General features: G+C 54.8%; 5 protein-coding genes across 13 annotated transcripts; 1 reads left to right on the forward strand and 4 right to left on the reverse strand.

The window, feature by feature from the left end:
- Positions 1-6027: 6027 nt before the first annotated feature.
- Positions 6028-27260, reverse strand: LOC132243207 (disintegrin and metalloproteinase domain-containing protein 2-like). Its single transcript, XM_059731810.1, has 19 exons — positions 27123-27260; positions 24631-24689; positions 23947-24025; positions 22847-22923; positions 22563-22746; positions 21601-21666; positions 21212-21283; positions 20519-20685; positions 20337-20418; positions 19767-19903; positions 19036-19216; positions 17409-17498; positions 16698-16896; positions 15798-15903; positions 14229-14412; positions 13913-13993; positions 13199-13310; positions 12304-12460; positions 6028-6398 (listed from the first exon to the last, which is right to left on the reverse strand). The coding sequence occupies exons 1-19, from the start codon at positions 27258-27260 to the stop codon at positions 6254-6256; spliced, it is 2316 nt and encodes a 771-aa protein (XP_059587793.1). The 3' UTR covers positions 6028-6253.
- A 110-nt stretch (positions 27261-27370) lies between these two features.
- Positions 27371-52199, reverse strand: LOC102560196 (disintegrin and metalloproteinase domain-containing protein 32). 4 transcript variants are annotated; one of them, XM_059730643.1, is made up of 20 exons: positions 52130-52199; positions 51961-52022; positions 51660-51738; positions 44572-44648; positions 42969-43152; positions 42146-42208; positions 41765-41836; positions 40124-40290; positions 39753-39834; positions 38905-39041; positions 36915-37095; positions 36546-36635; positions 35558-35756; positions 35228-35336; positions 34036-34219; positions 30879-30959; positions 29418-29535; positions 28071-28230; positions 27515-27547; positions 27371-27435 (listed from the first exon to the last, which is right to left on the reverse strand). In XM_059730643.1, exons 1-20 carry the CDS (start codon positions 52169-52171, stop codon positions 27429-27431), a joined length of 2127 nt encoding a protein of 708 aa, XP_059586626.1. In that variant the 5' UTR covers positions 52172-52199; the 3' UTR covers positions 27371-27428. The 4 variants fall into 4 exon arrangements, 3 of the variants coding, with proteins under 3 accessions (XP_059586626.1, XP_059586627.1, XP_059586628.1); XM_059730644.1 differs by lacking the exon at positions 36546-36635; XM_059730645.1 differs by lacking the exons at positions 41765-41836; positions 42146-42208.
- Positions 52200-52423: 224 nt separating this feature from the next.
- Positions 52424-86973, reverse strand: LOC106736970 (disintegrin and metalloproteinase domain-containing protein 9). 4 transcript variants are annotated; one of them, XM_019496221.2, is made up of 22 exons: positions 86829-86973; positions 72582-72633; positions 71295-71365; positions 70182-70260; positions 67561-67637; positions 66526-66715; positions 65024-65089; positions 64405-64476; positions 63501-63670; positions 62324-62405; positions 61911-62044; positions 61006-61177; positions 60796-60888; positions 60334-60529; positions 59638-59743; positions 58648-58831; positions 57918-57998; positions 57154-57259; positions 56734-56872; positions 55863-55974; positions 54445-54581; positions 52424-53932 (listed from the first exon to the last, which is right to left on the reverse strand). In XM_019496221.2, the coding sequence occupies exons 1-22, from the start codon at positions 86894-86896 to the stop codon at positions 53869-53871; spliced, it is 2451 nt and encodes an 816-aa protein (XP_019351766.1). In that variant the 5' UTR covers positions 86897-86973; the 3' UTR covers positions 52424-53868. The 4 variants fall into 4 exon arrangements, with proteins under 4 accessions (XP_019351766.1, XP_059586631.1, XP_019351764.1 ...); XM_059730648.1 differs by lacking the exon at positions 86829-86973 and adding an exon at positions 84828-85837 and having other exon boundaries at positions 55863-55962; XM_019496219.2 differs by lacking the exon at positions 86829-86973 and adding an exon at positions 84828-85833.
- A 789-nt stretch (positions 86974-87762) lies between these two features.
- On the forward strand, positions 87763-91315 carry TM2D2 (TM2 domain containing 2). The gene is made up of 4 exons (XM_006275756.3): positions 87763-88027; positions 88690-88777; positions 90038-90153; positions 90468-91315. The coding sequence occupies exons 1-4, from the start codon at positions 87813-87815 to the stop codon at positions 90679-90681; spliced, it is 633 nt and encodes a 210-aa protein (XP_006275818.1). The 5' UTR covers positions 87763-87812; the 3' UTR covers positions 90682-91315.
- A 12205-nt stretch (positions 91316-103520) lies between these two features.
- Positions 103521-137319, reverse strand: PLEKHA2 (pleckstrin homology domain containing A2). 3 transcript variants are annotated; one of them, XM_059730650.1, is made up of 15 exons: positions 137246-137319; positions 136854-136983; positions 136049-136239; positions 135638-135783; positions 130320-130483; positions 127827-127883; positions 125856-125904; positions 124773-124870; positions 119485-119631; positions 115303-115449; positions 114889-114957; positions 114446-114516; positions 111188-111314; positions 108316-108393; positions 103521-107920 (listed from the first exon to the last, which is right to left on the reverse strand). In XM_059730650.1, exons 5-15 carry the CDS (start codon positions 130458-130460, stop codon positions 107555-107557), a joined length of 1350 nt encoding a protein of 449 aa, XP_059586633.1. In that variant the 5' UTR covers positions 130461-130483; positions 135638-135783; positions 136049-136239; positions 136854-136983; positions 137246-137319; the 3' UTR covers positions 103521-107554. The 3 variants fall into 3 exon arrangements, with proteins under 3 accessions (XP_059586633.1, XP_059586634.1, XP_059586632.1); XM_059730651.1 differs by lacking the exons at positions 135638-135783; positions 136049-136239; positions 136854-136983; positions 137246-137319 and adding an exon at positions 135380-135481 and having other exon boundaries at positions 111188-111251; XM_059730649.1 differs by lacking the exons at positions 135638-135783; positions 136049-136239; positions 136854-136983; positions 137246-137319 and adding an exon at positions 135380-135481.
- Positions 137320-139493: the final 2174 nt, after the last annotated feature.

Consider the following 139493-nt stretch of genomic DNA (forward strand, 5'->3'; position numbering starts at 1 on the left):
TTATCAGGTTGAAATCCTGAATGGAAAAGGTAGAAAACCTTGGAAAAATGGTTTCATTCTTCACAGCTCAAAGAATGGAAGGGTAAACCACCTGACCGTCTAGGAATAGGGTAAACAGCCTTCTCTATCCTGCCGGCCACCCTTCTTGGCTAGCAGGAAAGAATGGCTTCGAGCCGTTGGAAAATACACGTCATAGATTCATAGATGTTGGGGTCGGAAGGGACCGCAACAGATCATCTAGTCCGGCCCCCTGCATAGGAAGGAAAGAGTGCTGGGTTTAGATGACCCCAGCCAGATGCCTATCTAACCTCCTCTTAAAGACCCCCAGGGTAGGGCAGAGCACCCCTTCCCTTGGGAGCCCATTCCAGATGTTGGTCACTCTAACGGTGACGAAGTTCTTCCTAATGTCCGGTCTAAATCTGCTCTCTACTAGCTTATGGCCATTGTTTCTTGTGACCCCCGTGGCATCAGATAGGCTTGTCAGTGCCTACCCAGATGTTGAGGTAGGAAAAGGCCAGAGAAGTGCTCAACTTGTTATGGCCACCCTCTCGTAGATCAATGGTCCACTTTTACCCTGCAATGTTGATCCCAGCTTCACCCACTATATATGGGGGGAGCGTGGGAGTTTGTTTTTATCTTCTCTGTCCCCTCGCAGGTCTCCAAACATGAACCATGACATCCCATAGCTGCACCAAAGCATTGTTGTGCATAGGTATCTGGGGTCTGATGTCCAGACTCTATGCTGAACCTACAATGTCTCTGCAACTCTGGAAGTGTTTGCCAGTTGGAGCCCGGGAAATAAAATGTCTGTGCCACATGCATGGATTCAATGAAAACGGAAGCAACCCCCCTGGCCCTGCAGCGTCGCTACCAGTTCTACACTGCTAACCTCGCCCCAGGCTGCCCCTGGCAAAGCTTTGCCAGTTGCATGCAGAGTGCCACTGGGAAGCCACTCCAGTTTTGTATGGAACTAAGGCTATCCCCAGCTCCAGTCCATGCTTCTGTAAGCCATCGTGGACTCAAGAGGAACCTGTACCACCATTGCACCAGTAAGAGCAGGAGTCTCTTTAATTGATGCTGCAAATATAGAAGTTCTTGCTAATAAACTATCATATGCCACTGAAAATATGGGGAAAATGGAACTCCATTAACAGCATCTTTAAAAATGTTAAGTGAGGAACAGCAGCTAATAAGTCAGGTATTTCCTGGATGGGAAGGACTCATAGAAAGGGCTGAAAAGTTAATGATGTCTGGTGTACAGTCCCTCCAAAATAATGCATCGTTGGCTTTAGCGTGTGAGCAAGCTCAGGCTTTCACCCAAAATGTCATAACGGGAATGATTCGGCAAGCCACAATGGGACTAAGGCCTACAGGAGCAATCAACCTGATTTGGCCCCATGGAATGGAGGAAGAATTAGCCCTCCAGCCCTGGTGGAGATTAGTTAACGCTTCGTACAATCACCACCGGCAAAGCTTTCAGTTATTCCTTATAGCTGTGGCAGGAAATTGTAGAGGCAGCAGGGATTGTAGAGAGGCAGCAGCAGGACACCAGACTACCAAGCGTAGACCCTGAGATGGTGCAGAGGCACTTGGAGGAACTGGACGCGTTTAAGTCGGCAGGCCCGGATGAGCTCCGTCCGAGGGTACTGAAGGCACTGGCTGACGTCATTGCACAGCCACTGGCGGGAATACTTGAGCACTTGTGGCGCATGGGCCAGGTCCCGGAGGACTGGAAAAGGGCCAATGTGGTCCCCATTTTCAAGAAGGGGAGGAAGGAGGATCCAGGCAACTATAGGCCAGTCAGTCTCACCTCCATCCTAGGCAAAGTCTTTGAAAAAATTATCAAGGCTCACATTTGCGAGAGCCCGGCAGGAAAATGAGGGGAAACCAGCACGGGTTCGTAGCAGGTAGATCGTGCCTGACTAATCTAGTCTCTTTTTATGACCAGGTTACAAAACACCTGGACGCAGGAGTAGGGGTTGACGTCATTTACTTAGACTTCAGGAAGGCCTTTGATATGGTATCCCACCTCATACTGGTGAACAAGTTAAGAGGCTGTGACTTGGATGACTACAAGGTCCGGTGGGTGGCGAATTGGCTAGAGGGTCGTACCCAGAGAGTCACAGTGGATGGGTTGGTATCAACCTGGAAGAGTGTGGGCAGTGGGGTCCCGGAGGGGTCGGTCCTTGGACCGATACTCTTCAATGTCTTCATCAGCGACTTGGATGAGGGAGTGAAGTGCACTCTGTCCAAGTGTGTGGATGACACAAAACTGTGGGGAGAAGTGGACACACCAGAGGGCAGGGAACAACTACAAGCAGACCTGGACAGGTTGGACATATGGGCAGAAAATAACAGAATGCAATTCAATAAGGAGAAATGCAAAGTGTTGCACCTAGGGAGGAAAAATGTCCAGCACACCTACTGCCTAGGGAATGACCTGCTTGGTGGAACAGAAGCGGAAAGGGATCTTGGAGTCCTAGTGGACTCCAAGATGAACACGAGTCATCAGTGTGACGAAGTCATCAGGAAAGCTAATGGCATTTTATCGTGCATCAGCAGATGCATGACCAACAGAACCAAGGAGGTGATACTTCCCCTCTATTGGGCGCTGGTCAGACCGCAGTTGGAGTACTGCGTGCAATTTTGGGCGCTGCACTTCAAGAGGGATATGGAGAACCTGGAGAGGGTCCAGAGAAGGGCCACTCGTATGGTTAAGGGCTTGCAGGCCAAGCCCTATGAGGAGAGACTGGGGCACCTGGACCTCTTCAGCCTCCGCAAGAGAAGGTTGAGAGGCCACCTTGTGGCTGCCTATAAGTTCATCACGGGGGCACAGAAGGGAATTGGTGAGGCTTTACTCACCAAGGCGCCCCTGGGGGTTACAAGAAATAATGGCCACAAGCTAGCAGAGAGCAGATTTAGACTGGACATTAGGAAGAACTTCTTCACAGTTCAAGTGGCCAAGGTCTGGAACGGGCTCCCAAGGGAGGTGGTGCTCTCCCCTACCCTGGGGGTCTTCAAGAGGAGGTTAGTTAGGCATCTAGCTGGGGTCATCTAAACCCAGCACTCTTTCCTGCCTATGCAGGGGGTCGGACTCGATGATCTGTTGAGGTCCCTTCCGACCCTAGCATCTATGAATCTATGAAAGGAAATTAAAACAATCCACTCAGTAGTCCCATTAGGATTACAAATTGATGATAGCTCAGTGATGTACTCCAGGGATCATAACTCTTGGGCTTGGCAGACAGATAACGCGTGGAAAACAGTAAATGTAAAAGGGTGTAGGAGGAAAGAAGATTTGCGTTACGTCTGTGAAGACCAGGCATTGGAGGAGCACGATGAATGTTTTTTCCCACAACCTGGGAACAAGTCTCACTGTTCCTTCGATGTTATCCAAGAAAGGGAACCTGCTATTGTATTAATTAATGGACATTGGATTTAACCTACAGTGCCTTATATGAATCGCTGCTTCTATAATGTAACCACCATTGTTACTTGTGATCTTAAGTTTACTGTACCTATGTGGACCACACGACATTTGAATGCCTACTCTGAGCTCTACAAAGAGGTGTCCCCCATTTTTCTAGGGATGGGTCTCATCGCCATTAAGAAACTATTAATTCATCCCTCTTTGCAAGCTGAACTGCAAAGACTCAAAACTTTGGGAGAGAATGGCAAACTCGAGATTCAACACCACAACCAGGAGATCTCTAAGCTAGCAGCTACAGTTAAAAATGCAGGCCAGCACTCCTGGTGGGAGGTGTTGTTCGGGTGGAGCCCCAATGCACCGGGTCTTTTAAATGTCACGCTTCACCCCATTGTAGTAATCATTAGTTTTCAAATCATACTAGTAATTGGTCTGATGCTGCTAGTTTGCTGGATCCAGAGACTGATGCAATGATTGTAATGGATAGAAGATCAGCACCAGTACCATGGACCAAAGATGTGATGGGGATACTCGCTCAACGCAAGCACCCTATCAACGGGGGGAATTGTTACCTCTCAGCTCCGTGTTCTTGGGAACCCTGGCACAGGACGCAGCCTGTCTGACTCACAAAGAATTCCTTCCCCCCCCCCTTTTACCTGAACAAGAACTGTTTATGAAAGACAATGAAGATGCAGTGGGAGATGCACCTAAAACCCTCTAGATAAGGGTGACAAGAGTGAAACAACTGCCCTAGGTCTCATTTGCATCCAAGATGGAACCAGATGACAACTCATTTACATAGGAGATGGAGAACAGAAAGCCTGAAGCAAAGACCTCAGTGAAGAGACCGAGTCCGAGGGGGTATGGGTGACATTTGAACAATGGTAAAGGGGTTCATCACAGCGTCCAGCCCATTGGAGCCCTGACCACAAATGTTGTCATACTTTTCCCAGGACGACTGGTGGAAGTCCTCCCCACAGAAGGTTATAAACACTCCAATGATTGCCTTAAGTCTGTTAAAAGACTATAGTAAGATCTGGAAAAATCATGCTAAGCTGAGGCCTGTTCACAACAAGTAAAAATCCAAAACCCTGATGCTGCAAGCTATCTATTGTTTCTGAAGAAACCATGAGACATCCCATCAGTATATCTGCTATCCACAGGAATTTCAAGCTGGCTCCCAAGTGTCTGGTTACTCCCTAGCCTTATGTTTCCCTGACTATCAAGCAGTTTTTTTGAGAGGTTCCAAACCAGATAACCCCTTGTCAAGAGAAAAGACAATGATTGACACTATTGACAATGCTTTAAAGAAGCTGAACTGACGGTATAAAAATCTGTAAAAAAGCAGCAGTGTGTGTGCTGACACCATCGGCTGTTGTTCTTGAAGAAGCTGGAAGAAACAGATCGTGTCCCTTCAAGGATCGTGCTACAAACTTTACCTGTCAGCAAACAACCCGAGTGCCTGGGACTGATGAGATCCCACCGCTCTCTCTCTCTCTCTTTAGGCATACATTTCTGAACCTGAACTGTATTAGTTAAGCTTGAGCTAAGATTCCCTAAGTACTTAGTGAAAACAGGGTAGTATTGTAATTGTTTGTGTTTGTTTTCCTTTGCATGGCTATTACTACTGGTACCATTATATATATTTCATATACTTAGCAATAAATAACTTTTATAGTCAAACTGGTAGTAACTGGGTATATTTTTTCTTCTCTACTTCTCCTTCCCCACTTGCTCTGCAGCAATGCTTCTTTTACCTAAGCTAAAGATACCTGTGAAGCCCAGAAATCATGTAGGGTCTGCTCATCAAGAGGCTAAAGATTGGGACGTGCTGAGTTTGAAATACATAAGGGGATCACCTTGTACAGGCTGATTGACCCAGTTTGGCTCAGACGGGCCCTAATGAACTGAATGCTGGACACCCAGCCGGATGCAGAGGTAGTCTGTTCGCCTGTGTGCTTGTGTCTGACTGCAGTTTATTCTTGCTCTAATGAACTGATTCTTGGCATAGGAGGGTGTCAGCCTGTCTGTGCTGATCAACCCGGCCAGGTCAGGCGTGTCACGTTAACCTGTGTTTGTATGTGTATGACTGATTTGGTGACTGGAGGAACCCAGCCCCGTTGACACTGAGTCCTGCAAGATAGCGCCGCTGGGGGTGAGGACTGGCAAAAGTGAGAGATACAGCTCCATATAGAAACACAAGTAACACAAACAGCACATTGATAGAATTACCAAGACCCTAGAAACACATCCCTAATAAATGAGCACATCCCAAAGTGATGGGCAAATCTGGTAACAAGAGCGACGGGCAACTAAGGACAAGCTCTATTTGCATGTGCCATATACCGCAAGGGCCCCGCACGCTCCTTGTCTTTCCCCATCCCAGGACAAGAGGCACCTACCTCAGTCCGGTGCAGGTGCCAAGCGTCACCATCGACTTGGGGAAACCAGCATCCTCGGTATCCTTGGTAGAAGCAGTCGTGCTGGCGGGAGGAACCGCGGACACAACCAGCGCGGGTTCACAGCAGGCAGATCCTGCCCGACTAGTCCGCTTTCTTTTTACCAGCGGGTCACAAAATGCTTGGACGAAGGAACAGAGGTAGATGTTATGTCCTTAGACTTTAAAAAGGCCTTTGACACAGCGTGGCACCCAACTCTGATAAACAAACGACACAGTGGTCACGTAGATTATCACGCAGTCTGGAAAATTGGCTTGTGGGACACACCCAGAGAGCGGCGGTGGACGGGTCAGTTTCTACTTGGAGACGTGTGGGCAGCTGAGTCCCGCAAAAGGCTCTGTCCCAGGACCGGTACTGTTCAATATCTTCACGGGTGACTTGGACGAGGGAGTAGAAAGCACCTGGTCCAAGTTGGCAGATGACACCAAACCAAGGCGAGGAGGGAGACACACTCGAGGGCAGGGAGCGCCTCCAGGAGGATTCGGACGGGCTGGGGAGGTGGGCGGAACAGACTAGGAGGCAGGTGAACAAAGCTAAGTGTCACGTGCTGCACCTGGGAAGGGAGAATCAGCCACACGCCGACAGCCCGGCAGGCACCCTTCTACGTCGCGCAACTGCGGACAGGGATCTTGGAGTCGGAGTCGACTCCAAAATGAACACAAGCCGCCGATGTGATGAAGTCAGAAGTCAAGCTAACCGTGCTCTTCCTTGCATAAGCAGGTGCATCACAAACAGGGCCGGGGAGGCGATACTTTCCCTCTAGGTGGCATGGGTCAGGCCACAGCTGGAGAGCTGCGTCCCGTTTGGAGGGATGTAGATCACCAGGAGAGGGCTCAGAGGAGGGCCACCCATCTGGTAAAGGCCTCCAGAAAAGACCCTACGAGGACCGATTGAGGGACCTGGATCTCTTCAGCCTCCGCAAGACAAGGCCGAGAGGTGAGCTTCCGGCCGTCTACAAACTCATCGGGGGGTGGGGGCAGCAGGAAATAGGGGATACGAGGTTTACCAGGGCATCCCTCGGGGTAACTAGAACCAAAGGGCCGCAAAGCGAGGGCGAGCAAACTTATACTGGACGGCAGGAAAAAACTTTACGGTGTGGGTTGCCAAAATACGGACTACGCTTCCAAGGGCGGTGTTGCTGCCCCCTTCCTTGGAGGTATTTCAGAGGAGATTGGACAAACACCTGGCTGGGGGTGTCTGACCCCAGTGCTCTTTCCTGCCCAGGGCAGGGGATGGACTCGATGATCTGATAGGTCCCGTCCGACCCTAAAAGCCAGGAAATGGATTACACCGGGAAACACAAACAACCTCGACAGATGAACGGACCCCCCGTCGGGAGCTGATCCACCCCACGCCTGTGGCTGGGACCGGCTTCTCCTTCTCAGCTGTCTGAAACCATTTCTCCTTGCTAGGTCACATTCCCAGAGGCCCAGCCGGGCTGTACCCCAGCACCCTCAGCCTGTGGGCGGCAGCTTGTGCAGGAGCCCGCTCTGGCAGCAGACAGGCTGCCACACGTTCTACACAGGAGGGCCCACCTGGAGGTCCAGGGGCCATCACGAGGCCACAGTCACTTTGTCCCCACTTCCCCGGGAGCACAAACATCCATCACAAGGCACCAGAGTCACGGGGGAGGTTCCCACACTGAGCTGTTTCGCTGCACGTAGGGGCAGTGCCTGTCCTGACCTTCATTGCACCCATGGCCCTGGTTGCAGTGAAGCCAGCCTGAGAAGCTGGTGACAGAGCGCATTTTGGACCATGACGGACCCAAGGGCACTGGGCGAGCTACAACCCAACCAGGGCAGCATCGCTAGGCACCACGTCCTTCCTGCGACGGGCTTGCAGGGACCACCAAGGGACCAGACGGGGGCAAGAGACCGCGCCGCTTACTGCTTCTGCAGGTGAACGGCGGAGGGCACCCGTTCTACAACGATGCTGAAGGAGACCTTTGACAGCAGCCAGCCGCCAGAAAAAAGACAGATTAGGCCCAAGCGTTTCCCCAAGTGCCACAGGTCTGACCACCAGCCACACTGAGGCCAAGGCCCGGTGCCCCTGCCCCGACAGCTGGACAAGCTGGGCTACCAAGAGCTTTTCCCATAGCACCCTAGCGGGCACTGGGAACACTTGGGTGCGGGCGACGCCTGTGGCTCCTGCTTGGCAGGACCAGAATGTGCCCGCTGGGTGGTCAGGCTGCACCCCCCAGCACACAGCACAGCCGCACACCCCTAGCCAGCACAGGCCCCACGCACCAGTGCACACCGCTTGACCCCGCGCTCAAGGTGGCTGCTTGGCACTGCCCCTGCCTTCTCCAGGACTACGGCCCCCCCGTTGATCTGAGTCCCTTTGCCTGCACGTCGCTGACATGCGTGCACAGACAGCAACCGTGCACGCGAGGACTGCCGAAGCCTCTTGCCTGCCCGTGACGCGGCCTCTGCCCTGGCCAGGTCCTGCCTTGCTCCTGCACGGCTCTGACACACGCTGCCTTCCACAGTGCACAGGGCAGGCTCCGCCGTGCCTATGTGTGCCGTGGCCCTCGAGAAGCACCTGCAGTGTCCCGCTCTGGGCAGCCAGGCCTTGCGGTCGCAGCTCCCGCTGCTCCAGCCATCTGTCTCTGGCGTTGCCCAGGCTTCCCTCCCATTCTGCCACGCAGAGCACTGCCTTCCAGCTGCGTATCACTAGGCGAAGGCGGAAAGACAGTGCCACCCCAATGACCCTGGGCAGGCATTTGCCAAAAATCCTTGGCAAAGCACGGCTGAGACGGAGCTCAACACCTTGCTAGACCTAGCAGGCATCGGGAGCCAGCCCCCACCCTGAGCTAACGACAGCCATGGTCTCTAAGCCCTGGCTTGTGTTGTGGGACCTGCAGGGAACATCCCACACCTGGGGGTCTTTGTGGGAGGAAGCAGCGTGTTCCCCCGCCCTGGGGCCCGGCTCAGTTAGCTCTGCCAGCCAGTGCACAAAGCGCCGAGTTCAGGAGGTTGCCTTCTCAGCAGCTTTGGTCGCTTCCGTGGGACCACTGCTTCGATTCCCGCTTCAAGAAGCGCATGCCTGGGCACCCGCGGCTTGGTCGGCACTACTTGGCCTCCGGCTCGGCAGGCTCTGGGGGCCCCCTCAGGGCAGGAGCCCTTGCGAGGCGTGTGGGGGGCAAAGAGCCAGGTTGCTAGTCACTCTCAGAAAGCTTTTTATTCCACATGGGCACTCACTGGGCAGGGAAGAGGGCTATCAGACACCACCGCTGACTCCCAGTGGGACTCGCAGCAAAACACACACCCCGCTCAAAGCTGCGGCACCCACTCAGGAGAAAATACACCATGCTCACTCATTACAACAGGCACCCGCTTCTGCAGGAAGCCCTGCGGGGCTGCTCCATCCTTCTCGCGGCCCGTCTTCCAAACATGTCTTGGGTTGTCTGCCAGCTCGTACTGTCTGCCTCTAGAAATTCCCAAAACGGGCCCTCAGCTCCTCCGGGCTATGCCCTGCAGCAAACAGACCAAGGACTTAAATGCCCTGCTGTCACCAGCCTCCAGAGCGCAGCGCTAAGGCAGCAGGTTGGCAATGGCAAACTACCGCGCACGCAAGAAGCTAGCTCTAGGCACTCCCGACGTTTCTACGCCACGTTGAGGATGCACCTTGCTTTCTACTGCGTGTGGCAGGCATCACGTCGGCCAAACTGGGCACCAGAGCGGGCCAAAGGCTGCGCGCTTGCTGTCCCTTTCACCCTCACCTTCTGGATCAAAGTAGCGCCTTTCGGATCGAGGGGGCAACTGCCTAGCCCCCGAGCAAAGCTGTCGACACATCCATCTGACACATACTAACAGCAAAGCAACCGGCGCTCCGGGCCTACGGCACCGTTAGACAGCTGACATTTACCTGGGATCTCCCGGCTTGCCCACGTCTTCTAGGCTGCATTGAGAAATAACAACGCAAAGGCTGTAAATCGGGCACCAGACGTGTATCCGACGCCATCTCAAAGTTACAGAGAGACAACTCACTATCGGACCCGTTACATTTAGTCACAGGCACTCTCCCATCCCTTCACTCCCGCGCCACAGCATTACATATCCACCCGCCATTCCCCATGCATCTCACGATCCTCTCCCTCGGCCTCCCGAGGTATGGGCACCCTCCGGGCTCGTTACCTCGCTACTGGAAGGCGTAGGGGGGATTGTGGGCAGCTTTCTTGCTTTCCAAACAGACTTTTCCCCAGAGAGGGTGGAATTCATGCTGTTCCCCAGGGCCGAGGGCCTGGTTGGGAGATTTCCTGCAGGTGTCTAGCCCTCCTTCCCATTTCCACAGAGCTGTACTCGCGTGCCGCAGGGAGCCAATGAGGACCGGGGGCGTCTGAGCGGTTCCACCCCACGCTGGGGCACGGTGGTACCCTCCGTGCTGCCATTGGCAGCGCGGGCAAAAATCCACGAGAGCCTCTGGCCCTGTCTGCTAGTCACCCTCAGCTGGCTAATCGCCCTTGGCGAACCTGCACGCACGGACATATCTTCCCCTACTCTAGCGGCTCTTCAGACCATGCCGGGATAGCCGATGGCTATTTGGGAACATGCCCACATATGCCTTGCAGCTTGCGGGCCCGTACGGGGGAGCAGTCTTCCTCCGCTCCCAGGTTGCTGCATCCTTCCTGAGTTCCCACATGGGAAAGGAGAGGGTTCTCTGGGAAGCGGCAGTTCCAGCTACAGGCCCTGGTCCTCTGGGACTACCCTCAGTGTCCTTCAAGAACCTGTAAGGTGCCTAATCATTATCACCTGTCCTTTGCTTGTTGACGGTGAGAACAGCAACAGCTCGGCCAGGCCTACACGTCAAATCTTGGCCACCACATGAAAATCACAGCACCTCTTGCACAAAAACGCCAAGGGCCAGCTGGGACCATACCAAATAGAGCAACCCCACTCGGTCTCATGCACTGTGCGAGATTAGGTCACGCCAAGGAGATGGTTCACAGAGAACTGACCCACTCATCACACGTATGTGTGTGTCTCAGAAGCCAAGAAAAGGCAGGAAAGTGAGAGATGCATTTCAATGGCCCTAGCAGCTAGAGGAAACAAAAGGCTCAAGAGGCATCTGAAGAGAAACTTGTAAAAGAGACAGGAAAGATGTCCTGTACGTGACAAACGCTTCTGCCAACAAACCTCCTAAGGTACAGGGTGCTAAAAAAGTCTGACCCGTTCCGTGGGGGGCGTTGAAACACAAACCGCCGCCTGTACGAGCTCCTGCAAACGTGCCCGACTGACACCTCTAAGCATCCTGTCTGACTGCTCAGGCCCATCGCCTGTAAACCGACCTACAAGGACAGGGTCTGCAGAGATGCACACCTTTTACCCCTAAGCAATGCAAGAACAGGAGCCTGGCAACTCACAGTTATGAGATGGTGAGCAACACCTTTTCCTCCCCTTGTTTGGACTCTAATCGGCCAACTATCAAGGAAAAAGGCTTCCAAGTGATACAGTTAAACAGGCTAAGACCTCACAGAATTTGCCAGCGAGGCACGCGCTCCCAGAGAAACAGAGAGAGATCGCTGCTGCATCGCACCCGGCTTAACCAGCAACGGGTCCTGCGTGGTGCAGGCTGCAAGACTGGACCGGCTTCCTTCGCCGGCCTCGGGGAGAGAACGCTACTGCTGCTAAACATGCACTAAGACTCTGTGAAGCAGCGCATTTTAGTTTGGGAAGGAGTCTTTTTCTGCCGTTTGGTTTTATAAGCTTGCTTGCAGTATTGTTATTAAAGCCTTTCTGCTACGACTCAGCCAGGTGTTGTGTCAATTTGTGGGGCACGAGGTTGAATAACCCGCCCTCTCAACGCAACAGGCTCACACCCACCACAGCCTCGCAAGGCCTGGCATATCCACTGCGACACTTGCAGGTCTCCCTTCTCAGCTGTCCAGGGACACCAGGGAATCCTACACCAGCAGCCACCCCGCCAACCCTACGAGAGGCAGGGCAAGCTACCTTTCGCTGCTCTGACAGTTTCTGCTCAGCCCACTGTTTTGCAGCCCTCCACCACTGCCGGGCCTGCGTGGGGCAGCCCAGTTGGAGACAGCAGCCCCGCTGGGCGCACCTCCTGCCCTAATGCGCTCCTCTTAGGCTGAGCTGCCGGCCCCTCTTCTGCCGTTCTGATCCATCTCACCCACGGGCTCCTACCACTCGGCTACAGCTCGTCCCACCTTTACAGTCCCGTCGCGTCCAGACACCTCCTCCCATCCCTCTACCAAGCCCCCGGGGCAAAACATGGTGGGAGCACTCCAGACGCTGTCTGAGGCTCCCAGCCCCTGCCCGGGGCCCTGCGGTCTCGCCCCGACTTCTGCCCAGCGGGGGATTTCCTGCAGCATGCCACCCAGCTACGGGTGCTGGCCCCAGACCCAGGCAGATCCCTGAGCCGAATGCCAACCATTCCCTTACAAACAGACCCATTTACTTGTCAGCCTGCAGCTCCTCCTTGTCACAGCACTGTGCCAGCTTCTTGCGCTTCATCACCAGGATGACAGAACCAACCAAGACCGGCAGAAAGAGAAAGCAGCTCAGCAGCAGCCAGTTTCTCACAGTGGTCATGTGGACTCCGTCGGTGATCGGACCTGCAAAGGAAAAGGTTGTTACCGACAGCGTGGGTCCTGAACGCGCGGTCTCCCGGCTCCCGCAGCCCCGCCTGGGCAGGGCGTGGGGCTCTGAGGCCAGAGAAGCGCGGCTCTGGGGTGGGCCATCCGTGAAGGACGGAACGCCCGTCGGCAAGTTCCAAGGCCGGTTCGCCTCTCGCCCAGCTGTCAGCTGAGAGCAGCCCTGGAGCTGGGCTCCTCCGGGTCAACCACCTACACAGCCGGACCAGTTCTACTCAGGGTGGGCACCGTAACCTCGACGCCACCCACTGCAAGCAGGGGCTGGGACTTTACAGCAAGCTCTGCACACCTCACATTTCTTGTGTGCTCGACCTGGTTCAGGTACCCCTGCCAGCCTGCCTGCAAAAGCCCCAATGCACCCTGGCACGCTCTAGCAACTCACACTGGCAATGGCGCACCAGGACCATCGTCACTGGCCGGGGGAGAGAGGCTACGTTTTGGCCGCACGCCGAGAGAGCGCACCAGTAATTCCCAAGTTTTTGTCACCGGGCATGACTGTGACAGACTCTGGCGGGCAAAAGAAAGGTGGGGGCTGCCATCCTCTATCCCCTGCCACAGTTCAACAAGAGGCTCTCTTGCCGCACTTTGTCCCCTAACTGGGCGTCTCAGCTGCCCCGTGGGACCCGTGTCAGGGAATTTCCCTGGGAAGCGATTCAGATGTCAGTCTGGGAGGAAAAGGACCATTTCCGGGCTACTGACTGCTTCTGAAGTTGCTGTCGATGCTTCCCCCAAAGCCAGCTTTCGTCTTAACGGTGCAGTCGGGCGGCATCCAGCCAGATTCGCAGTGACAGTTTCCTCTGTTGTTGCAGACCTGCGAGACGAGCGTGACAGAAGGGGGAACGAGGCAGCGTGTCACAGGCTGCCCCCGTGCTCCCCCAGCTCCGGGGCACTCCCACTGCCCATGCTCGCGGGCAAGCCTTTCGCCATCCCTCGTCATCCACATCTCAGGTCTGCTAGCTGTGCACGAGCCCATCCCCGCATTCGTGTCACATCTCAGGCCTCAAGGTCTCCCCAAGCCCACGTTTCCCGAGGCACCGTGAAGAAGGAGGCGCGGATATGGAGCTGGAAGCAATTCCGGGTGGCACACAGCTGCGCCAGCTGCGCTCCTGGCCTTGCAGTCTCGGGTCACCGCCCACCCAAGCAACTCAACACCAACCCAAAGGGCACAGGTCCGTATCAACACAGTGCCGTGCTTCACAGCCCAGGGGTGCCAGCAGTTCCTCCCACCTTGGCTAGGGAACCCGTGAAGCACCCGAGCTGCTCGGGGGACGGACGGTGGCTTTCGCCACCTTCCACTGACGCCCGCCATGTGCCAGCCGCGTCGCCAGACTGCACGGGCCAGGTGTCGGCCCATGCTTGCAACTTCCCTATGGGGTCACTCCCCGTGGCAAGACACATGCTGCTTGCACTCACCCCGCGATTGTTGCATTTGGCCGCCACGTCACAGTTGTAGCCCAGGACAGAAACGTCCACGCACTTCCGGTTTATGCAGATCTAGAAGCCAGACAGACCCACGATTCCCCGTTGCTAGGAATCCCAGCCCGCACTATGCCCGCCCCTTTGAGGGCTGCACCAAGACTCAGGGCCCTCTGCCCAGAGCCAACGTCACCCCAACACCGCCAGCCTGGGGCGCGGGTCTGAGAGTGACAGGGCACTGCCTATGCTGTCAAAAGCGCGCCCTTTCCTGGCGCACACAGCCACCGCTACACCTCAGCGGGCCTTTGCTTACCTTCTTGTCCCCGCAGACGGTGCCATCGCTCACCGCCATGGGGTCTGTCTTGCCCAGTTCCTGCATGTAATCCAGGGTGACGCACAGGTGACTCTTGGCCCTGGCATAGATGACGGCTGCTGTCGTCTTCACAAAGGGCTTTTTTAGCGGCAGCTCACACACCAGCTTCCCGCAGAGGAAGTCGCTGCCAAGGCATCAGAGGACGGTAACCGTGAGGCTTTCCGCACCCCGCCACCCCCCGGTCATTGTCCTTGCGGTCCAAGCACACCGCCTTTTCCGGTCGCCAACCCCTGCATGGGGAGCCCCACCTGCCGTATCTTCCCTGCCCTCCACTGCACCCCTGGTGCCATGCAGGTGCATCCCCAGGCCTGGCACACCCCAACTTCCTAAGGAAACGCAGCTGTAGGAAGCCGTCCGGTCCGGCGAGGCTCCGAGCAGCCCATGCCCCGAGGTGGGGGGCGACGGGATCGGGGAAGGATAGCAGTGTTCCCTTCCAGACCCTCCTAGAGGGCAGCTGCTGCAGGCCAGAGGATTCCAGCCAGAAACGCAGGATGGCCCTAGCACTTTCCCTCAGCTCCCTGCTGCTGCAGAAGACCCCGAGGGAGACCTGTGCTTCTCAAAGTGCTGCAAAGCATGTTCGGAAGCCTAAGGAGAGCTTCGCGGCATTTCTTGCCAGCGGAGCATCGCCGACAAAATAACCCGCAAAACGAAAGCCGCGCTCACTCCGGTTTACGTGGCCGCGGAAGAGGGGATTAACCATACGAAGGCTGTGCGCATGTCGCCTCCTAATCACCTTCCCCGGCAGAACGCCAGGAAGGCAGGGAGCACTGAGACCACCCAGGGATTTCCACAGCACACGGACGTAGCAACCCTGCTGTCAGAGCACAGCCCCCACCGGGGCTGCAAACCTCACGGTGCCTGGCACAAGCAAATCCCAAAGGGCTCCGTGGGCCTGGGCAGGGGGAGCAACTGGGGCGGAGGTGGCAGCAAGGGGGACTGTAGGGTGTTCGGCCCGCCGCGCTTCGTGGTTGCACCCTGTGGCAGGCTCCCCAGCACCGCGGGCACCTTGCCGAGATGGTTTGCTGCTCCTCGTTTGGTGCGGGAAGACCCTACGGACCCTCGGTCTCTCTCAAGAGCCCATGCCCGCAGCCCAGCGCTCTGCCAGCGGGCAGCAAGCTGTGTGCGAGGGGCCCTCCGCCGGCTGGCTGTGCTGACCCAGGGAGGCAGGCTGCTGCCCGCACCTGGCACCCTTCAGCTGCTTCTCTTGCCCCTTCCCGGGGCGAGCAGACGGTGGCAGAGCTGGAGCAGGAGGCCCCTAGGAGGCGGCCCGGGATGCCATTCCTGGCAGCGCCACGCTGGTATCAACAGGCCGACGGCCATCGGGCAGCGGGAGATGCCCCACCCCGGCCCTTTGCCACTGCACTGCAACAGGCAGCTTCTCGCCAGCCTGCTCCTGAAGCCATGTGGGGGCCAACACCCAGGTAAATAGCCTGAGCCACCACTTTTCTGTCTGGCACACAGCCCCGCTCCCACTTGCCAGGAGGCCATTCCCAGTTCAGCCACTCATACCTCGCCGGGCAGCTCAGGTACCCCCTCGGCTGGGAGCCACAGTTCCCCATGCGGTCGTTTTTGCTATTGACTTCTTCGTAGCAAGCCAAAGGTGCGCTTTTTGCCCCTGCAAACACAGAGACAGGAGCGCCACTTGCCAGAGACACACGGAGATTGGACGCGGCAACTGCTTACGGGCACACGTCACTTGTCCCAACCCAGCGGCCTTAGCCAACCCTTCCTGTCAATGCTCGAGCCAGCTCTCTTCGAGGCCCTTTGGTTGCGGCAGATTCGGCATGCAACCTTCTCCCTGCCCTGGCCCCAGATGCTGTGAGGGACCCGCCCCAGCCTAGGCCCTCTCCCACTTGGACACCTTCACAAACGGGCTGTGAAAGCCAACAATGCAGTACCAGGCTGCCTCCTGTCGCCAAAATACCACCACTACCACCGCCTGCCCAGCTCCCCAGGCTCCGGCGCCTGCAGCACCCAGGGCCTGTGCAGACTGCAGGGAGCTGGCAAGCCCCATGTTGCAGTTCCACCTTTTCCGCTGACCTAGTCTCTGCACCACATCCAGGCCACTGGCAGCAGCGACGCGGCTCGTGCGATTCAGCACCAGCACGTGAGAAACAGCAGCCGGCTGCCAATGCAAGATGCTGCTGCCAGTGGCGCTCTACAAAGAGGCGTCACTTGACCGGTCCCTTGCCAGGGGACCACGCTGGCAAGCGCCAAGGCGGGCGAGCATGGCTGGCCTGCACGTGTAATTTGTCAAACTCTAGGAAGCCCAGCCCGGTGTGTGGAGGCCCCCGTGCCCTGGGACTCGTACGCACTTGGGCCGTCATGCCGCAGGGACCTGACCGGATTTGAGGCGTCCCACTAAAAAGCCATCAGAGCCCAGTCCCATCGCACGTTGGTCTCTCTTACCTCTCCCAAACACTTGGGTGCACTGCTTGTCGGCCAGCTGGCACCTGCTTTTGTAACAGTAGCCAGACTGCCGCTTGCATGGGTGCCCATCCATGACCCAGAAGTCAGGCGGGCAGGCCCCAGAGGATCCGTTGCAGTACTCCTGGAGATCGCACTCACCGTCCACAGTGCTTCGACATAATGTACCGTTGCGCAGGAACTGGCAGAGAGAAGCCACGGCACAGGGTCGGGACCCAGTTGGAGGGACTTCAGGCACGCAAGTGCCCAAGGGCTGGAGATCTGGCAGTGGTTTTGCTGGCAGGAAGCAAGGACGCTGGAAAACCACCCGGCTCCCCGTAAAACTGCACCACGGTTAGGATGGCTCCCGCTGGTTAGCATACGAAACTCTAGGTCCCTGGGCCTGTTTAAACCCCTGCAATGCACCTTCCCTCTGCACCACCCCAAGGCAACGAAAACTCCCTGCAACCTGGCCGCATTCTCATCGTGTCGACAACAAGGCTTTGCACAGCTTGCAGGTGTACACGCGCACATGCCGTGGGCTCTGCTTTCCGCCACGTGGCAGCAGAGCAGGCAAAATCGACAGCGTGAACGCGTGGCCCCACTCCCATACGCCATGACAGACCGTGCGCGTCTGAACCGCAAAGCGCGCGCGGCACAGACATTCCAGTCGAGACAGCCATGGGCCGCGACCGTTCAGAGTGCCCCGCTTACCTGGCACTCCCAGCAGCAGAGCCCAGTGGAACATTTGATGTTGCTTCTGAATCTGCAGGTGGGCTGGCAGCACCGGCTCCTCTGGCACTCCTGAAAGCCAATGGCAGAGGCCCAACTGCGTTTCCAATGCTAGAAAGAACAGTTGCGGGCGGCCACGAGAACCGCGCTGGCCGTCACAGAAAGGAAAGCACCGCATCGCACGGGTGCAGGCTCGGCCACTTGGAGCCTCTGGCAGGATAGCAGGGACGCCAGCCATTCATACCCCTGCCTCCCCCTGCCTGACACCCTCACGCCTTTCACCTAGCTGCAGGGAGCACGTTTTATCCACGATGCCTCCTACACCAGGGTCAAATCCCACCCCTGTTGGCACAGTCATAGACCGGCGTGGCTGAAAGGGACCTGAGGACAGCAGGACACATCCCCCGGGGCTGCCTGGGGAGAGGGCTGCCTGAAGGTCAGCCGGCAGGCAGGGCTGCGGGATGCGGCTGGCACAGGCGACGCAGCATGGAATAGAGCCCAGGCATTCTGGGACGCATCGTCCCCTGGCGCGGCAGCAGAGTCCGCTGCTGCCGAGGAGAGCCCCACTTGCTCGTCCCCACTGTTAACACTTTGTCTGGCTTCTCCCCATGGGCATCAGCAGGCAAGCATGGGGCAACGCCGCCTCCCCCGCCGCTTCCCAAAATGCCCGGTGCCCTACGGTGCTGCATCCGGCTGGGCCAAGTCCAGAGGGAGGGTGAGAGAGCACTGCCCTGGGGACTTCCTTCAGACCTTCGGCCTCAGGACGGCTCTAGTCCCTCTGCCCGCTACGGGCAGCGGCATCCTGGCCAAACTGTCCATGTGCCGTTCTGACCCACTGCACAAACCCTCGTCAAATCACGGCACGCAGCTCTGGGCTTCCCTATCTGCCTCAGGGCAGGGACATGTGGGCAGACCTCTCACTGTCCCGCCGCTACGAGGTTGCCGCAGACCCTGGCTTCAAGCCAGAGGACACTGCCTCTTGCTACAGAGGAAGGCAGCAAGGCCGTGCCAGGCTGACTGTGGCGTACGATTCGTTCCAGACCCCAACTGTGGTGCTCGGTTGGACCCTGAGCTCTGGCTTAGCCCTCTCCATGCTCCCTCCAGTCCTAGGCTTCTACGTTACGGGACTCCCTGGAGTCCCGGGAGGCGCAGCTACCGAGGGACAAGATTTCACCTGGGGCAGGAGGGCGGTGACAGAACCAGGGGATCTCCTTGGCCTGCAGACATGCTCCAGCCCTTCTCCCTCAGCTGATGCTCTCGGGCAGCACTGCGCACAGAGCTTTTCTCCCTGGCAGCTGCCCGTCAGCAACTACACAGGTTGGTACGACAACCATGACCCACTGTATCCCAAACCCACTGTACCAGGGCGCTCTCTTGTTGGCTCGTCCCCCCGACCCCTGCTGTGAGGACAGGGGATGTCTTACGGAGATCGGCACCCACAACCTCAGACACGCTTCTGATTGCAAAGGTGGGAGAAACATCCAAGCGACGCCAACAAAGCGATCCAAGCCAGAGTTAACGAGCGAGACCTATGATGACCTCCCGAGGTCCCTTTGCAACCCTTTTCTCCAATTTTATCTCCGTTCTGTGCCTGGGGCTGCCTGCTCACCCATGACGAGCCGCAGTCGCACTCCTCCCCGGGTTCCACGATATTGTTGCCGCAGACAGGCGCCCGGTACGACACGTTCATGTGCGGCCTGTTCAGGAGGCAGCGTCCATCCTCGCTCGCCAGGAACCTCACCAAGTCTCGGATGCTGCAGGCGCTGAAGGCCCTGGGGCCGCTGGCACCTCTGACAGACAGAGCAGACAGCTGGCATTAGACCCCCAAAATGCTCACAGGTGCATTTTGGGGGTCTAACAACTACGCTGTCCTGATCCCACGGCTTTCACATGAACCGTCTGCCTGCCACACGGGGCCACAGCCTGACTGATGGGTACCCCAGGCGGAGCGCATTCCACCTGTACGGGACACGGCAGTAGGGCCATCTTTTCTGTGTCATGCTCCCGTGCAGCCCTGGGCCTCAGGAGAGCACCTCTGGGGCGAGAGAGCAGGGCCGCTCCCTCAGGCAAGCAATCCTCCGCTCTGGTGTGGAGACCCCTCGTGCTGATGCTGGAGCTCGGTCAGCGGGGCTGTCGCCGACGACACCAGCACCGTGCTCTGACCCAGCAGCGGCCAGGTGCCAGGGCAGCACACGTTTTGGGTCAGGAACAAACAGGGCCGGAGTCCGACCCAGGACAAGGGGGCGCAAGACTGCACCTACAGGGATGCTCACGCCTACGTGGGTTACATACAGGCCCACCCACAGGAGCCCGGCCTGGCCCGGCGAGGCGCATCCTTACACTGCGCCGGGGTGCATGACGCAGGTGGCTCCCGCGCAGCGACAGGTCCTGGGGTCCTCGAGGGTCATCCCCAGGCTCAGCCCCAGCAGCTGAGCCACGACGACTGAAAAGGTCTCCAGGGTCACCGCTCTCTGGTACTGTGGCAAGGGGACATGGCAGGCGCATTGCAGAGGCAGGAAGGCAGGCTCCCGCGCTCACCAGGGCTGCTCTGCTCCACACTATGGCCAACAGTCACCGACAACACAGCTACCCCGAGCCCACCCCTGCAGCACGAGGGCCCGGTGGCAGGCTGAACTCCGTCCAGAGGCAGAGATTGCTCTGCGCCAGCTGCAGGGCGGCAACGCCGCCCAAAGGCCAGAGCAGCCCGCGTGTACCCGTGTCCTGAGCAGGGGTCCCGAGGTGCTGCAGTGCTGTCCCCACCTCACTGCCCCCCGCTGCTCTGCAGACACTTTGCCCCTGCCGTGGCTGGATGCAGCCTCCCCTCCCCCGTGCAGCAGCCGGGGCTCGTGCTGAGGCACTGCAGGGCTGGGGGCACCCATCGCCCTCCCGCAGGCTGCTCTGGGCACCTACCAGGGCCACCCCTCCCGAATAGTTGCGCAGACACAGCTGCCCTGCAAAGGAGGCCCCCACGTGCTCTGGCCGCTCCCGGGACCTGCAACACACAGAGAGGCCCCGGGTCCCACCGTGCTCTCGCCGGCCGCGGGCAGGCTGCCGGGATCCGGGGTGCATGGCCCCCCGCCCCCTCGTCTTACACCAACAGGTAGCTGAGGTCGTGCGGCCGCAGCGGGCGGTGCAGGCTCTTCCACCGCAGAAACCTCCACAGCAACTCGGGGGCTTCCCCTGCCGTCGCCATCTGGTCCTCGTCCACCCACAGCTCCAGGGACGACAGGATGATGGTCACATTGAGAGGGGCAAACACCTGCCGGGGCAGCACAAGACAGGCCAGGTCACCCAGCGCTGGGGCTGGGCGACCTCTGGGAGGAGCGAGGCACCGACACGCAGAAAAACCATGCACAGCAAGAGAGAACACCCCACGGAAGGGCTCCTTGGGGGCCCCACAACTACACCTCATCCGTCCAACACCCATTCAGTCCCAGAGGGAGTCAGGCGGTTCAAAGTGGCTCCTCCCTGTCTGTGGTAACAAGCCCTGCCAACTTTCAAAAGAGCCTGGCCAACGCTCAGCCCTAGAAATCAGGAGCAGGCCAGCTCCATTAGCTGTGCGACACCTGCAGGAGGCGCAGCTGCCCCGCTGGCCCGGTGCAGACCCCTTCCCTCTGAGCTGCTCCAGCTCTGGGCTCAGCAGCAGGTCCGCAGCAGACCCAGGACCAGAGCCCCATAGGCCTGGTGCTCGGCCCCTGCTCCCAGGGCCGTGCTACCACACAGCAATCCCCGCAGAGAGTCTCGTTTCCCCCGGGAACAGGCAAGGCCGAGGGGCAGCAACTCACACTGTTGACAAAGCTGAGGAGCTGCACGACCTTCTCTGTCACCACCTCCTTGTCAGAGCCCATGTAGTCGTACTGCAACACAGAACGCGGCGCGTCACAGCAGCACCCGCGGCAAGGGGAGCGCTCGGCTTTTACGCACGCCCAGGGGTTGCCCTTGCCATACTACGCCTTCCCCCAGGCCTCCCCCCCATCTCTGCACCAGATCCTCCCTCGTCCTCCGCAAAAAGGACAGGGCAGGCACTGAATCAGGACGTTTCCAAACCGGCCACGGGCTCCAGGGCCAGAAAGCTGGGCATCCCCTGTGACCATGCCCCCAGGCGGCTAGCTCTCCAACACGAGCAGCTACGCTTTTGCACCGAGGACAATCCCGTCAAAGCTTCAGTACTCACTAGAGCCTTAGCCACAACCACGTGCATTTCCACGTATCTGGGGGATTTGCTGAGGCCTTGTATTGGCTGGAAAGGAGAAAGGAAAACAAAAGATCTTCTCTACTGCACACCCTGTGCTCACTCCTGACTGTGCTCCTCGGACGGGCTTGCCCCTGCTCGCCTCCCATGCTACTTGGTGATGGCAGGACTTGTGAGAGGCCACAGCGTCACAAACCTGCCAGCGACCCCAAGGGCTGGACTGCACTTGGCCCCACGGACACTTAGGACAGGATTTCATGATGGGCAACACGGAGAGGACCAATGCCTCCACAGCTGAGGCTTCTTGAATAGCAACCCCACCCCGAAGCCAGAAAGCCCTGGAAGGGACAAGCCCTTCTCCATCTCTCCTAGTGCAGGGAGGGTCCAGGTCTGATGCTCTCGTGCCACATTTCTGTGCAGTCACAGCCTGCTTTGCCTGCCTCTGGGCTCCTGTCACAGGCAGAAGGCCTCAAACACCTCACCCACTTGCACTGGATTTCCTCCCTGCCCCGAGGCTGCCCTGGCCTTGCCCTGCCGTGGCTCCTCGTCGGTGTGGCTCGGTGCCCCGCCAGGCACACCGCGCTTCTCACAGCGCTGCTCCCCGATCCCTGCTTTACTGCGACGGACAGGTTCTGCGCAGGCAGCCAGCCACCCAGAGCTGCCCTCTTCCACGCATGAGCTTGTCCCACCCTGGCTGCCAGAGGGGGGCACCGGCACCCAGCTGCTGCAGGACATCCCACACCGCGGAGCGGGGCAGGCGACACAGGCCAAGGGACTGGGCTACAGCCTCGGGTACGGGGACTGCCATCGCAGCGGGGGCTGTTCCCTGACACCTGCGCCGTTCCTACAGACTGTGGCGGCCCAGTCTCCCCCCGAATGCTTCACGTGGGCATTCACAGAGCCGATCGGCTATGACACCCGCCCTTGCTGAGTACATCACTTACTATAGCATCTCTTCCTGCATCTGGCTGAAGTATGACTCCTCCGTCCCCTGAAAGAGTGTCGTTCTCCACAAAGAGCCGACTCTCAACGTCCTCGTTCCAGACCCGATACATCAAGTGCTGGAACCCAGGCGCCGAGTCCAAGGGCTCGATGCCGTAGGTGACATTCTCCACCTGCAGAACCCCCCTGAGAGGGGAGAGATGACCACAAGTGAGCAGCGAGAAACGGTAGCCAATTGCGTGTGAACCACGCAACGAGGGCGCTCAGGTAGAAGACAGGCACCTACCTCAGTCCAGTGCAGGTGCTGAGAGTCACAACCGAACTGGGGAAACCAACAACGTATCCTCTGTAGAAGCAGTCGCGCTGGAGGGAAGAACCAGAAAAACACCGGGGGCTTCTGCATCGTGCAGGAGAGATCCCCGATGGAGAGCCCCAAGCAGGACGCAAAGATGAGGACTCTCGTTGCTGAGGCCGTGCCGTCGCTGCCATTCCAAGGGAGGGTTCAACCCCTGGGACCACAGGAGCACAGTTTGCACATGAAACCTTCACGTGCTCTGCTTTTCTCTGCCTTGCGCCGCTCCGCTGACCCACGCCCTTAGACACCTGCTGCTTCTCAACCTGTGGCACCCATCTCCCAGTCTGAGCACCTCCGAATGTTTTGTGGGCCAGTGGTCTCGGCCCCCTGCCAAAAACCGTGACTTCCCCTTGGCCACCAGGGAATCTTTGTCCACAGATTCCAGGAGAAATAGACTTGCGGGGGGAAGCCAGGGAGCTCCACAGCCTCAGCAAGGCTGGCTGCCCGTATCCTCGAGCCTTGGACGTGGCTACCCTTTTCTCTTTAAGGGTGCTTAGCCGTGGCCACGGACATTGTCCTGTGTATTACCAAGCCACCCACTTCAGGGCTGGGAAAGCAGGGCCTGCCGGCAGCCAGATGCTCCCGACTTGCCGAGAAGTTCGAGGCAGGAAGGGCTCCAGAAACACCGATCACCCTTCCCTTCCAGCCAGTCGCTGTGGACTCTGCCCCCGAGGACTGTGATGAGAGGTTGGCAGTTGTGCCGGGTCGGATCTGTCCACCCAGTGAGCACGGGACTCCCCGGGGACCACAACCCCCTGCTCCACGGAGCCCCGTGGTGGCAGAAAGGGCAAAATCGCGCCGCTCCATGTTCCCCAGTGCCTCATCTGACCGGTGCCAACTCCTGCAGCACATTCCCGCGCGTCCCTGAGGAAGCGCTCGGCACGGTCAGTCAAGTATCAGCAGCGCACGGAAAAGTGCTAGGTGCTTTCCAGGAGAAGAGAGTCCCGCGCTGTTTATCGAGAGAAGGAAAGACCCCAGGGACCCCTTCTGACAAACCCGAGTTGCTGCTGGGTGTAGTAACCACCTCTTACCTTAATAGTTGGGATTTCAGCATGCACGGCACCTTGTCTGCTGTAAGTATACACCCTGAAATCACTGGGTAAAAACACTCTACAAAGGGGAAGGGGGAGAAAATGAGGAAAATGGAAGAAAAACCCCTTGACCTTCCAAAGCAACTATTCCTGAAATCGTTATTCCTACCCATTCCTGACATTTGAGCTAGCTGGGAGGCAGCCACAAACCCTTCAGAGGTTTGAAAACCCTTCAGGGTTTTGACCCCCTGTGTCTGCGGGGCAGTTTCTGTAGCCTCTGACCCCCAGGACGCACTCAGCCTCCACGCTATAGCGCGTTCAGGAGCCGGCCGGGCCGAGATGTGTCCTACAGAAGAGGGGGCCCACCTGGAGTGTGGCCACATTCACTTGAGTGGCTTTGGTCCCCACTACCCTGACAGCACAAACCTCTGACTCGAAGCCCCAGATTCACAGGCCTGGCAGGCAGGTTCCCACACTGAGCTGTTTCGCTGCCCTTACGGCACCCAGGGCCTTGTCAGCCTGGGCGGCTGGTGACAGAGTGCGTTTCAGACCACAACAGACCCAAGGGCACCAGGAGACCTATGACCCAACTGGCGTGGCATCGCTAGGCAGGACCTCCTCCCTGTGACGGGCTTGCGGGAACCACCGAGGGACCGGCCGGGGGTGGGAGACCACGCCACTTACTGCTGCTGCAGGTGAACGGTGTAGGGCTTCCCTTCTATTGTAAGCACATAGGAGATCTTCTACAGCAGCCCGGAGGTCAGAAAAAAGGCAGATTACTACCCGAGTGTTTTTCACCGCACAATACATCTGCAACTCACACTTGCAACCTTCATTCAAAAGTATGCGGTAACCACATACACCCCCAGTGGTGCTGGGAAGCAAAGGGCCAACATGGGTGGGAGGTGCCAGCTCAGCTACCAAAGGGCTTGCTCCCGGGGGTCTTCCACAGCTGTACTCTGTGCGGCATGGGTCAGTCGTGAACTGCATCCCTTGACATGCAGTTCTGCCATTCTTTCGCGCTAGTGGAGCCAGCAAAGAAGGGCAGAAAGCCCCAAGAATAAAAATGCCCTTATAGTTTCACAGTTTCATAGTAGTTAGGGGTCAGAAGGGACCTAAATAGATCATCTAGTCTGACCCCCAGCCACTGGCCCCAGACAGGTGTTCATCCAACCTCTTTCTGAATTTAACCAAAGTAGGAGCGAGGATCCCTTCTCTAGGAAGTTGGTTCCAGAACCTAGCCACCCTGACAGTGAAACAGTGCCTCCTAATCTCTAATCTGAACCTATTCTCCAGCAGCTTCGGGCCATTGTTCCTCGTCACCCCAGGTGCTGCTGGGGGGAATAGGGCCCTTCCTATTTGCTGCTGATCTCCCCTAACGAGTTTGTAGGCAGCCACCAAATCTCCCCTCAGCCTCCGCTTGCTGGGGCTGAACAGGTTCAGGTCCCTCAGCCTCTCCTCATAGGGCCTGCCCTGTTGCCCTCCAACCAAGCGGGTGGCCCTCCTCTGAACCCTCTCAAGGCAGGCCACGTCCTTCTTAAAGTGCGGTGCCCAGAACTGGACGTAGTACTCCAGTTGAGGCCGGACCAATGTCGTGTAGAGGGGGAGTATCACCGCTCTGGACTGGCTTGAGATGCGTCTTTGGATGCACAATAAGGTGCAGTTGGCTTTGCTGGCTGCGGTCTGGCATTGGCAGATCACGTTCATCTTGGAGTCAATAATGACTCCAAGATCCCATTCTGCCTCTGCTCTCAAGGGGGAGCTCCCCAGGTTGTATGTATGCTGTGGATTCCTTCTCCCCAGGTGCAGCACCCTGCATTTATCCACATTGAAGCCCATCCTATTCCCATCCGCCCACTTCTGTAGTCTGTCTGAGTCTAGTTGCAGCCTCTCTCTCCTTTTGAGCGTGCCTACCTCTCCCCACATCTTGGTGTCATTAGCAAACTTGGACAATGTGTTTTCCACCCCCTCGTTCAAGTCGCTGATGAAGATGTTGATCAGTGTAGGGCCCAGGACCGAGCCCTGGGAGACCCTACTGTTCACATCCCACCAGGATGAGTATGACCCGTCCACCACTACTCTCTGGGTGCGCCCCATCAGCCACGTTTTTACCCATCCGACTGTGTAGGCATCAATGCCACAGTCACTCAGTTTATTAATGAGAATGGGGTGAGAGACAGTGTCAAAGTCCAGAAAGACTATGTCCACAGCAATACCATCGTCCAGGGATTGTTACCTGGCCATAAAAGGCCATCAGGTTGGTCTGGAAGGACCTGCCTTTGATGAACCCATGCTGATTTCCCCATGGCATGATCTCCCCTGCTGGCCCTCACAGATGTGATCCGTGACAAGGATTTTCCCCAAGACCAATGTGAGGCTTATGGGCCTATAGTTTCCTGGGTCCTCCTTTCTCCCTTTCTTGTAAATGGGGACCACATTAGCTAGTTTCCAATCTCCGGGCACCTGGCCTGTGGACCACGATTGCTTGTACAGCCGGGCCAAGGGCACAGCAATGACCCCCACCAGCTCTCTCAACACCCGTGGGTGGAGGGCATCAGGGCCCGCAGATTTAAAAACATCCAGCCCTTCCAGAAGATCCCTAACTACTTCTGCGCAGACGAGGAGCCCTAGAGGAGCGCAGATGCTGCCACAACCACTCAGTCCAACGAGCAGCGGTCTGAAAGTCACACGCACATGGTACACGCGTGCCAACACACAGCCCTGCATGCCAAGGGGCACGCTCCGCCCCGTCTCCCATCTGGGACCCGAGCCACCCCACCAGAGCTCATGCTCTTGTTGTCCCAGACAGGGCGGGCAGATGCACTGGACAGCTAAGGGCACGGCCACTTCCAGGCGGCCCAGAGGCAAATCTCCCCGTGACGCGCGGGAATGCCCACAACAGCACCAGACCGACAGGCCCCCTCAGCCCCCAGCACAGCCTGTCCCAGGGGGTGCAAAGAAAGGCGCATCCCCAGCCTGGCACCTCCTTCCTCTCTCCCATTTCCAGAGTTGCAGAAGACAAGGGCAGCCAGGGACCCTGGCGGGCATCTGCCCCCCGCCTGCTCGGAGCAGGGCCACCCCAAGGGCCCATCCCTTTGTGCTGTCAGCCCGGGACCACGGGGCATCGCCGCGCTGCTCTGGGTGCACCTCTCCCCGCCCGCCCGGCCACGCGGTACCGGGGCTCCGGGGGGCGCCGAGGAGAGCAGCCAGGGCACCAGGATGTGCAGGGCGGTCCGCTGCGCGGCGGAGGCCGGGGCCCCGGGCAGGGTGGCGCCGAGGCGGGCGGCCAGGAGCAGCGGCAGCAGGGCCCGCATCGTGCGGCCGCCCCAACCGTCTGCGGGGCGCGCGGCGGGCACGCGGGGCGGGGCGGGGCGGGGCAGGGCTCGCGGGCGAGGGCGGCGCGCGGACACACGACGCGGTGCGGTGCGGGCCTCGCACGCTTTATTGCTCCGCTCCGCTCCGCTCCGGCGCTGCGGGTCCGGCTAGGCGCTGCGGGAGGGGACACGGAGTCACGCACCGCCGCCGGGCGCGCCGGGACCCGCCTCCCCCGCCCCGCCCTTCCCCTTACCTGGGCTCCTCCGGCAGGCTCGGGGCCGGGGACCTGCGGGGGAAGGCAGGGGTCAGCATCCCCCCCGTCACCGGCTCCCGCCTGGGGGCCTCAACCCCCTTCCCGGGCAGCGCGGGCTCTGCGGTACGTCCGTGGGGTCAGTCTCCCCTGGGTGCCCCACGCCACCATGCTGGGTGCTCGCCGAGCCCCTCCGGCAAAGCCTGCACCCAGGCTGCGTCTTAGGCAACGCCAGCTGGGGCTTGGGGACAGAAGCACTCCCCCCCCCTCCCCCCCCAACGCTCTGGCAGGGCTCCAGGGCTTGGCAAGCCCGCACTGTTCATCCTCTGAGCGGGTCTGCTTACGGGGTGCTTAGCCCTCTGCCCCGCTAGTCCAGGAGGCTGCCTTGGCCCACGTGGGAGGCTGCTGTTGGCCTTACACCACAGGCGTGGGCAGAGAAGGGGGGTGGGGGGGTGCAGAGAGCCGAGGCAGGAACGTGGAGAGAGCCCACAGTTGGTTGCAAACAGCCTCCCTGCAAACAGCAGGGTGGGGATCTACAAGGTCACCAAAATGCATTTACTCCTCATCGCCTTGGGACTCCTCCTCGGAGCACAGCTGGCTGAGCTCCTTCCGCTTGGCAACCATGAGGGCAGCGCCGACAAGGACGGGCAGAAAGAGGCAGAAGCCCAGCACCAGCCAATTCTTCATCGTCCTCTGGGCAGCTCGCTCCAGGGCATCATCTAGAGAGAGCACACGGACACCGGGTCTCACGCAGCTGCCACCCCCCGATCCTCTACGCTGCCTCTTTTCCCAGGACAGCAACGGTCATCTCTTACAAAAAGTTATCCAGGCATTCGATTCCTTTAAGACCATGTCATTTTTTTCTCCCTGACAGCAGTCCCAGGCAATCAACGCGTCCAGGCAAATGGCACGAAACAACTTTCAGCCTGGTGACCGTCGCGGGACAATCCGAGCACGATGGTTGGACAGACGGCTGCGATTGGGCCTACTCTGCTGCACTACCAGCCAGGGGGAGCAGCCTGGGCCACGTCTGGAGAGTGCCAGACCCCAAAGGCACAACAGGGAGAGGGGGACCCCTTCCAGACTGATAGATCCTCACCCGGTTGCTTTCCCCACCAATACCCTGAAAACATGAAAGGACCTGGCCCAAGGTTGGGTTGGGGGGCAGGGATCAAGTGCCTCATGCACCCGACGGCATGAGACGTGGACGGCGTGAGACGTGGAAGGCCTGAGCCTGGCGTCATCAAGTCTGAGGCAGCTACCCAGGGCCGGTGGGTTACCCAGCTCCGGATGTGTGCCCCATTACGGCTCAGCTGCAGGGTTTTCCCCCACGTGCATCTCTTCTGACTGGTGTGTTATTTCCCCTAGTCTTAACAGGTCAGACAACCAAGCCGTGGCTTACGTTTCACGACTACTTTTGCACGCTACAGAATGCCCACCTACACCACCTCTGCTTCTTAGGTATTTTAACAGTCGCGGCAGTGATCCTGCCAGGCTAGCAGCGCCCATTCAAGCGGACCAGGTGCCGGGATCACGGGCGCATCTTCACGAGACACAGGTCTGCCCAGACCTCAAAAGGGCTGCAGCTTTGCCCTCAAAGTCTGACATCGTAGCGGGAGGCTGAGCAAGGGCTCAGTACCCGGCTACCTGAACGACCATGGTAGCTCCTTCTACTCACTAACTAGCAACCAGCCAGGCTCGGTTCTCAACAGCCGCAGAGTCTCTCAGGAATCACAGAGAGCAGAATTAGGCCCCACGTTACTAATCGCCGAGGTTTCGTAGGCTCCTCGAAGGTGCCCATGGCAGATCTGTTGCTCCCCTTCCTCCTCCCCTTAGAGGACAGCACCAAATCCAGGCTGCTAGGGCCCAGGGCACTGGCTTTGCCAAATCAGGTCAGAGCACTCACCAGAGCCCAAAAAGCGAAGTCCGCTGTCGATGCTTCCGCCTAGCACGGATCCTCTGGTTTGGCAATTTGGAGGCTGCCAGCCAGGATCGCAGTGGCAATTTTTCTTGTTATTGCACACCTTAACACAGAGGGGAGAGAGCAATGTTATTACCCCATGACAACAGTTCTCCTCCGAGGTGAACATGGCCAGTCACTCCAGGGTAAGCTCCCCAGTGCCCCTGTCACCCTCCCGTTCCTACCCAGGCACAGGACCATCCCTGCCCCTGCAGATGACCACCTGGGCCATCAGTGCGAGAGGACCTGCCCCCTACACACTCTCCTGGATGCTTGAAACCACGTGCTCAGTAGTCAGACATTCATGCCCACACGGAAAGCAGGTGAGCAGCCCCGCTCCTACTGACGTGACGCACGCACGGGACGGGTGGCCTGGCTTGGCCGGGACCCCAGCAGCCCACTGGCATGGCCGAAACTAGATTCTGGGGACTCCCTCCATGTCCACCGTGCCCTGTCCCCTCCCTCAGTCAGCCCCCTCCCACCTCTGTTACCTCTGACGGGCTGGGTCTAAACAGTTCCCTGCTGCTTGGCCATTCACCATTTGGCCGCCTTTCCCCTTTTTTCCCCTAGTCTGGAGCCATCCGATTTTCTCTGGGTCATGCGGAACAGCCCTGCCTATCATTCTACTTTCGGCAGGCATCCCAGGCCAAACTGGTCCCGCTCCCTTTCTGCGCACGCCTCGCAGGGGCACACCAAGGCCCAGGTGGCCCAGGTCTTACTTCGCCTATGAGGCGCCAAATGGAAATGACGCAAATAACACAAGTGAGATCCTGGCCCACCCGGTCAGGCCATTCCTTTTGGACCAGGGGTTCAACGAAGGCAGGAAACACAGCCGGCAGGAGGGGACTCAGCCACCCTAGGACACACCAGTTAGCTCTTTAGGCCCGCAACAGTGGGGACCCCGACTCCACTTACACACCTAAATCCCCTTCGGCTAGGAACAGGCATTGCATTTGTCCCTCGATAAGTCACGCGGGGGAGTATCCCAAGACAAAAGGATCCCAGGACCAGCGTGTATATGCATCGCCCGACGAATCTGGGTTCACCGAGGGGCTGAATGCAGTGCAGCCTTTCTGCCACCGTGCTGGGGCTGCAGGCACCCTTTGCCGTGTCCTAGGAAAACCTGTGACTGCTTTTTCAGCCAGGAACCTTTTGTAGGATTTCTCCCGGGACAAAGGACACGGGCATCTGTCCGCCTGCGCTTTGTCTCAGGAGAACTGGACGTTCACCTGCAGCCTAGGGAATCTAATAGGTCGCAGGAGAGGCTCTGGCCATACCTGCCAGGCCAAACTGCTGCCGTAGCCTGTTACCAGGCATCGCAGCGTGGGGTCGTATCCCGAAACCACCTGCCGCTTTACCTGCCGAGACTAGGCACCATCACATGGGAATAACATTACTCAAACTTACCCCGTGTCCATTGCACTTTGTTGCTGGATTGCAATCGTAGCCCAGAACGCCTTCTACTTGGCACTTTCCATTCATGCAAACCTAAAACAACAACAGAGTAGGAAAAGCCAGGGCAGGCGCATCTGCCTACCTGCGTGCTCGGAGCGCAGCCCATGCTTCCCGAAAAGAAGCTTCACAGCGAAGAACCAGAAAGACCGTATTTTTGGGACACGCCACGGATGCCTGTCCAAAGGCCACAGGCAAGACAACCCGAAGACCCACTAATGGCATCTGCCCCATTACCACGAAGATGGCCGACAAAGAAGGGATCTTCATGAAAAGGCATGCAGCAAGAAACGATTCTACAAAGAGCAGGAGCACTTGTACTTCACAAAGGGAGCCAGGCCCATCTGATGTGCTAGTCCACATTCCCCTCAGCAGAGCACTGGGGCTCTTCCCTGCCCACCCCCCCCCGGGGTATGAAAGAGGCCTTGGAAATCAGGAATGGCAGGGAGAAAGTCACCAGGGACCTCCTCTTACAGTACTAGCTCTAGGGAATGTAGCGGGCAATTATTAGGAAGCCTGTTTAAAACAAACCAAAGGCAGCTTTTTTCTTCCACGCAGCATCTAATTACCTGGCGGGACCCAGCGGCTCCATCTCCTGTAGAGGTCGCCAATTTAACACGGGCCAAGAGAGGCCTGGCCTGGTTCACATAGGACAAGTCTATCCATGGGTATTAGACCGGGCAGGAGGGGCGCCACCTACCCATTAGGCTTCTGACTGCCAGAGGCCATCAGGGAGGATGGCATCCCAAGTTAAGGATAACAAAAAATTGTTTTTTTAGATATATAGGGAGTAGAAGGAAGGCACAGGGTGGAATAGGACCCCTACAAGATGGGCATAAGCAATTGGTGACGGACAAGGGGGACAAGGCTGAACTCCTCAACGAGTTCTTTGCCTCAGCGTTCCTAAGCGAGGGGCAAGACAAGGCTCTCACTGGGATTGTAGAGAGGCAGCAGCAGGAAACCAGACTACCAAGCGTAGACCCTGAGATGGTGCAGAGGCACTTGGAGGAACTGGATGCGTTTAAGTCAGCAGGCCCGGATGAGCTCCATCCGAGGGTACTGAAGGCACTGGCTGACGTCATTGCACAGCCACTGGCGGGAATATTTGAACACTCGTGGCGCACAGGCCAGGTCCCGGAGGACTGGAAAAGGGCCATTGTGGTCCCTATTTTCAAGAAGGGGAGGAAGGAGGATCCAGGCAATTACAGGCCAGTAAGTCTCACCTCCAATCTTGGCAAAGTCTTTGAAAAGATTATTAAGGCTCATATATGTGAGAGCCTGGCAGGAAAAATTATGCTGAGGGGAAACCAGCACGGGTTTGTAGCAGGTAGATCATGCCCGACTAATCTAGTCTCTTTTTATGACCAGATTACAAAACACCTGGACGCAGGAGTAGGGGTGGACACTGTTTACTTAGACTTCAGGAAGGCCTTCGATATGGTATCCCACCCCATACTGGTGAACAAGTTAAGAGGCTGTGACTTGGATGATTACCGGCAGGTGGCAAAATGGCTAGAGGGTCGTACCCAGAGAGTGGTGGTGGACGGGTTGGTATTGACCTGGAAGGATGTGGGCAGTGGGGTCCTGCAGGGCTCGGTCCTTGGACCGATACTCTTCAATGTCTTCATCAGCAACTTGGATGAGGGAGTGAAATGTAGTCTGTCCAAGTTTGCGGATGACACAAAACTGTGGGGAGAAGCGGGCGCACTGGAGGGCAGGGAACAACTACAAGCAGACCTGGACAGGTTGGAGAAATGGGTGGAAAACAACAGAATGCAATTCAACAAGGAGAAATGCAAAGTGCTGCACCTAGGGAGGAAAAATGTCCAGCATACCTACAGCCTAGGAAATGACCTGCTGGGTGTCACGGAAGCGGAAAGGGATCTTGGAGTCCTAGTGGACTCCAAGATGAACATGAGTCGGCAGTGTGACGAAGTCATCAGGAAAGCTAATGGCACTTTATCGTGCATCAGCATATGCATGACGAACAGAACCAAGGAGGTGATAATTCCCCTCTATCGGGCGCTGGTCAGACCGCAGTTGGAGTACTGCGTGCAATTTTGGGCGCCGCACTTCAAGAGGGATGTGGATAACCTGGAGAGGGTCCAGAGAAGGGCCACACGTATGGTTAAGGGCTTGCAGGCCAAGCCCTATGAGGAGAGACTGGGGCACCTGGACCTCTTCAGCCTCCACAAGAGAAGGTTGAGAGGCGACCTTGTGGCTGCCTATAAGTTCATCACGGGGGCACAGAAGGGAATTGGTGAGGCTTTACTCACCAAGGCGCCCCTGGGGGTTACAAGAAATAATGGCCATAAACTAGCAGAGAGCAGATTTAGACTAGACATTAGGAAGAACTTCTTCATAGTTAGAGTGGCCAAAGTCTGGAACGGGCTCCCAAGGGAGGTGGTGCTCTCCCCTACCCTGGGGGTCTTCAGGAGAAAGTTAGATAGGCATCTAGCTGCGGTCATCTAAACCCAGCAGCACTCTTTCCTGCCTATGCAGGGTGTCGGACTCGATGATCTATTGAGGTCCCTTCCGACCCTAACATCTATGAACCTATGGAGGAAGGGCAGGGACAGGTCCGTCTGGATAAGCCCTGCACACCCCTTCCTCCTCTTTGCAGCCACTCTCTGCCACGGTGGCTAGACAGGCTTGCAGACTCATACCCTGGCTAGGCTCACGCTACAACCCTGGCGACGGCAAACAAGCAGCGGGGCTCCCATCAAAGACGTTTCCGCAGACTATTAGCATTTCAGCACGTGACCCATCTTTAGGGGACATTGGACCCTCGATGCTGCTACAGTACAAGTCATATCGAGGATTACAAAGCAGCAGAACGATTCAAGCACAGAGGCACAAAGATGTTAGCAAAGCAGAGCAAAGCAGTGGCTGGAGACACCACTACGCAGTCACCTATCTCGGGCTAAGTTACCACTTTGGCCTACGCCGTATGGAAAAAACGACCCTGGCTGTTGAGGGAGCGAGTGACAAACGCAACAGCATGGATACAGTCACTGGAAGAGCTTACGCTGCAGTGTCAAAGCTCTAAAAATCCATCCAATTCTGCAGTCCATAGGCTGACTTTTTACCCCTTTATGATACATTTCTCTACCTTGCCGGTAGCACACATTGTGCCGTCTTTCACCATCATGGGGTCTTTCGCTGTCGCTGGCTGCATGTAATCTAAAGACACGCACAGATCCTCACGCACTTGAGCATAAATCACAGCCGTGTTTTCTTGAATAAATGGAACACGAATTGGATAGGTACAAATTAACTTCCCGCACTTGAGATTCCTATAAAAGTCATCAGGAGAGGGACATACAGTTACACGGAATACCAGATCGCTTCAACCAACAAAGAAGATAAAGCCTGCCTGATAAGGAGGGAGAGTGCGGCTAGTATGGGACCCCCCAAAAAACCCAGCAACCAAACAAAAACCAGCACACAGGGAAGGGAAGTAAGAAGATTGCTCCGTCAAGAGAGGAGAGCACTTCTGCACACTCCGCTGGTCCCCCTTGACTACAAACTAGTCAAGGGGAACCAGCAGGCATTGGGAGAGTCCCTGTTCCCCGAGCACTCCCGGGAGTCACAAAAAACAACAGACACAAGCTAGCAGAGGGTAGTTTCAGGCTAGATATTAGGAAGCGCTATTTCACTATCAGGGCGGCTAGGACCTGGAATCAACTTCCAAAAGAAGTGGTGCTGGCTTCTACCCTGTAGGTCTTTAAAAAAAGGCTGGATGAACATCTGGCCGGGGTCGTTTGACCCCAGTACTCTTTCCTACCACGGCAGGGGATCGGACTAGATGATCTGCTCAGGTCCCTTCCAACCCTACCAACTATGAAACTATGTCAGGGTCCTCCTGCCAGGCATGAAGCTGCGTAGATCTGGGCAGGGCGTGCAGGCTATGGGTGACGCTCAGGGTCCTGTCTTCCCAGGCATGTCCAGCCACTGCCCACGCCACCTGCTCTTATTTATCGCATACCCTTGGAGCAGAGAAGGAGCCAGGCGTGTCAGATGCTTGCGACTCGGTCTGTCCACAGCCGAGGGCTATGCCTACTCCTCCTTACCTGGGAGACACTCCTCCTTATATTGGCTGTTTCTGCCCCAGGAGCCAGGGCTACGTAGGCAAGGCAAGGTCCTTGGAAAACGCTAGGGCTATGGACTAGGAATAGCCAGCTCCCCGCAAAGGGAACTTGAGGAAGCCGTGAAAGCAAAGCTTTGGAGGAACAGATGACGAACATCCGTCTACATCAGAGTCGCACTGAAATGAATAGCGACATCGGTTTCCTCAGACCTACGTCCAGCTGCAGCTCTTGTATCCCATGTTTGGATCATTTCCGCAGTGGCCAAACCTATCTGTTTGACTATTGACTTCTTCGTAACAGGCATCAGGGCCATTTTTGGAACCTGCAAGTTGAGACGTAACATGGGTTACAATCAGAGAGGAACGTGGACATCGTCCGTCAGCCCTTCTCAAATGCCGCCGCTGGTAGCGCGAGGCTTAATGAGGACAAAGACAGCTGTTCAAGTACGACGTTCAGTACCATTACCGTGTTTGCTACTACTGCTTCTACAACAGGTTTCTGGCACTGGACGTGGGAAAACATTGGAACAGTTGCCCGCATTACCTCTCCCGTAGATTCTCTGGCACTGGAGGTCAGCAGCCTGGCAATACCCGTTGTAACAGTAGCCAGCGTTGTGCTCGCATTTGTGCCCATTTTGGACAAAGACGTCCCGTGGACAGAATGCTGAGGTCCCGTTGCAGAACTCGGGGAGATCGCATTGATTATCCACCCTCTCTCTGCATTTCCTGTTCCTTGCTTTTATCTAGTGGACAGAGGTAGGAATAATCATCGCCCGTAAACATCCTACCCGGTGATGTTCAAGTCCAGCACGCGCGGCCCGTGGGATTATGCGATGATAACGCGCCACCACCGAGCTGCTGCTGCGTGTCACTGCCACTAGCACTTCCCCTAATTCACCTATCCTTGGCCTTCTCTCTTTGAGCACAGCTACTGTCGCTCTCGCTGCCAGAGGAGCCCTCCCTCTGCCTGTAGCCTTTGCAAAGCTGGGCAGGGCAGGGCAGGCTTGCCTGAACTCAGAGCAAGAGAGGATAAATATCTAGAGTCCTTTCTTTGACATACTCTGCTACCAGTCCCCTAAGGCAGTGCCCAGAGCAGTGCTTCTCAACCCTTCTTAGGCTAGGGTGGTAGCCTCTGCTGAGAACATGAAGCCTGCCAAGTTTCAAGAAGGTCGGTGCAGGGGTTCGGGGGGAACTGCACCCCAAATTCTTGAAAGCAAAACTCATGTCACGTGTATGTGTTATGCCACAGGGGGGTGAAAACTGCAGGGGTGGTGGCCCCAGCGAGACCACGAAGCCTGCCAAGTTTCAAGAAGATCGGTGCAGGGGTTGGGGGGGGAAGTGCACCTCAAGCTGCTGACAGGCAAAACTCGCGACATAGATGACCCTGCATGTGTTAAGGCACAGCGGGCTGAAAACTGCAGGGGTGATAGCCCCTGCTGCAGCCACGAAGCCTGCCAGCTGTCAAGGAGATTGGTGCAGGGCTTCTGGGGCCCTGCACTTCTAGCTGTTGACAGGCAAAACTCGTGCCTTACCTGACAGCTATAGCAGCATAACCCAGTAGCACACCGCGCGCCTCTTGCTAATCTACACCCCGTAGTACAGCATCTATTCTGTGTGCATTCCTGGAAAAAAGGCAAAGGCGATTAGCCTACATGGTCTAACTGTCCTCTTCTCTAAATGTTCAGTCTGCCCAGAATCGTCACCCTGAAGAACCTCCAAGAGCCATGCGAGTCTGAGGTTGCAACAACGAGACGCGTGCCAACATGCATTTTTTCCATACGTACAGACGAGGCTCTTTGGGACTTCCTCCTGCTTCCGCCACACGCTGGCTGTCAGTGCACGGTTACGCTGCACCAAAAACACTACCCTGTTACGTTACCCTGGCAAAGCTTCGTACTGACCTGTGCGGAGCCACAGTCACATTGCTCTCCATCTTCTATAATACCATTGCCACAGCTTGGACTCTTGTAGGATGGATTCAAATGCGGCCTATTGGAAAGGCAGTGTCCTCCGCTATGTTTAATAAAGGTTTCAAAGTCTCCAATGCTGCAGCTACTGAAGCTTTTTACACCACTGAACAGTCTACAATACAACAAAGAGCAATCAAAAAAATCCAGAGCCTAAAAACGGTTACGGATCTTGCTGGAGGATTAGCAGCAGGCACGCTAACTTCCAAAAGCCAGCTGAACATATTTCCATTCTTTGGTTAAAACAGACCTCAAAGGTCTGAACAACCAAAAAGGACAGTAATTGGTAGCTGACGTGACATAGCCTACTTTTGTTTCCTTCTTAAAAGAAGACATGCATGTTAAGTGATCAGATACCCGCTCACTCGCTTCTGCCTTTTTCTTCCTATGGTTCCGACACGGAATACCCGAGGATGAGGATGATCACCAAAGGGTCAGAAATCAGGCTCGATTTCTGCTTATGTTCTAATAAACCCACCACGCACGCGCAGTTGCACCTGAGGTATCTGGATTCAACAGAACAGGCTTTGTTTGGTGTAAACGCTCGGGAGAGACAACATTGCATCATTTACAGCGTCACACTAGCCCAAACCAGGGCATCCAATGCAAAATTCACATCTCTCTACCCAAAAAGAAAAAAACTGCAGGTAAGCGGCTCTCTTTTAGATCTGTAGCCCAGCAACACCCAGCAGATCATGGATGCCTGCCCACTGGACGCAGAACTTGATGCCCGTGACCTTTGAATAGATGCTTTCTTGCTCAGCGACAGATGAGATGTTTGCTGCCAAAATCATCAGGTAAGGTGCTTTGGTCTGTATAACGCAGAAGGGCAGACCAGTTGACCAGAAGAGCCCCTTTGGGGCCCCGCGTTTCTGGGCCCATAAACTCATATTATGCCTGTTAATTAATTACCACCAGCTAATTAAGGGTTTTGGCAAAAATGGATGCAAGTCTAGATCCTAGAGGCATTTGGGTGCGCGAGCACTGCAGTACTCACATCCACAGACATCTACCAGACTGGGGCTCTCACCTGGATTGACTACACCAGATTAAACGCACCCATTTGCAGTCCCCGGAGCTTAATGATCGAGGCCACTGTCAGAAGGGCTGTAGAACTCTAGGACTCAGCACTACTTTGTGTTGCCTTGCATTTGCCAGAAACGACAGCAGGCAAGTGGCTTTGTTGGCAAAACCATATCACTGAAAGAATATTTTGAGGTTCGGCCATTTAGCGCTACACGTTTTATTTCAAAATACCCACAAGCCGCATCCTGGGGAAAAAGTCAAGGCATGGCCAGCACGTGCCATGGGCTACGTGAGTTCTGCTATGTGCACGCAACCCCACCAATTTCAACGAGATCGCTCCCTGCCAGCAAAGAGCAGTGGCGATGGTCTTTGAGCTCTCTGCTCTGCGAGGCCCACAGAGGTCACGCACGTTATTGCCTGCTGTGGAAATGGCCAGGCCAGGCTTCGACAGGTAGCCTTTTGTATATACCCCCGTGCCAACAGAAAAGTAACTTCCAAAAATTACCCCTGAGGAGAATGCATAAGCCAACCGTGAATTCTGTACCTAGCTAGATGCACCCGCCAAAGGCAAACGTAGCAAAAAACTCTATACCCGACGTGTCAGAGGACCCTCGCGCTATAACCACGTGCCGTGTACGCAGGCATAGCCACGGGTGAGATTCGTTTTCAAACATGGCCTGCAGAAACAAGTCACCCTGTGCTGTACAGAGGTAGCAGCACGGACGCTAGGGGAGGCTGAAGATACTCCTGCTTTGCTGGACATATGCTGAGCCTCCAGCACAACCCTTTGCCTCCTAAAATCATGTCCTTTCTGATGATAAAGCTTACAGACATCTGAGCGGTAGCTCTAGATTCAAGTAAAGCGACGGGAGAGAAGGGATGCCATACAGCTCCTTACATGGCATTCCTGTGCATGATGCAGGTGGGTCCAGAACACTGACAGGTCCTCGCATCGTCGTAGGTCATGCCCAGACTCAGCCCCAGCAGCTGGGCAACAATGATGGAAAAGCTTTCCAGGGTCACCGCGTCTTGGTACTGGACAAAGGAGAAAGAGCTGGGAATTAATAGCGAGCAATTCCCCAGAGTTTAGGAAACGAGCCATGATTTTACCAAACCCTTTCTTCTCCTGCCCGCTCTCTCCGAGTGGTCCTCGAGGCAATTCCCCGTACTGTAACGGAGAGGACCACACAAGACTTGCCTCCAATTTCCTGCTGCCATTTACCGTGCTAAATCCCAGCACAAGCAGCGCAGATGCTGCAGGTGTGAAACAACTTGCCAGGGCATGGGTAACACAAATGATGTGACCCGAGGTGCCCGCTCTTGGGAATTCAGCCCTGAACGGAGCTAGCATCTGGCCCACGGGCCGCAAGACACTTACAAGCAGGCATGCGCGTCACCTTGGGAGCGGTATTGCCAAAGGCAGGTGGGACCGCTCGCTTGCTTAAAAGAAGCACATACTTACGGGCTCAGATGATGCCAACATATTCAGACCGGTACCTACGTCTTTGTGGAATTAGCGGGCTCAATAATTTTGGAAGCCAGGAGGAAAAGATTAAGGAAATGCCACCCTAACGTTAACATTTGTACTTTAGGGTGCGCGTCTGCCCTTGGGCAGAGCCACGAGTCAAAACGTGTGCCTACAGGCAAGCATCTCAATCCACCACGCCCAAAGGCCAAGCATCTTCTGACTTGCCCGCAGCCGATCTTACAGCAATCGCTACCGATGGACATCCAACAATACTGTACCAGCGCAACGGCTCCAGAATAGTTGCTGACACACATCTTCCCGGCAAACGTCGTCCCTGCATAACGAGGGTGATCCCTGTACCTAAAACATAACGACAGTCCCTTCAGCAGCAACATGCACTTGGCAACCGGGTGACAAGGACACGGTAGATTATTGCCTTTTCATAAACCTAAGCTTTCTGTCTCGCTCAGAGAAACAGCCGAGAGGCTTGAAAATACGTTTGGAAATGGAGTCAGTCAAGAATGATGTTTGCACCTCTCTCGTTTTCTAACAGAAGTTTTTGGGCCGCGGTCATCCACGTTTCCCAAAGCCGCGCGGGTTAAAAAAACCCAAACAATATCTTACTTAATACTAAAAAAGCTCCTCTTACACAAGTAAATATGCCATGTCGTGGGGCCGCAGGACAAGATGGGAGTTTTTCCACTTTACAAATCGATGTAGTAATTCGTTAGCTTCCCCTGTTGTAATGATTTTGTTATAATCTGTCCAGAACTCCAGGGAAGACAGAACGATTGTCACATTAAGGCGGCTGAACATCTGCAAATACAAGATCAGACACATGCGTTCTCTACTGTTTCTGCAGACCCGTGCTTTATTTTTGCGGGCAGCAACCCAACCCCCCCCCGGCTTTCGGAGACGGACGTGATGCGCCAGCACTGCTCTTCATGACCGAGTCTCTGCCACCACTGCGGGGAAAAAAAGAGGGCAGGGAAGAGAAAAGTGCAGGAGAACAAGATGATACCATCTGGCTCTGAAAAGCAAACCCCAGCACTTTGGACCAGCTTGGGTCACAGAAATCAATGGACAGCTCACGAATACAGGGTTACAAACTTAAACGTCTGCAGGATCACAACTCCCGTGGCAAACGCAAGGGGTTTGGGTCTGAAGCAGATGGCGTCCAATGTAGCCTGTTCTTACAGCAGAGGAGCATGCCAGGAAATGTGGCACATGTGGGGTAGCGAGACGACACGCAGCAGAGCTAGTTGGTATAAACAAGGAAAGGAAAGCTGGAGACACTAGCAAGCAGCCGCCACGGGGACACCACAGCTCATAGCTTGAACACGTGGGGGAAGGACTGTGAGGGAAGCCAGGGTGTGCATTTCTCTCCCCTGTGGACACTCATGGCAGACAGTAAGGTAGCTACGGCAGCTTAGCACACTCTGCTTGAAGGCACAGACAGGCAGCCAAAAGGCTGATTTGCCCGACAGAAACAACCAGACGAAAGCAGAGAGTGGCATGGCACCTACTGCACTGACAGACCAACGGCTGCTTTGCAGCCAGCAGGCGGACCTTGGATTGACTATGAGCAGCTACGTCTATGTACAGGCATTAACAACCTGCCTGCGCTAGGCAGGGTTGAACTGCTGAGGCCGGCGATTCTCAGCCAGGGTGCCGCAGCCCGTTTCGACAGGCAGGCACCTACGCACAGTTCACACGATACACTTAGAGGTCTCCCAGAGGAATCCATGGCGTGAAAAAACATTCTGCCCCGGGACAGTCTTCCCAAGCCCTTGACCACCAAAGAATTGGTCCATTGTTTTCCCCTCAGTTCAAAAATGCAGGGTGGCAAGAGCTAGCATTTTCTAAAGGGTGCCCAGAGTCTAGCAATGGGGGGCTTGCATTTCAAAAGGTGAACGACCACTGACATGGGCCAGGTGTTTAAAAACTAGAGCATTTTAAATCAGCCCTAATTTAAAAGTGGCAAGCAACACAGTTGTGCTAAGCAACAAGGCTGTCTTTCAGAAACGGCTTTCCGTTTTCCTCAGAAGTCAGGCTACATGAGGCCATCAAGCGACTGGGGGTAAAACAGTATCACGTGGGGTTGTTTCCTCCTTTCTGCCTCCAACAGCTCATGGCTGCTACAACCCAAAGCTTTACAAGAGCGAGGAGGGGAAAGCAACGTAAATAATCCTCTATGGAAAGTCAGCAGAAGACACAGCCCTTGAAAACGGTGCAGTAAAACAATTCAACTTGCCGTTTTGGTATGAAACAAGGAAGACAGCGGACTTACGCTATTGACAAAGCCAATGAGCTGAACTATTTTCTGCGTTACAACGTTCTTGTCTGGCCCCATGTAGTTGTACTGAAAAATAACACAGCGGTTTAGGTGACCTTTACAGCACAACATTTCCTTGGGCATGTCATTCCCCTTGTGAGGCGCTGCGGTGTTCACGTACGCCCCAAATTCTGGACATTTAAAATATCTAGTGACTTCTTTGGTTTCCTTCCTAGGCAGAGGATGGACTTATTATACTTTACACAAGGGCTGTGTTTCAGCCCACTCTGGATTGCGCTGTGCCTCTAGAGGGACAGGACAAACGGGACCATTTCTATGTGGTGTACAAGAGTAAAGGGAGGGTATGACACGAAGAAGAGAAGGACTGAGACTTACCAAACCCTTGTCCAAAACTATCGCCAGTTCCAGATATCTGGCCGATTTAATGGCAGCTGCTAACTGAAACAAAGACTTCACACTTATTAATTATTTCTACACTTCAACTGTTGTGTCCCTTATTAACACTGCAAGCCTGGGGTATTCAACTTCAGCTGTGGTGCTTAAAAACACGGTCACCAGGCTATCCATCTAGCAGGGTGGATGAACCGACGATAACTTATTCATTCCACTTTAGGGGGGGAACAAGCAAACCCTGCACAGCTGCGAACTCCTCTCGTGATTGACGATGCTCCCTTGGCACTATTACCAAGGGTCTACAAAGCTCTGCGCAAGCCAGCACGCCACCATTGCTCTCCTGACTCTCGGAAAGGGAGACATGACAGACTAGCGCACCAAACTTTAGGCTCAGAGAAAGCCGCTCCCCACATACATAGAAGGGACGTGAGATCCACACCTTCCTTAGGGCACAAACAACTCCAAGGAACTTAATGCCCTCAAACCCGCCAGGTTCTTACACTGTCGGCGGTTACTAGGCATGGACCATGACACGAGGCAGGGCTTCTCAAGACCATTCTTCCCGACACAGTAATAGCTAAGAGTTGCCCCTAGGAGCCCCCCATCTGTGGCATACATTCCTTAGTAATACGATGCGGCTGCACAGCGTGGGCATATCACAGGCCTAATTTAAATCTAGGTTCAAAGCCGTCTTGCCGAATTTGCCATGCCCGAGAATTCAGGTTCCACAAAACGACGTAACAAAATCTTTTGGCCTGCTGGCAATCACGTAGCGCCTGCTACTGCCATTAGAAAGTATACTCACTTCAACGTGCAGGGTACGGGACACCTCTCCGGTCACCTGCTCTCCATCTCTAAACATGTCATCGTTCTCAAAGAGCGGCCTTTCAGTGGATCCGTTTTTTATTTGATAAACAAGGTGCTCAAATCCAGATGAGGAATCCAGCGGCTCAATCCCATAGCTGACATTCTCAAATTGCAACAGCCCTCTGAAAAAACAAACTACATGCCAGACTCATACGGCAATCAAAGCGTTCTGCTTTACATTACACTCGGCTTGCGCTCCTGGACTGAGAATGGCACAAGCCAGCATTGTCCAGCACTTATTCAAGCCAGCGTTGTCCAGCAGGTACAACACAAGGGTATCTGTGGCTGGTTTTCCTGAAGGTGACTTAGTACCAGGAACTTCAGGCTGTCCTAAAATACAAGTAGGTTGCCCCACCCAGAATAACTCTGCTGTGCCTCCGGGTAAAGGTTGAGTTTCATAGTAGTTAGGGGTGAGAAGGGACCTGAATAGATCATCTAGTCTGACTCCCTGCCACTGGTTGGAGCACATGCTGGGATCACATGACCCCAGACAGGTGCTCATCCAACCTCTTTTTGAATTTACCCAAGGTAGGAGCGAGGACCACTTCCCTAGGAAGTTGGTTCCAGATCCTAGCCACCCTGACAGTGAAACAGTGCCTCCTAATCTCCAACCTGAACCTGTTCTCCAGCAGCTTCTGGGCTTTGTTCCTCATCATCCCAGGTGCTGCTGGGGAGAATAGGGCTCTTCCTATTTGCTGCTGATCTCCCCTAATGAGTTTGTAGGCAGCCACCAAATCTCCCCTCAGCCTCCGCTTGCTGAGGCTGAACAGGTTCAGGTCCCTCAGCCTCTCCTCATAGGGCCTGCCCTGTTGCCCTCCAACCAAGCGGATGGCCCTCCTCTGAACCCTCTCAAGGTAGCCCACATCCTTCTTAAAGTGCAGTGTCCAGAACTGGACGCAGTACTCCAGTTGAGGCCGGACCAATGTCGCGTAGAGGGGGAGTATCACCTCTCTGGACCGGCTTGAGATGCATCTTTCGATGCACGACAAGGTGCGGTTGGCTTTGCTGGCTGCAGTCTGGCATTGGTGGCTCACGTTCATCTTGAAGTCAATAATGACTCCGAGATCCCTTTCCACCTCTGTGCTCACAAGGGGGGAGCTCCCCAGGTTGTATGTATGCTGTGGATTCCTTCTACCCAGGTGCAGCACCCTGCATTTATCCACATTGAAGCCCATCCTATTCCCATCCGCCCACTTCTGTAGTCTGTCTGAGTCTGTCTGAGTCTCTCCCTTCGAGCGTGCCTACCTCTCCCCACATCTTGGTGCCATCGGCAAACTTGAACATGTTTTCCACCCCCTCGTCCAAGTCGCTGATGAAGATGTTGAACAGTGTAGGCCCCAGGACCGAGCCCTGGGGGACCCCACTATTCACATCCCGCCAGGTCAAGTACAACCCGTCCACCCCTACTCTCTGGATGTGCCCCATCAGCCAATTTTTGACCCATCCAACTGTGTAGGCATCAGTGCCACAGTCTGGATGGCAACCACAGCAATGCCAAATAAGGCAGGTACTGGAATTCATAAACTCTATACTTTCCTTACCTGAGCCCGGAGCAGGTGCTAAGCGTCACAGCTGAGTTCGGGACACCTTCAATGTATCCTTGGTAGTAGCAGTCAGCCTACATAATAGCAACAGAGAAGCCACCATAAAGAAGGAATGCCTTACAAGCAGGTGTAGGTCTCCAGAGGTTGCTCCCACTTAGCCAAGTGTTTCGGAGCCTCCCTGGACACTTCCCAAGACCTTGGCACCATCTGAGAATACCAAAGCGTTTCAGCATACAACAGGTGAAGCACCGCACAATTCAGCTCGGGACTATGGTTCAACTCCTGAGCTGCATACCTGCCAGAGTAACCAGCTGAGCACTGAAGAGCTGTGTGAGGGTCTCCTAAGGGCTAAGTCTGCCTCTAAGGGCTAAGTCTGCCTCTACGGAGGCAAACGCAAGGCTTTTCCATTCTGCCCTGCAGAGGAAGGAGACGAGCCTTGGAAGGTCCCCCCCCACCTGCCAACCCATTCCCTAGTGGGTCCCCGCACAGGTGCACAGCAGTCCTCGCCTCTAGGGCCCCTATGACACGATCCAGCACTCTCTGGCACCCCAATACTTTGTACACCAGCCCGATGGCATCAAGACCGCTTCATCCATAGTGGGAGAGGCAGGATTTGTCCCAAAGATTGGATCTCCACCTGTCTCATCTTCTCCTGCATTGTTCCAGTTTGAGCAGAAATATGAAATAGGGGAGAAAAGGAAGACGGCACTGACAGCCGAATGAGCCTTCCTTGGAGACTCTGATCTCCTTGCCCCTGAGAGCTCTCCACATTCGGGTTCTACATACCTTCCCGGTCATGAAGGCTGGTTGCTAGGCCCCCTCAATACCCCCTCTTCCTTCCTGCTGGACAACTCAACCAGAGCAGGAGGCAAGTGGCACTTGTAATAAAAGCCCAACTTCCTCCTACATCTCACTCCATGGTGCACAAGTGGCTGATGAGCATCATGCCCAGCCTTCATGCACTCAGCAGGTGAGTGCACACACCTGGGACAATGCCACTCTTGCCGGCAGCAAGGGCAAGGAAACCAGACTGTGCATGTACAGAGTGATTACAGGAGAAACTGGAGGAGCGAGGCTGGAAACTTTCAAGGACAAAAAGACGGCAGGGAATGAGCAGGGATGAAAGGCTAGGGAAGGAGGTGGGAGGGGACTAGCCCAGCTCAGCTGTGGGAGGCAGCTGAGCAGGAGCATAGATTCATAGATGTTAGGGTTGGAAGGGACCTCAATAGATCATCGAGTACGACCCCCTGCATAGGCAGGAAAGAGTGCTGCTGGGTTTAGATGACCCCAGCTAGATGCCTATCTAACCGCCTCTTGAAGACCCCCAGGGTAGGGGAGAGCACCACCTCCCTTGGGAGCCCGTTCCAGACCTTGGCCACTCGAACTGTGAAGAAGTTCTTCCTAATGTCCAATCTAAATCTGCTCTCTGCTAACTTGTGGCCATTATTTCTTGTAACCCCCGGTGGCGCCTTGGTGAATAAAACCTCACCAATTCCCTTCTGTGCCCCCATGATGAACTTATAGGCAGCCACAAGGTTGCCTCTCAACCTTCTCTTGCGGAGGCTGAAAAGGTCCAGGTTCTCTAGTCTCTCCTCGTAAGGCTTGGTCTGCAAGCCCTTAACCATGCAAGTAGCCCTTCTCTGGACTCTCTCCAGGTTATCCACATCCCTCTTGAAGTGCGGTGCCCAGAATTGCACGCAGTACTCCAACTGCGGTCTGACCAGCGCCCGATAGAGGGGAAGTATCACCTCCTTGGATCTATTCGTCATGCATCGGCTGATGCATGATAAAGTGCCATTGGCTTTTCTGATGGCTTCGTCACACGGCTGACTCATGTTCATCTTGGAGTCCACTAGGACTCCAAGATCCCTTTCCACTTCCATGCCACCCAGCAGGTCATTCCCTAGGCTGTAGGTATGCTGGACATTTTTCCTCCCTAGGTGCAGCACTTTGCATTTCTCCTTGTTGAACTTCATTCTGTTGTTTTCTGCCCACTTGTCCAACCTGTCCAGGTCTGCTTGCAGCTGTTCCCTGCCCTCCGGTGTGTCCACTTCTCTCCATAGCTTTGTGTCATCCGCAAACTTGGACAGAGTACATTTCACTCCCTCGTCCAAGTCCCTGATGAAGACATTGAAGAGTATCGGTCCAAGGATCGAGCCCTGCGGGACCCCACTGCCCACACCCTTCCAGGTCGAAACCGACCTGTCCACCACGACTCTCTGGGTGCAACCCTCTAGCCAATTCGCCACCAACCGGACTGTGTAGTCATCCAAGTCACAGCCTCTTAACTTGTTCACCAGTATGGGGTGGGATACCGTATCGAAGGCCTTCCAGGGGAAGCACTGCCCTGGCCCCTACTTTGCTCAGCTCCTCAGGGAGCCACGCGTCCGGAGCCACACAAACGGGCTGCGCAAACAGGTGCACTTGTCTGCCAGCACATGAGTTAGCGCAGAGTTTGTGCAGGAGGGTCCACGGGAGGGCCCGAGGCCCTGCCTATGAGCCGCCTTAGGGAAGCCAGTCCCAGTCGTAGCCAGCCCACCAGTGGCATGACACGGATGGGCACACACCGCACCCCGAGGATCCCCTTGGGGTCTGCAGCCCCCCCCCCCGGGCACCTCAGAGGCCTCCACCCAGATGGAGCCCCTGGCTCTTGGCTGCAGGGGCTGCCTGTCGCTTTTTCAGGCTCTGGGGCCCAGGAGCATGGCCACCTCCCCTTGCAAGGTCTGCTCCCTACTGGGGTCTCTGGAGCGCTAGGTGGCGGAGCTCCAGGCCACAGTCCAGAAACTGTGTGCCATCAGGAACTGCAAGCAGGAGATAGACTCCTACTGCCAGGCCTTTCTCCCCTGGGAGATGGAGGGTAGACCACAGTCTCCCTCCAGGACAAGGGAGGACCTCCCACTCTGTCCAGCCACGGGGATGGATCAAGGTGGTCAAGGGCCCCAAGGCCCGCTGCACCAAGGCCCCTGCCCTGCTGGAGCTTTGCAACAGGTACGAACCTCTTGCAGCCCCAGCAGAGCCTGCTGAGTTGCCAGCTCCTGCAGGCAATACAGGCTGTACTGTAGCTACCGCCCCCGCTCTCCCCAAGACAAAACATAAAGTGTTTGTCATGGGAGACTTCATCCTGAGGGGGGACGGAGGGGGCAATCTGCCACCCCGACCCCTCAGCCCGGGAAGTTTGCTGCTTCCTGGGAGCCCATATTCAAGGCATTGCAGAGAAGATCCCTAAACTCCTCCAGCCCACTGACCACTACCTGTGCTCCTCATCCATGTGGACACCAATGACACGGCGTAGAGTGCTCCCAGCCAGGGCATGAGGCGCTACAGGGATTTGGGAGCGGGGCTTAAGGGGTTGGGGGCGCAGGTGGTGTTTTCCTTGATCCTTCCAGTTTCAGGCTATGGAGGGAGAGAAGGATCCAGGTAGTGAACCAAAGGTTGCGGCGCTGGTGTCATTGGGAAGGCTTCGGCTTCCATGACCACAGTCTGCTCTTTGGTGAGAGAGGCAGTGAGCTGCTGGGAAGGGATGGCCTCCACCTCTCTCCGCTGCGGAGGAGGCTCTTCTCAGCCAGACTGGCTGACCTGCTCCAGCGGGCTTTAAACTAAGCCCGTTGGGGGATGGGAGGACTACCGCCACTGCTGGCCTGCTGAGCAACCCTTGCAAAGCCAGCAAGCCAAGGCAATTAAGGGAGCCCACCCCTGCCCCAGCCCTAGAGCAGTTGCGGGCAACGCAAGGGCCCCCAAGGGGACACTTGCATGCCTGTACACCAATGCCAGGAGCTTGGGGAATAAACAGGAGGAACTTGTCTTCCTGCTCAACACAAACAATTACGATGTCATAGGGATAACGGAGACCTGGTGAGACTCCACCCACGACTGGACCACAGGTATAAATGGCTATACCCTGTACAGGAGGGATCGAGTGGGCAAAAGGGGCGGAGGTGTAGCTGTCTCTGTCAAGGAGAACTACACGTCCCTACAAGCTGACATCGGCACCCTGGGTGGACGACTAGAGACCCTCTGGGTTAAAATCCATGGGGAACATGGCACAGGAGATACAATGGTGGTGTCTATTACAGACCTCCCTCCCAGAATGAAGAGATTGACCAGGAGTTCGCCAGGGAATTGGCTGAGGCTGCACACTCCTGGTCCATGGTTGTCACTACCTGGACATCTCGTGGGAAGAGCACTCGGCCAAATCCGAACGGTCGCAAAGCTTCCTCACGTGCGTGGATGACCTCTATCTGACTCAAAAAGTCTATGGGCGCTGCTTGTTCTGGTGCTGGCAAGCGGCGACGACCTAATCAGCGACCTAACGATCGAAGGGAAGCTGGGTGACAGCGACCACAAACTGATCACCTTCACCATCCACCGAAAAGCTGTCAAGCCAGTCAGCAGTACAAAGGTCTTTGACTTCAGGAGGGCTGACTTTGACAAGTTCAGGAGACTTGTCGGTGAGGCCCTAAGGGACCACGACCCCAAGGGGAGGGGAGTCCAGGAAGAGTGGTCGCTCCTCAAGGGAGCAATCCTAGATGCACAAGCTAAGGCTATTCCGTCTCGAAGGAAAGGCAGCAAGAGGGCACAGCAGCCCCCTTGGCTCTCCAGGGAACCGGCGGTCCTCCTGCGTCTAAAAAGACAGACCTACAAAGGATGGAGGATGGGATTCACCTCCAAGGAGGAATACTCTGCTCTGGTCTGGACCTGCAGGGAGCGAACCAGGAGAGCCAAGGCTGCAATGGAACTCCAACTGGCCACAAGTATCAAGGACAATAAAAAGTCCCTTTTTTAGTTATGTGGGGAGCCAGAGGAAAAGCAGGGGCAACATTGGACCCCTGCTAAACCAAAAGGGAGAACTGATGACCGACGCCCAGGAAAAAGCCAACTTGCTAAATGGGTATTTTGCATCAGACTTTCACAAGTCCCATGGGACACTGGTGCCCATTACGGGACAAGGACATCTCAGCAAGGGTGGTTCTTTGCCCTCCATCAATGCTGACCATGTCAAGGAACAGCTTGAGAGGCTAGATACCTTCAAGTCAGCCAGCCCTGACAGTCTACACCCCAGAGGGACAGCCAGCATGGGTTCGTTGTGGGTAGGTTGTGCTTGACCAATCTTATTTCCTTGTACGACCAGGTGACCTATCACCTGGACAAGGGGGAAGAGATTGATGTCATATATCGCGACTTTAAAAAAGCCTTTGATCTGGTATCCCATAATCACCTTTTGGCAAAACGGGCCAACTACGGCCTCAGGTCCACCACGATCCGCTGGCTAGGAAATTGGCTCTGGGGTTGGACCCAGAGGGTGATGGTTGACGGAAGTCAATTATCGTGGTGCCCTGTGACCAGTGGGGTCCCCCAAGGCTCTGTCCCTGGATCTATTTTGTTCAACTTCTTCATTAATGATGTGGACACTGGAGTCAGAAATGGACTGGCCAAGGTCACTGATCATACCAAACTTTGGGGTAAAGCATCCACACCTGAGGACGGGAGAGCAATCCAGGCTGACCTGGACAGGCTCAGGAAATGGACGGATGAGAACCCGATGGTGTTTGACACCAAATAATGCAAGGTTCTCCACCTTGGGAGGAAAAACCTGCAGCATCCTTATAGGCTCGGCAGTGCCACGCTGGCTAGCACTACGGACGAGAGCGACTTGGGGGTCAGGATTGACCACAAGATGAACATGAGCCTTCAGTGTGATGTTGCAGCCAGTAAAGCAAGCAAAACGCTGGCTTGCATCCAAAGATGCTTCTCAAGCAAATCCCGGGACGTCATTCTCCCCTTGTACTCGGCCTCGGTGAAGCTGCACCTGGAGTACTGCGTCCAGTTTTGGGCTCCACAATTCAAAAAGGATGTGAAGCTTGAGAGAGTGCAGAGAAGAGCCACACACATGATCAGAGGGCAGGAAAACAGACTTTATGATGACAGGCTGAGAGCCATGGGACTCTTCAGCCTAGAAAAGCACAGGCTCAGGGGTGATCTGGTGGCCACCTATAAGTTTATCAGGGGTGACCACCAGTATCTGGGAGAATGTTTATTCACCAGAGAGCCCTGAGAGATGACAAGGTCGAACAGTTATAAACTACTGCAAGACTGTTTCAGGCTGGACATAAGGAAGAACTTCTTTACTGTCCGAGCCCCCAAGGTCTGGAACAGACTGCCACCGGAGGTGGTTCAAACACCTACATTGAACACCTTCAAGAGAAACCTGGATGTTTTTCTTGCTGGGATCCTATGACCCCAGCTGACTTCCTGCCCCTGGGGCGGGGGGCTGGACTTGATGATCTCCCGAGGTCCCTTCCAGCCCCAATGCCTATGAAATCTATGAACAAAGCCTCCAGAGAGGGTTAGAGTGTAGAGAGGCAAGAAATGCAAACACAACCCTTAAAAAAAGGTCTATCTGTATGAGGGCTAGGTGAGGTGGAGGTGACCAAAGACAGGGCTCTTCCTAATGTCCCTTTCCTGTCGAGCCAAGCCTCCTCACGTACCCACAGAGAGCAAAAGGAAGAACGAGAAGCAATTTGGCCCCAGTCCCACCAAATGCTCTCTCCTTCAATGCCAGCAGATGCCAGAAAATTGCCCAGCAACTGCGCACAATGACATCCCAATAGAGAGTATTAGCTAGGCAGTGGATCCCGTTACAGCTCAGGGACCATTTGCCCTGAACAGCCTTGCTGGGCTGAATCCCAGAGGAGCACTCTGTTTGGAGACAGTCCGCAATCGAGAAGCACTTCTAGCCTCTACACTTCTCCCACCCTGGCCTTTCCCTTTGACGCCAGTGAAAAAGAGAGGACTGTCCTGTATTCACCGTTGTGGAGGTTAGCACAGCCAAGTGGCTTTTCTGAAAGGGTCACCAATCAGTGAACAAATGCCACTTCCAAGTAATTCGTCCCACCCACTAATTTCCAGGAGAGAGCAGCGCGCTTCCTCGCAGAATGTAATTCCAAGATCAGTAAAAAAAGCAAACATGGAAAAATAAAAGCTGGGGGAGAGACTCCGCGCCTCTGCGCGCAGCAAAACCCCCACCTAGCAGCAACTTCCTTCCGAAACAGCGAAGCGGCTGCAAGCCAGCGCTCCTTCAGTCTTACCTTAACCGCTGCGAAGTTGGACAGCAGCGACCCCCGTCCGTTGTAGGTGTAGACCCTGAACTCGCTGGGTATGAAGAGCCTAGAAGCAGAAAACCAGCCACCCAAACCGTACAGCGCTACTTGCGCTCATTTCAACCGCGTGCCGCAGCAACCAGCTCTGCTTCTCCACTCAAACTGGACAGCTGCTGTGCTGCCCGCAGACAAGTCACCCGGGATGGAGAGGCTTTATGAAACCCAGGCGGGGCCGTTTCTCCCAAAGAGCGGCCCGTCTCGGGCGAAGGGTGGGGACACAGCGACTCACTGCTGCTGCAGGTGCACGGTGTACGGCTTCCCGTCCATCGTCAGGGCGTAGGACACCCGGCCCTGCGCGTCCGCAGCAACGAAACGGGGACGATTAGCAACCGACAGCCGTCGCGGGAGACGGGGAGGGCCTGCACACCCACGAGACCCCCCGGCGCGCAGGCACCTACCGGGCCGGCGAGGACCCTGCGCGGCTCCGTGAGGTGCAGCATCCCGTGCGCGCCTGCGGGGGGAGCACAGCCGGCTCAGCACCGCCCGCGCCCCGCCCCCGCCCCCGGCCGCGGCCCCGCCCCGCACTCACACAGCGCCGCCAACAGCGCCCCCAGCGCCGCCAGCCGCACCGCCGGCCCCATCGCGCCTCCCGCCGCGCCCCGCCCCCCCGCCAACGGCCGCGCGCGACGCCCCGCCCCCCGCCAACGGCCGCGCGCGACGCCCCGCCCCCCGCCAACGGCCCCGACACCACAGGAGTTCAAGTATTTTATTACTGCAAATGTGACCGTTATATAGATTTGTATTTGCATATACACAACGGTGTTAAAGGGTGGGTGGGTTTTTTTGGCAAAGATTAGGGGGGCGTTTACAAAAACACGTGTTTTAGTGGCCAAAGTGAAAAAGCTTCAGCATTGCTTTTGTCCAGGTTTCACTGCTGCCCGGCACTGTTCGCTGCATCCCCCCGCACCAGACCGAGTCAGCGACTCCCACGAGGCTGTGCTTCACCGCCGCTCGCACGTCGCACGCTGACACACTTCGACTGACGCCTGAACGGGTCTTTTTTTTTTTCCTTCCAGATACAGCTTTAAAACCCAATTTTAAAAAATGAAAATACAAAAACGAACGATGTGCAGGTGGGTGGCTGTCCGATCGACCGTGACTGACACTAACATCCCCGTGGGAAAGGTGGTGCAAAATGGTGTTCTCCGGGTGCCAGGCTTGGAAGCGCTTGAGACATCTCAAGCGGTCTCATACCCAACGCAACACAGCGGTCAGCCCACGTTGTAGTCTTCATCACGGCTCCCGCATACGCCTGAATAACAAAATAAAAAGCACGCCCTCTCCCGAGCCAAGAAATACTGCATTTTTCGTACCTGTTCTTTTACAACCCATCTAAAAATATTAGTGGGGAATTAGTAGAGGTTGCTGCTCTAGCTACTTACATGATTTTTATTTTTATTTTTTTACCTAAAAACACTTTGAGTTTGGCTCTTCTACTGTCTGTAATTCCCTACAACTTAGTGTCAGTCAGTCCAAAGTATCCATTTTTTGCTGCTTAAAAAGTGAAGCGTTAGACGCCGCTAACAGTCATACACACACGCACGCGCACACACACGTTTACAGTATAAATTATCTTCCTCTGAAAGTATACCAACACCTTATTTCACTTGTGCTCTAAGTCGCGTACAACTGGATACCATGCAGTCCACGCAAAACCAAGGTGGTTTCCCTCAACTGGCCTGATTTTCTCCGTTCCGTTTTTGACAGCTGTATCCTGCACGGCTAATCGTTCCTCCTCCATTTGACACACAAAAATGAAAACACATAAGAAAACCCACATTAAAACTCCATGATTACGTCTCTTCAAGCAACGGGGAAAGCAAAGACATCCCAAGTGCTGCACGTCAAGGATTGTTTGATGCAGACCGAACAGCTTCCGACAGGCTCGTCCAACGTCAGTTTGCAAAGCCACGACGCACACACAGGGCTAAAAGCAGGCTTCACGTATTCAGTCCCTGTAGCTTTGGTAGAGGTATTTTAAAGTTTTGCAGTCCTTGGTATTATTCAGTCTTGTTTTCCTTATCCAATGGTGCAGATGGAAGACTTTCTGGGAAATCACAGGTTGCTCGGCACAAGGATAACATACAATTTCAGCTGAGAACTCAGTGCTCGGGGTGAGAGGCAGAGGACTCGAAGGCTACTTGGGAGGTAAAGGTGCCGGCCGAGAAGGAATGCATTGTCCCTGCTGCGGTGGAGGTGGCCTGTAAAGGAGGGGGACGCGAGGAACCGTTAGTGTGCATCTCTCCGTCCTTCTATGTACATCAAGACACCTCCCTCTTCCGCCTCTTATTTCCCCACCACATCCAAGGCCCTGTGCTCAGTATTTCCTCCCTCCCCACGCCGTATGCTCAACCCCACTCCCACACTGGAGCCTTGCATCAAATTTGGAGGCTGCCCTAGTTCCCTGGCGTCTCCAACCTTTCCAGGGAGGTCTGCGTCTTTCCCAAATCAGCTTTGTCGGGGCAAACTCTCCTGCCTGCACAATACCAGCTTACTCCAAAGGACTGACAGCAATACCCACAGACCAGGAACAAGCGCTTCTCCAAGACACACGAGCACTAACACACTACTGTTTGCATTTTTAAAACATAGGCTTGGAACCAAAAGTAAGGTTGTATACAAACAGGAAGAAGGCTGGATGTGCTACCCTAAATCAACAGCGCACCCACCTGCTTTGTATTCAGAAATGACAAACAGAAAAATCACTACAGACCTGGTAGGTAACTTCTGCTGCAGCTGCTCCTGATACTGCAGAGGATGGTAGTAAGGCTGGTGATAGGCTGGCTGGTAATGCTGATGATACTGATTGACTGAATAAGCTGGCACGGGGCGCTGGTTGGCCTGCACATCCTAGAAATAAAGGATAAGCCACACATCAGATAGTCTGCTGGAGAAAGGCAGGCACTACAAGAAGGCCCCGTCACTTCACTGCTGGGATCGACCTTTCTTTGCAACGGCGACAGCTCACAAATGCACGGAAACCCGAGGCACGGGAGGACCAAGTGCCCTGGCCAGAATGACTCTGGCATGCCTCTGCCTGGGAGAGCCCCAGCACTGTTCCCCTGTGACTGCCTGCAGCGTGGTTTCAGACCACCTCACTCAATAGTTACCCAAGACAACTGTGCGGGTCCCGCTCCCTACTGCACTATTACAAGATGAATTAATAACACTTCAATCCGTTTCTTTCCTGGCAAGTCCCTTTTGCTAATGCCACAGATGCTGACACTATAAAATGGCACAACAATGTACCTTCCAGGTCTGCAGTTTGTGACAACAAACTCTGTCTGGGCCAAAGCTACTAAGCGTCTCCACCCTATCCCACAACACTTGGCTTTGTTTAGTTTAAGAAGGCTTCCTGATTAAGACAAAGCCCAAGAGCTGCTAGGAAACAAGGTTATCTGCACCAGAAAGGAAAGAGAGAAGTCCCTATTGTACAGTAATGTACGACTCGACCATCTCACGTTAGCAGCCCAGATAGATTAGGAGTCTACGCACATTGGCAGAACAATCTAAACCAGATATTAGTACGTCCCAACTCTTCTTACAGCTGAACATTTAATGTGAGCACATTTTTCGTTCATGCATCCCAGCTGACATTTTTACTACAGGCTTGTTTCTCACGCTGCAAGATCAATACTGCCCTATATTCAGACGCACCGGTAGATTTTCTTCCCCTCAAACATTTTCGCATCAGGAGACTATCTTTGTCATTTAAGAGCACTGGCTGTTTACACAGCACTGCCAGGCTGGGTGGCATTTTACAGAGGCTTGAAAAGTCAAAGCCTAGATATCACGGCTCTTATAGAACATGTTATACAGGCTACGGCTTATGAGACCTCTTTGTAAATACTAGGAGACAATTCTAAGACTCTGGCAACGCTCCGTGCCACATACAGAGTGCAATCACTAGTATTTCTTACCCCTGCATAGCTCACGCAGGGGAGGCAGCGTTTTCGCTTTAAGAGCCACAAAAACCCCCATGTGCTCTCCCCCAACCAAGAACAAGTAGAAGTATTTTTGTACAAAGTCCTCCCTTGCTCAGTGTCCAATACAACAGGGCTTCCCACATTCATTACTTAAAGCAGGACCAGTCTATCGGTGTCCGAGCGCTGAGAAGCAGGTCACTCCTACCGTGGGTACGCCTCTCGAATTGTATGGCGTGCTCTGCTGGAAGTGCCTGCGGTCTGTCTCTACAGGAGGCCGAGGGAGAGGAGGAGGAGTTCGATGTGATCTGGAATTGGAACTGTACATTGAGCAGGCATGTTACCATCAGTGCCGAGGAAAACAACTTTGAGACCCTGACGTTACAGCATTTTGTAAGCATTGGTTGCCTGGGTATTTTACCATTCGACAGCCAGGAAAACATGCTTTTGTTTTCACAGAATCACCGGAAATGAGGGTTGGAAGGGACCTCACGAGGTGACATCTAGTCCAACCCCCTGCTCAAAGCAGGACCAGCCCCACCCAGATCATCCCAGACAGGGCTTTGTCAAGGCAGGCCTTAAAAAACTGCCAAGGGTGAAGATTCCACCTACTCCCTGGGTAAGCCGTGCCGCTGCTTCACCACCTTTCTAGTGAAAACATTTTTCCTGATATCCAACCTGAACTTCTCTCACTGCAACTTGAGACCACTGCTCCTTGTTCTGTCACCCGCCACCACTCAGAACAGGTGCCCTAGGTCCAGACCTAGCTGCAGTCCCCCTCTGCTCAGAACTATCATTTCTAAGGTCCCCATGAGCCAAAGACTGGACCCAGAAAACCAGGAAAGATGGAAGTCTCCAACTGTGAAATGACTCCGCATGGATGGAGCACTTGGGTGCACAGCTACCATCTTGTCTGCTCGCAGTCCTGCAACTGTACCCCTTAAAGACTTCATGATCCGGGGGGGGATAAACTTGGCACCTCAGGCCAGCTCTCTGGAATCCTCCTGTGCAAAGAAACATCTATGGCCTGTCCAAGAAGTGACCGCCAAAAAAGCTGCCTGGGGTGGGAATTCACTTACGAGCGACAGCGTGATATCAGTCTCCCGCAGCTTTGCTTCAGCTGGTTTCTCCGTGCAAATGCCAGCACAGCAAGTAGAAGAAGCGGGAGGACCAGGAAGAAGAACACCAGAAGCCCGTCTCTCAGCGAGGTGTCTTTGTCTGGGGAAATGGAAGGAGAGAAGGAAAAGTAGACAGTGTCACAGGTGCAGATGGCTACAATTTTACAACTTCCGGCACGCTGCCGGTTATCATCACGGGACCCAACCCAAACCCTTCCTCAGTTGGCAAAACGGAGCCCGCCACAGTTCCAGTTTCCCAGCACTTCAGCTGGCCAGCATGCAACTGCTTGGAGGCCACCAGGCACTTGCTTTGCCCTCTTCCCAAACAGCAATCAGCAGCAGCTGAGACCACTGTCCTGGAGCTGCCTTGTCACTACTTGCCATTATAGGAAGGCCCACTGTCTATGCTTCCCCCGTATCCTGTCGAGTCACAATACGGAGGGGCCCAGCCTGCATCACAGTGACAGTTCCTGTTGTTATTGCACACCTTCAAAAATAAAAATAAACAAATAAGTGTATAATCACACACACACGCAATTACTACGATCGGTGCCACACACACGCAATTACTATGATCGGTGCCATCAAGGGCTCACCTACCCACCCTACCTCACTCAAACTAGAGAGCTCTACCCCGCAATTCCTGTAGCAGGCCTACTCATTATAACCGTCCTGCCCGAGTCATGCTAGCCGGGCAAAGCACAGTCACGCTAACAGGTTTTAAAACCTGTCTGGCCAACGATTAAATCACCCAGCGCACATCTGACCTAAACACGCCTTTCAGGTTAACTAAACCAAACAGCTTCTTTTCACGCTCAGACTCACTCTTGGGGCTTCCAGGCCAAACGCCTCACAATGCTGCCATGCTCACTGGCACAGCTACAATCCAGCAACTTTCTGCAAGTTACTCTTTACCTAGAGAGTAGCACAAGGCTAACAGCCAGCTCACTGTTAAAATATCACTGTGTGACCTAAGGACAAAAGTAACCGGGTACACCTCTATGGCCTGTGATTTGCGAGAGGTTGTTCTAGTTGCTCCAAAGGCCTTTAACTCTAGGACTCTGACCCTTCTTACAGAGGAGCGAGGAGGGAGCACTGAGCCCAGGCTGGACCTCAGCATAAAAGGAAGTCCCTGCCTTACTTACCCCATGTCCATGGCATTTGCTGTCTACGTCACAGTCGTAATTCAGAACAGAGACGCTTACACACTGGTAGTGTCTGCAGATCTGGAGAGGCAAGACAAGAGCATGCAAATGAAACCAAGGTGGCTTTGGACTGCTTATGGTCTTCCTCCCTCCCTTCCCCTGTGGTCCAGTACACGCCTGGTTTACCTTGCTCAGCATGTACGTTTACTGCCACGCTACCTTCAAAAATGACGCACACAACTTCTGACCCTAAGCGCTTTCATTTGAATAGCAAACTAGTTTGCTGCAATAACAGCCTCCAGCCGCTGCTCGCAACGGAGGCGATTTTTTAGCCACCAGCTGACCAGAGGGTAACAGCTATCAATTGTCCTGAGCCGTGTCTGGCTAGCAGGATCCCAGGGGAGAGGTAAGTGCAGCACTTCGCTGAGCTGTGGCAGAATGTAACAGGACGGGATGCGGCAGGGCTCTACGCAAGCTCTCCCCTTCTGAAGAGAAGCGGGGGGGGGGGGGAGGAGAAGATGAGACAGGACGGGACACTTAAGGAATAAATTCACGTTGTTCATTTCCAGGAACGGCACCGGTCATTTCGGTGAGGGGAAATCGACATGTTTCTGCCTTTTGCATTAAACGATCGTGCACAGCTTTATACCACGTGCGGTGTCCGTGCACGTGTGCCGAGATTCCAGTCTAACGTCAAAAACGCCACTTTGCAAAAACGTCTCCCGATTACCTTTCCGGCGTCACATTTGGTCCCTTCGTTCACCATTCCGGGATCGGGAACATCGGATCCGAGCTGGAAGTCCACGCCCCAACACGTGGTGCGTCCAATGGGGGTCTGAATAGTGGCGGGTTTTATCCCAAACACAGGCAGGGCTCCCACGTTTTCGCACTGTAGCTTCCCACACATGGCATTCCTAGGAGGCAGCCATTGAATGGATGGTTACGGCTCTATTACTCTGAGAGGGCAAGCAATTAGCATGCGCTGGGCATTTTGCCCAAGCTTGCTAGCAGGAATTACAGAGGAGAAGATACATTCACCAGCAGTATCACCACTTAAGGGAAATGCAGAACAAGACGGAGCTGACTATTAGCAAGCTGTTCCAATCCTCAGGCAACAGCAAACATGCCCCTTTACTATTCCTGTCTCTGTGAAGGCATGGGTGCACTTGCTCTGTAGGGTAAAAGCAACCACTGACAAAGCTACAGAGCAACATCCTCTCCTCATAACCCAACAGAGGCTACAGGCAGTTACCAGATAAACTGGTGCGCTGAAAAGCTACAGCAGCTCAAGGGCAGCGGAAGGAAGATTCCTTCTTTTTTGAAGCGCCTCTTTTTTGCACTTGGCAACAACCGATCCATTCCATTTTACAGGCCCAATTGCTTGGACCCTGACGCTTAGTGAAAGACCAATATTTGTAACGCTAGAAGGAAGCAAAAGGGACGTCTCCCTACAAACATATGAACGCGCGCCCTCTGCCTCCAATGCCGCTGCCTCAGAGGGTACAGCAAGAAGACAACTATTTGCCAGCTAATTTGCTTCCGCTCCACAACGACACTTCCAGTACAAAGGTAGACTGTGGGGCAGGACGCATCTGACGCGCTGATTACAAAGCCCTGTTACACAGATAGGTCTGAAGAGCCGGCTAATTGCACGGTACCTGACTGCAGGGCTTTAGACTGTTGCTGCAGAGCAGCCCCTGCCGCGTTAAACCCAACTCACCAGGTGGAACACTTTCTGTAGTCATTGCCGTGGTAGCCGCAGTTGCCAAACCTGTCACCTTTGGAGTTTACTTCAGCAAAACAAATGTCAGGGGCAGCCTTTGCTCCTGGAAAACCAGACCACCAGCACACAGGCATTAGGGGAGTGAGGTCCAGTAAGAGAGAGAGAAAGAAAAAAAAAAAAAAAAAAGAGAGAGAGATCTCACTCTCCCCACCCTTCTTGCCAGCCCCTGGATCACGTTGAGTCACACCACCATTTTCCTGCCATGCGAATGCTTCGAGGGATCAAGAGAGATAAAGACCTGGTCATGAAAAAATCTCTCATCCCAGACACATTTCAGGCCAATAGAGGACATGGAGAACCGAGTTACTTGGCAGCAGTTAATTATACCGCTAAGTAAATCTTCACAACTACCTACATAGCCCTGAAAAGGCACATTTATCATGGCAAGGAAATTATTAGTACTCGAGACATTAATGTGTCCATAAACGTAATGAAAATTTATATAGGCAAAGAAAACTCTCATAAATACCACAGACAGTTTCCAATCCGTGGCCAATTTTCAGGCGTGTCTTTTTTCTTTTTTTTTTCATTTCCCTATTAAAAACACACCTAAAACCTGTAACCATTGAATAAACTTGCTCACTCCCCTCTATTCGTTTGCCTTGGAAGGGTTACTCTCATCACCATCCTTACTTGGGCCAAAGATAGCCTGGCACTGGGCGTTGTAGTACTGACACACCCCGTTGTAACAATAGGCTTCCTCGTTGTGACACGGGTATCCATTCTGCACCGTAAAGTCCTGCTGGCAGAACTGGGAGGTCCCATTGCAGTACTCAGGGAGGTCACATTCATTGTTACTTGCCCGGCACACGGTGCCTCCTGGAAGGAACTACAAAGGAGCATGTAGGAGAAGGGGAAGGGAACGGCAAGTCAGTCATGAGATGCACGCTGTATAGCACCATGCCCTCTATGCACCGAGCCCCACCGACTGACTTCACACCCCGCTACAGTCGCCGACTGGTGCCAAACATGCACCTGCCCAGCACGTGGCAGCTCCCTCCTGGAAACCCTGGCCAGGGCCAGCACTTCCCTCGTCACGGACTCACCCAAGGGTATTTCAAGTGAAAGCTGCAACCGCCTCCTCCCGCCTCTTACCCGACAGTTTTTACAGCAGTCGCCGTAGGCACATTCCGCGCCCGCTCGGAGTCTACAAGTCCCTGCTTCGCAGCAAGGGTCCTTCTCACATTCCTGCAAAGACAAGAGTAATCCACCGAATCGTATGGACTTACCCTGCCTTGTGGGCCCGTTCCCCCTCCAAGGCAGAGAGGCACCCAGGAGCCGTCATGCAGTACAGAGATGACCAACCTTTGGGGAACCGCAGTCGCACTCCTCCCCAGTGTCCACCAGCTTGTTGCCACAAAACGGGACGCTGTAGGTTTCATCCGGCCTGGGAACGTTGAGCAGGCAGCTGCCACCTTTGTTGAGAGTTAGCTTCTCAAAGTCTTCAGCGCTGCAGCTGCTGAAGTTTCTGGATCCTCTGCAACAGAAAGTATTTGGCAGTCCATTCGCCGTGCCTGCCACGAGTTCTTCACAGCCCACACTCTCGCTTAAGGCAGCGTTTGTATAGCAAGAGCGAGAGCCAAGTGCCAGAGAAAGACAAGCATTAAGCTTCTAAAAGGGACCCAGGTTCCGTCTGAAAGGCAAAGGCCCTTCCTCTTATTAAACTGGGCCAACACGCTGACGAGGTATTGTTGTAGCACCGTTACTGCGACTGTCTAAAATGCTGCAAGCTGCCCCAGTCCAGAAATCCAGGCACCAGCGAACAGATGTTACCTACATCAGTGGTTTTCAACCTGTTTTCATTTGCAGACCCCTAAACATTTGTGAACGGAGAGGCAGAGCCCGGCAGACATTTCAAACAGAAGTGAATTGCAAGTGTGGGTATTCTCCTACTTTTGACTGACCACAGTCATCTTTCACAGGCCCCTTAAGCATAGCGCGCAGACCCCCTGGGCTCCGCAGACCACAGGTCAAAAAGCAATGATTGACAAACGACCGCGTGCCCAGCTCCTCCAAACTACGTTTAATGTTCAGTTCCCCAAACTGTAAGACACGGGGGACATTTGCTTTCCTCACTGACTGCTATCTACAGTTACAATATGGTTAGAAGATGTCACGATGAACAGCACCATATAGATGCCGAGGACAAAGACGGAAGCTGGACCCTTACGAAAGTCTTCTCCACCTCGGCATCAAGGAAAGTCACTTACGATGCTCCAGAATTCATAATACAGCTGTCAGCGCCGCAGTAACACTCTCTTTCATCATCGTGGTTCATTCCCAGGTTATGGCCAAGCTCGTGTGCCACAATGGATGCAAACATCTGTACGCTCATTTGTCCAAACTGCACATAACCACAACAGAGGAAGAATTAGCAGAAGGTCTGTCCAGGACATCAACAGCATTCACACGCACAGAGGAACTGTATAACCTTAAGCACCGCATTAATGTGAGCTTCCTAGCAAAGGGGCCACAACGCTTTCTGCTTGCCAGCTGATGAAGGGTACTTTGCTTAACTTCCAGGGGCATCCATCGGCTCCTCCGTATGGCCTCGCTTCTGGATGGAGGCCTACAAAGGGCACATTAGGCTTTAAAACCGAGAGTGATATCAACAAGCCCCTACCACATTAATCCCTCCTGCGTGGTTCTTGGAGCACACTGTTCCCACGTAGGCCATTCCCGCTGTTCCGCCAAACCCCTTCTTCCTGGTGTACATTGAAAAGAAAAAAATCAGCTTAGCTGGGCAGAGGCAACACAAACAAAATGAGCAGCTCTGCAACCCACACCGCTTCGGGGTTCCCAGGCTTAGCACAGAAGAAATGCAACGTTAGGCACCTGCGGGTAATGCTACGCATCCGTTTATAGAGTGTTTTTCCCTTCGGGTTTGTACCGTGGCTCATTGAGCAATCCCTTCCCCTCGAGCCTTTCTTCCCTCTTCCCCTCCACGTCTCTTACTTTGCCTTCTCCAATGTTCCCTGGCTAAGCTCAGGAGCAACAGGACAATACATTAGGGTTCCTTGCCTTGCACAAACAGCTAGCAGTACCATGACGATTCACCATCAATGATTTCTTAAGCTTGGGTGTCGACTGGAGGGAGACAAGGATTGTGCACCTTTCTGGGGCAGAGCATTTACACAAGGAGCTGCTTGTCAAGATGCAGAGACCTGTAGCACCGTCTGTTCACAAATAGCCACAGAGGACTTTAGCTGTCAGACAGCGCTCCCCACACAGCTTCACAAATATTGACTCCTATTTAATAATGCACACTGCTGGAGATAGGGACAGGCCAACTCCCTCCACAAGCGGAGGCTCATGTAAACAGCATCACCACAGTGGGCCTACAACAGCGAGTTTTCAAGGGAAAAAACACCTGGATGTTTGAGTCTCTCCAACAAGCTACATGGCAAAGGAACACCTGTGAAATCACTCACAGCTGCTGGCTTTCTAGAAGCAAAATATTCAGTGGCATAACACACCAGACAAGACAGAAATGGTTCCAAGTAGGTAACATCTCCATCTGCCAGGAGCTCCATGTTTGCCTTCTGGTGGGCAGCAGACCACGGTTCTTAGGATGCAGCTTCAACTCTGGCACTGCCACAATGGGCAGAATGCCCTACAGGCTGCTTCGGGGCACTCACAGCAGACCCGCGCCCAGGCCCCCCCACCAGAATTGAGCCTGCGTGTTTACAAGGTTCCTGCTGGTTACTGACACTGCACTGACTGGCAGCTTCTCTTCCCAAAATGACTGCTGATGGAGGGAAAAGAACAACCACCACCAAAACGGGAATCCCGGCTCTTACAGAACAAACTGCGCACTGTCGTGCCTCCGGCGAGTCACAAGATTCTTCTCTCGCCACTGCACAAAGTTGGCCAGCACATCGCCAGCACTTCCATCGGTGCTTATCAGGTTTTGGTACTTCCAGATCTCCAAGCCGACCAGCACGACACGGATATTCAGCATGATGTACATCTGGAAAGGCAAGAGAAGGACAAGGCAGGGTAAAGCAGGGGTGAGATGCTATGAGCAAGCCAGCAGAAAGAATCTAAAAAACTTGCTGCCTTTCCTCTGTGGTTCCAAAGTAAAGCATTACCAAAACTTGTATTCTCCCTGTGGGAGGTGTTACTGGGCTCAAAGGACCGGTGCCTAACTGCACCGAGATAGCTACAGAAACAGGTATATACCCGTACAGAAAACACCAGGAGAAAGGACCCAGACCACTACCCAGTTGCGTCTTTGGTGCCCAGAGCCAACGTCAGAGCAAAACAAAACTGATTCACAGGCTTAAATGCCCGTGCAGACTACTGCAGTCCTGCAGTCAGACTCCTCACGTCAGAAAGGCCACTGGGGCTTCATATTTGCTTCCGGATCGTTGTGGCTGCACTCGAGCACATTTTGAAGCAGAAAAAAAAAAGGGGGGGGGGGGGGGGGGGGGAGGGTTTGGCAACGGCAAACTCCACCACAGTCTTTGGTACATAAAATACCATCCTCTCCAACCCTCATTTTCTAGGCTTTACAATTCACATCCCACCTGCCAAGACACAGGATTTCCACTCTTCATGCTAATGCTGCCTGGGTCCTGACAGAATAACAGGCGTTCCCACATTCTGACCAAGGTGGCACATTTCTGAAACTCGGCACAGAGGCTGCAGGTCTAGAGCACCCAGCGGTCTTTGCTGCTTACCCAACCCACAGCTTCAACTTACACTATCCAGGCAGTTGGCCAGATGTACCATCTCCTCTCTCACAGCAGCTTCGCTCCTACCCTGGACCTCATACTGAAAAAGAAGAGATTCCACCACAGGGGTGAGATGCAAGCAACATCAGACCAAATTCAGACAGGGGGGACCAGTCTTGTAAGAGTCCCATCATCACGGGCAGTTTCCCAAGCCACAAGCCTCAGGTTTGGAAGATGCAACTTGGGAGCGGAGGCCACCGGGGAATGCAGGTGCGGCCCAAATCTCCAGACATTCAGGAGAGATGGAACAGGAAGGGGAGCACTCTTCGCACTTTCCAAGACCCCTTAGAATCCTTGCATGACAAATCCTGACCCCCACGGCGTTTTACTTGAGGTCCGTTTTTCTCACACTCGTAACATGGACTGCGTGTTTTCAGTTCTTCCACTTAGGTAGCTGAGGTTAAATAGACAGCCTATGGTCTTTCCTGTGGCCCTAGTGATCACAAGTGGATTGCTGACTGCTTTAACAAGGAAAGGTACACATTCTCCTGCCTTACGATTTTGTATTTACAGCTCTGAGCGCATTTTCTCAGAGCTACATTTTAGTCCACCATCAGCAAGGGTATGAAAGTAAATGTATACCTTACCCTTTCTTTGTCCACAACGATGAACAGCTCCACGTATCTTGTCTGGTGAAGAACAGCTCTTTTACTCTGTTAAAAAAGCCCATGCCAACCATCAAACAAAAACTTCATTTTGATCAACTGAAACTGGATGAAGTGTAGTTTTAGCCAAGTTAGGTCATCGTAATCCATTCTCATATTTCATACTCAGTGATACATTAGCGAAGCGGTCATTTGAAGAGATATACCCACAACGCATGCAGCCAAACATAACCCCAAAACACACCACACCTGCATACAACAAAGAACTGGGGGTCCCCCTCAAAGTGCTTTAGACTGAAAGAACTGGCCAGATAAGGGCACCTTGCTTCTGAAGGGAAGTAAGGGATCTTTATGCTTCCCATTCACCATACACAGAAGTAGTTAGGAGTGCTGGTCTGAAGCCAGAGAGGAGGTATGGCAGGGTGGCACCTGAGAAGCTAGCCAGGTCAAAAAGGCACAAGCTGTTGCAGGCGACAACCTCATCTGTCAGTCAGCAATGATCTTAGCACGGACAAAGTCCGCTACCGTGCAACTCTGAATCCAGGTGAGCTGCACTAACCTACCCTTGTGGCCTCTTGAAAGCTCAGCTCCAGCATAGTCTATGCTCACCTGGTAAGGGAAACACTGTGACCACAGAGGCGGTCTTCTAGCTGCACCGGGGAAGACCACTCTCCCAGCACGGGGACAGTACCTGCCAAGGTCACGTATAGTAAACCTCCCACTTAGCTGCTGGAGCGGGAAGGCCTTGCCTTTAAGCTCACTTTATGGAAATGGGAGACTCCTCCCTGGCTTGCCCCTGGGGCCTTACAGCTGAGGGCAAGCAAAACTTGAGGGCATCCGAACCCCAAGATTGCCCGCCAAAGGTTTTGGAAACAGCTGAAGCCCCAGATGGGGGTGGAGGATGTTTGCCAGTAGTAGGGCCACTTATGGTTCTGGACTCGCAGATTTGGAATTAGTTTTGGCTAATTTCACTTGGAATACGGAAAACTAAAAATCTCTGACCTAGGTAGTCTCTGAGGTGCCACCCTGCCCTGCCTTCTGCCATCTACCTCTGGAAATTCCCGTTACCCGAAAGAAACGCTCTCCAAATCGCCTGTGGTACTCTGACGCTATGAGATGGGAGTATCGGCACAGGCATCAGCAAGGTGTAGGCGAGCTGCCTTCTGGCAGGAACACACCTACAACACACCTACATATCGAGTTTAAAGCAGGAAGGACAGTACCCCAGTGCGAAGCCTGGAGCAGTGGTGTTATGCCCCAAGTGATCGGAGCCAACCTTTTTGGCAGGCGTGCCACAAGCAAAGCCCTGCACCTTCCCTGAATGCCACTCTGAAGCCCTTCCTCTGCTTGACCGGCTGCTCCGCTTTCTGCTCCCTCCCTGATCTGCCACATGCCACCCACGACATGCATGCCACCCTAAGCAACCTAACAGAGCGCTTCCACATGGTTAGCTGCCGTGCGCGGGAGGGACGCTGAGTACGCACTCGCAGCAGCTGAGTCATGCCGGGAGGCTGCTCATACTCTGTGGGCTCTCTTCCCGGATCGGTGCTGCTCACTCCGCACACCATGGGCTCTTTCTGCACATTCTCCAAGCGGTACACTATGTGTTTGAGGTCCGAGTCGTCGTCCATGGGCTCAATTCCATAGGTGACATTTCCCACATGCAGCAGTCCCCTAACAACAGAAAGAACACGTCACCCACACCACCACCCAAAGCACAGCTGCAAATGACCCGCCCGGACTTCTGGAGAGCAAGGGGAGGCAATAGGAAACCACCGATAGCCACAGGATGCAAAGAAACAATTCTTCCAACAAGCACACGCTCTGCTTAGCTTATATGTGCAAGTATCCCCACGACTTCAATGGGACTTTCAGGAGGCACACCGATAGCGTCTGCGCTACCTGGGGTCCTCATGTCAGACTTCCAAAAACAGCAGCCTTTCAGCTCAGGTATTACTGCCACTTACCACTGGGCCATGACAAAGCAATAAAGAACAACAAAGGTCAAGAGCAAAACTGTTCCAAAAGGCAGCGAAACCACGCAAGGCCAAAGAGCTTTCCAATCAGTGCTGAAGCTTAGGGGGCTTTTACGAGCCACTATTGGTGAAGTGGTTGTTCATGCTTTCACTCCAAATGGTAACTTTTTCTTTCTTTAAAGCAGACTATTACATTCAATCCAAAACAGTTCATTAAAGTGAACATCCACCTTGGACTGTAGAAACATTAGGAGTGGATTCAATGATTTCTAGTGGGTTCGCTGGAGGTGTAACAATAGAGCAGATTGTTGCAAGGGCTAAGGGAAAAAAGGAGGAATGTTGAACTGCACCTTGAGAATGAATGCAAGTGAGACTGACCAGGGACTAGTGCCAAAGACACCATGCCAAATGGACACTCTCCTGCAGGTTGGCACCAAACAGCCTGGGTTGACAGCTCAGGAAAGTTCAGGGGCAGGACTGGGTTTCAGCTATTTTAACTCTGACCAGGCACAACTGCCACACAGGAAAAAAAACTTCTGTTACCTGAGTCCAGTGCAAGTGCTGACAGCAATCGCAGAATCTGGTATCCCCTCCACGTATCCCTGATAGTGACAGTGATCCTGAGGAATGCAAGACCAAATTATTCCTGCGGTCTCACAAATACACACAGTCCTCTGCTTCAGTGCAGTGCCTCAGGTCTGAAGATGGCTCGTGCATTTACCCGGAGCGCGTGCTTCTCGGCACAACTCGTTCAGCAAGCGGCACCATGGCATTAGCAGCCTTCACCCTCACAGCTCCCTTCAGTTTCACAGCTTCCCAGAGCCTTTTGACAGCTGCTCCCCCTTCACTGTCCCAGCCTGCTACACATAACTTACAAAACGGGCAGGCATAGCCCATGTTACCTGGAGTGCCGTTAAGTCATGGGGCAGACAGTGAGGCTGAAAGATCCTACGCGCTAATGCAGCATATGCATTTAAATGCTAGGCAGAGACCTGCTCTTTATTGCAGCAGAAGCAGTAGGCAACAACCTGGGACTGGTATTGTAGCATGGCTCAGCAAATTGTGCGCTTGCCCACCACGCACTCAAGCGGAGCACACTAGAACACATACAGATCCAGCACAATCGGTGTACACGGTTGCCACTAGCGCCACATTCATCTCGCCGTACTTATGGCGTCCCCCTCCCGCGCCCGAGGCAGCACATATATTAAAGTGCCAGATACATGCCCACTACCCCCCCAGTCAACATGTGAAGTTCTCAGTTCAGCTACCAGTTGCTCCAGGACTCGCCCTTCCGGCGACGGGCCCTCACCTCCCAGCACTGACTGCAGGTCCCCTTTGCGGCCCAACAAGGCCGGCCATTCCGCAATACAGAGGGTAACTGCAATCCCACCCGCCCAGTCCTGGCTATGGCTGTCCTGTAGAGCAATAATAAACCCCAGCTTTAGAGCAGAAGGCAGCTGTACTAACATCTGCTAGGCTATGAAGCCAGCAGGGCTCAGAAACACCATCTGCAAACATTGTCTTGCCTTGCAGCAGAGCTGGCCAACTCCCGAGTCATTTGTCTCCCACCCCACCCAGTAAAATTTTGTTCGCTTGGCCCTTTGCTGCTGCTGCGTGCCAACATATCGCTCAGCCTGTCAGGAATGAGCACTGGATCCCACACTGCTTGGCTTGCATGTCACCTCTCTCCAGCCAGTGTTATTATTGCCAGCAGACGCTCGGCGCTGCCTAAGCTCTTCAGTCCCGCAGCCCATCCCCAATCAGCCCTGACAACACGTTTCCCTCCCCAGGCAATCGCACACACCCACAGCACAATAATACCAAATCGCAACCATTATCTGCTTCAGCCGAGCTGTCCCCGAGAGCCCAGAAAGGCCAGAGCTGTTGTAGTGCAGCAGCTGGCCGCGCGGCTAAACAGTCCAGCCCTGCGCCGCTAAACACGCAGCTTGGTGGCGTCCTGTGTACACGCCGTATTTACCTCCCTAAAGTAGCGACAGGAAGATGCACAACCAATTATGTGCTCTGCCTGTTCCCCCTTCTAGTCACTCGCCCAGGATGGAGCAATCCAAACAAAGGCTTGTTGTCCACGGCCCACAGGCTTTTCCCGGCACTGCAGCTGTTACGACTCAGTTCCCTGAAAAGGGTGCGTCTGGAGAGCACTGTGGTGGTCAGGTGGGTGAAGTAATTTGCTCTTTTGGCCCTATACCTTGCCAAGCACTTGAGGCATGCAGTAATCCCTCTGAGCCGCTGTACTTACCACGGTCTCCTGCTGAGCTGAAACCCTGATCTGCAGATAGCTTTCTCCCTTATTCAGCCACTGGCTGAGTCACAAAAAGTTAATTAAAATGAGCAAAGACTCAGGTACCTGCGCTGCTCCAGTAAAAAACCCACGTGCACACAAGCTGACTTCTGGGAAAAGACAAAGCTGGTGTGCACGCAGGGAGCATAGGGGGTGGGAGACAAAGAAATGCTCTTCTACTTCTTGTGACGTGAATCACCGTTTGCTCTTGCTCCGTGACACCTGCCCCATCTCCAGAAGCTAAGTCCGTGTCCACCAGGGGACAGAGGAGGGTGGGAGCAGCAGCTTGCCCAGACGAGAGAGGGGAGGGGTGTGCTGGTCTCCAGTTACCAGCTCTGACTGGGGTCTGTGGGGCACTACTGCTACAGGGGGCACAGGCATCAGAGGAAGGACATTACTTACAAGGGGACCAACCCGCGAAAGAGGGGTCTCTCACTCTCTCTTTTTTAATCTGTGCTCCTACCGGGAAACACTTCCTCTCTATTCCACATCTATTCTGATACTCCTTCACGAGTCACCTTAGGTTGTCGTATTTAAAAGTCCATGTCAAGAAGGAGACTGTCTAACAGACTGTTCCCCAGGAGTGCTCTGGTCCCCAGCAGACATGAGCCAGTGCCCTTTAAGAAGCCTGTGTTCACTGAACAGCACAACTGTTACGGTCACGCACAGTCCAACAACAGACACATCACTACCCTGTGAGCCTTTCCTGAGGAGTAGCACAGAGGAGGGAGCACTGGGGATTAGTACCTGGCCTTATGAAAGATACACCAGTGGATGTCTTTATACGTGACTCTTTAGCAATGCAAGTGTAAAAGGGCACTAGCCACCTGCTGCAGGCACAGGACAAAAGGAAGACACTTACCCGGACGTCTGGGTTTTCCGAGTACAACTTCCCCTCCTCATTGTAGCTGTAAACTGTGAAGTCTTTGGGTAATAATAGTCTGAAAGAGGAGGGGAAGAAAATAAAGAGCCACGAAACATGTTATGCTGCTGCAGGGCAATAACAAAATTAATCTCGCACATAAGCTGCAATTATATAAGCAATCCAGAAACGCCCACCATCAAGGAATTTACTGTTTCTAAGGATAACTGCTCAGTCTGACTGTGCTCTGAAACAGCCCCCAGTCCTAGGACACGAGTGCAATTAAACTGCCTCCACGGGGGGGGGGAGAAGTGTCAGGTGAGATGAGGACAGGAGAACGCAACACATGCAAAATGGAGCTCAGACCTCACAGGCTGGAAGGCAAGGAGCCGGGAACTGTAGCAGCCAGGCTGTCTGACTGCAGCTGCTTCTCCCCTTCCCCCCTCCTCCATTTGGGAGGAAAGGAAAGCATGTTGGAAATGGTTCCCAAGTAAAAATGCTGACCTAATACTGGCCAGCTCAGTGCTGGTCCCGAGAAACACAATTCCCACATTTGAGAGGTGAAGAGGAGCCGGAGAGCCCTCCAGCCACCCTTTCATTTCTTTGTTTGTTATGAGCAGTCTTTTAAGAAGAACTTCAGCTTAAGATGGGAACTGCAGCCCACGCATGTGGGCTGCTCGCAACCGGCAGCGGTCATGCGGAACCCCTAAAAACACAGCAACAAAACTTCTTAAAGAAGGAGGGTTTCTTTTTTCTAAGCATATTATAAACTCCGTAGCCCTGCGTTCCACCCACTTTTCTCGCTCCAGCAGTAACACGGGAGGGCGGTTACAACTGGAGTAATGCCACAGGGGACAAAATTAAGGAAGGACGTCACAGGGACGACAGAGTCACACCCAAGCGTTTGCGCTGTGTAACGTAGGCTCCACGGACCGGACGTGAGAGCTGGGCCATCTTCCACCGGTACCCTTCGTGGTCTCCGAGTGCAGCTGTACTTCTGACAAGTCACTTCCAGGACTGGACACGGCTTGTTACGGGCCTGTCTTTTAGTCCAGCGTGACCGATCGGTGGATAATCCGAGCAGACAGGTATTGGACAACACGAGTCACTTACGTGTTCTTTTCTAAGTGAATCGTGTGCTCTTTCCCCTCGATCTCAATGACATATGACACTTTGTCCTGAGCCTACGAAAAAGAGATCAGTAACCAAATGCTCTCCCAGTCATCACCCAAACCCCTGGAGCAAGCAGCAGCGACATGCCCAGCAACCGTAGGTGCGGTGGCAACACCTTGGATCTCGCCCTCCCTGCAAGTTTGGCAGGCCTAGCCGCAGCAGCAGCAATCCCTGGGGCTCGCGCAGCTTATCCCAGCCAGCAGCACAAAAACTCAGCAGGTTACGAGGCAATTCCCCTGGGGCGGGAGGGGATTGCTAACCAACACCGCTCAGCCAGCAAAACCGAGTGGTGTAGCTCTGGCCTCGGCCAGGGGAACTCATTTACAGGCAGCGCTGCTCATCTTCCTTTCCAGTTCCCCAATGTCTGGTAGGCAAGTTACTGCCCAGCTGGGCCACTCCTGTCCTCACACAAGGCTAGGAGAGGGGTTAATAGCACGTCAGCTCCCATTCTTTGCCACTCAGCCGTTTCCTAACATGGGGATGCCCGACAGGTGGCTGATGATCCTAGTCCCCTACTACAAGGCACTCCAGAGCCAAGCCACCAGCAGCCTCTTCCCTCTGCCTTGCAATTTCACCCCCTCCATTATCTCAACTTGAGCTGGGCGACATTCAAGCGAGTCAATGCGCAGCTCCTTTCCAAGTCTCCTGGAAGGAAGCTGAGTGCTTTTCATACAACTTCCTCCAGCTGGGAAAGGACAATGCAGTTTGCATTATTGCCTCCTCCAGCATTTATGTACTGGACCTGCCTGTCCTAATCTCTCCCCTGCTGTACCTCAGCCCAGTAGCACGTGCAGGAGGTTGGGACTATTTATTCAAGAGGACCGTTCAAACTGACTAGGGACTACGTTAAGATCACGACAGGAGCCTTAGCCTCCTAGTACAAAGCATCTTTGCCATCATCCTCTTGCCTGGGGTATAGAAATCCTATTAATCCTTCTGCCAAGCTGACACTGCGCAGTCCTGTGCGGGCGCCTTCAAGCTCGCGCAGGCTGTCTTACAGGAGGCAGGTACGTGGCCAGTTAGGTCTGGTGCACTACAATGTCTGGCATGCCTTAGGCATGGGGAAGGGGGCACTTCCACTCTTCTGCTGGCCCTAAATTCTTCTAGCCCCTCACCTAAGCAGCATCAGACGGGCCAGGCAGCAGACAGAGAACTTAAACATTTCTAAAAATACCGGGTACCTGGGCTACGGAGGAACCGGGGGCAGCGCGCCGCTCTCGTGCTAACCTCTGCGGGACGATGATTTCGTAGGACGACAGAAGAGACCGATCCTGGAAACCTAGGAACACAAAGGAGAAAAGCTGCCCGATGAGTGGCACGAGGGACACAAGGCACTCCGAGGAACCAGGCCCACCCACTCCCTTGGGGACCTCATGCGTCTCTACGCAGCGTGATGCAGCTCTCCCCAAGACGGCTCGGACACCAGCAGTGGCACAGCTCTATTGGCCCGGCGTTCGCCACGCTGCTGCCTGGCGCTGTGCTCTCCGTGCCTCGGCTCTCCACCTGAGATGACGCAGCACTACGAATCCCATCTCACAGGGGCGCTGCAAGCGCTCTCATACCACCAAGCCTGGGCCTCTCTTAGCATCTATGACTCCAAAAGGCACCTTTTAACACCACCACACATGCAGGTCTCAACAACCCAGAGCATGTTTCAGCACCGGGAGCGACAGGGGACGCTGTACCAGGGCCAATATGAAGAAGGAGCCAGAGCAAGGAGCTTAAAGCCTTTACGTAAAGAAAATGCACGTGATCCCCAAAGGAACCGCTAGCAGGAAAGGTTATAGCACACAGCCCTCTCGCGATGCTTAGGGTTTGTAGAGGCAGCTCAGTGCCATCATCTGGGTGCTACCCAACTCAAAAAACAGTCTCGGCAGCCCGCTCGTTTGCAGCGAAACTCCAGTACACCCATTATGAAAGCAGACCGTTTAGGTTATTCATTCAATGAGCCAAGTAGCAGATAAGGAGAGGTTTTATTACGAGCCAACACCCTCCACGCCCGAGTTCAGGCAGCATTCACGCCCCTTGGAAAGCAGGAGACGGGTCACCCTGGGACTGCGCAAAGAAGTGCAACAGATTTCGCTGGCGCGCAGCAGTGGAATCAGTGAGCTCACCAGGGGAGAACTGGCTAGACGCTTGGAGGGGAAGGGGGAAGTTCTAGTTCCCCATGTAGCGTACGGTCCCCGTGAACCACCGCACTGCCACCAGGCCAGCCCATCTGCCACGTGCTCGCTCCGGCCACCTGCACAAAGGGAAGTGACCGAGCAAACACACAACATTTACTGCAAAGCAAAGAGCTCGAGCTTCTGGTGAGAACACATTCACCTGCTCGCTAAGCCGTTTGCTGGGACATCACCAGGGACTCCTGCACTTTCCACCAATGGTTGGAATTTAAAGCAGGGGCTAAAGGGAGCCCGAGATGAAAGGGGATTTTGAGTTCCCAACTCCTTAGACTCTGTTGGAAAAAAAAAAATTCTCACTCCAGCCATCAATGCTTGTAAAACACACGGGTGTTTAAAGGGCACTAAGCACTCTCTGCTTGGCCAGATCCCAGTCTGACGATGCTCAGGAAGCTGGCCAACAAGGGCCCTCCAAAAGCCATTTGTTTAAAAAAAAAAACCAACCCAGAGGAAGTTACTTTTGCAGCATTGGAGTGTTTTCAGCCTGGGGCTGGTTTAACAGTGCACCGCTGCAATTGCCTTCAGGTTACTGCTGAATGGAAGGCATCCCAGGGAGCGACTCCTGCTCCGAGGGCTGCTCTCCTGTTGAAAAAGCCCAGCAGCTCTGTGGCATTACAGCAGCTTATTCTAAGTCCAACACAGCCCTCCTGCTAAAGCAACGAGATCCCTGATTGGGGCCCAGTCAGTCTTTGGGCTGGGGTTTCTACATGCCCCGGGGACACACATTTCCCCAAGGACAACGTTCACTTGTGGCACCACCAACATTCCCTTGCCAGGCAGGCCCCGCCACAAAATATTTTCTCCCGACGTGGCTCTAAATGGATCCCAGGGCTCCCCGTACAGCCACCCACGTCCCCAAACGCAGCGTGCAGGCTGCCGAAAGCTCTCGGCACCGCAAAGACTGAAGGTGCTGGTCTCTGCCTCTAAGGGCTTGCTCTCAGGTACGCCTCTGCAGAGATCGGGGACCTGCGACAAGGCAGAGCGCTCCAGCCAGCTGTGGGGCAGGCCAGCGCATCCCTCTAGCCACTCGCAGCCGGAAGGGCCAAGCAGACAAACCAATGTGCTATTCATTACTTGGCTCTGGCTTGTGCAATTGGAAGGAAATGCACGTGCAGCTATCTGTTCTTTAGCAGAGGCCCACCCAAAGCAGCACCAGGCTTTGCTCAGCGCGCTTACCCACACCTGCTCCGGTCACGGAGCACCCCTGTGCGCGCGCCTGCTCTCTGAGAGCCCTCTCAGACAGGAAGGCTCTTGCTTTCCCTCACCCAGCTAATCCCCAGATTACCTAGAGAGGCTTGTGGAAAGCAAGGCTATAACCCTCCCGACTAGTCCCCCCCAGCGCCTGTGGGCAAGAATGAGCTGGCAAGAGCCAGTGCAGCTCCCTTGGTCCCTCACAAAAGAAAATCAGGTTGGAACCGGGCTCCCAGTTCCTTGCGAGGCCCATCCCAAGGTAGCCCATGGTCGTGCAGGAGGCTCTGAGCACATCACCACATTCATGCTTTCTTCAATGAGTTATCTCCTGCCGGAGAAGGACTGTGACGGTAACTACATGCAACAAGTGGCAAATCCAGCTTTCAAAAGCATCGCCAATCGGGCACAGGTCGGACCTGCTCTTTCCGAGATGACACCCCTGACACCCCAATCTCTAGCACAAAGGGGGGGGGGCAGGGGCTATCTGTGCTTTGCCACAATTAATTAGCTATTTTGGGTATCTCTGAAGACAGAACATCATGACCCATTTGTAAGCCCTGTCAGTGAGCAAGCTGCAAATGGACGTGGTTTCACAACTCAAAACTTTGACAGATGTTAAAGGAAACGGTCTGAGGCAGCATGGTACAGGTGGCAGACAAACAAGTGAAAGGACTGCATGCCGGTATGGGACAATGAGTGACTGCTAAGGTTGACAGGAAACCATACATAAATTCATAGGGCTTAGCTTGAATGGTGAAATGTGACTGGCCCGTTCAAAGGCAATTCTTGCACTCTCAAAACCACAGCAGCCCACCCATAACAGAATATAAAAAGCCGGAGCTGCTGAAGCAAGCTGGAATCACTGGAAACAGGCTTCACAGCATTCACTTAACACCTTCCTGAAGTATTCCCCAGGATATCCTAAACGCCTGGCCAGCAGACCCTGGGAATCCAAGCACCAAAGTCCACCATCCACTTCCCCTTCCCTCAATCACTTCTAGGCATTCTTCACACCTCAAGGGACACCAGGCCACTATCCTCGCATCTCTCCAAGCTACAGGGCTGTTACCTTTTCCTCTCCCCATTCTATCCCCTGCCAGCTACCTTTAGGTGCCTGTTCGCATCGAGACCACAAAGAGCCCAGGGCACTGAAAGCAGCCTGTGTGCATATTATAACGACTACTATTTTGTTTCTTCCCTGCCCGTTGCACACCTCCTTGCACCGTTAGAGCAAAACCTGGTCATCGGCATAGAAAACAACTGCAGAAAGGGAGACCTCCTTTGTCTACCTGAGGCAACAGGTTGTTGTCCCTGCAGGCGGCTCTGCCACAGGTGAGAACTACACAGCTGTTTCTGTGCTCTGTTTAACAAAGCATAACCTAAGCCTGGAAGCAAAAGCAATTAAGATGGTTTTCAATTCCAGCCTGCCCCACAATTGCAAATATACACCCACTGCAAGAGCAGAGCAAGAGAGGAAGCTCTGAATCACCCTGGCAAAAGGCAGCCACTCAGGGTTATGGCATTTCTTGGGAAAAATAAAAGGAAGCCTTACTAAGTGCATGATTCAGCAAGTCCCACATTAGTGACTTTGAATTCTTGGCTGGGCCTGTGCCAGGAGAGGGCAATAACTGGAGTTCACAATGGCCCTTGTTCTTGATCCTCTCCAGCCTTTGTGATCATCAGACACATCCTCAGCCATTTGATAGCAGGGGAAGGGCTACTTCCTGTCCTGGGATAAACTGCCATAAATCCACACTCTCGCAAGTACCCCCTCTCCATCTGTCACTGCCACCGCGCGCACGGGATCTGTCAATCATTTCAGGCACTTTGTCACCCCCCGCCCCAAAATTCAGGACCTCTTCCCTGTTCCCTGCTGCAGAGCTACCACATCCCATCCCAGAAGGGGCTGCACGCCGGCCGGGGCCAAACTAATTCTCATCTCCTCCGACGTTCCAGGGATCCTGCAGGATGGAAAATGCGACAGAAACACGGAGACAGCATTAAACCGGGGCAGAATCAGAAAACTGCCTGCTTTGCTAAGGACTTGAACTGACCACACGGAAGTGGCACAGCACGTGCAAAGACAGGACATTCAGGGGACGTGTGACCTGGCTGTGGAGCCCTACCCTCAGATGATCTGCTGGGGGTGCGGGGGCGCATGGGGAGGAAGAAGAAGAAGATTGCACAATAAGCACTTCCCTCCCCCACCACAGCACTGGCTTGGAAGTGTAGATTCAGCACTGCTGTGCTAGCTTTGCCTCCATGCTCACCTTGGAGAGGCGAGTAAAATTTCTGTTCAAGCCCTGGGGAACGAGACAGCTAAGAGAGGCCTTGCTAAGAGAGGCCACTCGAAAGAAAACAAAGGGTCTTTTTCAAGCAGCGCTAGAGAGAGAAAACAACGGAGTGTTGTATTTTAAGTAAAATCCGAGGCTCTATTTTTGGGGGATGCCAACCTGGTTTTGCAAGGACTTTACATTTACATGGGATAGATTCCCCTTCGGTTTACACATCTCCCCTCCTCTCCACCGTGCTCCCAGTTTGATTTGACAAAGTTCATGCCAGTAAACCTTGGGAGTCAGGCAGCGCGCCATCTAATCGCACAATGCCAACGTTGACCTTGCAGGAATTTTTAGAAAACAAACCACTCTGATTTCCCACGCCCCAGAACAAGAGTTGATCCCAAAACACGCATCCGTTGCATTTATATCCACTTTTAGAAAGACTCCGATCTGACCTCTCCACGCAGAATGCCACGTTTTCAATCGCTCGACTCTACGCTGAGAAGGAAAACAGATATGGGAGCAACGTAAAATGGAAGTGGAGGGGGAAAATATTCAGAAAGTGCCCCTCTTCCCAGTCCCCAACAACACACGTACTTCAGGTATTAATGCATGCTTCTTTATCCTGGGCAGACTAACAGATCTGAGCACTTAAGGACCTAATCTTACAATGTGCTGACAATCTTCATCCCCACCAGCAAGCTCCCCACAAGATGAGAGGAAGCTCAGTGAAACTCAAACCCTGCCTTCCCTAGAGAAGAGACAGAGGCATTCTTAACCCAGGGAAACTCAGAAGACAAAACCTTACGAAAGACAGCAGCATTTTCTATCGTCACACTATTCAGCTGATCAAGAGAGAACCACAGGTTCACACAGTCCAACGCCACTTGCTAACATGTACAAAGGGCACTGAGCACTTGTACTCCTAGCTTGACTCATACCATGAGAGATAATGTCCAGGGACAGGCCTCTGTCCCCCTGCTTCTCTCCTTGCCCCTGGGTAAGAAGGCTGCCCAGTGCTTTGCACTCCACTCACGGCCACAGTACCCGAGCAGCTCTCGCATGCCCTTCTTTCCCACGTGCAACTTCAGTCACACATGTCCCACAGCAGAACCACCCCCTCTGCATGCATCTCACCCGTGCCTGCACAGCACCCATGGCAGTCAGGCAGGTGCAGTCCCCTTCCTTCCCGCTCCCGCATCAGAGGGGGGCATTTGCAGGCAACTCACAGTGTACAGACTTCTGTTCCTTAGCGCAAAGAAGATCCACTGAAATGCAAAGCCTTGCACAGAAACACCACCAAACCCAGCTCCCCTTCTCAGCACGCACCGTGCCAGCCGTGCCATGCCAGCAGTCGTTCAGGCCGCAGAGAGCCAAGCCAACTGCTCCAGTTACAAGGAGGACAGGGATCTCTTGGGGGCAGAATCTCACACGCCTGGCAGCGTCACCGGAATCAGTGCGGCATTACAAAGACCAGCGACGCCAACCATACTTGCCTCGAGCACGAGACTCCCGTTCTCCAAAACCTTTGGGATCTGGCTGTCTGCTCTTATTGGCTCCATTCTGGAGACGTACGGATCAGTGCTTTACTAGGGAGGGAAAAAAACTACCGGCCATCTTTGTTAGCACCTTCTCAGCCATGCCACATGTCACCACACAGAAGCGTCCGTTAGTACTAATCAGCTGGACTAGCTTACCTCAAGTTATTCTACTGCTGTCCCAATCAGGCTTGGAGAGTTCATAGATTTCTAGGGCCGGAAGGGACCTATCCGATCATCGAATCCGACCCCCTGCTCTGGCCAGGAAAGAGCTCTGGGGTTAAGTAACTCCAGCCAGGTGCTTGTCTCTTCTCCTTTTGAACACCTCCAAGGTAAGGGAGAGCACCACCTCCCTTGGAAGCCCACTCCATATTTTGGCAACCCTCGCCGTAAAGAATTTTTTCCGGATGTCCGATCTAAATCTGCTCTCCTTCAGTTTATGACCGCTGTTTCTAGTAGCCCCCCTTGGCCGGGATACAGTTACAGCATCAAACAGAAGCAAGCTAGGGGTGGGTTCATGTGCTCTGAACTGACTGCCAGAGACCTCCAGCCTGAACACGACAGACTACCGGACCCTCAGACACAAATGAGTTTCCAGGCCTGAACCCAAAGAACCCAAGAAACATCACGATTAGCAACTAAGAAGTTCCTCTCTTCCCATAATCAGAAGCATGTTCTAATAAAAAAGGTACCCAATCACTGTGGCAGCTAGATGCATTAAGTACACAGATGCCGGGTTCATTAAATTTAACGAATACTTCCTTACAAATAATAGCAAGATGAGCGAGTGGCACAAGTTGCTTGCCATTCTGCTTCTTCCATATCATTCAAGCAGTCAGGAGTAGCAGAGAGCTTCACAGCAAAGGACCCCTTCTCCAGGAGGGCTACAACCAAGGAACCGTACACGGCTGCGGAGGCAAGTTCCCAGCTCTTGCGGCTGCGGAGGCACTGAAAAGAGGCATTTTCATTTGGCTGGGCAGACATCCCGCAAGCCTATTTGCACATGTTATTTACCAACCCACACCAGTCACCATGGCCTCTCCCCACGTCTAAGGCCGGTGCCAAGCTGCACGGCTGGAAGGGTGGGACAGGTGCAGTGCCCAAGCGCATGCACGCCTTTCTTTTGACGTTGCCAGCTTCCTCCGGCCTCTTGGAGCCCTCCAGGACCTGTCCTGCTGCTTCCAAGGCACCCCTCCATCCTCGGAGCTCTTCATAAACATCAACCAGGCACAGCGCTCCCTGCGCCGAGAGACTCCTCCCTGTCCCCCAACCCTTGCTTTCCGATCCAAAGGAATCCGGGAGTCTCTGAACAACGCCCCTGCAGGATCTGTCTTTGGGCCAGGGCGCTCTGCTAGGTGGTGCAGCCTGGGCCTTTCCTCCGAGGTCATGGACCATGCTGTAACCGCTTCCTGTCTAGACCGACCATCCCTGCTCCTTTCCCCACTCTCCACGGATGCTGGAACACGCCACAGCTACAGCCACGCTCCAGGAAGCGGGACTGTCGCTTTCATTCCCTGCCACATTCCCTGGCTTTCTGTCCAGCTCCGATTCAGATCCCAACACACATCCCCCAACTTCACACGTGCTCCTCTACCTTGGACTGCCCAACCGGCTACACTTCAAGGACCTGCAAATCGGTGACTCGTGCCTCCCACTCCCCGGCGGTAACTGTCCTTTCCCCTTTACGCAGCCCCCTTCTGTCTCCCAGAGCCACCACGCGCCCCCTTGCCCTACAACCCCGCTCCTGCCATTTCATCTCCATTGCGCTCGCAACCCCATTGCTCATGGGCTGTCACTCGAGACCGCCTGCTGCAGAGCGGGTACCAGGGCTTCCCCACACTCATTCATAGATGGAGCGCAGGGCAGCGTGGCACCATACAGACTAACTGGGTCAGAGGAGCTCATGGTTAGCCCTTTTCTTTGTGCCACGTTACACCCAATTCAGCATGGCGACCAATTTTTGCGACCAAAAGAAACTAGGCAATACCAAGCGACCAAAGGAACCAGGACATACATAGAGACAGGTGACACGAATTACTAAGATCAAGGTCTCACCGCCTGCAGGGAAAGCTAGGAAATAGCACGGCCATCCATTTCTAGGTCGAAGCGCATCAAGCCTGCACACGCACGCAGCGCTGTTTTACCGATTCAGGATTCTTTTGCGAAACACAGCCCCGAAAGAAGCTAGTTTAGCTGTTTAAAATCCCTCCTTCCTCTCTGTGCTTCGTTACAAGGAAAACGGAGTCAACGCACTCCTCTTTTCTGCTGAACTGCGCGTCTCTGCCTGATGCTGAGGGGGAGGAAACCGCTTCTGAGTTTTCCCACGCGTTTCAAGGGAGAATTCCCAGAACCAAGCACAGAAACGCTCCGAGCATCGCTTTAAAAACCATGGATGAGATGTGTTCAGTCTGGGTGGCGGGGCACCGGAAAGACAAACAACATGCTGGAAGCCAAAAGCCCTGGTCCCGCTCAACGTGGTGTTTAGTGCTGCCTGTAAGTCACATCAGAAACCACGACGGACCTTCTCACGTGTCGTTACGAAACCACTAGTGCCGAACGCACGCAAGTCTCTCTTTGAGGAGCTTTTCTCACTCAACTTCTTTCTTCTCAGCTCCGCAGACACGCTGCGGGCGCTTAGACAGGGCAGCATCCGTGGTGCTCTTACCCCAGGACAAACACAGGTGCCTGCCGACATGGGGCCTGGCCGCGCGTTTGAAAAGCCCGATGCGCGTTCGTGGCTCTTAGAGAGGCAATGCTTCACGTGGGGCACTGCTCTCCTCAGCCGGGGGCCGAGCAGTTCAAGCTGGCAAGAGGAAGCAGCGACCCTACCGCCGAAGCCCGAGCATGCATCGTTCGAGACTTGGGCGTCAATAACCCTCCTGGCCCGTCCTGCCCCGGCCATCCAGGACCACCCTGGCCACTACCTCTGCGCCTCTCCCTCTTCGTTTCTGCCCACCACCGACTGCGCGGCCCCCGGGCCCCCTTGGCAGACCCCTGGGACGGGGGCTGCACCCTGCCTGCCCCATCCGTCACTCACCCGCGCCCCAAGGCTGACTCAGCCTCCTGCCACAGAGAGCAGGGCTGAGCTGGGAAGGGCAGAGACGCCAGCTGGGCTATCCCATCCGGGCTTCCCAGCCAAGGGCATCGGTGGGTGCTGCCTCCCCCTCGGGCCCGGGCACACGTGCCCCCCCGCGGGGCCGGGCACGGCGCTGCACTCACCGGGCCGGAGCTGCAGGCCGGGCCCCGCCGCCAGCAGCAGCAGCAGCAGGAGCAGGGGCAGGAGCCGGGCCCAGGCCATCCCGGCTCCGCTCGGCTCGGCTCGGCTCGGCCCGGCCCGCGGCCGCCGCGATATGGAGCCTGCGCCGCGCCGCCCCGGGGCGGGCGGGCACCGAGCGGGAACGCCCGGGGGCGGGGCGGACAGATGTGGGGGCGGGGCTTCCGACAGATGTTGGGGCGGGGTGGCAGAACCGCTGGAGCCCTCTCGGGGTCACCCCAGCCGGCTAGATGATATATAAAAAGTATATATGAATAAATAATAACAATTATATATATATATATAAATAAAACGAATAATAGAATATATAATATATATAAATAAAACGAATAATAGAATATATATATATATATAAAAATTATATATATACATAAAAAGAATCATTATAAGACTATATAAAAGAATATATATAAAACGAATAATAGAATATATCAATGAATATATATAAATAAAAAGAATCATATAAGACTATATCAAAGAATATATATAAATAAATAATAATACTATATTGTATGAATATATATAAGTATATATACATAAGAATTATATAAAAGTATATATACATACGTACATACATGAAAGAGCTAAGGTTTTTCACATTCCCAAAGCGCCGACTTTAAGAACAACGCCAATAATCATGAGAGCTGGCAATGCTGGATCTCTGGGATGGGGGGGGGGGGGGGGGGGTTGCGGGAAGCCCCCCACACAGAGATGCTGCGTACAGAAATCTCTTCCTTTGGTTGTCCGAACACATTTCAACATTTCCTGCTGGGGTTTTTTTGTTTCCACTGACTGTCAGCATAAAACACGGGGCCTAGGGGAAGCCGCGGATCAGATCTGCTGGTTTGTGTGGCGGACTCGCCTTTCCCACATACCAGGAAGAAACTCTGAAGCCACTTCTGCAGTCCATCAAGGCTGCTGTGTCTGCTGCATGCATAAATGGAGTTTAGAGAATGCAGAGAACCAAGCCCTGGGTTATCTACCCAGGGATCTCATGAACATTACCGCAGCCTCTGAGTGCCTTGAAACACACGTAGGCAGACAAAGTTCCTTGGGTGAATCTGATATCTTTTATTAGACCAACAAAAAAGATATCAGATTCACCCAAGGAACCTTGTCTGCCTATTAGACCAACATGGCTACAACCAACACCCTTGAAACACACGTAGCGTTTGGCAGCAACTCTCAAGGGCAGAGCTGGGATCCGAAACTTCTTCCAGCTCAGACTGACACCACCGGGGCTGACAGGGCCCCTCAGATGCTTGCAGCCTGATGGATGCGTGGCTTGGTGAGGATGTGCCAAGCGTGCTGCGCAAGATACTCCATTACCCTGAGCCTGAAAAATTTATGCTGCACCCATCTGATTTCATCTCTGCAAGGCTACTTAGCGCTGCCAACCCCAAAGGTCCTCAATCATTACTTGGGGCCTAAAAATCACGAGACTCAATGGCAAACCCTAGGTTTAAACAATACTCTTGGGGTTCTTCTTCTTTGCCCCTGGCTTTTGACCATTCGGATTATATGGTCCAATTTGATTCTGCAGCCAGCCGGGCAAAACGCTTACTTTTTTGGTATTAAATGCTGACCTAGTCATTTGCCTCCAAGAGCTGACGCTTTAGGGAATACGTATGTTATTGCAAGACTTGCCATAAAATTGCAGGCATTAACAACATGAGGTGGTATTTTATTTTACTTCATCTGGCTCTTGTCTGCCTGCCTCCCTTTGTGTACCTCACCCATCCTAGCAATAGCTGACCGTGTGTGTGTGCATATATACACACCCAAAGCATTAAAGGCTGAAACCTGCTCTTGCACCAGTACGCATGAATTGTACGATGGCAGTGCCCAAAGTTGAGTGATCGCAGCTCCACTCGGCTAGATGTTGCCCAAAACACACAAGCACACAATTCACCAGCCCTACCCCAGCATGATATAATATAATCCAAAGGTTTGATCCTAACCGAGCAAGGTGATACTGATTCCCAGAGGGCTCTGCTTGGGTATAAAGGCCTTTAGACCAGCGCACAAGATCAGCACCTAAAATGTAAGGAAACGAAGAAGAAACGACAGACTCTGCCCATTAAAAGCAATGCACGTGACTAGAAATGAAAGTCATGGTCTGGGGCCTGTTCAGCTCAATACAAAACCATCAAAAGGCTTCACAGTTGTTCTTACGTCCTGCCCCTCCCCTCAAAAAGCTGCATTCCTATTTTTAGGACTTGGAGCACGGGGAGATATACTTTTGGATGAATGTGGTCCACACATCTGTATCTGTATGGGGATACAGATGAGTAACATAAGATGAGCTCTCCAGGATCTGTGCGTCTGCATATACCTCACTGCCTTCCGCTGCAAGTGTCCGGCATGCTTCCCTGCCCTGCCTTCCTCACCAGAATCATATAGCAACACATGTATTCAAAACCGCCTCGCCAAAACAAAATAGCCTGTTGCACACGCCAGAGCACAGAGGATGAGAACAAACAACACGTGACAGACGTTAGTCATGTCACTGAACAGACTCCTGCAGCGCAGTGTGGGACAGAAAATAATATGGACCTACTGACAGGATTTGTCTCCTCTGGTTATTTTGCTTATTTATTGGACACGGAAATTTTCTCTGGGTGGTTTTGGCACCTCCTGTGCTTTTTTCTTTATTTTTATTACTCCATCTAGATGCGCCTAGGAACTGCACAAGAGTAACTCGACATACAAAAAGGCTGCTACTCAAACAGCTCTGTCCCGGCCCACACATCTGGCAAAAGGATGATTTCCACCCCCCCGGCAGTCATTTTTCTTCTGTCCTAGTTTAGTTTGCTGGATTTGTAATACAAGAATATACATCTGGAAGGGACACCCCCCCCCCCCCCAAGCCAGGCTGACTCATCCTGCAACCGTGGGCACTGCATAATACTGGCAGTCCAAAAAACCTCCAGTGCAACCCCTCTGGCATGCCTTAATGCACAATGCCAAGCTTACGTATGTTCCCAAACCAAACAAGAGCCCTTACTCACCTGCCACCAGCAGAAAGTAGAAGAAATGGCACAGAATTGGTTGAGTAAACTATGCCAACTTTACTGTAGGGAGTGGGGCACAGGCCAGGGTGCAGTGAAAGGCCAAACTGAAACAGTGCTCCTTGCCACTGTGACCTGGGAGGAAATTCCTTCCTGATCCCAAATCTGGACATCCATTTAAGTCTCTGTGCATGAGCAAGACCCGCCAGCCAGGCACGGGAGAAATTCCTCAGCACACCTAGGAACAGCTGTGCAGCCAAACTCCGACGTGGAAAATGGTATCCTGTTTTACTTAAAGACCAAACAAAGAAAACTGGTTTCCTTCATCACAGTGAATAAAGTCCAGGGACTCAGCAACTTGGAAACCCTTCTCCCCAAAGCTGTGGGAGGAAGACCTGCCCCTCATGTTTCTGGTCACATTCCTCCAGCAACAAGCGACCATTTCCAAATTCAAATGAACAAACAGGAAAACAACAAAAAACACCAAGCTGCGTACAGCCAGTGAAAAATATTCTGAGCAATGAAGAAGACACAGGCAGTCAATCATTCTCTCGCCTGTTTTCCAGATGTGCTCATATCCAATTGTATGCTGTACCTGGCTTCCTACAGATGCTCAGACCGATAATTAGCATCACATCACAGCCTCATAAACGACAAGAGAAATGCTTGGCACTTCAGCAGCGCGTGGAGTCTGGGAATGTTGGCACGCCGCTGCTATGTTGTATTGTCGCCCTAACATTACAAATAGGGGAACTGAGAGAGAAACAGGCAGGGACGGGTGCAATTTCAGGGGCTGAGTCAGCAGCAGAGCAAGAAGCACACCTAAGGGTCCTCGAGCAAGGCTAACTAATGTCCAAAGCCTTGGTCACCAAAGCCTTTGGCCTCCTCCCAGGAAGTTGCTTGGGGTTTGGCCTCTTCCAGTTTCAGTGAACACATCGGAGATGAAGCACAGGGCAGTCAACATTCGGGGCACTAGGAAGTCATCAGGGATATGAAACTGCGGTCAGAAAAAGAGGGAACATTACATGAATACCAAGCATATCTCAGGATAGCGAGAGGATCCAGTAAACATTTACCCCAGATGTTTCTCAGGCACATGCAGCTGGCACAACATCTCCCCATCCGCATTAATAGGCATCCTATCTTTCCTCTGCCTCCAGGGCCCTGGGCAGGTATCAGCCACTTGGACATGGGTGATGCGTCATCCCACCGGGGTGATTCTCTTACAAGATCAGAAGCACCTGGTGCCCGTTTGTTAGGGACAGTGGAGCTTTGACCAGGAACAAGCTTCTTCACTTAGCTAAAGTCCTGTCGCCCTTCCTGGCTCAGTACAAAACAGAACAAAACAGAACCAAATCTAATGACATCAAGCAGTGCTCACTGGCTGACATCCCATGCGGGACTCCTCTTAGTCTGAGCAGGCAGCCACGAACAGCCGGACAGGCTGTTTCCACTAAAAAGAGAAACCGAGGAAGTTGGTATCTTTGACACCATCAGATTAGTTTACAAAGAAAATACAACATCCTTTTTCCTCAAACACAGGAGGAATCAACCAGCACGACACGGTTTCCTCTGCTCACACCTCCTTCCACCAGCACAACACCAAATATTCTCCACGCTACCTGTGCTGCCGCGTTGAGGCATCCTCTCTGCTGTGGTCGTTCTGCCTCTGTCACAGACAACCAAGCTATCACCGAAGAAGAGCCAGCAAAGCCAACCCCGGGCACCCTGCACATGCCTTTGTTTTGGGTAGCGATTTGTGGAGGCTGCTGCTGCTCCAGTCCTCGGGTTCCCTCAAAGGAGCTTGCCTGCTCCTTACTTACAAGAGAAGGGCAGTTACGAGATCCCTCAGTTACAAAGATGCTTTCAAAACAGCTGCTCTGGCCCAGTGCCTGTTCGTACAGAACAGACACGGGCTTTTTCTCTGCAGAGAGCGGGCATCGCAGACTCCCCGGACGGTCTTGCTATCAAATCCTGCCAACCGCACCGGAGCTGACTCACGTGAACACCAAGGCACTCCCCGGGCACGTTGGTAGCGCACGTGGACGTCGAGTAACCGTAAGCTTCATTTACATCCATTGGCTGAACAAGGTGCAACGGTCTCCAGTTGCAGTGAGAGGTTTGGGTTGCATATTAGGAAGAAGTCTCTCACAAGGAGGCTAGTGAAGCACTGGTACGGGTTACCTAGTGAGGTGGTAGAATCCCCATCCTTGGAGGTTTTGAAGACCCGGCTAAACAAAGCCCTGGCTGGGATGATTTAGTTAGGGCTGGTCCTGCTTGGAGCAGCGGGCTGGACTAGAGGTGACCTGCTAAGGTCCCGTCTGGCCCTCATTGTCCGCGAGTCTAAGCTTTGGGTATGGCTTTAGCGGAGGCGAGAGGCGCGTAGCAAGGCAAGCAGACTGGCAGGGCCGTGGCGTCAGTGCTCTGCTGTGGCTGTGGGACACCTACGGCCTGGCCACCCCGCAGCACCGGAGGGGACCTTGCTGCAGGCGCCCTGCCTGCACGTGTTCACTCTTGCCCTGCGACGACGCCTCCGCCTGGCCTGGGGCACCAGCCCCTCCGGGCCCCAAGGGACTGCCAGCCCTCTGCATTGCGCAAGGGGCTGAGTGCACAAGGCCCTGTACTGCAACCAGGACCCTGGCGCACGAGGCTGCCCACTCCAGGGGCACCAGCACCCCCACCCAATGCCGCCCCTGTCTCTTTAACGCCAGGGCGGGGCTCCAGCTTTGTCCCGGCCCCCTCTCGCTCCTGATTGGGCATCTCCTGAACCATACCGCCTGACGTTGTTATGAGCCATAGCCCCACCCCTTCCCAACCGGCCACCCAGGCATGCCTGTTGGGAATTGGTCGGAGCCGCGCGGCTCTTATTGGCCCTGAGGCTGTTTGGTCCCGCCTCCTCGCTTCGCTCTGCGCTGCTATTGGCTGCGCATGTTTAGTGGCGCTGCTTCCGCAGCGGCCTAGCTCGCTGTGCTGGGCTGCGCCGCCATGGGGCCGCTGAGCTACGTGCTGCTGTGCGGGCAGGCGGCGCTGCTGCTCGGCAACCTGCTGCTGCTGCACGGCGTGTCGCGGGGCCACCAGCACAACGTCACCACCCCCGGGCCCGGGCTCGGCCCCGGCCCCGGCCCCGCTGAGGGGGAGCCCGCGGCGTCCGCGTGGACCTACGGAGACCCGCGAGGGCCAGTTGTCCTCTGCTCGCACCTGTGAGCGCTGGGGCCTTGGGGAGGCGGGGCGGCAGCGCCCTTAGAATCTATCCTGGGAGGCTCCCCATGTGACGTCATGACATTAACGCGTCATTACGTCAGCAAGGCAAATGCACGTCACTTGCGTTTTAAAAACTCACTGGAATACTGTATTATTTTATATAATGAGGTTATTTTGTGGTTAGATCATATTTATATTATAGCGTATTTTTATATCAATTTTACATTTACAGCATTACACTTGTATTATATCAATAGATTTGTATTAGCCTAATACTACATTTATATTTTATTATATCATATTCTTATAATACATAGTGTAATGGTAAATTACATTTATATCAATATGACATTTATATCCTGTTCATATTGTATTAATACTATATTTGTATTGTACTAATATTACATTTACATTTTATTAGATCATATATTTATATTACATACAAATATAATGTAACATCATAGCATTATACGATAGAATATTATACTTCATATTTATTTTAATGACTGCCCTTTCAGTGATCTCGCCAGGTGCCTCTGGGCCGTCTCCTGGAGACTTCTCTCACATTCCTAGAGACTCTGGGCCAATCCCGGAGGCTTGGCAACCCTACCAGGGGGGTGTGCATGACCCTGACCGTGACCCTGACTGGCTCTCGTTGCAGGCCCGAGGAGTTCATGGTGTGCGACGAGCCTGTGGACCACCTGGGCAACGCCACAGCGCAGCAGGAGCTGACCTACGGCTGCGTCAAGGTGGGTGATGTGCAGAATGCAAACAGATGCGTACAGCCTAGACCCCCGAGGGCCCCAGAGCAGCAGCCGAGTTCAAGGTCAGGGAGCAGCCTGGTGCTGCCAGTGGTGAAGCAGCTGGCTGCTCCCGGGGTGCTGCTCAAAGCCATTGAAACAGAGAGGAGGGGGGCAGTGTTGGTGGCATGAAGCCAAGCACTAAACCCCCAGCAACGGGTTATTCTGCTGCACCCTCTTGGCACAAGGGCACTGTTTTTGGTGGTGGCAGATGACAGAACCAGGAGCAGTGGGCTCAAAAGTTGGATATTAGGAAAAATGAGGTGAAGCACTAGAACACGTTACCTAGAGAGGTCGTGGACTCTCCATCCTTGGGGGTTCTCAAGACCTGGCTCAACAAAGCCTCAGCTGGGATGATCTAGTTGGGGCTGGTCCTGCTTTGAGCAGGGGGTTGGACTAGATGTGACTGCCTGAGGTCCCTTCAACCCTCATTGTCTGTGATTCTGTGAAGGGTATGGCCTGGTGTGCAACCCCCGGGGTATGTAAACTGCACGGTCGCCAGAGTGGCAGTGACTCTCTGCTCTCTTCTCCTTCCCTTCCATCTGCTCTGCCCCTTGGGGAGGAAAACACCAGGCTGAAACACTCGATATTTCCTAGCTCGCTGCTGTCCCACATGGTGTGCTGTCCACTAGGTCACATTTTGTCCCTGTTGGGCACTTCTACACTTGCTCTCGGGGTAGGGGAGGGCGCTTTACTTAGAGCGGCCCCCAGAGCTGCTCTAAAGTGCTGCAGCATCTTGTGTGTTAGCAGCCCCTGGTGCATGAGGCTGCAGCCTCATTCAGTGAGGTTTAGTTCTGGTGCCCTCGCCACCATTTTGAAGCATGGGGACGCTGATATATGAGACACAGAGTCTGCTGGAGTGCAGTAATTACCATGTTCCAGCATACTCGATTAGTCAAGTCTGCTCGGACGCACTGTAATTACAGCGTGTCAGAGCAGCCCTGCAGTGTTTCCTTGGGCACCCATTGACATTAAAAAGATGGGGAGGAGGGAAAAAGGACAAAACGCAGATTGATGAAATCTGTAGCTTACCTGATGAAGCATCTGTGTGCCTGAGGGCCAGAAGCGCTGTGACGAATGAATGAGTCCCCGGGTGCTCGCTGAACCGGCCAGGAATCTGAAGATGCCTCTTGCTGGAGGGCCATCGCCTCTTTGTCCTTGGAAGCGGCTGCCAGGACACTCAGTTGTGCGTAACATTTCCCCCCACAGTTTGGCGGCCAAGCCTATAGCGACGTAGACCATACTCAGGTGCAGTGCCGAGCGCTGGAAGGCATCGAGTGTGCAGGGCTCCGGACTTTTCTGCGAGGGAATAAGCCATGCATCAAGTAAGATTGTGTTTGGGCAGGATACGTGCAGTGTGGAAGACTCCGCTCTGTTTTGCTACTTGGGGTACTTTAGTAGCTGCACGGATCCAACCTTCCTTTGCCAAAGTATTTTGGGAAGCGGCTCGTATGGTTGGATTTTAGTCTTGCTATGCCCACAGTTGCATCGCAGTTTGTGCAGTTTTTCCCCACTGTCAGTTGGACAGGGCCACAAAGCAGAAGTTAGGAGGAGGCTGGTAAAGGATCAGGTTTGCCAGGCAGTATTTCTCTTGGGCCAAACTGCACTTGACAGAGCTTTCTGATCTTCTTGTTTGCAGATACACTGGACACTACTTCATAACCACTTTACTCTACTCCTTCTTCCTGGGTTGCTTTGGAGTGGATCGGTTCTGCTTGGGTCATACTGGGACAGCAGTAGGAAAGCTGTTGACTCTTGGAGGACTGGGCATCTGGTGGTTTGTTGACCTTATTCTTCTCATCACGGGTGGGCTGATGCCCAGTGATGGCAGCAACTGGTGCACCATTTACTGAGAAGAAATGACGTCTGCCTGAAAGCTGAACCCAAGAGAAGCTGATGCAGCATTTGTTGTCTCTGCGGGACTGGAGACGAACTTCTGCCTTTGTTGCAGAAAACGCTTTGCATTTGCTTTGTTTTTACCGTGTGTAAATACGTTCTGGACTTGTGCATTATAAGCTGCAGAAGAATGCTGTGGCTAACACCTGTGCATATACCTCAGACTTCACCTTCAAAGACAAATCCTTGTTAAAATGATTTGGAAGCTTCTTCCCTGCAGAATAACAGTTGACAGGGTTAAATACTTGGCCCCTCTTGCATTCCACTGTCAGGGTAATGTATCCAAAATGTGCTAATTTTGGCCTGTCCACAAAGCTCTAAGATTGGTTTTTTGAAATGTTCAGTTTCACACGAAAAATACTTTTTTACTGAGAGGCCGCAATAGCTGAGCTCATAGCCCCTTACCTCACTGGTGGCTTGTAGAAAAGGGAGAAGACATGCAGCTCAAAGCTTAAGTATTCAGTAATCCTCAGCATGACTTGTACAAAAATCTGTTGGAGAGCCGACCTTTCTTTTTGTATAAAGGAGAGCCTGCAACCACAGACAGGTAAACAGAGGTCTTAGAATAAAAAAAGTGCGTGGAAAGACCAAGCGCTGAGTTATCTGTACGACTTCCACCTCGTCATACACTTCCATTATCTGTAGGTAAAAGCAGCCAGGAAGTGTACGGCGTAGTAGGGGCACATCTACATCTTAGCGAGATCTGACAGTCAGTGGGATTAGAGGAGAGAGGGCACGAGACCTGTGTTCACAATATATGCTCTGAATCGGTGGCAGGTGAAATGGAAGCACCGATTCAAGTTAAATAAGCAAAGAATGCAGTGAGAAGCAGTGACTAACAAGTTAGTCCTTGTTAGGTTGGTTGGACCAACCTTGAAGGTTAGTCCACCTTCACCACTTGCAATGCAAGCAGAAACTTTTGCCTTTGCTTGCTGTCAGGATACACACTTAAGCCCGTTTCTCAGGACAGTATCAGACTTCCCCTTTTCCATTACGGGAAAGCTCTGGAAAGTAGAGCACATGGGGTCCAGATGTTCTATTTCAGGTCACTTTCAAAAAAGGGCAGCAAATACAAATGGAAAAGAACTTGTCCATAGCTGAGCTCTAAAAGCACAGTCACCAAAAACCTGCACACTGTCTTTGACCAGCTTGGATGTAGCAAGTTAAATGCCCTAGCCACGTATCATGGGGGCATTAGCAGTACACAACAGCTGCAAGCGGAGTTGGAGAGGAAGAGGAAGGAGGACAGGAAGCAATGAGGAGTGGGGAGAGGGAGGGACAGCTGCATAAGTTAAGGTCATGCTAAAAAAAGACTAGGAGACACTGCAAGTTACTTTTGCAATGATGCATAAAATCAAAGGATGTCTGCTTGCTAGGAGAGGAGAAGATGCTGTAGTCTCCACACAGCCTTCCCCCAGCCATAATTTCATGAGCACCCCACGGTTATTCCAATGCATCGATATATACAGCAGCTTGTTTTGCAAGCATCTTTCCTGTCCACCCACCCCTTTGAAGTCTCAACAGTTGTCTTGTTAGAAATTTTCCAAGCAACCCTGACCCTGACTTCTATGTTTGGGCTGCTCATTTCCGTATCATCATGTGAGGAACCTGACCTTGAGGAGATTATACTTGCCACTTTGGGAAGTCAGCCTGTCTCCTTCAAAGCAGTCAACGACAACATAGCAGGGCTCCGAAAAAATAAGTCGCCCATCATGACAATGGGAACAACCAATCAAACAAAATAGTCCTTAAATAAGGTCTCGTTAGAAACACCTATAAAAGACTGTATAAAAGCTAATAGAAAAAACTGACAAAAATGCAATAAAGGTACCAAAAAAAAAAAAGCCAGAAGTTAAATGCAAGCAAGTCCCCTTGATTTCAGTGGCAATTTAGCCAAGCCTCAAGTGGAGACCAACATCTGATCCGTACCTGACCTCGCCAGCATTTCAAAACTAGTAAAAGGAGTTTTGTGCTTATGTTAGAATGGATTTATAAATGTGAATTTCTGGCTCATTTTATACTCTTTATAGAAAGGGCAAAAATCAGTTGTGTAGAGCAGCTTGCTTGAGAGACTTCACCGCAGTTGATCTCATCTTGGTTTGCATCTCAAGCATGTGAGCGAGTAGGCAACGTCTAGCCATGGCCCTCCGTACCGTACAGTTGTTCCCCCAACCAGGTTTCTCTGAAGTTCAGCTACAGGTTTTGGGTCAGGTTCTTGACTGATAAAAGATGATTTGCCTCTGAGGAAGCCGATAGGATTGTGCCCACGTCCAGCACTGGTAAGACTTGCCTTTCTCAGTTTTTCACCACTGCCTTGTCCAGACTTTAGGGGAACCTCCCTGCTTTTTGAATTAACTCCCAAATGCTCATGGCTGCCCAGGTGTTCCTTAGGATCACAGTTTCTCCCTACTGGATCTTGTCTCTACTGACTTCTTTAAAACATAGCAGTGATAGAGTCAGTGCAGTCATTGGGAAAACCAGGATTTGGCCACAGCAGACCCGGAAACTCTGATTCTGGAGCACCTCTGTGCCCACCCGATGCACCCTGGGGGGAGAATTCATGGGATCGCAGAGACAGAGCTGACCCACAGATGCTGGCTACAGGAGAGAGCGAGGCATTGGCCCTGCCAGCTACAATGCCTACACAGCAGTGCCCTACCCTGTAGAACTGCACAGCATCAGGTTATTGTTCAGCTGCTGTAAACATGCTTGGTGCCTCTCCATAGATATCACTTCCCTCCACTCCTCTGCTGTGAAGTTTGCTAAAAATTGCCGTGCCAACACTGGGCCCTTGTTCACCGTCGTTGGGTAGGGTTCCCCGAGTGCTGGGGGGGGGACGTTAACCAACAGAGAGCTCTCAGTGCAAGGACAGTCAGCTTTGTGTTCTTTCCTGCTGCTGGAGCGTGTCTAAACTTATCTCGAGGCCTCCTGCCCTTGTCTAATCTGGATGGCATTCAGCATTCACAGGCTCACCTAAGGCACAGCCCAACTACCAAGCTACTGTCATCAGAGTTACTGACTCAAGAACAGGATTTCTGTGGCTGAGTGTCACCTATCTTTTTAGCATTCCTGTTGGGGAAGGAATTATAGGCATCACTGCACTGGCCTCAGCCTACCGCTTGGGCCAAATCTATGCAAACAACAGTGGTGGCCCTGGGCATCCGAGTGGACGGGAGCCGAGAGACAGGAATACGTTGCATACGTTATCAGTCAGGGATTGAGAACACCCTTCCTTTGGCTGAATGGACTTCTAATAGGGGTGGTTAGCTTTGTTCCCCTTTGTTCTAGCATGGGAGGAGTCTTGCGTCCAATATCCCAGCACTAAAATCCACCTTCTGCACTCAGCCTGGTCCCAGAGAGGAGGCGAACACTTTAAAACAATGAACTCCACACAAAGAGGCAGGGAAACCTTGCCAGACGCTCTCCAGGTCAAGTCAATGGGAAAGCTAGCTGCAAGTCCCAAACTCAGAGCCAGGCACAATGCGAGTGCATCAGGAAGCCAGTCATTCTTCATGCAAAATAAAGAATGAAGCTCATACTGTCAACCCTCAAGTTCTCCAACTGCAGCTGTGCCTCTAGTTCAGTCGGCCAAATTCAGCCTCTATCACTAACACCGCCTTCAGCTGGACTGCCTGACGTTTGAGTCCCCAGAAATCACATTGTGCTAACATCTCATCTCTGGGGCGCAGGGGTCCCATCACAAGGCACCTGAGCTGTACAGTCTTAAGCTAGTCTCTTGAGGGAGGGAGGCTGGGGAGATGTCCACATAGTACATCCAGCACACACTTCAGCCCAGGGGAACAGCTGTTTATATGCACATGCTGAGTTCAGTCACACCAGGTCAAGGGGGACGAAACATGCGTGCACAAGTCTGTGTGCATTGAGCACCATCCCATGCTTTAGCTCTCCCTGCTGCTGTCAAAGCTCCACCTTGTAAGCCTTTCGTAGCCAGGACTCGGGGACCTCAGACAGTGGATTCCCAGGTTTGGGCCCACTCTTCTCTTGCCCATGCCTCAAAAAACTTTAACAAAGTCTTCACCTGTGGTCACCTCCCCAAACCATGACTGCACCAGCCTGTGTGCTCTGGGGTCAGAGCTCTCCTGCCAAATTCTGCCTTTGCACTCAGTGCAGAAGAAAGCACAGGGCTGATATTTTGGGGGACACTCTGTTCCAATTTAAAATCAGACCCAGGCCAGCTTACCATTCAGACGCTTACAATCGTTCTGCTATCCCCTCTCAGCAGTGCTCTTAGTCTGGGAGCGTACAGCCCTAAGCTGTGACAGACGCCCTACATTTGCTATGCGTCTCTGGTCTGGCAAGGACCACATGCAGTTGGCACAAGGTGGTCAGGATTAAAAGGCATGAAGAGTGGAAGTGGATAAAGCTGGTGCTGCATCCCAAGAAAGCCTGCTGTGGAAGCACAGGCGATAGTCTTCCCAGCACACTGGGCCAGTTGTACATTCTTGGTAAAATACGCTAGAAGAATCCTGCCCCGATTTAAAGCACAATCTGCTCCGCGAGCACGATTCACAGCGACGGCAGTGGGCATTTTACCCACGGGCAGGAAGCAGGGGAAATGTGGCTTCCAGCTTCCCCTGATGTTATGCTCGCTCCCCTGACTACCGCAGAAAGCCAGCCAGGTGCAGGCTTAGCAAGGTGTCAGCCTACCTTCCGGGGAAGTCCTGAGGTCATGTCACTGGTCCACAGCTCCTGCACAAACACTGCAAATCAAGCATTTGAGCGGCCTCTGCAAAGTGCAGGAAGAGGCAGGAGCAGCCTTCCCTGTGAGGGTCTTACCTTGAGGCAGCAGCTCCTTGAAGGACTTTGAAAATGTAAACCCCAGAGCTTGGGACAGGGATGGATTTCCAGGGCTCGGACCTCCATTCTGCTTCTTCAGAACTCGCTCTTGAAGAGCTGACTTTGTTTCCTACGAATGAAGCCTGACGTGGCACACATCCCCCATGAGACACGTTTCTGCACTGAATCCCACGTTCTTTCCTGCCTACAAGTCTGAGGTCTCCCCATCCTTTGCTTCACCCGTGGCTTCCCCAGTCTCCCACCTAACCCGCTTCATTATTACTACATAGGCTGACGGAGCACTAGAAGGCTTCAGCATGGATCAGGTGCTCATCCTTACCACGGCACAGAGACATGTGAGCATGGCTCCTGCCCCAAGGTGCTCACATGATAAGGGTGCCGAGAGGGACACAGTCCAGTGCATCCATATTTGTCCATTATGTCTCCATTATAAATACATGACAAGGGCTCACTCCTTCCCACTACCCCCTCAGCCTACCTCTGCAGGCCTGGCTGCATTCCCAGTACCACATCAGGCCTCATTTCCCTAAGTCTTTGGGACACCTGCCCTACAGAAGGCACCGCCAACCTGCAAGGTGCAGATACGAGTGGCGCCCAGCCTGCTCGTGGACTGCCTGCAGCTTAACGCCTGTTCTGCTGTTGACTGACAACAAGCATATCAGACACGCGATGCAGGCAGCGGAGCTTGCTTAGAAGTCAGGAGAAGATGCTTCTCAGATATGTCTCCTTGGGTCGAGTCTTCCTCTGGAGGAGACTTAGGATGTGCTCGTGAGCCCTAGAGAGAGACGCAGCAAAACCAGATCTCCTGTAACACCACAAGTGGGCTGGGACTGTCAAGAGGAAAAAGCTTTCCTAGGACCTGGCAAACCTGCTCAGATTTCTGCTCGTGAGTCATTTAGAGATTAGATACCAGAACAGCGACAACTGAGAAATTGCCGCATTTCTGGTATGGATCGAATTAACTAAATCTGAACAGGGGACTCTGTGGGTCCAGGGAGGTCCGCAAAGGCAGAAAAATTGGTTTTCCTCTGGGATTTGGATGGGATGGCAAAAGGGGCTGTTGGAACGGGACAGAGATTGGGCCCGAGTGCGAGGGAGCGTCACTAGAGAGGCGTTGCAGTGGGCCTGTTTGCAGGATCAAGAGCAGGGAAGCGTGACTCTGAAGCAGCTTTACAAGCATTTTAAGCAAAGCCTGTCACTGCCCACCCCCAGGCACGGTCATGGAAGGTGGTGCCTGGCAGTTCCTCATGGCACCACGCATGGCATGCTTCACATCCCACGCATCTGCCTTTACACAGGTCTGCGTCTGCCCCCGAGAACATGGCAGGTAAGTTTCACAGCTGTCTAATACAGCCACCTTCTGGTAACATTCACCCATAGGCAACTCCGTCTCAATGATCAGGATGCCTGCAGGGAGGGACGTGCGGCCTCTTGGCAGTGTGCAGTAAGCATTACGAGATGTCTCCAGTGATATCTGATCCTGCGCCCATGTGGGAGACAGCTTTCCACCTGGGACTGCCAGTTCAGGCTCGTCATCTCACCTTCAATGCATTTAGTCCACAGATTGTTTAACAAGGGGGGATTAAAAAGTGTCAGGCCTCCCTGTGCCCTAAGTCCAGACCCTGGACATGCAACCTTATACACAGGTGCTGTGTACATCGGCTTTGGATGCTGGCAGTTACACTGGTATCCAGAGGTGAGTTTATTGCAGCTTATTACAGGGTGGTGCCTGTAGGCCGCTATGACCATGCCTCGCCATCAGATGGCAGGCAAATAGCTGTCCACCGGGCGCAGGCTGAGCCCAGGGGGATGCACACAGGATGCTTACACCAAGCTCTTTCTACTGCTGTGCATCTATGGGATCTCTTTGCCCCAGAGCTGGGTGGGCAGGGATGTCTGTCCTGTGCCCGCTCCACTTTCACCAGTGCATCTAGGGCCTGGTACAACCAACACCTCTGCCTCAAACACTTTTGGTGCAAAGTTTGCCAAGGCAGCCAACAACGTGGTTATGTTCTTTTGTTCCCACTCCTGGCCAGACCAGGTTGGGGAAAGGAGAGGGGTGGACGGGCACAGGGCCATGCTCAGCTGGGAGCTCAGCAGTTTGCCAGGCCTGGCCTTTCCTGCGCTGTCACAGTCGATCATAAACAGCTGCCTGCAAACCCAGTACAGTCCCCTGGAGAACTCATGCAGACAGAGAGGGAATCAGCGAGCACAGCAGTAGGTCCTGCTCCGACACCCCTCAGCCCATGAGAGTGCATGGCTGCCCAGAGCTCGAATAGACTGCCTGTCCAAAATGCAGCAAGAGCAGGTGATTCGTAGATTCATAGATGTTAGGGTCGGAAGGGACCTCAATAGATCATCGAGTCCGACCCTCTGCATAGGCAGGAAAGAGTGCTGGGTCTAGATGACCCCAGCTAGATGCCTATCCAACCTCCTCTTGAAGACCCCCAGGGTAGGGGAGAGCACCACCTCCCTTGGGAGCCCGTTCCAGACCTTGGCCACTCTGATTGTGAAGAAGTTCTTCCTAATGTCCAATCTAAATCTCCTCTCTGCTAGCTTGTGGCCATTATTTCTTGTAACCCCTGGGGACGCCTTGTGATGTATCAGGAGACATGTTCAATGCCATTCCCACACTAAGACAGGAGCTTCCCGGCGTCAGGAACAGCACTGGCTCTCTACCGTGACTCTGCACTGAGCTCCCAGACACAACCTCCACTGTACGTGCAGCTAGACTGGGAAACAAAAGTATTCCTGAACAGGCAAGGACGGTAGCAACCAAGGACATTTACCAAATTCACCAAGGGCCCACCCGAATTTGCAAGAGGAGACCAGTGGAGAGGCTGTTACAGTGGAGTTCATCACAGGGGGAAGAGCCTGTTTTCCTGTGACTACGTGGGGTACCTCCTACGCTAAAGTCAAGGGCACTTATTCTGAAGGAGCAGGGCTCACCTCCGTGCAGAGGGACCATGCTTACACCTTGGATGTTTCCCCAGGCCACCTCGGCCTGCCTGGTCCACTAAGTCCCATGGCAGAAAAACCACCAGCTCCCTAATATACTGTACGCATGCATTGGCTTTGTATTAAAATCACATCAGTTTATTTTCTGCTTCCCTGTCCCACTGCCCTCCACAGCAAAATCAGCCACGCTCACAGCAGGATCTATGTTGATCCAAGCTATATCCAATTTGTGGACACTGTCTCCGATATTGTCTTCATGCTGCTTCAGTTTAACGGTACTTGTGGTATGGCAACTGTGCTGCACCCTTGGGACTTCCCAGCTGAGAACCACATTCTGCTTTTCACACCTTGCATTGTCTCTTTACTCAGCAGCACTTTTTAGTGATCTGGCTCACCTTTCTGTTCTCATGCACCAGCCTGGCCCTGTGATATCTGGACAGGAAAGAACAGGCGGTTGCTCAGAATTCAAGGAAACATTTCGATTGCTCTTAGGTTTGCTAAAGCGTCTTCGTATCAAGCCTGCATTTGGGTCTTGAAGAGGGTCCCTTTTCACCAGTCTTCAGCACCATTTAGAGAAGCTGTTGCTTAGAAGTGCCAGGCTTGCTTAGTTCACGCTTTAGGATTTTCTGACACCACCTAAGTGTCTCAAGGGCTGTGAAACACTCACAGAGACAAGCCAAGAGCCAAGGCCTGTCTCATTTTAAATGGTGCTTGCATAGCCAGGTGCAATCCGCCCCAATAAAAGCCTCCTGTGCCAATCTCAGCAACCATTAGAGGAAGGCTTTCTCCCTCCATGTAATGGTGCATTTATTCAAGCGTTCCTTCCTAGCAGACACACACACATCTTACAGCAGGATTTCCCAACCCAGTGCAGTTCACAGGTGTGAATGCTTACCTGAAGTGTATTCATCCAACTCTCCTGGCCAATGCATTTTAAACTGGTTTAAAGCCATCAGCCTCAGGGAGGTATCCTTACCTGTGAAAGAGATCAAGATAGACAACAGCTAGAGCAACCTTCTTGACATCAGCAATAAAACTGTCCTGCAGAGCAAGCTAGCAGGCAGTGGGCAGCTGGGGGACAAAGCATTGCCCTGCCTGTTTCTTATTTCCCTTGCAAACCTCAGTCCTCTGCAGTCAGAAGCAGTCACCAAAGGGCTTAGCCAGCTGTCACCACAGCCATCTCCTTCCACGCACTCTGCAGCACAACTACAGAATAAACGCACTGTTCACAATACAGATTATGGGCATTGCAGAAAGACAACTATTACCTAAGCCTGCTGTGTCTCTAAGGCACAGGTAGACAGGATGGGAACCATCTCTCTCATCACCGAAGCCACCAGTTCTTCCCCTGCCTCTCAGCATTACTCTGCAAAGCTTACACCCGTTAGCCCTTTGCTCCTGTTCCACAGATGGGCATCCATCTCATTGCCCCTCCTGGAGTTTCTGGTGTACCTTGAATTGGCAGCTGAGCTGCTCCCATCTGTTTTCTCCCTACTTAGTCTATGCCCAACTCTGATCCATAGTTTCATAGTTGGTAGATCGTCAAGCCATGGCAGGAAAGAGCACTGGGGTCAAACGACCCCAGCAAGGTGTTCATCTAGCCTCCTCTTAAAGACCCCCAGGCTAGGAGCCAGCACCACTCGCTTGGAAGTTGGTTCCAGGTCCTAGCTGCCCTGACCGTGAAGTAGCGCCTCCTGATGTCTAGCCTGAATCTATCCTCTGCCAGCTTGTAACTGTTATTCCTTGTCACTCCTGGTAGCGCTTGAGGGAACAGGGACTCCCCCAATACCTGCTGCTCCCCCCGACCAGTTTGTAAATGGCGACTAGATCCCCCCTCAGCCTTCTCTTGTGGAGGCTGAACAGGATCAGGCCCCGTAGCCTCTCCTTGTAGGGCCTGCCCTGCTGCCCCCTGACCATGCGAGTGGCCCTCCTATGGACCCTCTCCATGTTGTCTACATCCCTTCTGAAGTGCGATGCCGAGACCTGGATGCAGTACTCCAACTGCGGCCTGACCAGTGCCGCGTAGAGGGGGAGGATCACCTCCTTGGACCTGCTTGAGATGCATCTGTGGATGCACGACAAGGTGCGGTTGGCCTTCCCGACCGTGTCCCCACACCATCGGCCCATGTTCATTTTGGCCTCAATAATGACTCCAAGATCCTTTTCTGCCTCCGTACTGACGAGAAGGGAGTTCCCCAGCCTGTAGGTCTGCTGCTGGTTCTTCCTCCCCAGATGCAGCACCTTGCACTTGTCAGTGTTGAAACCCATCCTGTTCTCATCCACCCACCCCTGCAACCTGTCTAGGTCCAATTGCAGCCTATTCCTCCCTTCTAGTGTGCTCACTTCCCCCCACATGTTAGTGTCATCTGCGAATTTGAACAGGGTGCTTTTTACCCCCATGTCCAAGTCGCTGATGAAGAAGTTGAACAGTGTGGGCTCGAGGACCGAGCCCTGGGGGGCCCCACTACCTACGTCCCTCCGGTCCACCACCATTCCCTGGGTGCGGCCCTCCAGCCAACTAGTGACCCATCGGACTGTGTAGGTGTCGATGCCACAGTCCCCTAGTTTTTTTTAATGAGAATGGGATGAGAGACAGTGTCGAAGGCCTTCCTGAAGTCCAGAAATACTACGTCCACTGTGACACCTGCATCTAAGGATTTTGTGACCTGGTCGTAGAAGGCTACCAGGTTGGCCTGCTTGTAACAAATCCATGTTGGTTGGCCCTAAGCATAATCTCCCCTGCTGAGAGATTATGCTTAGGGGCAACCCCCTCCCCTCCTCAGGGAATCACCACATTAATTTGGGGATGATTTGCCGAGCAGGGGCGTTCTCGTTAGCGGCAAAGTGAAGGCAGGGCAGCCAGTTATTTGATCCAACCAGCACCGGTGGCGTAATGCCATTAAGATCCAAGGTGGTTTTTATACGGATCAGTCTAGCCAGAGGTCTGGAAGGAATTCTCCCCTCCAAGGTACCGTGGGGATTTGTCCCCTTTCCCTGAGCAGCACCTAAAGGAATCATTGGTTTCCATTAGCTCCATTCCACGCCGTCCTGGAGGAGACCAGGAACAGTCACGGCTTGTTACTTCTTTTATGCACGTCACGACTATCAACCAGCACGCCAAGAAGCGAAAAGACAGAGGGTCCTACATTTAATGCACACGAGCATGGCTAACAGCAGGACTTGAATGTGTAGCCCGTTATGCTGCCACGTTAGACAGCCCGCATCATCACCAGACCGAACCACAAGCAGTCCAGGTGCTAAGGTCCACTCACCTGCAACTTGACTGACGTTGTATAGGCCACCACCTGCTTACCATGCCCCTTGCTGTCCACGTCAGACACAAGGGGCCATCACTACATGCAAGAAGGAGGGAGCACATCTCTGACACCAGCTGCAGAAAAGCGCGCACAGGCCAACGGCAGGACATGGCAGCCTCCCTGGACACCCATCGCTGGCCCGGGGAAGGGGCTGTTCTCAGGCAGAAAAATGTGAAAGCGGGTTTGAAAGGGAAATTGCAGAATAAGGAATCATCCACAGACTGGACTATGTTGTCTGGTTTAAATGGGGACTGTGGAGTCTCACCTCCTTGCACAGCTTAGTTTCCATGACCCCTTTGGTCCTAGGGGCTCTTTGCGTGTTTGCTTCCCCCAGCACTGTCCCTCCCTCCTCTCTTCCAGTCACTCACCCCACCTCATCCCCCCACTCTCTGCTGTCCCCTCCCAGCCTCTGATGAAGCGAGCCCTTGTGCTGTAGCTCTTCGGTGGTCTCTAAGGGGCGTATCTCCCCTGCTGCCGCCTTTGGCAGAGGACCACGCCAGGTCTGTTTCCAGGTTTGGGTTAAACCCACCTCCGTCCCACCTGCATTTCTCCTCTCGCTGCCATGGCCCCAACCCATATGCTCATTGTGCGGGTGCTTCCTGGCTTGCTTCATCCCAGTACAGAGCTCATGGCCAGCGCAGCGGGAGGCACCTTCCAGCCCAGCCCACAGCTCTGGGGATAAGGGTCCTGCCATACATCTGCTGCCTGGCTGAGTGCCACAACCTCCTACCAAACCCCCGGCCAGTGCACAGGGACCAGGACACACAGAAGGGGTCTGGGCAGAGGAGCTGGTGCCATCCTGCCGGTGAGAGCCCCTCAAGCCAGCTCCACGCAGGGGACCCTTGCCCACAGGGCCCTTTGCTCCCCAGCCCAGGGCTGCTCGAGAAACCTTTCCTGACTGCTGGCAGGATGGTGAGGCTGGGCTGTGAGACACCAGTGCACAACCTGGCTGCCAGGCCTTCGGCAGGATGAAAGAGAGGAGCAGAAAGGTGGGGAGGGCACCAGCCTGAAGCCAGGCAGCACCTTGGATCCTAAGAAAACACTTTACTGCTGGCATAAGCCAGCTCCAGCTGCTCACAGCTGCTCCCCTGGCACAGGCTGTGCTGGAGGGAGCAGCTGGGGCACACAGTGACCCAGCCTGTTCCCACCTGGCTGCAGGGAAGCAGGTCAGCCTGGCCATGGCACAAGCCTTGGAAGGATCCCCCTCTGCTTTGCGGTCAGGGTGGGACCAGCCACAGCGCCCCTTGGTTTCCCCCGGTTGGGGTGCTCTAGGCTCCCGAGCTGGGGAGAAATCTCCTCCCAAAGATGAGCTGGTCCATACCTATCCCCTTCCCTTCCCTTCCCTGGGAAGCAGCAGAAGCTGCCAGTGCTGGAGACACGCTCCAGAAGGAAGGGATCCGCAGGCTCGCACGTGCTGTCACTGATGGGGTAGAAAGGGCTGAGCCGCTCCAGCGTCTTGCAACTGGCTCTAGGCACCGAGCTGCAGCCCTGATCTGGACTTACCTGGAAGGTGGTTTCCTCTCCCCCCCCCCCCGGCCCACGTGCAGCTGCAGGCAGGGAAGCCAGGTGCAGACACGCAGTATGCTTGCAGCCAGCTGCTGGCTGGACAAAGAGGCCAGGCTGCTGAGCTGCCATGGCATTAGAAAGGGGCAGGGATTTTTTAACACAGGTTATCCTTGGTAAAAGAAGTCTCCGACAACACGTTTTCTGGAAAGATTTCACACAGATTTTTACTACAAAACAAGCAACCAAAGTTTTCCACTACACACTGCAGAAGGAGTAGCGAGAAGCATGGCATCAGTGTGGCTTTGTGCACCCGCAGTTAGTCTGTGCACGGGAGAACCATTCACAGCTGGGGATTACTGGTGCCAGTATCGCAACAAAATGCACAAGCAGCTCACAAAAAAACCCCCAAAACTCAAACCCTCCCATTTCAGTCTTAGCATTTACAATGAACTCCACTCAAATAAGTTGCACAGGGACTGAGAGGAAAGGGGAAGGGAAATAAACCTGTGTGACTATCAAAGTGTGTCTCTACACCGTGTGCGGTCCCGACATATGTTCAATAATCCAAGATATGCACCAGCTTAACCTGAAAAACTGGCTGGTATTTCATATGGAAGCGTATTTCTTCCACAAATGGAGAGCTCTTCCCATGTGAGCATGGGAGGAATCAGTACCAGAATTAGCCAGTCTCTGCACGTTACACCTTCCAGAGGCTTACTCTTGCACAAGCATCACAAGGCTTTGGTGCGAGCACCTCCCCGTGGGGAAGGCACCCCCCGTCTCTAAAAGGCACTTGAAATACACAGCAATTATGTACAAAAAACAGCTGAGCCATGTTGGCGTCATCATGTAAAACACCCCTGCACCCAAACACGTCCCCCTCACGCCGTTCCTTTCATACGAGCTGCTGTCGCACTGCATGGGGATCCCCACAGGAACTGGAAACACAATCGCAGGCCGTGCCTCATCCCCAGTGGTATGTCAGCGAGACGATACAAGGACAAGGCTCGGGCAGGAGCGCACACGCATTTTACCGTACGTTATTTCTCGTCAAGGGCTCCCTGCTGATCCGGACGGGGGTCCGCCCCAAGTGGTGGGAATTCACTTGACCCTGGAGAAGCACACCCGAGTCGGCATGCCCAGCTTGCACGAGAGCAGCACAGCAACCAGAGATTCGCCTCCAAGACCCCTGCCTCCACTTTACATTCACATGCCACTAGTCTGTGGCCTTTGGGGCTGCTCCATGAGCAGAGAAAAAGGGAACGCTGCAGTTACCATTACAGCCGCACAGCTTTCCTCTTCACTACTTCACACCTCTGCTACAGGCTTAGGCTCTTGCCCACCCAGCTCCCACAGACCCTGCGGTACTAATTCAGCACAAGTGGCTGCCAAGTCTGCAGCCTTTTCAATCATCTACGGTCATCCGCAGCTGTAGGTACTGCCCTTGGCCTAAGCACTCCTATTGCTTGCCCTGCTCATTTGTGGCTCATACATGCTTACAATTAGTTGTTAAACATTTCAAAAGGGGCCATTAGCTCAGCCTAAATAACACTATCGCTATCAAAAACACTAGGGCAAAGAAAGCCAAAAAGGAGCAGTCCCAGCACAGGTGTCAGCAATTCCATTGCAGGAAAACCATGCTATTTGCATCAACCCTGGTTCATTTTCATAGTTGCCATGTTTTCCTGCCTCTGCCGAGAACAAGTGTGTGAACTTCCCTAGTTGGAAGGCTCCCTTTGTTATTTCTGGACTAGAACTGCCTTACGAGAGCACAGAAAGAGGAACAGATTCCTGGTACCTGCCTCTCCAAAAATGTACTGGTTAATCATGCTCTGGCCAACTCTTTCCAGGAAGAGAACAGATGCAACTGCCTTCAGGTTGCGTGGCCATCAGGCTGATGCATTGGCTTTCACCGCATGTTCCTGGAGCACTTTTAAAGCTGCTGTTTCTCCAACACATCCTCCAACACACGCTACAATTTCAAAACAAGAGCAAGGCAGGCAGGAGTGATTTTTGAACTCACTCTCTAGTCAGCTGGCTGCCTTTTCTTCTAGCAGTCATCTTCTTGCATATAAAGACCGTTCCCACAACAGCAACATGCACTGCGGGGGATATGGAAGACATGGAGGACCAGAGCTTACAAAAAATCCACAAAAGCTTCCCATAGGCAATACTTTGAACTCCTTACTCTGGTTTCATTTTGCTTTAGTTCTGCATGATCGTTCCGACCTGGGCATGTGCTGGTTTCTTATTTTAATACAGCACCTGCTCCTGCTAGTTCCTACTCGGGCAAAGCTGGCCCCGACATCGCTGCCAGTTTTGTCCGAGCGAGGGCGGGAAGCGAGTGGGCTCAGAGCAGAGGCACGGGCACGCAAGCAGGATGTATAACTTCTCAGTCCAGGCAAACCTCATCCCTGTGCAAGGTTTAAGGGGGGGTATGTATGTTTTGCATAGGCTTTGTGCAGCGTTCACAACTCACGCAACAACATGAGGCACTACTGAATCCCTCACAGGGAAAAGAGAGGCAGGAAAGAGGTGTCGTTTCTACATGCTAGCTGAGACAAGAGGTTACGTACCCATTTCTTTGGTGACAGCGTTCCACAGTTCCTCTCTGATCACAGAATAACTGAATCATCTAGCAAGTGCTTTGCATTCACCGTGCATCAACTCGTTCCCTTATGGGTGTCTGCTGAGGTACGCTGGTACAAATACCAGCTAGCACAGCCTAGTTGGAGAACCAAATCATCCCGATTTCTTTGTACATGGTCTGCTTTCATTGCATGAAACATTCCAAGATTCAGGCATTTAACAGTCTGTTGTGGCCAAGCGCCCACAATACAAACCTGGATATATATACCTGAGAATATGTGTGCCACAGAGTCCCTGCTCCAGACAGCTTGCAAAAGAGTGGTCCTAACCTTTCCTCACATTTAAAAAAAAATAAATATACCAAGAAATCGGTTTTGTTTTTCCAACCGGGACATCGTACATGGGTCAGACCAAGGAGTCTTTGCTGCAGCCTGACGGCGCACAAGAGGAATGAGTAGAAAAGGAGTGAATCGACAGCAGAGAGGCGTTACTACGTGGTCAGTGCTGCAGAGCAAAGAGCTGGTCCCCTGGAAAAAAAACTACATTACAGCTGCAACCTTCTCCTCCTTTTTTAAATTAGATTTCCGGGTGTCTTGCAAACTCCATGTTTGGGCCCGCTGGGGGGGTTTCTCAATGGCTCAAGAGAACTGAGAATCCTACCCCTATTGCCCAACATGAGCATGGGCCCACACCTGCCCCTGCTGCTTGGAAAAAAACCCATCTCCCCCTCTGCTTCCTGCATGGTTTCCCTGAGATCCAAACAGGTGGAGCTGCTGAGGGTGTCATCGCTCTTCTAGGGCAGAGCCCAGGGGCCTGATGCTTCCCATGTGACATAGGTGCACGACTGAAATGCCATGCGCCTGCCAGGTGGGTTTGTATCAGCCCCTCCTGGTATCCTTCTAATGAGCACCAGGCATTTCTGTTACTGCCAGCAGCTCCCCCTTTCTTCCTCCATCAACTACCTTGATCCCCCCATCTGCCATGAAGGGGAAGAGACCAGAGAAGGAATTTGGGACATTAAAGATGAGGTTTCAGCGGGGAAGAAAATGGGAGCTATCAGGAACGCTGGTCTCTCCTCCCTTTGGGGAGAGCACAGTCACCGAGGAAGTGGGCCAGACTAAATCTTGTACGGGAACATAAGCATTGCCATTTCCTGCGTCAGACTATACGTCCATCTTGCCTGGTCTCCCACGTCACAGTGGCAGACAGCAGGTGCTAGAACGGAGAGGGACCCGGGTCTGACCAGGGCTTTCTTCCTGTTCCTCTCCCATGTACAGCCGACAAGAGACTGATAATAAAGTTGGAGAATAAAGGCCAAATTCATCAGGGTGAACCCAGCAGCATGGAACCAGGGACAGAAGAGGCTCAGTGCTCTGGACACACTGACTAGCACAAGCACCGAGGAGACCGGCTCTTTCCGCCTGCCTCGGACGCATTTTGGGTGCACGCATTTTTTGCACTTTTTGAGTGCACGGCAGGGCAAGGTTACACAGGCCAAGGGGCGCTGCACCGCTGAGGCCGCCCCGCACGGCTGCAGGGGAAGCAAAGTGTCTTTGCACTGAACTTGTACTGAGAGTGCCTCGTCTTTTCCAAACGCCGGGTAGGACAGGGGCGTGGTGCACCAGCTTCGCACCGTGCATGGCTACACATCGGAGGTCCGGATGTTCTCATCGTCCAGGTTGAAGGTAAATGGCTTCTCTTTGAGGTGCTGGGGTTCGGACTTGTGCCGCACACGCTTCCCTTGCCTGGTGCTCATGTCACGCTCGGTAAATGCCGGCACAAACACCGAGTCTCTCAGCTGCCCAGGTGCCTCTTCTATCGTGGGCTGCTTCCCTTCTGGCTGTGGCACTGGCGTCCAAGGCTGCCAGGAGGATGTGGAAGGGCCTTTGCAGAGGGCTCTCCTCTCCTCGCCTGGCTGCCTCAGCTGGGAAAGGGAGGCGGTCGAGGAGCTGGAATGATTGGAGCCCCCTTGTCTGTTCATGGAAATGGACCTCACGAAGGACGTTTCCTGCCAAGACACAAAGAGGGGTTTTAGTTCCTCTGGACACTGCCCCCGAGCCCCTTGAGAATGGGATGTATGCTCTTTACAGGCTTGCAGCTTTGAAGCAGTGAAAAGGACATGAAGTAAGTTATGCCCTTTGCTCTTGGTGACTCTTCTGCCCGGGCAGCTGGTAGAAGAGTGGAGCTCCCCCCTGTCCCACCAGGCAAGGGTATCTAATGCTACTTGCTTTCTACACCCCTTCTCTGGATGAGAGACAGACACTTGCAGAGGCACCAAAGCCACATCCAAGAAAGAAGCAAATTTTCTGAACATTTGCATGAACCGCTCTATAAATCACATCAGCTCAAAAGCTGTCTCTCCTGAATTGACACTACATGCAAAGCAGAAAAGGTATGTCTTACCCTGGGGCGGATCTTCAGGGCCTGCAGGGCCCCTGTGATGGCTTTAATCCAGCTGTGCATGTCCTCGGGGCTGTCTGCCTGCAAAACATGGCAGCCAGAAATGAGACCTCTGCTTGCATTTCACAAGCTGCTGAGTGCAGCTCCACTGCATCCAATGGGAAGGTCGGCGGGGGGATCTGGACACTGACACTCACTGCAGATGGAAGGTTTTATGCGGTCACGCACCCTGTGACCTCACATGGCAGCCCACTTCTGTGCCACGGATCATTTTTATCCCTCCTGACCATCAGACAGGACTCAAATTTACTACAGAGTTGGTCCGATAAGAGATCACCCTAAGAAATGCTTGCCTCTCACATCATTTCGGGACTGTCACGGACACTACCAGAGGTTCTACATTCGATGAAGCATCACTGCACCCTGGGGGTCAGCTATTTCCTGTGGGCCTGCCTCTCAGCTATGCACACCAAGTAGCACATTGCCAGCCCCTCCCCAGGCACTCCCTGGCAGGTGAGGCGCTGCCACCCAACACAACAAGCCCGCTGTAGCAGGGGGCAGAAGCTACTTGAACAACCCTGAGCTCAGAGGAAAACTGGCTCCAAGCTGGCTCCAGGATCTCAGCTGCTCCTGGGCTGTTTCCTTCTATACCACTGGATGGCAGCAAGTCCCCTCCAGCGCAGGGAAGAGAGCTGCATGGCGGGGCACTACTGACCTCAGAAGCCTCAGTACCTGCTGCAGGGGACTGGCCAGAGCCATGAAGGTAGCAGGCGCTTGGCTGCTCTCTGGGAACGTGTGGACGCAGCCCTACCAGAGCAGTCCTGAACCCGCACACAAGCGCAGTCCAAGGCTGACGTCCAGAGGAGAGGCTCAGCAGTCCAGCAGCTTCCCAGACCCAAATGCACACTGCACTCTGGGGCTGCAAAAAGCCCCTGCCCAGCGCTGTGCTGGCACAGGTCCCAGCAGGGCCTGAGAGCAGCCTGCGCTCTTCCCAGGGACATGACTCATCCCAAGCCCGTGGCACTACAGAGTGCCAGGCCCAGGCAGGCGGGAGCTGCGCAGGCCCAGCCCCAGACCATCAGGTGCCAGCACAGCCGTGGCTGCAGCGGGATGCAGATGGGATTTGGACACCAGCATGCAGAAGCCCAGGATGGAAAACGTGGCTCACGCATGCCGAAGAGGCTGAGCAACAAGCCACGGAGAGCACCTGCTTCACCACGGTCCATCTCGGGATGCTGGGGCTTGAGACCTCCCCTTTATACTCCCCCCTGCTCTGATCCAGGCAGCCACGAGCTCTGGCAGCAAGCCGCCCGGAGAGCTCCCACCAGCAGCTTCTTCCTGCACCCCTGACATTGCTCACACGAAGAACCTGACTGGCACAATTTCTCCAGTTCTGGCCGACCACACACACAGTTATTCTGCAATAGCTGTCAGGCAGACACTCTTCCAGAATCAACGTGGCTTTTACTTCAGCGTCATGCCTCTGCTTCCACAGCGCAGTGGGTGGACTACAGGGCTGGCAGCTGAGCTGTGCCAGTTCCCCACGTGAACAAGGCCGGAGAGGGTGGGTCTGGCCTATGTGGCCGAGTTGCTCAGCTTTCCCAGTCTGCCAAGGGATTCGTTGCAGTGAGAAGCAGGCTTGGGAGAAGCCTACGCCTCTGCTTGGCAAGCTCCACGAACGATTGCCTCTTGGCCTCACAAATCCCCTACCACCCCACATGGCAGGAGAGGCCATCCAGTGAAAACTAGCTGGGGAGTATGTTTCTTTGCAAGAGAGCTGCCTGCCCTGCCTGGCTGAGTGTGGAGTCCCATCCACAGTGGAGGGGCTCTAGGTGGAGTCGACAGGTGCTGTTAGCTTGCGCTCCAGGCTCGCGGCTCACTGGGGACTGGTGCAGTGCAACGAAGGATGGCAGGAACTGTCTGGTGGGGAGTGCAGCTGTCACTGCTTTGCATGGGCTGTGTTACAAGAGCCCCCCACCACCTGAAACTCCCTGTCCATCAGTTAGCTGCCATCACTCTCCATTTTGCAATTACCCCGCCAAATGGATTCAATGCCTAGATGCTTCCCAGGTGCTTCCTCTAGACAGGGACACTGTGGCAAGCCACCCAGCCAGCAGAGCAGCACGCTGCACAGGTGTAAGCAACTGCACAAGGCACAGGACAATGACAGATCTGGCCAACAGCCTCTCAGGCTGCAGAGTCACCAGCTGAGAACTTAAGGAAGGCCTCATCTGAGTCTCTGCACACTGCTCTGAAGACAGGAAGTCATGTCACTGCAGCCAGACTCCAGCTAACTCATCAGCATCCTTTTTTTCTTTTTTTTTTTAAAAACTTACTTGCCCTGCAAAACGAGTAGCAAGCGACTGGTCTAGGCCTGCCTGGCCTCACTCTCCCCACTCAGCTTGCTACCACTGGGTCTGGGAGGGACTGACAGCCCCAAGAAGCTGCAGGGGACAGGAACGCTGGCAGCACGGTTCAGGACAAGAAATGCGGAGCGTGACTGTCACTGTGCACTCTGCATTCCCCTGTCGCCACTGGGGGAAGGGGGATCATCTCTATGCGTCTTCTCCAGTCCAAACAAATAGCTGCAATTATAAATAAGCTGAATTGCAGAAGTGAAACTGCCCAGCCGTTCTTTCCACCTCCTACCCTGCAGAGCACGAGGCCGGGCAGGCTGCATGCAGGCTCACCTGCTCGCATGGTCTGCTTGAGAGGCTCCTGGGGAACACCCTATTTAGATGAACGTGACTCACACCAACTGTCAAAAACTAAATTTGTGGCCTAGACAAGAAGACTTGATGCGAACCGTGGCCCCTACCATGAGTTCATTCCCAGCGACATCGTGCATTCAAGTCCCCTTCCTTCACCCTCTTACCTGGATGTAGAACGTCCTGTTGCTTGTTATGATCTCAAAGAGGTTGTCCCGCATTAGAAGGTCCCTAGGACAAGAGAGAGCGGTCATCCACAATTCACCCTGTAGCTTACAGAACCACTTCTTCTCCCTGCCCATGTGAAGAAACCACCGGTCAAGGCAGACCTCGGATCTAATCAGCATTAATTTGAGGAGCGCAAGACTCCCGTTCTGCGCGAAACATCATCCAGCTTCAGTTACACACACGCTGTAATTCCCATAGCCCTCGTACAGACACACACATGCTGCTGCCCAAAAGACCAGTCATTCGCAGTCCCACTCTGCATTAGGGCTCCATTAAAAAAAACAACAACCTTATAATGGATTAATAAATCCATACCTGGATTTTTAAAGAAGTGGCTAATCAGGAGGCCAACAGGCTGCTTATAATCACGGCTTACCACCTTCAGACACCCACCAACATGCTTACAACATGTCCTACTCATGCTGATAACACGCAGACCTGCTCTTACTCATTAAGTCCTTTCGGCATAAGAGTACTGTAAAGCCTGACCTGATTCTCGGTCACTCGAGTGATTGTCACGCTGGGCTGGGAAGCATTTGGTTAATGAAAGCTCTGACATTCTCAGCTGCAAGAATCTGCATGACCTGGGGTCACAACAGCATCTCGCCTGCTATTTGGGGCACTATTCACAAACGCACGCCCTCATTTGGGTCTGGTCTGAGCTTTAATGCACGCGCAGCCAGTTCCACTCAAGCCCATGTGCTGCCCTCGGGGAATCTGTGGCCAGCTTCACACCAGGTTGATTTTGCCACCTTCATCCCCAGGTCTCACAACAGCCCTGGCCTGTGTACTGCCTCATGCTCCTTCGGCAGAGAAGAATGGGAACAGCCTGCCTATGAATCGCTGATTGTTAAGCACCTGAATAGATGGCACAGGGGGGGACACAGGGAGGACAGCATCCTAGGGGCAGCCAGCTCTGCCCAACCTCCCAGAAGACAGCAGAGCTTGAGGGACTGGAGTTTCCCCCAAAGCAGAACCAAGATCAAGTGTCCTTAGGCTAAAAAAGCCCGAGAGACTCTGGAGGAACTGGGAAGAGGGCCCCACACACACAGGAAGCTGGGGCAGGAGAAAGGAAGAGGCTGCCTGCTTTTGCAGCAAGGGTTTCCATTGTACCAGAGGGACCTGGCATGGAAGGGCGAGAGAGAGACTCCCTGGCTTGCAGAAGCCATGTACAGGGGGCCTGGGCTCCTGATGGGGCTCTGACTCAGGGCTAGACCTCGCAAGCCCCACAATGAGCCTGAGCCGGGAAGCTCAGTGGGTGCTTTCCCGCTGTGTCTGCATTCCCGATGCCGCCCACAAAGGCAATGAATGGTTTCTGTTGGTTTCTGCCAAGCATCTGCATCTCTTGGCTTCCACTACCCTGTCCCTGCACCACTGTCCGCTCTGGGGGCACACCAGCCTGGGGGAGGGTGTACCTCAGTCCTGGGGGCCCTGCTGGCATTGGCACTAGCCCAGGGCCTGAGCCAGCTGGGCTGCAAAGCCCCATCTCATGCAGGGATCACAGATGGGGTCCATGCCAGGAACTGGGCCACGGAGGCTGAGAGAGGGGACAGGAGGCCCAAGTGACTTGCCCCAGCCAGGAGCACAGAGCTCCACGCACCGCTGGGCTTTCGGGGCAGCTGCTCCAGCCCACGAGGGGTAGAGGCTGCTCTGTGGCACCCAATGCCAGTGCAGTCCTTCTCCAGCAGCACTCTCTCCTGATGGAAACCCAGGATCGTGCTGGCTTTAGGAAAGGGCAAAGCGCAAGCTTCTCAGGCCAATGCAGGAAAAGCCAAGCCAGCAGCCCAGCCTCTGCTCACTGCATCCTCTCCACACCAGCACAGGTGGTGCTCATGCAGCCTGGCCCTGAGCTCCTTTGGGCATGCTACTCTCAGCTCCCATGGCTGGGCAGGCAGGGGTCAGAGGCCGGCCAACCCCTGCTCCCCCAGAGGCAGAAGGGGAGAAGTGACCTGCCCTCATTTTCCACCACTGCATCACCTGCCTCATCGTCCACCTTCAGCAGCCACTTGCTCTACTGTGGGAGCGGAAGACAGCCTGTCTTGCAGGCATCTTCACACTCTGCTTCTGCTTAGCATGGGCTGCACCTCCGCAGCACTCTCATCCACGCACCCAGGCACAGTGCACACTCCTTGCTGGCTCCTTCTGGGCATGCTGAGCTGCCTCTCTCCATCTGTGCTGAGCAGTTTTCATCTACCTCACCCCCTTTGCAAGGCAGGGAGTCTAGGACCCAGCCCAGGTCTCCCGTTCTGCGCCTGCACCCAAGTCTGGGCTGGAAGAGCACATGGAGGGGAAACCTGAGTAGGCGACTGCTGGAAAGACACCCCTGCCGCTGGAAAGGTCCCAGCCACAAACCAGCCCTGGGAACCACAGGGAACAGGCTAGAAATCCCATGACTCGGGGGATGCCATGAATGTGACAAGTGGGGAATTCCAGTGAGAGGCAGCGCAACTCAAACCAGGAAGGAAGGCTCTGGCCCCCGAGGAGGGAACGTGCGAGTGGAGGAGAAGCAGGTAGCAGTGGGGAAGCCTGACACTCCACCAGGTCTGCCTGGCAAAACGCTCAAGGATTTTGCATGGAGCAAGAGAAATGCACACAGGAGCAGCCACAGCCTGGCTGGTGGGCACAATGCATTCCCAGCTGGGAAAAGGGCCTTGAGGGGTGTGACCCAGACCCCCGCAGTCCCCAAGGCTCCCGTAGAAAGAACAGCTCGCATCCGAAGGGTGCTCACACTCAAGAGGATGCCGGAGCAGCAAACCAGGCACAGGCTATGACCTGGAGCCACGTCACCTACGTATTGGGTCCCCAAAGGTAGCGAGATATGTCCATCCTGATTTACAAAGGGAGAATTGATGCAGGGGGTAAAGGGACTTGCCCCCGGTCACACAGGCAACCTGTGGCAGAGCCTGAATCCCAGCCCAGCACCCTTCTCCACCCGCTCTTCTGCCTGCGCACCCCCAGCTGCACTGGCATGAGACGTCTCTGCCACAGCACACAGCAAGAGCGGCTCAGGACAGGAAGCCAAGGGCCATGCCTCATCTCTGGGATGCTACATGGGGGGCATTTGGGGCAGCAGGACACTGTTCCTCTCCTAGGAGCAGGGCACAGCGTGGCACGTCCCTCCAGCCCATTTACTGGTGGGTAGTATCACGCCAGGTCCCCGGCACAGCCCTGTCCAGCAGAAGGGAATGCAGCCTTACCCCGACTTGACCAGGCACTCGTGGGTCTTGAGGACGTCCTTCAGTAGGATCGAACGCACAGGCTCCTTGTCCTGGGGAGGCCAGAGAGGGGGAGTAAACAGGTTTGGTGCTGCAGCAGCACCAGAGCCTCCATGGGGCCCAAGCTCCTAGCGGCGTGTATATGGGGCCATCGCCCAGGGAGCCTCCCTTGCCGCAGCTCTCAGGGTGGGCACAGGAGTGAGTGGCCACCCATCCCTGTGTCCCTAAGGGCTGCTCCATCCCACCTCCCCCAGCACCAGCCACCGGCACCTACGGGACCAGGCCCACCCATGGGCTGAAGCACCTGCCCCAGGCGCCAGCAGCACTCAGGTCTCTTCTCGCCCGCGGCCGCCCTGGGGGTTTCTCCCACTTGCACAATGTTCAAGCGGTGGTGGATCTGGACGGGAGCCGGGGAGGCTGCTTACCTGCTCGTACTTGAAGTAGCTGATGGAAAACTCATCCAGGACAAAGTACCGGCGCTTCCAGCTCTTCCTCTGGAAAAGGGAGGGGACAGGCCATGACACCTCGGCCATGGGCATCCAGCCACCTCCCTCTGCCCCTCTGTGCTCCGGGATACAAGTGGGTCTTGAGCACCTGAGCTCATGGCTTCCCCGGACAGAGCGAGGGTGTGACCCTGGGCCGGCTGCACAAGGTAGCAGGCAGGCTGCACAGTGCTCCAGCTCCACTGGGCCACTCCTGAGCAGAAGAAGCTTGCGGGGCGGTACAAGGGCACAGCAGGGCAGACGCCTCCCTTGGGGCAGGGCAGAGGGCACTTGGCAGACAGCCACAGTACCTGCGTCTGCGCCCCAGGAAGCTGGCAGGACAGAGTGGGCACTCACCACGTTCCCCTGCTTCACGCAGTAGCCACTCTTTAGGGATGGGGGTCCTGTGGATGGCTTGGTGCCGGAGGGGGGAATGTAGCTCTGGGAACGTCTCAGAAGATGATGCCCAGCTGGGTCGCTGCCCTCGGCTCCGTCCCCTCCATTCTGACCGGGAAGAAAGGACAGGGTGAGTCGCAAACCTGCCCCGTGCATGGGGCACCCACTGGCAAGGGAAGCCGCTCACTGCCCACGCTGCTGCCCAGAGCAGGCTCCCACCCAGCTCCCCCAAGCCAGGTTGCACTCTGGGCTGGGCAGGCAGGGCCAGTCTCCAAGGGGCTCAGTCTAGCAGTGTCCCCAGGGACCTGTTTGGCGGGTGTGTGACAGGAGTCTAGCTTGGGCTCACAGCCCCCAGGCCTGTCTCAGGACAAGCTGTCATGCCCGCCTATGGGGTCCTCGCTGCCCACGGCAGGCCAGGGGTGCCCAGCTGGCTGCAGGGTGCTGGGGCCAGTACACGAGGCAGCGCTTCTCCCCCTGATGGGCAAAGAGGTGGCCAGAGGAACCCGACAGGCTGCGGGGAGACACGGCTGAATCGGCCAGACAACCCACTCCATCGTCTGCTGCCAGAGCTCAATGGCACCTGCGCCGCACGCAGCCCTGCTCTCAGCGACAGGGGTGGAGATGAGCTGTCTGCTGCTCGCCCGTGCCTGGCTCTTCCCCCAGCGTGGCAGCGCCTGGCCTGAGGTTTGTGAACTGTCACGGCAGCCGCCCCTGGCTCCTGCCCATCCGCTCCCAGGGCTCAAACTCTCCTTATAAGGCATTCGTGCTCACAAAGACTACCGGTGTGGTTAACCAGCCCCTGCCCCTGCCGCTGCGCGCCCTCTGCTCTGCACCTTCACACCTCCTCCAGATGGGACCTTGATTTTTCCACATCCAAATACACCTCCCCCCCTGTGCCGAGGCTGACCGGGCCAAGGCAGTAGCCGCCCCCGTGGCTTGCACCTCCGTGGCACTGCCTGCAGCCTATGGAGACTTCTAATGAAGCAGAAGCCTGTCCCCTGAGCCACATTTATGCACTGCACAGGAATCCCATGGCTGCGTGCCAGTTGTGCCGCTGCTCGCTTGCTTGTGGGAGGCAATGAGTCCAGCTCCCGGCTGACAAAGGGCCGGTACCCGGCATGCCCATAAAAGCCCAGCTCTGCTGCCCTGCTTGCCAAGGCAGCGGGCTCCCCTGCTTGCCAAGGCAGCGGGCTCCCCTGCACGCCCTGGTGCAGCTGCGTGTCAGCGCTGGCAGAGGGGAAACAGCTGGTCAGCGGTCCCAGGGACAAAAGAAGGAACCAAGGAAAGCAGAGCCAGGAGGCAGGCTCGGGTCTTTCCTAGCGGGTGTCAGGGTTTCACCACGGGGCTGCCCAGCGCCTGCAGAAAGACCCACAGAAAAAGCACAGGAGAAAGAGACCAAATCCCAGGCATAGTCAGGCAGGGCCAGAAGGCAAAGTGCAGTCAGGAACGGAGGCATGAGTTCAGCCGCTGTGCTGTCTGCTGGGCAGCTCTTGCCAGGCCCACAGCCTGGACAGTGGCCAAACCTACCGCCAGGCGTGTGCGGGCCTGCCCCCACATGGACACATGCACCACTAGCACCCGGGGTTCACCCTGGGGTGCCCCAGGCACAAGAGAGGAAGTGGTGCCAGCTGACGAGCATGCCCAGCCAGGGAGAGCGGTGGGAGACCCTCGTTCTCAGGTTGGCACTGACTCCTGTACTGGGGAGGCACCTGCCCAGCTAAGAGCAGGTCAGCCATTCACACCATGCTACTCACTAGCTTCTTTCTGGCTGCAGAGGCCCGGGGCGAGAGGGTCTGTGCCCTCGGAGACAGAGGGAACGAGACACCCACACTAAAGCCCACGCAGAAAGCAGGCCCAGCATTCGGTGCTTCTCCGGCACCTTCGCCCCATGGGCTCCAAGGCAGCTGGCCCTCCCCAGGGTCTGGTTCGGGGACACAGGCAGCCTGCCGCACACAGGTGTCAGGGAGAAACTCCTTGCCCAAGCAGCTCACCCACAGCAGGGTCTACAGCACCACCTCCCTGACAGCCACTGGTGCTGGAGACAGGACACCAGATGAGCTGGACCAGGATGTGCCCCAGCCACACAGTCCCTGGGCGCTACTCACGTCAAGCCAGGGAAGGGCGAACACCTGCCAGGGAGAACACTGCAACGCCCTATTTCTGAACGCTATTTTTAGTCCGAGACTGCGAGTGGCTGGAATTTGCCCCACGGCAGGTTCTCAGGACACCAGAACAGGGGAGTGCCAATGGTTGCGCATGTGCATCCCCACCAAATATCACGCCGCTGCAGCAGGGAGCCCCAGCCTAGGGCAACCCGGCTTAGGTGGGGTGGGCAGGGCAGTGGCAGGGGCTGCAGCCTGGGGCAGGAAGGCTGCGGCAGCTGGCAGATCTGCACGCACTTCCTCAGCCCCTGGAGTCTCCTGGCACCTGGAGCAGAGCCCCTCACCCTCCAAGCAGTGCCACGTGCAGCTGGCTGCAGCTATTTTTAACCCCAGTCGGAAGGTTTTGCAGGCCCAGACCTGATTTCCTGAACTGAAAGTGCAAACTCTCTTCACCCATAGTGGCGGCAAGCCAATGGCCTGTCCCCAGACACAGCTAACTTCCAGGAAGGCTGACAGCCTCCTTGCTTCTCACCCAGAGCTAACACCTAAATGTCAAGGCAACTGCAGTCTGAGACACACCCAGCAAGGACGTCAGGCACTGCGCTGGAAAGAGGCAACCGCACACAGCAGCCTTCCCTGGCCGTCACCCTCCAGGGCTGGAAGTGCCACCCCCATCTACCACCATGCGCCCACACTGCCCTGAAAGCTGGCACAACCAGCACCCTGCAAGGACTCACACCCAATTCAAGGCACATAACATTATTAGTTGGTCCCAGAGCATGCCAAGGCACGTGAGCAACATGCTGCAAGCAGAGGAAGGGGTAGGTCTCAGACCCGCTGGCTGTGGACCCCGGTGCAGTGCCTGCCACCCGTACTCAGTGTGAGGCACCGTTGCGCTGGCCAGAGCTCACGAGACTGCAGGAGATGCCGCCAGCGGCAGGCTTTCTGCTTCCGCCTCTCTGCTGGACCCGGGCTGGGGGCACTTGTAGAGTGCTGTCCACCCCAGGGTCCAGGTGCCAAGACAGGTGAATTCCCAGCAAACTTGGAGATCCACCTCTCTCCATGGAACAGGCTCAGGATAGGCACATCCAGCCCTTTCAAAGAGGGAAGGGGCTTTCTGCAAGTGCCAAATCCCTTGGGGCAGAGTCCGGCCTCGTCAGCCTCTGGGCTGGCTGTCCAGATGTCCCCGGGCCTGCCCTGGCAGGAGGTCTGCAGCCCCTGTGAGACACTAGCAGCAGTGGGTCTGCCCACAGGCTGCACTGGTGTAACATGTGAGGTGGGTTATGAGGTGGCATGCCTGAACACCTGGGTTATGTGGGCACTCCGAGCTGCTCGGGACCCTCAGGGCTCAGAAAGTCACTTCCAAGCAGCAGCAGCTGAGGTTTTCCAGCCCTGGTAGATGCAGGGGGCTGGGCCTGCTGCGGTGCACGACAGCCACACACCAGCGCTGAGCTGCTGAGTTTGCTGCAGTGGTTTCAGAAAGCAAGAGGCTGGGTGGAAGCTGCCTATCCCACAGAAAAGGCCATGTTTCCTGGCCAGGTCCCAGCATTGCCAGGCTTCCCTCTGGCCGCCGCGTCCACAAGGGGGAATCGGCACTCCCTGCTCACCTGTGCCCTGCCTGGCCAAGCAGCCTGACCCCTGCATCTCACTCTGCCAGTCCCTCCAAGATGCTAATCACACCCTTTCAGGGCCCAGGTCATGGCCTGGACAGGCCCATGAGTGCAGAGGGGAACCTCCCCCAAGCTGGGGCGCAGAAGCCCAGAGAGCAACAGGAATTTCATCCCCACGCGCGCGGAGCAGGGAGCGTGCTGCTGGGCATGGCCTCATCTCTTGCCGCAGTTACCCGCCACTCCTGAGACTGCAAGATGAGCCCCCGTGGAAGCGACCTACGTGGATGGGTCCCACTCCCCTCTTGAAGCAGGGCACACTCCAGCAGCACTGTGTGCCCCTGACCAGTCTCCAACTGCGCCACAGTGCACGTGGCATTTCTGCCAGGCCCCGGCTGCCCTCTCCCAAGGCCATGCAAGCATGCTCAGCTCACCTGGTTGATGGAGATGGGGGTGTGCACAACCACCCCTCCGATGATCTCAGTCTTGTAGGCCACCTGCGGCTTCTTATCCTGGGCCTGGGGAACAATGGGGGGCTTGGTAATCTCTGTGGCGGGGGGCGAGTTCCCCCCCTTTGGTACCTATAAAAGGAAGAGGTGGTTGAGACATCTAGCCATGCACCACGCCTTCCCCAAGGAGTGGAAGGGCCCAGGCAGGTTTCCAGCCTGAATCTGGGACACCGTTCTTTCCACCCTCCTGCTTAAACACAGCAGCAGCAGCATCCCTGTCAAAGCCAAGGGGCGAGACTCCCTGTATCAGGGCGCGGTCGCCTCCCAGGCCGCTGGCGGGAGCAGCGGGTGCAGAGAGAGCAGAGCAGGTGGATAATTAGGCATCACCTCACATGAGTCTGCAACTCGCCTCTGCAGCGCAGGGAATGCACACCGCTCACTCCTTTCATTGCCCTCGCTCCCATTACCGCCACCCTTCACAAACAGCTTTCGTCTGTCTAACTAAGCTACGCTGCAGCACGTGGACGCTGATGCTGCTGGCTCCGTGCAAGGCGGCTGCTGGCTCCCAGCTCCGCATCCCAGGCATGTCCCAAATGCTTTGACACTGACAGCCAGGAAGAGGCTGGAGGGGCTGCAGGCAATGCCAGTGCCTGGGGAAGCGGGGTGGCACAGAGGGGCACAGAGCTCTGCCAGAAGCCTTGCTGGTTCTGGGGCACTTTGCTGCCTGCGGCTGCCTGCAACTGCCCAGGGATCAGGGATGCGTCTGTGCTGCTGCTGGCTCCTGCTCTGAGCACGTCTCTTCGTGTCATTAATGGCTCAACCCCTACATAGGGGGTCTCCCTCGTCCCACCCAGCTGCCCTTCCCAGGAGGACATGCAAGGACCCTCCCTCCTTGCACCGAGCTGCACGGTGGGTGTGGTACAACCGTCCCCAAGTGATCACAGCCTGCCCTTCCCGGTGCAACCAGGTGTTCACCTCCATGGCACAGCGTGAGGCCAGGGCGGAGCCGCTGAGCCACCCAGGCGCTGCCTGCCCAGAGACGCCTCTCCAGAGCAGTGCTGGTGAAACTGGGTCATCAAGAGTCATCTTCAACTGGGACCAAAGCCAGGCGGCCTCACTCCCACTGCCCTGTGCGCAGCTGTTTCCTTTGGAGGTGTGTTTTATGCCCATGCTACACAGGGCTGACTGGCAGCCTCCTGCTCAGCCAGGAAACTGCCCTCGTTCCCCCAGGCTCGGGAGTTCACCTGCCTCACACGGAGGCTGCTCAGCCAGCCAGGGTCTCGCCTGCAGCCCTCACCTTCGCTCCGCTTGCTCCAGCGGCACTGCCAGTTGCATCCAGCTTCCCCAGCATTTGCCACACACTACATGCAGCTATGGGACAGGGGTCTGCTCGTGCCACACACTGCATGTGCAAAGGGGGAAGACGCTGCTATCCTGGAGCAACGTGACAGCTGGCGCAGAAGTCCCCTGCACCCCTGCCCTGGCCCAATTTCAGCATCTCTCCATTGCCTCCAGCAGGGCACCTGACCCACCAAAGCACTAATCCTGGGTCCGCACCAATGCCCTCTCTGCCCTGAGCGAGATAACTCGCACCTCTCTTGGTTTCCCATTCCCCCGCTGCACAACGTACATTTGGCACGTGGACCTGGTGGGCCCGGACAAAACTCATATGTGGACCTGAACCTGTCGAGACCTGGGGAAGTGCCGGGTGCTATTGTTCTGCTTGCTTCTGTCTGAGGCCAGGTAACAACACTGAGAAACTTCACGTAGCTGCAAACACAGCATCTCACAGAGGCTCTGGAGATGGCCTCCTGACATCCAAAGCTACACTAGAGGCCATTTCAAACAGTTTCAGTCAGGTGCTTGGTGCAAGGCTCGTCCACCAGTACTTTGGCTGAGACCCAGCTTCAGTCCCTGGGGAACAGGCTGTAGCAAATGTGAAATAAGCCCCGCTGTGAAAGAACTGCGTGCAGTGGAGGTGGGACCAGTCCAACTCGGCTCACCCAAGCTGAGTGCAAGGAAAGCTGGAGCAGGGAAGGGAAGGGGTCAGGGCTCTCTGGCAAGATCCAGGTCGGTCAACTGCCAAGTCCCGAATGCATCTCCAGCATGAAACAGCACAATGGCAGGTACTTCCCCTCTTTGCAAGCATATTTTCCCAAGCAAAACTTCAGAGCAATCCAAGCAGCTCTCCACAGCCAGGCTTAGCTAACCAAGTGGTAATGCAGCCAGCCCCTGGGGTAGGGGAACAGGAAACATGAGCATGTTAAGACACCATTGCTTCCTGTTTCAGAAACAGTGCAGCAGCTGCGAAAGACAGAGCAAAGCCACCGGCCGGCAAGTTCCCACATCAGCCCAGGCCCAGCACCGTGCTCCGTGGCACGCACCTGGGCAGCGCAGCATGGTCAGGACCACATGTGCCAGGCCACCGCACGGATGGGCATGACGCACGGCTGCCCAAAGCAGTGCTGCGGGAAGGACGTCATCTGTTTGCACCTCCTCCCCCGCTGTGGGAGAGGCCACGGGCCAGAGGCTCATGCATGTTAGCGCCAGAGGCAACCAAGGCAGAGGAAATGGTTGCACAACATATGCTTCAAGAGACTGTCAGGGGAGGGGACCTGACCTTCTGCAAGGGCTCCTGCTCACAGGGGCTGGTCTGGAGCAAGCTCAGGTCACAGTCCCGACACTGCGGTCACAGTGAACCATGTCCCTCACCAAAGCCCAGCTAGCCTGACTGCCTCTGTCACTGCGGCTTGCAGGGCATTGCCATCACAGCCCCTGCGAGGTGGGGCCGTGCTCTGGTCCCTCTCCAGGCACCCCTCCGTGCACGCAACGAGCGCCGAGCGGCACCAAAACCCAGTCACGTCCTCGCTGCCAGCCCATCCTTCCTGTCCTGCCAGCAGGCCCTGCTTACTCAGCAACAACCTGTTGCAAGTGTGAAGCACAGAACAAGTGCTCCGGTAAGCTGGCTCCCACACCACATCAAGGAGAGCCCCTCGCCCTGGCAGCACGCACGTCAAGCGGGAGTGCTTCAGAAGCAAAAGGCTGCTAGCAGCCCTGGCCCTACTGAAACCCAGCATCTCCCCATAGCTCCTTTGGCGTTTCTCAGAATCTACTGCAGCATTACACGCTGTCCTGTGCCCCAAGCACCTCTGTGACAAGGGCCACACATTCAGGGCTCCTGAAAAGCAAAAGATCTCCCCATGGCAGATCTCGCCCAGGAAGTGAATGTCAGGTACAAACAGCGGCAGGCGAGAACAGGCAGCTCACCCCTGACTGCGTGGGCAGGTCCCCACAGTGTCAGCCTCAGTTTGTCTGCAGACACAGGAAGGCAAAGGTAGCATTCACCAGCCAACGCTAAGGCAGGGGAGGCCTGAGGACAGGTACAGCGCTGGCGCGTTGAGAAGGCAGGGCACGCAGCACCCACCGGGACTGTTGCAGAACTGGAGCAAAACGGTCTTTGATAGGGATCAAAGCATGGCCTGTGCAACACGCCTCCTCTCAATGCATAATTCACAGTCCCCGCCAAGAGAGCGGCATCCACCGAGCACTGTCAGCAGTAGGCAGGCAGAATCCCACAGCTCGCCCTTTTAAAATCATCTGACTTCTTCAATAGATCAATGTGGCTCTTCCACATCACGCCTCAAGGCAGGCGCTCTACCACCCAGCTTGTCCAGCCGAGGGCTGGATCTGCTGCACACCAGTGGCTCCATCACTCTGGTCTGCTTCTGTACTTAAGCAATTAGCAACATCAAAGAGCCAGGGAGAGGCAATGTCTCATGGTCAGGAACATTAAACAGCCAAGGAGAATGCAAAGCAGAAGTCATTGGGTCAGCAGTGTGAATACAAGAGAGGAAAACACAGAGGCATGCCCCCTTTAAGTCCAGTCACAATCCACACCCCTGACAAATCCCATGAGACAAAGTATTTGCTGCGTCTCATCACATGAGGCCCGCTGTTCCAGGAAGGGATAAAACTTGAATAGGCAAATGATTGAAGCATAAGAAAGGAATCCTTTGACAACAGCAGCAAAAACTCAGTTGCACGCAGAGCCTAGGCTGCAGTAATTACATTAGCACAGCAGCACCAGAACACCCATGGATGTGGCTAGCTCCAGCAGAAGTCACTTTTCCCAAGGGCTTCATGCCTCTTGTGCACAGCAGCTGTGCCAGGGCACATGGGGAAGGGCACTTATTTGTCTAATGTCTGCAAACAAACATGAAGGTCTCTTGAGATCTGAGTATGGGGAAAGGGCGCAAAGCCACAGGGAACCCCCTCTATTTGAAGGCCCATCTTCAGGCTAATGCAGCATCCTGCTCTCACCACTGCCTGCCCTGGGAGGTACCAGGTATGGAGCACTTGGGGTCCCTGGTCCCAGCTGTAATGCCGTGCACTTGGAAACCTGACCCTGTTCGGCTGTCAAGCCTCTCTGCAGGCTTTGATAACCTCCAGTCAGCCCGTTTGCTCGGGGCTTTCTCTTTCTTCAGGCACCGAAGCTTGCCAAGCAGCCGTCTGGCAGGCAATGCACTCCCCCACTAACCACAGAAACAGCCGTGGGAGCAGCCCTGAGCACCAAGGGCAGCTGAGGAGACTCCAGAGCTCAAACATTGCAACTGCTCTATGCCACAGTGCAGCGTGAGGCTGGACCAGGGCATCTGCACATTTCAGTGCTTCACCACTCTCACAGAAGACCCTTCGGCCTTGGAGGGTGGGCAGGCATTGAGGCAGAGGAGTCATGGACTCTCCAGCCCTGGAAGTTTTCAAGAGCAAGCTGGACAGACACTGAGCTGGGCTGGTTTAGTCAGGGCTGATCCTGCTTTGAGCAGGGGGCTGGGCTAGATGGGACCTCGTGAGCTCCCTCCCACCCTTGATCGCCCTATGATCCCAAGGGACGCTGGCAGATGGAGTGGTGGCCAGCACAGAGCAGTGCTTCAGCTTCTCCCTTGGGCTCCTGACTGTGAGTCACGGCCTCGGCACTAAGAGAAGGAGACAGACCCATAAGTCTGAGAGGGAATTCCCAGAAAGGAGAGGAGAGGAGAGGCAGGCGGCGCGAACGGCAGTAAGCGCAGCCGAGACTGTGGCTCCGCACCCTCCTCCAGCACCATGCTGTGTCAGCAGAACCAGCCACCTCCGCTGAGCAAGCTGCACGGGAAGGAAGGGGAGCCGAGGGGGCAGCAGAGGGGCTGGCAAAGAAGCCACTTCCCCAAGCTTTATCAGACAGTCCCATCACGGCCCAGGCAGGATGGGGCAACAGAGGAGATGGCACTGTGACTTACTGTAATCTTGCTGGCCCGGTTCAGAGCCTCCACCCAGTCCTGTAGGTCTTTTTGATCACTGGCTTGTAAGAAGTAACGCTGAGATAAGGCATTGATAACTATCAAAGGAGGGAACAAAGCAGAGAGGGAACCCAGTCAGTGCTCTGCATGAGTAACACTAATTACATAAGGACTGGCTGACTGTCAGCAGCTCCTCTCCAGGCCATTCCTGCTCTTTCCCCTGGAGACTCTGCAGGGAACAGCACAGGGACGCAGCCCCCCAGCCCACCCCTGGGTGCAGCACGGCAGCTGTGCAACTGCAAGCGGGCAGCTTACATGGGAGGGCAGGCTGAGAGGTGAAGAGTACCACATCCAGCTGAAACCACAGAGCCGGTGTGTGCTGTGAGCCGGGAAATATCGTAACCTAGAATCTAACCAGGACAGCAGCTCTACCGTCCTGTGGGGCTGCTGGGGTCTGCAGCCAGCACCCTCACTCACCACCTTGACACCAGGCCTCTGAAAGGAGAGGCAGTGCTGCTCCCAACCCACTGTGCCGGGGGGTCCCTGGGCACCACAGGGGCCCTTGCCTCTGCCCTCTGACTGCTTGGCCCGGGCTGCCTGCTGGGTGCTAGCCAGTCAGGTCAGAGGAAATGTTCTCACAAGATTTCTGCAAGCAGAAACTTGAGACATTTGCCATTGCACAAGACTGCTGAAACCCCTGTTTCTCTGTGGCAGCTCCTGCCTCCCCAAAGTTGTCCAGGGCCAAGCAGTGCAGAGCCAGGCCCTGAGAGCACCATGCTGCAGCCGGCAGGCTGGAAGAGGCAGCATCCCGCAGCACCTGCAGAGAGGCACTGCCCTTGGGCCAAGCTTGGCTCTCAGCTGTCTTCAGATCTTGGTGCTGGCCCTTCTGCATGGAGAGGGGATTTTAAGGCCTCCTAGGCAGCTTCCCAGCAAACAGAGGACCCCAGGCTCAGGGGCTGTAACAAAGGCCTAGCATGATTCCCAAGGGAAGTGCTGCGATTCCCACGGGAAGCTCAGGAGCCTGGCAGGCTCTCCTTGCCTTGGCTTCCTCTGAAACCCCCTCCCACAGTGCACATTACTCACCAAAGCAGAAGGGGGTCTTGGGTTTCTGTTTCAGGGTGGCAATGCTGACCTGAAGAGGAACAGAGAGCAGCAGTCAGGGGAGCAACACATGGGGCACAAGAGGCTCACGTGCACACAAGGAACGTGGGTGAGGACCAGCAGGGTGTGACCCCAGGTCTCCAGCTCTGCCAGGGAGCCAAGCCCTGCAGTCCTGGGCCTTCATTGTCACTGCAGTCTTGTTACACAGGCTCCAGCACCCACTTTGCTCAAAAAGGGGCACTGACCACTACTGCGTATGTCTGGTTGTAGACCACGAAGCGACCTGGCCAGCCAGAGCCTGGGCAGAATGAACCCGACAGGAGGGAGAGGCCCAACTGCCCCTTTCTTCCTCCCAGGCCTCTCTGTCTGGGCTGCACCCCCTGCAACAGGCGTGCTCGCTGCACCCCTCTGAGGGGCATGAGGCAGAGATCCTCTGGGGCAGGGGTGGTGCTTGCACAGACACTCAGCACGAGCGACAGCATGCACCAAGACCTCGTAGGCAGGCTGCGGGTCAGTGCCAAAGAGGCATGCACCTGCAGGGACAGGGGTTTGACTATTTGCCTGGCGAACGTAGCAAGGGCAGATGTGGCACTCGTGCATGCACATGCTCACACACATGCACACAGGCATGCACATGCAAACACATGAGAGCGCTGCAGAAAGGGCTGCCACAGGGAATGCCCATGCTTCCTCCCACCTGCCACCTCAGCCACAAGCAGGCTCCTGCGCTGCTGCCTTACTGTGGCAGCTTCTGGGGTGGCCTTTTCCTCTGCTGGCAATCAACCGTGCCACACAGGCAGTCGCCCTGGCAGCAGGCCAGGCCAGCCTCGCTGCTACAGAACCACCCTATGTGCTACCAGGCTGTCAGCCGGCCAGGTCAGACAGCATCGAGCACCTGTCAGAGTGCCAGGAATCGTGCAAGCCCCCCAGGGCTGCTTTGCACCAGGAGCTGCGCCCCAGGGGAGCGAGCTCTCAGGAACCCACTTGTATCCAACTGAACGCAGCCTGCATACAGCAACTAACCAAAGGAAGGTCAGCTCTGAGGCTGGGCCTTTGTCGGCTGTTCCCTGCCCCCACCCCAGGCACTGGCTTTGCTGCACGAGGACCCGCAGAAGTCTTGAACATACGGTGGCCTAGCATCGATGCTCCATGACAGCAATTAGGACAACTGAAGGGAAATAGCAGTGGTTTTTCCCCAAAGAGTCATTTGCATGCAAATCTCCCCCGGGGCTCCAGGCACTGCACTCATGGAGCGTTTCTCCTGACAGGGTTCCTGCTCCTGCGCCAGGCTGTAATGTTTTCAATATGCTTCTCCAGTCTTTCCAGTGTATTTGCAATTGGTGGTTACAACCCCTGGCAGAAGCCAACCCTTCAGTTTGCAACCGAGCCCTGGGCTGCAGCAATCTTCCTTCAGGCCACAATGTGGATCATTTGTCAGCGAGTTTCCCTCCGACCCAGGGGTGGGGTCCCCCCGTACCGCCCCACCCGGGATTCATGTAGACAGCAAGAGGAGCAAGGAGCTCTGTGTCTGGGTCCAGCTGCAGGAGCAAAAGGTGGGACGGCCTCATGCTGGATGCAGAGGATGGAGCATCCGAGGCCACAAATGCAATCCCACTGCTGCCACATTCCTCTTCCCTCTGCCCTGGGTCCCTCTGGCTTCCTCTGCCTCAGTTTACTCATTGAGGGTTCACGCAGACCACCCCACCACGCTATTCACCTGGAAGCAGGCTACAGGGAACAAGCGTGGACCTGCTGCTCGCCATCCCCCACCCCACAGCACAGAACACCATGCAGATCTCCAAATCTCCTGCCCCAGAAACGTCACCCTGCCTAGCTCAGTATCTGGATGCTGGTGCTTCTAGGGCGCGTCATTAACCTCCCCAGAGCACTACCGGAAGGAGGGGGCAGTGCATAGCATCCATTAATTCTCTCCAAGCACCACCCTAACATTACCTTGGAGATGTAGGTCAGTGGCAGAGATCCAACAGCTCCTGAGCCGACAGCCAGGTTCTGCAAGACATTGGCAAGGCACAAAAAGTTCAATGACAAGCAGACAATGAAGGAAGCAAGGAAGAGGATCAGGTAATGACTGATGTGGGCAGAACACCAGTCAGCAGTCAGATCACCTGCTCAAGCAGCTGGAAACCTGGGCTCCGGCCTGCTGCAGGCCTTGGGGGCAGACTGCACCCCCCCCCCCAACCTTACACCTGTGCAGCATCTAGCGCGGAAAGGCGCCAAACTCATTGCAACCTCTAGACACTACAGTAATACAAGCACCACTGGTGTTCAATGATCCTCCCTCCACTCGCAGTCTCATGGTTCTGCCTTTAACCCCTCCAAGAGCAAAGCAGGAGCGCAACTAAATGCCACTGACCCTGCAGGATAAAATGCACGTTTACTCTTTCACATCAGAGAACAAAGTGTGAGCTCAGGGACACGCTCTGAAAGCAAGTACAGGCAGCTCACTCAGAGCTATAGTTCAAGAAGGCCCAGGCTCAGCCCATGAGAAACCCCAGGAGCTGTGGGATACTCTGCTGTTTGAATTCCTGCACCACACACCAGGAGCACTCCTGGAGCCGGCAGCCATGCCAAGCACAAACTCCCGCTACTCTAGCCTGCCAGGGCACGGGCCCAGAAAGACATTTTCTGCATGATGCCTTTCCTGGGACAACCGGTTTCTCATCGTCCTCACGTCCTGCAGCCCACAGACACAGGACACCTTAACAGGGATCGCCCAACTCGAACCGGCGCGCCCATCTGTATCCTTGGATGGCTCCAAGCAGCGACGTGCTGTGAGGCAGAGCTGCATCTAGAGGCGTGCAGGGCACAGGACTGATCTGAAAAGCTTCCTCCCGCATAGGCTCAGCCCATACCAGAAAGCATCCTGCATTGCCTGCTTCTTGCGCCACGATCTGGCAAGGCCATCGCTTAGCTAAGCCCTTTACTGTTCAGCAAAGCCCTTACACCCATTCTTCAAATCCTACTAACTTCAGGGACACCCAAGCCCATGCTCACAGGTCAGGGTGTGATATGCACCTGGGGCCCAGGCACAGGGCTGCTCTGCTTTCCACATGGAGCATGGGAGGGACGAAGGCATCCCTCGGTTTAGCCAGGCAACCAGTAGGGAGGACCTGCTGGCACTGGCAGAGCGTGCCGCTGGGTGCCACCCTGCTCCCAGATCGTGGAGTCAGCCCGCAACAATACTGAAGCCCCATGGACCAGACACCAGCTCTGCAAATGTTTCCTGCTGCCCCTGGACTTTGGGCTGGGACTGGCCCACTGCCGTGTCATGCAGGCCTCCAGGCTGCATAGAGGAGCGGGCATCAGGACTGTTTGACACCGGCCCTCGCTACTGATAATATTCCTGCTTCCTCTAAGCAAAAGCCCCCCACTTTTGCCCCTTGAAAGGGAACTGCTGTTTCCAGCTACATCCGGGCAGAAGGCTGCTCAGGCAACGTCAGCCAACAGCTGCATCCCAGCTGGGGCCTGACCCAAAGGCAGCGCAGCCAGAAGGCAGACTTCTGCGTGTTTCCGTGAGCTCTGGATTCGGCCACAGGCCTGGGAAAGCAGCCTCCGAGTTAGAAAAGGAAGGGAGTCCCAACTGGAGTTTGGGGATGGCCGGGGGAGGGAACACCCTGATAGCGGGCTCAGCAGGAAGCCCTCGACCCTGCACGAGTGCCTGGAGGCTGCCGTCCCACCCGCCGGTCCCTCCTGAGACAGCATCCCCGTGGCATGCTGAGCACCAGGAACAATGACCGGCGTGAGACAGCGTGAAGTGACGCGGCTCCCCCCCAGAGATGGGGAAGAGGAACAGGCTCGAAGCCACGTGATGTCGGCTGACAACCACAGGGCCGCCCAGCCCACACTGCCTCGGGAGTGATGAGGGGACTTCTGTGCCAGAAGGAGCCCACCGCTGAACCACATAGTGCGCCAGGAGCCTCCAAGACTGGTTGGCAGCAGCGGGACCCCAGCTGTTGCCACCCGCAGGGACCAGCCAGGGCTCTGGGCCCCCCGGAAACCTGCTGCTTCCAGCACTGAAGGTGCTCCCTCTGCTCATCTTCACCAGGACCCAATCCACAAGCAGGAGCAGGAACTCAATGTGAACACAGTGCAGCGGTAGGAGGCCAGCCCCAGCTTCCATCCTGCATCTGCACAGGGACTGAACAGCAACTGCACTGCTAAGGCAGACTAAGAGCCAAGCCAGGCTGCCAGGTCCCTCGGGAGGTCACACCTAGCCCACCCTCTGCTCAATCCCTGGCTGAACCCCCCCCAGCCAAGCTGAAGCATGAGAGTCCCTTTGAAAAAGCCAGCTCCAGCTCTGTGGCAACCACGCTGGACTCCTAACCAAGGGCCCAGGGACTGCCGCATACGCCCCAAAGCAGGAGCTCCTTTGCCAGAGTGACACGAGCACCGCAGGGAACTCCTCGGTGCACCCCAGGGGCTCACCTGGGGGTTGTCCATGTACCACAGCAGGCAGTTGGCCTGGGTGTCCAGGATGAAGTACCTCCGCAGGAACTTGCCACAGGTCTCATTTTCTTCAATGTCCAGAAACCCACAGATGCGATTCTGCCGATCCACATAAGGCATGCCGGGCTCCTTGGACCATCACCCTGCAACACACGGACCAGCGGTAAACACCAAGCACACCCGCCGCTCCGCCAGCTGCCCCTGCCAACCCCTAGTGCCCTGCCAGCGTCCACGGCACTGCGGATGTGGTTGGGACTCACCCGCCTCTCACGCTGCTTTTGCCTGGCAGGCACCAGGTCCTTAGAGGGCATGGAGCACAAAGAAGCCAGGGGTGAGGAGGAACATCACCCTCCTGAGGTTTGCCATTGACCTGCCAAAGCTGCTCTGCTCCAGGTCAGGGAATCGGTAAGCCAGCCAGCAGCGGGCCAGTCTCACCACACCGGACAGGGAGCATTTGCAAAAGCCAGCTCCGCCTTCTCCAAGCCACACACCATTTCACTGCACAGTGACTTATGAGTTACACGCCCCACTGGGCTCTAGCCCAATACGGCAGCCACACACCTTCCCGCAGGATGGCTGCAATAGGGATTAAAGGATCAGGAGCGTGATCCTGCCATCACCTCCACCCAGCAGGTTCCCACAGCAACCCCACGGAGCTCCAGAGCACTCCCTGCAGGCTCGTGGCTGCATGCCGGCCTCGGCCTTGGACCAGCCCTGCTATCGTCCAGACTTCCTGCCGCTGCTTCCAGGGCTCCAGAGCCCGTGGGTCCATGGAAAGACAACCCTCCACCACCGTGCACGTGTGCCATGGGAGGGCTGCCAGACAAAGAACCCAGCCCCTCCTAAGCAGCAGGGAGGCACGGCCACGGCAATATGGGGGCACCAGTCAGACCACATCCAGAAAACACCAAAGCAGCTGAGCTGAGGGGCTGTGGGAGTGCAGAGGCTTCCAGGAACCACAGATGGACTGCATCAGTGTGCGCGGCTAGGCAGCAACTAGCAGGCTGGACCACACTGGCAGCTAGTAATGTGGGGACCGCACTGCTCCTCTCTCCCCTCCTGCTGAGACCTTACCACTGCACAGGGGCTGCCCAGAAGACACTGCAGTTGTAACAGCCCTGAGCAAAGCAGTGGTCCCAGGACCGAGGGGAGACAACACCTCAAAGCCCCCCCAGCAGGAGCAGTCACCAGTACAGGGAGGCAGGGCACCTGTCCTGGCTTGCTCCAGGGGTACACACCAATCCACCGACTCAAAGCAAGCACGTCAGGAGGAACAGGACAGCTGCAGCACACGTGTGCAATGAACCCTGGAGGGTTTTACCCCAGGGCAAACACAAGCCACCCAGCCCCCGCCATCCTTCTCAACCAAGGCTCCAAGGAATGGGAAGCAAACTGCAGCTCCTGCAGAAAACGGGTCATGCCAGGATGCAGAGTCAGCAGGGAAAACAATGTCCAGGCCTTGCTGGGTGACAGCACGTCGCCCTCCTTGCTTGAGCCAAGAGCTCTTTCCATGAGGACCCTCGTGGCTCAGAGCCCTGCCCAGAATGGCTCAGAGCCCTGCCCAGAACGGCCCAGCTTGCTCCCTACCCCCAGCATTCAGGCAGGCTGCAGGGATTGGCCTGAATGCATTCAGAGAGCGCCAGAGCAATGGCAGCTGCACCAGACACAAACTTCCCCTTTGCAGTCCCTGGGAGTTTTCCAAGCACAAAAAGGAGAGCAGGGAAAGACTTAATCCTACCAAGAGCAACCCTCCCTTGCTGCCTGCCCTCTGTCTGGATACCTCAGGGGCACTGGGGAAATCTGGCGCTAGGACAGCCAGGGGCTGGGTTTGATAAGTAACTGGCTGAAAGACCAGCAGCTGCAGCCAGTTTGCACCAGTGCTCCAGTGAGATCCAGGGAGAAACCTGGGGCCTGGCTGGGCCGCACAGCTTGTGCACACACACTTGCCATCAAAGTGGGAGTACAGTGCACTGCTCCAATTTGCCAGCGGCTTGCATGCACTCTGCACTGGTGTCAGTGACGGGATAGGGTGCAGCACTGTGGGGAAGGAGGCCCCTTAATGGTAAGTGCGGAGAAGTCAGTCTGTGGGGCTGGGTTACCTCGCATTTTGTGTCATCACTGACATCAGTGCTGCGTCGGCATGAGATGTCCACCCTGAGCCACTGTGCGCTGGTGCAAAGGCCAGGTGCAGAAGGTGCACAGTTAGAAAGGCACCGTCTCACTTGCCTTAGGGAGGAAATCTCATAACTGCTGTGATTCAAGGGGCCCGCAGGAGCGCTGGCTGCAGACTCTGGCCACAGCTTCCCGAGCATGGACGGCAGAGCGTGCACATGTGATACAGGAAGCACAAATAAGGAGCACACAGATATAGAGAAAACACCGGGGCATCCTCTGCCCAGCAGCTAATAAGACAGCAGAGGCAGGGACCCAGTCTGAGGCCATATGCTCCAGCCGGCAGCACCAGCATTTCAGGGTTCTCCGTCAAGCAAGGAGCCAGACTGCGTTCACCTTGGAGAGAACGTGCACTGAATTGGGGGGATTTTTCACAGAGCCGCTGGTTGAGGTGTCTGAGGGTGGGTAGGAGGAGTGTAAGGGCACTGGTTCCCAGCTAGGGGCAGGACGGAGATAACCAAACCCAGAGCCAAACTGATTTTGTGCCAAGGCATCAGTGTCGGCCAGGCCCCAAGGCACTGCTGCTGCTCACACAGCCACAGGGCCATGGGGCATGAGACGGGCAGGGAAGAGGAGCCTCGTGGAAATGCCTGGTCCATCTATATACCCAGGACCAAGTTCAGGACTCAACTCTGCTGGCCTCACCCTGCCAAGCACTGAGGCAGATGCCCACATGAGCTTGGAGGCAGGTCAAGCCCAGAGGAAAGCAGCTGAAGAGCCTTATAAGTCACAGGGCAGAGCGTGCATAAATGATCAGACAACTTCTCAGGTGTATACCTCACCAGGGCATTCGCACCCATCCACCTACAAGCAGGCAAAGACTACTGAGCTGCCCTCCGTGCCCACTGCACAGCTTCCAGACTGAGGGGACTGCCACCGATCCCAACAGTCTCCATTTTCATCCAAGGCCCGTCAACTCCGGGTCATGCAAAGTTTAAAAAAAAGTCCAGAGATAAAAGGGCAGCTGCTGTGTCCCGGGAGACGCAGATTAGCTGAGCTGGGCAACGGGCAGGGTGGTGCTGCGCTGCAGAAACCCTCTCTCTCCAGATTCAGTCACAGGCAGGACAGAAATCTGCAACTTTGGCTTTTTCTCCCCTCTGCCTCGACTGACCCGAGTCTGAAGGGGAGGGTACAGACTGCTGAGCTCCCTCTACACAGGAAGAGGGGATGGGGGTGACCTGGGGCTGCTCTCAGGCATGTGACAAGCAGGGGCTGGGGAGATTAGGAGCCCACTAAGCTTTCAGCACGCCGCAGGTGGGCAGCTACTATCCCCACCTCTCCCTTTGGTTACAGAGCCCCAGCCTTGGAGCCAGGCCCCTTCCCGACAGACTGTGCATTCTTGCAGTAATCATTGAGCCCTACACGGGTTCAAAGCCCCGTGCGAATCACCCGGCTGGTGTTACCAGGGTCAAGCCTTCACTTTTCACCCCAGCACTGCTCGTTGCTGGGGAGGGGACAGCAGATTCAGCCACTGGTCTGTTCTGCTGTAACATTTTCTGCCACATGCACATCTGCACTGAAATACTGTTACCCATCTTCAGCTCGCACCTCTGCACACCGGCTCGAGACAAGTTACCAAAAAATACAGGTTCAGCGTCGCAGACTAAAACGACTGGGAGTCTTCAGCCAGGGCAAGAACATCCACCCGAGACTCAACCACCAATGATTTATCTGATCAGTAGGTCCCTTTGTTACCGGAGTAACCCCGCGCGCTGAAACAGATGACACATTTCTATTTCTATTTCCTGTATCTTTCAGAAGTGGAAGACAGTCAATTCCAAGACACGAGACAACGAGAAAGGATAGGCTGCAGAAACAGCAAGACACTCAGCTGTGCGGGCAGCATTTAGGGCTGTTAATGAACCTGGACAGGCCCAGCAATCACAACTCATTACATTATCCCTCTGTAACTATGGCCATTATGTAAAGGCTGCAGACATCCTTATGGTGCCGAGCATAAGACATGACAGCACGTGTGTGAAATCTGAATCGGATTTCTGGCAGCCCGTCTGCAATCGGAAACTGGTCTAAAGAACTGCCCGAGCCTTGCCATGAATCAGGCCCTTAGGATGTAATGATTGGATCCAATTTGTCACCTTGCGGCGAAGCACGGCCCAGACCGAAGCTCCAGTGCTTTCTGGGCTTCTCTCCTCGGACGGGAGTGTCTTTTTAGCGCCATTAGAGGTGCAACATATTCATAAACTTCCTCCAAAAAAAGCCCGGATCTCGCCCGGCTCAGCTCACGGCACGGCACGGGCAGCGAAGCTACTGCGGAGGATTTAGCGAAGAAGAGCCAACACAAACCCAGCTTGGTGCTGCATTTCAGCCGGATTAAGAAAGCTTCCCAGGAATTTCTGAAGCCAGCCAGGGATCAGCGAGCTTGCATTCAAACCCAGCAACACCATCGCTGCCAGTTCGGCAGGCTGTGGTTGTGCCAGCGGGACTCCCCTCGGGCACTGGACGCGGTGCAAGACGGACCCCACTCCCTACAGCGGCCCTGCCCGAGCGCCGCTCCTTCGTCCCCCCGTTTTTAGTGGCTGGCGCTCCTGGAGCAGAGCTGATGATGCCAGTCTAGCCGCCGATGCCAGCACGACGGCCAGGAAAACTGTCCCGCGAGGGACCGCAGAGCGCCAGCGGGAAAAGCCGTGGAGCAAACCGCAACCGAGGTGTCCCCACCGCATTCAAGCCGGTGCCACCGTAGCCCTGTGCCCGGCTGCCCCTCTCCGCGGCGGGCGGCTGGACAGCGCCAGGGAGCCCAAAGCTGTGCCGGGCCGGGGGGAGCCCGCGCCGCACCCGCACCCGCACCGGCACCGGGACAGGGACAGGGGCAGAGCCCCGCGCGCCCGGCCGCCCCGCGCCCCGCTCACCGCGCCCGGCTCGCCGCTGCCTCGGCCCGGCGCCGCTTTCCGGGTCGGGCGGCGGCAGCGCCGGCCCCGGATGTGCGAGCGGCGGGCGCACGCCCCGCTCCGCTCCACCCCGCCCCGGGAGGCCGCCGCCGCCGCCGCCGCCGGCTGGCTGCTCTCTGCAGCTTCCGGCGGGGCCAGACCGCCCCGGGCCGAGGGGCCCGGCTTGCCCAAGCGGCAGGCTGCGTGCCGGCGGGGCTCCCCTCCGGCCACTGCACCTACCTTTGGGGCAGCAGGGTCTGCAGTCACCGTTTCCTTCGGTGGCCCGGGCACGGCTCGCCCGCCGTCCTCATGCCGTCGAGGCAGCAGGAGTCGCGGTCACTTTCCTCGGGGGGCTCAGGAGCGGCTTGCCCGCCGGCCTCGTGACTCTGGGGAGAAAGCGTGCGCCCTGCAAAGGTTGGCCTCGCGCCTGGCCCTCGGCAAGGGTGGGCGCCTAATTCACCCTCCTCGCCCCTCCGCTGCACAGACGGACTTCGGGGTACCCGCCGGAGCCCCGTCTGGCACGAGCGCAGACTGCCAGGCTGCACTTCCCCCGGCGGATCCTAGCCCTGTGGCGGGCGCAGGTCTGCAGAGCGACCCCCCCGCTCCAGGCAGCGTAAGCGCTGGCCCCATCCCCGACTCCCCACCACTTACTTTTTCCGAGGGACCCTGGTCTTGAAGCCGGCACGCTAGAGAGCTGACGGCGAGCGGCGTCCGACCAGCAGAGAGCTGTCTCCAGCGCAGGAGATTAAATCTTGTTCGCAAGTAAAACACTCATTTCACCCCAAGCACTTCCTATGGGCTGGGCCGTTTTTAGACACAGATTTTCCTTTCCACTCGAAGAGCTGTGACAGAAACCATGTGTGTGCTGGCTTCTGTGTGACCACGCTCCCCCCAGAAGCTGATAAAGCCGCAGCTTACGAAACCGGAGCGCAGACTCTGCCCCGCTGCAGGGCACGGCGCAGCACAGCAAGGCAAGGTGCAGGCTGCACCCAGTCCTGCATGCGGTTCAAGCCCATCCCCCCTCAGCGGCAAGCACAAGCCCAAGTGCCATGTCGTAGCCTGGCACCCACGTTCCTCCCGAGACGAGCCTATGCCCTGTGCCCTTGCCAAGCACTCGGATGACCCTTGCCCAGCAGTTCTCAACCCCCACCCTCGGAAAATGCCAGGTCTTTGCTTTCACTCAATGTTCAACTACAGAGAAAGAGCAGAGCGATTCTTCTGTTGCAAAGAGCTCAGGAAGACCACAGCAAGGTTTCCACACCCTGGCTGTCTCTTATGATTCATGTCTGCACACCTAGCAGTGTTGACAGTGCTGTGGTACCCTGGCTGAGAATCGCGGCCCTGACCCCTTCCTCCCACGCTGGGTAGAGCTGACTCCTAACAGCAGTCTAGAAAAATGTCTATGCACCACTTCAGCCTCCCAACCAGGGTCTCACAGGTCTCTCACAAAGCTCACCTTTGGCCGGGAAGGTGCTGTGCTTGCCCAGCCCGGCCCAACCCCTTCCAACTGCAGGCTGGATGAGACAGTGCTCCTTGTCCAGTTCCTCAGCAACTCCACACTCCACGCCAATGACACGGGCTCTGACCTAGGGACCACGGCAAGGCATTAGCGTAGCACATCACCATCGCTTCCCTTGGCCCAGGTGGGCAGGTTTCCCTCTACTCCATCATCCTGACAGTCCTGTCCTCTCCTCCCTCTTCCACCTCGGAAGTAGAGCCCAGCCCCAGCATGACCTAAATCCCTTGCTTATGACATCTGGAGACAAAAACGGCCCTTCCCCTCCCTTTGTCCCTCCCAACATCCCCCAGGAGCTGCTTGAGGAGCCGTGGGGTCCCAAATGCCATTACTGCTTCTCAGTTGTTACACCCAAGAATAATCTGGGCCAAGGTCTCTCTGCCTGTCTTCATGCAATTAGAGGAGGCAGCAGTGATCTCAGGAAGTGCCTGGGGATCCGCCATGCAAGGGCAGATCTGCCAAAAATCTGTTCCTTTTTATTCTCCCCTCCACGCACCGCCCCATTTAGCTGATTCATACCCACCTCCTGGACCTCAACCCTGCGGGTGACAGAGAGGCAGACCCCCCGCCCCATGACTGCCTCTCTTGGCCAAATGCAGAAGCATCAGTGATGTTTGGTACTGCAGCAACCCCTACCGTGCCAGCTGTGGCCATACACAGCAGAGAGGCTGCAGCTAGCTGCGTTAGCTCGATGTCAAGCAGAGTAGGTGTGCACCTTAGAGAGGACAGCAGTGATGAATAGCATGAGCCTTCATGAGCCCAAGCTCACTATGACAGATGCTGTGAATGCCCAATTCCCAGCTCCCTTCTGCCCAGCCACGGTCGTTACACTGTGCCTCGAGCTATCCTTCATAAAGACGTGCCTGTTGTGTACAAGCCCTGCAATTTCACTTACCGTCTGCGGGAAAGTCCGTCAGTGCCTGGAAGCATGGAAGAGTGCGGTACTATTTGGTTTCATTTGCATCTTTTCCACCCTTTACTAATTCCCTGTTGCCCCAAACATTTAGGGGCGCCTCCGGATGCCCCAGCTACCCCCATAAGAGATGCGTGCTCAAATGGGCCTCAAATTGCCCTTCACTCTGCTATGCCAAAAGCAGACAGAGCTGGCTCTGAGGTGGAAGAGCTGCACATAAACCTTTGCCAGTGTGTTCGCAGTGTACCCTGCACACACCTATGGGCACACATGCAGTCAAGCCATCTGTACGCACAACATAGCAGCAGTATGCAAAGTCTAAGGGCAGGAAAAAAAACAAACCAGAGCCAGCTATTCTTAGCGAACAATGTGCTTGGTGTTTTTGGCCTCTCTCTTTGTAGGTGAATCATTCACAGATGGATTTGGAAGTTTTTTACCATGATGCTGTTACTTAAAATGATTTAATTGCTCGTTTTTGCTGACGTCTTGCAGCATGTGGTCCGCTTCGGAGCTATCTGCTGTTCTCAATTTGCCGCGCGTTCTGCACAGCCCTTCTCCTACGTCACACAGCCCCCGTAGGGGCTTGGCTACCGTTAGGCCGCAACCTCAGCAGCCAGCTCTTTCAGGGGAGCTCACCTAGGGGGGTGCTGAGGCCTCTTAAAAGTCTGGCCCCAGTTTTGGGTGCTGAGCACCTACAGACCCGTCTCTGAGCTCCTTGGAAAAACTTTGTTCCCACTTCCTGACCATCCTGCAAACCAGCACACGTCCCGTCCTGGACACTTTCCCCAGGCACCTTCGGACAAGTCTTTACAAGCAGCTCCCTTTCTGGCAACGTCTAGCTCGTGCACACAATGGTGACTGGCACATGCAGGAGCAGAGCGTGCTTCTCAGGGACCCCGGGGCCTTTTTCCAAACAGACATCTGTGGATGCCCTTTTGGCCCTGCGTGGGAACAGGGCAGCCTTGCAAGTGAAGGCACAGGGTGCGTCTACAGCTTGAGCACACACCCAGGCTAGCTGCAAACCGGGGAGCTGGTGTACAACTCGCAGAGCAGCTGCACCAGCAGGGAGCTCCCCTGGCACGACTGGCAGCCTGTGAACTAGCTCAGAGAGGTTTCTGGTGGCTGCTGTTGCTCCTCAGTGCAGCGCAGACAGACCCTGAGACTTCCTGGCCCGTAATCTTCACGGTCCGTCCAGCACGTTTGGCTCTTCTGTTGGCTTTCTGCTTCCCACTGTTCAGGTGCCCTTGCTTCCCACCAGAAAACCCAGGTCACCATCTGCTGGTGCCACACTGGTTGCAACTGGCAAGGGGCACTGGGCTCTGCTGTGGGGGTTCAAGTGCTTCTACACAGGGACCAGCACTTCTTCTGGCACGTTGGCACGCAGGGTGGAAGGTGCCTCATTTACCAGAGCACTCAGCTCTTCCAATTCAGCTCTTCCAGAGCATATTTTTGGATCAGGGCATTTTTTGAAGATCTCGTGACGGCACCCAGGCCTGGACTGGGAACAGCCCCGTTTCCTCTGGGCACGCTCACATGGGCTCTGGTCACATGGCAGCTCCGGGTGTATTTATAGACTCTGGGGACTTTTGGTTTCTTCCTATATTCCTTGTAGCGGTGCGGCTGCCAGCACTGCACCGAGCCTGCTGCCCACTTCCCAGCTGGGAGTG

Source organism: Alligator mississippiensis, chromosome 7 (assembly GCF_030867095.1).
Source record: "Alligator mississippiensis isolate rAllMis1 chromosome 7, rAllMis1, whole genome shotgun sequence".
Lineage (NCBI taxonomy): Eukaryota > Metazoa > Chordata > Crocodylia > Alligatoridae > Alligator > Alligator mississippiensis.

Coding starts and splice junctions, on each gene's coding strand:
- PLEKHA2 (XM_059730650.1), bottom strand. CDS start 130,460: ATGCCTTATGTGGATCGGCAGAATCGCATCTGTGGGTTTCTGGACATT. Junction 124,871..125,855: donor CAAGACCCCCTTCTGCTTTG/GTGAGTAATGTG, acceptor CTCCTTTGATAG/TTATCAATGCCTTATCTCAG. Junction 108,394..111,187: donor ACAGGACGTTCTACATCCAG/GTAAGAGGGTGA, acceptor CATGTTTTGCAG/GCAGACAGCCCCGAGGACAT.
- LOC102560196 (XM_059730643.1), bottom strand. CDS start 52,171: ATGCTGCACCTCACGGAGCCGCGCAGGGTCCTCGCCGGCCCG. Junction 40,291..41,764: donor TCATTGGCTTTGTCAATAGC/GTAAGTCCGCTG, acceptor TTGTATTTGCAG/ATGTTCAGCCGCCTTAATGT. Junction 29,536..30,878: donor CAAAGTGCAATGGACACGGG/GTAAGTTTGAGT, acceptor CTCTGTGTTAAG/GTGTGCAATAACAAGAAAAA.
- LOC106736970 (XM_019496219.2), bottom strand. CDS start 85,000: ATGTCCAGATTTGGGATCAGGAAGGAATTTCCTCCCAGGTCACAGTGG. Junction 60,530..60,795: donor ACTGCTGTAAAAACTGTCGG/GTAAGAGGCGGG, acceptor GCTCCTTTGTAG/TTCCTTCCAGGAGGCACCGT. Junction 56,873..57,153: donor CAGTGGGCCTTCCTATAATG/GCAAGTAGTGAC, acceptor CCATTTCCCCAG/ACAAAGACACCTCGCTGAGA.
- TM2D2 (XM_006275756.3), top strand. CDS start 87,813: ATGGGGCCGCTGAGCTACGTGCTGCTGTGCGGGCAGGCGGCGCTGCTG. Junction 88,028..88,689: donor GTTGTCCTCTGCTCGCACCT/GTGAGCGCTGGG, acceptor CTCTCGTTGCAG/GCCCGAGGAGTTCATGGTGT. Junction 90,154..90,467: donor GGGAATAAGCCATGCATCAA/GTAAGATTGTGT, acceptor TCTTGTTTGCAG/ATACACTGGACACTACTTCA.
- LOC132243207 (XM_059731810.1), bottom strand. CDS start 27,260: ATGCGGGCCCTGCTGCCGCTGCTCCTGGCCGCCCGCCTCGGCGCCACC. Junction 21,284..21,600: donor TGGTTGTGGCTAAGGCTCTA/GTGAGTACTGAA, acceptor TCTGTGTTGCAG/TACGACTACATGGGCTCTGA. Junction 13,311..13,912: donor CCAAATGCAACAATCGCGGG/GTGAGTGCAAGC, acceptor CTCGTCTCGCAG/GTCTGCAACAACAGAGGAAA.